At 33.2% G+C, this 111,599-nt stretch overlaps 7 protein-coding genes across 7 annotated transcripts; 3 read left to right on the plus strand and 4 right to left on the minus strand.

Annotated features, from left to right (window-relative positions):
• The first annotated feature begins 274 nt into the window (after positions 1–274).
• On the plus strand, positions 275–9,978 carry LOC100255079 (iron-sulfur cluster assembly protein 1). The gene is made up of 3 exons (XM_002265873.4): positions 275–818; positions 1,222–1,276; positions 9,602–9,978. The coding sequence occupies exons 1-3, from the start codon at positions 524–526 to the stop codon at positions 9,717–9,719; spliced, it is 468 nt and encodes a 155-aa protein (XP_002265909.1). The 5' UTR covers positions 275–523; the 3' UTR covers positions 9,720–9,978.
• Positions 9,979–21,952: 11,974 nt separating this feature from the next.
• On the plus strand, positions 21,953–23,941 carry LOC100260266 (galactinol synthase 1). The gene is made up of 4 exons (XM_002265911.4): positions 21,953–22,443; positions 22,588–22,908; positions 23,247–23,381; positions 23,491–23,941. The coding sequence occupies exons 1-4, from the start codon at positions 22,108–22,110 to the stop codon at positions 23,707–23,709; spliced, it is 1,011 nt and encodes a 336-aa protein (XP_002265947.1). The 5' UTR covers positions 21,953–22,107; the 3' UTR covers positions 23,710–23,941.
• Positions 23,942–25,194: 1,253 nt separating this feature from the next.
• On the minus strand, positions 25,195–41,115 carry LOC100267199 (type 2 DNA topoisomerase 6 subunit B-like). Its single transcript, XM_010653137.3, has 12 exons — positions 40,710–41,115; positions 40,468–40,576; positions 40,021–40,104; positions 38,942–38,968; positions 38,446–38,554; positions 38,292–38,367; positions 34,102–34,122; positions 32,448–32,644; positions 31,356–31,419; positions 28,568–28,761; positions 28,280–28,409; positions 25,195–25,760 (listed from the first exon to the last, which is right to left on the minus strand). Exons 1-12 carry the CDS (start codon positions 40,746–40,748, stop codon positions 25,458–25,460), a joined length of 1,353 nt encoding a protein of 450 aa, XP_010651439.2. The 5' UTR covers positions 40,749–41,115; the 3' UTR covers positions 25,195–25,457.
• A 5,929-nt stretch (positions 41,116–47,044) lies between these two features.
• LOC100258468 (pantothenate kinase 1) lies at positions 47,045–57,536 on the plus strand. Its single transcript, XM_010653124.3, has 10 exons — positions 47,045–47,519; positions 48,114–48,329; positions 49,438–49,484; positions 49,987–50,103; positions 51,827–51,946; positions 52,037–52,131; positions 52,223–52,316; positions 54,432–54,563; positions 56,383–56,495; positions 57,054–57,536. The coding sequence occupies exons 1-10, from the start codon at positions 47,420–47,422 to the stop codon at positions 57,277–57,279; spliced, it is 1,260 nt and encodes a 419-aa protein (XP_010651426.1). The 5' UTR covers positions 47,045–47,419; the 3' UTR covers positions 57,280–57,536.
• A 187-nt stretch (positions 57,537–57,723) lies between these two features.
• Positions 57,724–62,481, minus strand: LOC100244891 (uncharacterized). The gene is made up of 6 exons (XM_002265041.5): positions 62,217–62,481; positions 60,279–60,410; positions 60,034–60,189; positions 59,410–59,532; positions 58,966–59,109; positions 57,724–58,336 (listed from the first exon to the last, which is right to left on the minus strand). The coding sequence occupies exons 2-6, from the start codon at positions 60,387–60,389 to the stop codon at positions 57,899–57,901; spliced, it is 972 nt and encodes a 323-aa protein (XP_002265077.1). The 5' UTR covers positions 60,390–60,410; positions 62,217–62,481; the 3' UTR covers positions 57,724–57,898.
• Positions 62,482–80,362: 17,881 nt separating this feature from the next.
• LOC100244715 (probable nucleoredoxin 1) lies at positions 80,363–82,899 on the minus strand. Its single transcript, XM_010653106.3, has 4 exons — positions 82,657–82,899; positions 81,922–82,401; positions 81,321–81,800; positions 80,363–81,161 (listed from the first exon to the last, which is right to left on the minus strand). Exons 1-4 carry the CDS (start codon positions 82,750–82,752, stop codon positions 80,505–80,507), a joined length of 1,713 nt encoding a protein of 570 aa, XP_010651408.1. The 5' UTR covers positions 82,753–82,899; the 3' UTR covers positions 80,363–80,504.
• An 11,494-nt stretch (positions 82,900–94,393) lies between these two features.
• Positions 94,394–96,772, minus strand: LOC104879711 (probable nucleoredoxin 1). Its single transcript, XM_059739852.1, has 4 exons — positions 96,628–96,772; positions 95,947–96,426; positions 95,364–95,843; positions 94,394–95,204 (listed from the first exon to the last, which is right to left on the minus strand). The coding sequence occupies exons 1-4, from the start codon at positions 96,721–96,723 to the stop codon at positions 94,542–94,544; spliced, it is 1,719 nt and encodes a 572-aa protein (XP_059595835.1). The 5' UTR covers positions 96,724–96,772; the 3' UTR covers positions 94,394–94,541.
• Between the last annotated feature and the right edge of the window lie 14,827 nt (positions 96,773–111,599).

Below are 111,599 nucleotides of genomic sequence, written 5' to 3' on the forward strand. Positions count from 1 at the left end.
TTTCACTTAAAGTGCTTTTATAAGATGTGTTTTTTAAAATATTATAAAACGAGCTCAAAATTGATAAAAGAAAATACAACCTTTTTTTTAAATTGCTTTATAAAACTGTGTAATACTAATTCATCTAAACAATTTTTTTTGTTTATAAAAATAAAAAAATTGTTTTTTATAATTCAGTTTTTAAATGTAATTTAACTTCCGAAAAATATATAAAAAAATGTTATTAAAAAAGTATCAGTTCCCAAAAGCACTTCCCAAACATAAATTGTAATTAAGCCCTTGGCGTGGTTGCGCAAAGTATCTTCCTAACATGGGCAAAATCACATTTGTAAGGCTCCGATAGGCGATAGCATTGGACATTTGTCATCCACACACAAAGCATAAGCCCCAAACCGCCTCTCTCAAGTCTCAAGTCGGCAGAAGGGTGTTTTACTGTTTTTCTATTTATCTATTTAAAGAGAAAAAAGAGATAACAGAGGGTATCAATCCATTAATCAAATCAAAAGGATTGAGAGCTGCAAAAATGCTTAGGAGCGGCTGCAGCAGGATTCTAGGGTTAGGGCAACAGGGCAAGCAGGCTCAATCGCAGGCCCTTCTTCGTTTCTATCATGAGAGGGTGGTGGACCATTACAATAACCCCCGCAACGTGGGATCCTTCGACAAGAACGATCCAGACGTCGGCACTGGCCTCGTTGGCGCTCCAGCTTGCGGTGATGTCATGAAGCTTCAAATCAAGGTCGATGATCAAACCGGAAAGATCGTCGATGCTTGCTTCAAGACCTTTGGTTGTGGATCCGCCATCGCCTCTTCCTCTGTTGGTCCGTATTTATTTATTTATTTTTCTTTTTTCTTACGTGAAATCAAAATGAAATAAAGGAAATTGGGATTTTCTGAATTATACAACCGGTTCCCTTAATTTGAGTGCCGGAAATGTTTTTTTTTGTTTTTCTCCGTTTCTGTGTCCATCCAAGTGGGGTTGTTTTGTTATTTATTTTGTTGTATGTTCCTCATTTCATTTTTTTTAATACGTTAAATTTTCCCCCTTATCTTTGCTTGAATTGATTGATTAGGTTTTTGTTTGATCGGGCTATATATATAATTAGCACATCTGTAATGTTGATTTGTAATTTGCTCTTATTATTACATGGATATCCATTTTAAAAGCCAGGAGATTCTTCTTTGGGAAATGTACTGATTTTTGTTTTTGGGTCTCACTTCCAGCCACGGAATGGGTGAAAGGCAAGCAAACGGAGGAAGTTCTATCCATAAAAAATACGTGAGTTTTTATCTCTATCCTTCATCCTTTATTTTGTGTTATGCCGAAATCGTTGCTTTGTTTATGTGCATTTGAGTAGCCATGATCTGTAGGTTTATGTGGATGTTCTGCCAGTAGACTTTCTTTCTAAATTCATGGAAGCAGAGATTCACAAGCTATACTCAACATGGAAAAAGGCCTAGACCTAGATTCAACTATATGTTGCTCACCTAGCCGTTGACATAATCCTTGGCAATCATTTTTTTCTTCACCATCTTGATGAACCTTCTGTTACAACCTCTCTTTATCTTGTCCTCAATTGAATCCACACCAAACTTCCTATGATTGCATTTTCTATCCCTTCTTACATTGTTGCTCACCATCTTAACATCTACATCTACAAATTTAGGGAACAGGGAGGTGAGCATTTCCACATTGCTCAATAGGGTTCCTTGCATTTCAGGGGTATAAAAAATAAATAATCATACCTAAAGAAATAAAATGAAATAACCTAAGCATGCATAAATAAATATTTCAGTTTCAATTTAACATATAACATATATATTATTGCTAAAAATGCAAATGAAAATGAACACATGCACTCACACAATGCACCATAATTCTCAAGCTTTCACCAAATTGTATGTCTATATCCAAATACACTCCTCACTCAGTCTTCTTGAGGTAAATTTTTGTGTCTTTCACACCAAAGATCCCCCTCTTCTTAATTCACCCTCTATAGGATCTTTTCATTTTCTCAATTTCTTTTCTTTTCATTTCCGATTCACACAATATAATATTTTACGTTCAACATTGAAATCTCAACAATCAATTCTACAATGCCAATTTATTTTATTCACAACAATTCTAACTCAACAAGTTATTCCATAAAATAGAATGTTTATGAACAAAATCCCAAGACGCTTATTCTGAAAATTAGTCTTTGCAACAACTATAAAATCACATTGATAAAATCTAAAACAAAACCAACTTATATCTTAAATGGAAGAATAAGGAGTACAAGATAAAGGCAAAAAATAGAAGTTCCCATAAAACCACCAACACTTCAAGCACAAGCCACTTTACCAAACCCGAATATTGGATAATTAGTTTCAAAAACAAAGTTCACCGCTATGTTCCTTGTGTTGAGATAAGTATTCTCTCAAAATTTCACAAGAACCCAAGCAGGATACACTTTCAAAGTTGTTAGTCTTTCACTTTGAGAAACCCACATGATCTTAGCAGCTTATGCTTTTATTTATTTTTTCAAAACCACTTTGCAAAGGAGGAGATTATCTCTCTTTGTTGTCTTTCAAAGTTGTTGTCTTTCACTTTGAGAAACCCATGTGAGCTTAGCAACTTATGCTCTTATTTTATTTTTTCAAAACCACTTTGCAAAGGAGGAGGAGACTATCTCTCTTTGCCCTCCTCTCTCTCTCTCTCTTCCAATTAGGTGCATGTGCCACTCTTATGCCCATTACTTCTCTTACTCCAACGAAAAAAAGAACTAATATCATTCATGAATGAATTCATTAATCCCACATGCAAAGTCTCAATGCCTTATATATTTAATCTAAAATTGTGATGGGGGACTACATACATTCCCAAAAGCTTAAGCTAATGAGGGGTAGAGGTAGCCCCAAATATTAGGCCCAACTAACATTGGTAATCAGTCAATGTGGGACAATGGACTTTTGTTCGTCCTATGCCAAGTTCCCACCATTCCCTCCAACCACTTTAATCTATACCCTCCATTTATATGCTTCAACATTACGTACAAAATCAAATCCCCATAATTTAATCTCTACTCATGTATCATATAACTAATCAGCTTTTATAATTTTTCTCAAACTTAAGCTCCACTATATCATTCTCCAATAACTTCCTTCCACGATATCATCCCACCATGTGTCCGATCAAGATTTTTAGTATCAATTCCACAATTATAATCACCTAAGCAATATGAAAATTAGCTATGAATTAAGCATGAAGCACCCAAGTTCAATTCTTCACAATTCAAATCTTAATTGTTTAATATGATCCCAATTTAACTTCAGTTAAATCTCAATCTTACTTTAGATGAACGATATTGAGTTGATTAAATCTCAACTTCAGTATCCTTGATTCATGTGATGTAACTAAATTCTCAAGCAATCGATTGTATCATAATGACATGTTGCAAATTCAACCCAAATTAGTTGACGAAAAATCTAGCAAATCACCCAATCTGAAGTGGACACATGTACTCTCACTATAGTTTTCTCACTCATTCAATTGACAGTAAAATTTTTCAGATAATGCATTATTCAGATATTACAACTAAACCTTCCAATCAAAGAATCCTCACCTAGGGTTATGTATATGCATATTATTGAATTATTTGTTATAAGAGGTTACTAGGAGTCGGGGATGGTTACTAGGAGTCTCTTGCAGGAGTCAAGTCTAATGATTTAACCCCCACTTGGAAAGGGTAAGAAATAGGTATTCATTGATGTACTGTTCCTGTCTTTAGTTTAGGTTTATTATGGTAGTTATAAGTTCTGTATCTTTATCAGTTAATTTGGTATCATTTATTAATTGCAGATTTTAAATTCTTTACTTACTAAATAGTTTGATTCATTTCAGTTGTAAAATTTTTTATGATACCTGACAACTGTTTACTTCAAGAAATTTGATATTTAAATTTTTCACCCACTAAAATTCATTGCTTCTCTTTTGTACTTGATCTTCAATTTTTAAACACCTACTAGATAATGCTTGGGAACTTCAGTTTCTTGTCATTTAAATAGTCCATGGAAACAAGGTTATGGGTTTTAGGGTTGTTGTTTTTTAAACCATAGCAACATAATTTTTTTTGCTTTCTCATAATCATGCACACAAGAATTTCTTTAGTATGAACAGAGATGATCATCTGGTCTATGGTGAAAGAACACCATCACAAGTTTTAGAAGGTGGTGTAAAATAGTTGTTGAGAGGAATTTATATTGATGGTTGTTAATTAGGAAACATATGTGTGCTAGTTAACTTTGAAGAGGAGGTACTTCTGTTAGTTGATCATCATTAGTGTTTAGTTAAAGGTGGAAGAGAAAAAAAGGAACAGAAAGCTAATCTCCTTTTTTTGATAGGTAAGGGAATGTATATTAAAATTAGAGAAAGTAGCCAAGTACACCAGCGTACACAGGATGTATACAATGAGCACCTTAGGCAAGCCCTCCAAAAAGAGCATTAAAAAAAAAAACCACTCTATTCCTCAACAAGACCCCACCCACTCTACAAATCAAACTAGGTCATTGAGTCTTCCCTTAAATACATGCTAACCCAAGAAGAGGGATTACAAAAAAATGAAAGTTTTAATCATTGGTCATTGTGTTCCTTATCTTCAAAAGCTCTTTGATTTTGTTCCCTCAAGATTGTTTGAAAAATGCAAAGTGGAGTAGCGTTCCACACCTTTTTCCTTTTGTTCCCAAGAAAGGAGCCTTGCCAACTTAAGAACAGAACCCTCACTAAAGAAAGGATCATCCACGCCACCCTAAATAAGGAAAACAAACTTTAAAGGAATGAAGAAGCAATTGATTAATAGACTCCCCCTCATGCTTACACAGATAACATATATTTACCAAGGGTTGCCCTCTCTTTTGGAGATTATCTAAAGTTAGCATTCTTCCTTAACTAGCTTCCCATGCAAAAAAGCTGACTTCGGGTGGTACCAACAGATTCCAAATAATGTTCTTTGGAAAGATGATCACCCTCCCCACATCCAAAACCTCATAGAAAGATTTGATAGAAAACAATCCCCTCTTATCGTCTTTCCATACCACCTTGTCATTATCGCCCTTCCTGACCAAATTCCCTGTCAACCTGGAGAAAAAAGTCTCAATGATGTCCAGCTCCCAATTATTAAAGTGCCTAGTAAAGCGTAGGGTCCAATGCCCCATTCCTCCTGTGTCATCCCAATAATATGCCACCCAAGCCTCCTTGGAGGCCACCAAAGTATACAAAAAAGGGAAAGACAAGCACAAGGGCTCCTCCCCACTCCATTTATATCTGTCAAGAACTTTACCCTTCTTCCATTACCCACTTCAAAGGAGGTTTTACTGAAGAAAAGATCCCACCCCTTCCTAATAGCTCTCTAAACACCAACCCCATACCCACCTCTAACTTCACAAGAATGCCAACCCACTCCTTCTTTCCCATATTTCCTCTCAATAATTTGCTTCCACAAAACATTCCCATTAGAGACATATCTCCAACACCACTTACCAAGAAGGGCCCAATTCAAGAGAGAGACTTATAATTTCCAGCCCCTTCCCCCCCACCCCACCCACCCACACACACACACACACATTTTTCTCTTCTTTGTGCAAATAATCAACCAACTAACAAAATGAGGCTTTCTCCAAAGCCCCACCTCCCCAGAGAAAGTCCCTTTAAATCTTCCTTAATTTCAATCTAACCCTTCTAGGGATGACAAACAAAGACATAATATTGGCAAATTCGATAAAGTACTTCTAATCAAAGTAAATCTCCCCCCTTTAGAAATGTATTGTCTTTTCCATAACGACAATTTTCTGCGAAACTTTTCTTCCACAACATCCCATACTGTTTCAGATCTACAAGAGGCTCCTAAAGGTAATCATAAGTGGAAGGGAGTTTCCTACTTATATATAAAAAAAAAAAAAAGTGAAGGGAGTTTCCCCACCTTGTAGCCCAATTCTGTAGCTAGACTTTCTACATTTGTAACCCTTCCAATTGGAATCAATTCGCTTTTATCCAGATTGATTTGGAGTTTGATAATGCCTCAAACCACATGAGCAACCAATTCAAATACCTACTGCTAGGAATCCTCACAGAAGACCAAAGTATTGTTTGCAAATAAGAAATGGGGCACCACCACCCCTTCTCTCCCTTCACAACTCTCTCACCTTGAAACTAGACAAGTAGCCCCCCTCTTGGGCTCTCTCCAACAAGCAGCTCAAAACCTCTATAGCAGAAACAAATAGACAAAAGGGATAGAGGATCCCCTTGTCTCAACCCCTTCGAACTCTGAAAGAAACAAGGAGTTCCATTAACCAACACTGAAAACCTTCTTGTGGAAATGCACCATTGAATCCATCTAATCCATTTATGGTTAAAATCCATTTTTTCCACAACTACAAACATAAAAGCCCAATTGACATCATGACCGTATGCTTTTTCTATGTCCAACTTGCAAATGACACCACTGGAGCCAACCTTCAAGCTTGAATTAGTTGCTTCCTTCGCTACAAGGGATGCATCTAAAATCTGTCTCCCCTTTACAAAGGTGTTTTGAAACTTAGAAACCACTTTTTCCATCACTTTCTTTAATCTACTTGTTAACACTTTCACCAAAAGTTTATAAAGACTTCCCCTCAAATTTATAGATCTAAAATCTTTCAAATACTCTACACCCTACTTCTTTGGGATTAAAGCTAAAAATGTAGCATTTAAACTTCTTTCAAACTTGTCATTGGCAAAAAAATCCGAAAAGAACCCCATTGGCTCATCCTTAACGAAATCCTAACTAAATTGCCAAAAGGTCATAGTGTAGCCATTAGGGCTAGGAGCTTTATCCCCACTTAAATCAGATAAGGCAACACTTCCTCCTTTGAAAAAGCCCCCTCCAAGCCCAAAGCCTCCTGCTAATCCAAAGTATTGAAATATATGCCACTAATGCTTGGCCTCCAATCACCAGAATCAGACAAAAGATGGTGAAAAGCCCGTGTCATTCCTTGCTTAACTTCAGATTCCTCTGTAAGCCACTCCCTGTCCACCTCGATCTTGGTCAAAAAATTCCTCTACCTATGAGCATTAGCCATTTCGTGGAAAAACTTGGTGTTCTTATCCCCCTCCTTCAACCAAGTCTCCCTAGACTTTTGCCTCCATGAAACCTCCTCAAAAAGGGCCCATTTGTGAAACTCTTCTTTTGCTGCCTGTCTAGATACCTCCTCCTCCAGCAGTAGAGGAGATTCCATCTCTTTAGAGTCCCAGAATCCCACCTGCTTCAAAGCCAACTCCTTTTGGATATCTACATGACCAAAAACTAACCTCCTTAATATTTCTATTCCTAAGCCATCGACAAAATTGATAACAGAAAGATTAGCATTCATCATCATCCCATTTGAGCACAAGGACAAGGCTTTTCTAAAAACAAATTTTTCACAAATATAACACCTATTCCTCAAAGGTTCTTCTATTGCATTATTTTCAAATAGACCAAAAGATTCAATATTTAAGGTTTAAACTACCATGCAATTATCACTCATAAGAACACCATGCAATTAAGCAACACCTCTCTAGGCTATTGGAGGAGAACCCATGACACAAAAAAATGGAGAAAAACAAGTATCACAAACCGGAAACCCGCGATGAATATGAGCATGCTCCGCACGCTTATGATTTTGTTACAAACCTGGAGTCTTGGCAAAGCCAACCCAATAATCTTTGCCTCTTGGTGTACTACTAAATTAGCCAACACTAGTTAATGATCTTTAAATTGCTCTCTCCATGAAAACTTGCTCCAATGGAGCTGACAACTGAAAACTCATGTTCAGGAAGAAACCATTCCATTGCTTCCTAATGGCTTTTCCACGACCTCAAAACAATTGGCTACTTTAGTCACCTTTTTTTTTCTTTTTTTTTTTAACCGTGAATGTCCGGGCCGGCTTACGCACACCTCGACTAATCCCACGAGGCCCTGAAGTTAACAACCGGGTAAACCTCCAGTGGTCTTAAGGGGACTCGAATTAGTGACCATTGCGGAGCAAACCCAAAGCCGGACCAACTGAGCTACCCCTCAGGGTTGGCTTCTTTAGTCACTCTAAAGCTTCGTCTTCTTTGCATCTCCATGGATTTCCTCACAGTTGCCTATCTCCATAAACTATGGTGATTTACTTCACTGTGAAAATTTAAAGCCTCTTTCCCAGCAAGGCCTTACTTTTTTTTGATAGTTATATATATATATTAATAGGTTTCCCAGCAAGGCCTTGTTGAGAGCCTCAAGACATCTAATGCCCAAGTACCCTATAGCCTTCTCTGAACAGACTGTTTACTGCCTCACCAAATGATCTTTTTGTTAAAATGCAGTCCCTTTGAATCTTTTTTAATCTGTCCTTTACCTTCTGAGGAATTGCTGGAGGCAGCAAAAAGCATGATCATAAACTGGAGAAGATGCTCTTTCAAAAGGATAAGTGTACAACCGTTAGTGCAAATATTTTTTTCTTCCATGTAATTGAACCTCCCCTTAACTGAGGACCAAACAGAGGACTTGAAAGACACACCCAAGGGTAATCCCAAATACTTGGCAGGGAGTGTTCAATCCACGTGGAAGCCCAATTGCTTAGCCCCTTAACTCTCCCTGCCGGAATGAAACAGTGGAACCTTTTATAGTGATCACATTTGGCTTCTATCTAGATTCTCTGCTTAGTTTTTCTGATTCATATCCTTAGAGCACTTTGGAATTCTGGAGTTGCTTTGAATTTTTTGGGGAATAGTTCGAGGAAGATTTTAAGTTGTCAGTGAAAGAAAATGTGTTCTAGAAAAATAAGCATATGTTGTCATTTTAGGATTATTATAATCTTGAGGATTCTGCTTTCTACTGATGTTTAAGATTTTTCCAACATAAGTCCTTGAGGCCTGATGAGGAAGGCATTGGGGTAGGGGATGTTGGAAGGTCTAGGGTTGAGTTCCAGCAAGAACCAGAGAAAAAAAAAGGTTACTTTCCCAATGTAATTCAAGATTTTGCATATAGTTGAGGAGATATTTGTGGTATTGGTTATTCACAATAGATTCACTATTGAAGTAATATGGTGGAAATCCTAGCTATGTCAGGTTCAAGATAAGCTATGCCCTGTGCAAACTAGGAAAATGATATGAAAAATTCAGAGGAGTTTCTTGCTTTCTTGCTTTTGTGTGGGCTCCCAGCTAATAGTTTGGGATTGAAGAAAGTTTTTACCAGCTGATACAAGCAGTACTAATTTTCAAAATGCTTGGTTTATTGTTATAAAGTGTATAATTAACTAGCATGATTTAACAGGAAAGGGAAGCTAATTTTCTTCCTTTTATGCATTAAAACGACTTGGAATTATTTGAGTTCTCTTGATATGTCAAAGCTGTTTTGGCTGGTTTTGAATAAAATTTTTACAGAAAGAGGGATAATAATGGTTTGCATTTCATTTATTTTCCTTCTTTTATCTTTAATAAGACTTTTGTGGTTACCTATGCCTGAGAACTTGCATTATATTTTTTATTGTTGCTACTGATTTCTCGAAGTTTTTATTTTTAATTTTTGTCTTTTTGTTCTGATGTGTATATTTGATGACAATGAAGGGAGATTGCCAAACATCTCTCTCTTCCTCCAGTGAAGCTGCACTGCAGCATGCTTGCTGAGGATGCAATTAAGGCAGCTGTCAAAGATTATGAAGCCAAGCGAGCAAAGACTGAGTAGGCTGTTGAAGGCTGATTATAGTGCCAAGTGCCACTAAGTAGTAAGATACTTGAAGGATTATGACCTGTCTGTGAACAGGGGATGGTACTTTGTGTAAATTGCCTTAAAACTTGTTTCTGAAGTTTCATGTATGGATAACTAGACAGTAAGGGGTTTCTTCCTTTAGCAGGTATGGGTCATGTGTACATGTTTGTGCATGGATGTTTTCTACTCTCCCAATCTTAATAATAATAATTGGTAACTGAGAATTCTCATCTTATGATAGATGTATTTAAAGACTAATTGTTGCACCTATGAGACCCGTAGTTGCTATCCGGGTACTCACATTTAGGATTGGGATGACCAAGGGTGGGTTCTCATTTAGGATGGCTCATGAAAATGCAAGAATGTCTCACTGAGGTGAGTTGCTAGTTTGGGTATGCACATGAAACTTTTACCCAAAACCTCCTCTGTCTCTACCAAACAAAACAAAGTGGTAAATCATGCCACAGAAATCTCTATTTGATTAGACAGCGCATGCTCAGTCGCTGATAGGTCAACTGGGATTCTTATGCTGGCTAACAACACTATTGACACCATCAGCAAAATATCACAAGGAGAAAATGACGTTAAGATGGCAATTTCATTAGTTCTGTTTATATTGGAGCGGTATGTTCTCTTAACGAAGGGGAAGAAGAGTGTGACTCTCCTGGATTGAAAGGTTTCAGCCTTACTTTTTGGTCTGGTAAACAAATCTTGGTTCTCATCCCATTTTGTTCTCATCGCAATTCTACCAAACAACAAATCGCTGCACTAGCATTTTCGTTGTGAAGGGACGCGCTTACGTTCCCACCACCTCCTGTGTGATGGGGCCTCGAGAGCGAGACCTAGCAATGCCAATCGTATTTGGTCCACTTGAAGATAAGAGTTGGGGATATACCAAAATATCCTCAAAGTACGGACAAAGGTATCTCTATCTTTCTTTTTTTATTATTATCATAGTTATTATTATTATGATCATTATCATTATTATTATTATTATCACTGTTATTATATATATATATATATATATATATATATATATGTCTTTTGTAATTCATGGTTGACTTTGTATGTGGTAATTCTACAAATTCCACAGGGTTTGGAATATACTGAGATGTTTGGAAGAATTTGTTTTACATGAGGGCTTTTGTATGTGTATCGAGTGTCGATGTTTCCTATCCTCGTCCACACCCTCATCCTATGTATTCATGCAGTTAAAATCCTTTTCCACCTCTGCACCACCGGCTTTGGCTGCTTTCCTTAATGTGTTGCCAGTCGCCATCACCCTACAGGGACCACTACCACTTGTCATACTGCCAGCCTACCTCTTGTTCTGCCATAGATCAAGATGGCAAGTCAAAATTATCTAGAGCAAATACAGATTCTCTTGATGAGGGACTTACCACCTGTCTTTCTATAAGCCTCATCTCATCTCATGAGCTGGAGAATTTTTTCATGGCCAACTTCTACTTCTACTTTTTATTTGTTTGGAAGGTTGTTGATCCTTTGAAAGTTGATCCTTTGTAGGGTAGTCGCACAAAATATTGATAATGGAAATAAGGATAAAACACTGATTTGGTATCTTCATTGGTGAGAGAGGAAGGTGCGCTAATAACATTGTATGTGACATCCCACATTGGATAAGGGGGAAAGTTTCTGACACTATATAAGTATAGACTCCTCTTAACCAAGTAGACACATTTTAAAGTTGTGAGAACCCCTTTAGGTCTAAAGTGGGCAATATCTATATGGTTGGGTGCGGATCATTACAAATGGTATCAGAGCCTATCTCTGACCTTGATGTAAGAGTTTGTTTGGCCCCGTAGGGGTGTTTGTTTGTTTGGTTCCGCAATCCCATGAGACACAACAAAGACGTTGTGTCTGCATGAAAGGGTGTTTGTGACATCCCACTACAAAAATGTTGTGTCTACACCACGTGTTTGTAAACGTGTTTTAAAGCCGTGAGAGCTCCTTTAGGTTCAAAGCGGACAATATCTACATGGTTAGGTGCGGGTCGTTACATTGTAAGACTTACAAATGAGGTATAATTTTGATTGTTTTTTAGTTTAATTCCTGGGCGTTCTAGTTGTTATGGACTTTTTTTTGTATACTCTTTCGTATTTTACATTTGAGCTCTTCTTTTGGGATGTTTTTAAGGGTAAAAACAAGTTGAACTTCTCAAGGTTAAATGGCTGAAGTTGACCTGAAATCAATCCTGAAGACAAATTACATTCCGGGTTATTAGGAAAGAAAATGGACCCAAAGAGGAAAGTGTAGCATGAGAATAATGCGCACTACAATAATTTCAAGAAGAATTCATCAAAGAGGACAAACAATTAATCAAAAGTAGTAGTAGTAGTAGTTGTTGTTGTTCGTTTCTCTCCTGACTTGTACATGTGCCAAAGTTGAATAGCGACATATTTTGATACCTTTCATCGGGAGAGGTGGAATTGATGAGGAAATGAACAATGAATGAAAATCAAGCACGAGCGCAAGAGGCCAAACTTCCAACTGGGAAATATGTGGTCTTGGGACTGGCTCTTTACATCCTCACAATTATTAATCCTCCCTCTACCCTCCTCACCAATGATTTCCTTACATATAGGATTAAGGCGTTTAAACTATATATATATACATATATATATTTTTTTTTTGCAATTTATATTTGATCTTTAAATACGTTTTTAATTAAGTTCCACACAAGCGAGTGTTTCCTTCACCATGTCGTGTGTGGGAGTATGTATGGAGGGATAGAAGGGGTAGAAGGGTAACTGAAGAGGCAATGACAAGTGTTATAGAGCGCTTACACGTGACGGCAGAGGAGCCTTTGAATCCGACTCCACTCAATACTGCCAAATGCATTTTTTGGGGTCTTAGGAACTCCCAAGATGGAGGTCACCCTCTTGCCTCGATTTCATTTCTTGGCAGTTTGCATACACTCTGCAATAGAAAAATATTAGCCTTTTAAACATGATGAAAATATCTATACTTTTTATGATTTCACAGAGTAAAAATAATTTTCTTTTTTCTGGTGGGATATGACCAACAACAAAGGTGTCCAGCCTAGCTTCTGGAATACTCTCATTATTTGCTACAACCATATGTTATGGACGCATATCACGCACCCTTGTTTTGCTCTGTTTAGATCCGTAATATTATATTCTGCAATCTGATATAAATATATACCATTATGGGCTTATGAATTGAATAGTTTTTCAATCCATTTTTTGTGATCTCCAGAACTTTCATGGTATCAGAGTACTAGGATTTTCTGGAGTATTTTCTCTGCTTTCAAACACGAAGATGACTTCTCATTCCTCTTCATCCCCTGCATTTGAAGTATCATCAACTGTAGCTGCTTCAATATCGACTCAGACACCTATTCATAGTCCTTTTCAACCTTCCCAAGAACCGAATCATGCTTTGTTTATAAGATTAAACAAGACAAATTATATTCTTTGACATTCACAAATGGAAAATGCGATTCACGGCAATGGATTTAAAGAATTTGTTGAAGGGGTAGAAGCCATGCCCTTCTAAAATAGATGAATTGGATGTGCATAATCCATAATTCATAATCTGGAGGAGATTTGATCATATGATTCTTAGTTGACCTATTCACCACTCACCCTTGGGATTACCATGCAGATTGTGCGAGACACAACCTCTCACTCTACTAGGAGTGCATTGAAGAAAAATTTTTCTACCTCCTTAAGAGCTCGTATCATGCAACTATGGTTGCAATTTCAAACATTGAAAAAAGCATCCTTTGCTTCTGATGGAGTACACTTTCAAAATGAAGAGTATTGCTAATAGTCTTGCAGCTATTTTCGAACTTGAGTACATGACCATGTGTTGTAGCTCCTTAGAGGAGTAGGTCTTTAATATAAATCTCCGGTGGCTTTCATCACTATCTTAGATAATGAAGGTTGTCTTGATTCTTTTCATGACATGCTTTTAGCACATGAACAATGTCTAGAGTAACAAAATTCAATAGAAGCAAATGTTGCTATCTCAGCCAGTGTTGTAGCTACTTAAGGTAAAAACTTAAACTAGAAGAGATGATGTATCTTTAATAATCCTTGAGGTCCAGGTCACATCTAGAATTCGAATTTTCTAGTGGAATTCATCATGATAGAACTAATTTCAATACTAGTCGCAGTTAAGGAGAATGAGGCAACAAGTTTAGCATGCCACAGTGCTAATTCTATGGTAAGTTTGATCACATTCGATATTTGTTACCATCGTTTTGGTATTAATTACTAAGGACATTAAAAATGAAAAATCTAAGGTGTCGTTTGTTGACTTTGGAACAACACATCACAAGTCTTAGAATATTGGGAACCTCTGTAATGTATTCCTTCTATGGATCTAATAAAGTGTCTATGGGTAGTGGTAAGAAAATTTCTATTACTATATCTATTGCTTATGTTGGAACTGAATTATTTAATTCTCCCTCGCATTTTTTTTTTACAATTAAACATGTGTTTCATGTGCCAAATCTCTCACTCCCAATCTCATTAGTATAGCCAAATTCTATACTAATAATCATGCTTTTATTAAGTTCTATTCTAAGACTTTTGTTGTCAAGGATCAAATTTCAAGGCAAGCTTGAAAATGTTTTGTGCAAGATTCAAGTCTCTGAATCTACCAAATTTAGTTTAGCTTGTCATTCTAATAAGCCTTTTAATCATTTTGTTGTAATCGTTAATAATGCTATTATTTGTTTGATTTCTACCTCTTAAGACTTTTGATATTTGACATTCCCATTTAGACCACCCTTTTGTTGAAATTGTAAAGAAGGTGATCACACTCTATAATAGTCATGTTTGTTCTAATAATAGCATTGTTTGTTTTGCTTGCCAATATGCATAAAATCATAGGTTACCATTTCCTCTTTCTCAATCCTGTGCTCTTACCCCTTTGGCTTTGATTCACACTTTACATTTGAGGAGTTGCACTTGTTGCCACTATTGGTGCATTATACTTCATTTTAATTGTGGATGATTTTTCTCAATTTTCTTGGTTGTATCCTCTACATACAAAGGATCAATCTTTGTTTGTATTTCTTCAATTCAACAAATTTTGTAGAAAACCAATTTAACACTATATCAAATGTCTCAATTTGATTGTGGGAGTGAGTTTAAAGCCTTTTTCCTCATTCTTAGCCAATCATGCATTGAACATTGATTGTCATACCCTAAAACTTCACAACAAAATGGTGTGGTAAAATATAAGAATCGTCATGTTGTAGAAGCCAAGCTAGCCTTTTTAGCTCAAGCATCTATATACTTCAAGTATTGGTTATATGCATTTCTTGCTATTATTTTTCTCAAAAACAAAATGTTTTCTTCTATGTTGAACTTTGAACCTTCTTATTAGGTTCTTTTTGGATCAATATCTGATTATCCTTTCTTTAAATCCTTTGGTTGTCTTTGTTATCCCCTTATTTGTCCTTTAAATAAACACAAACCGTAATATCACTCTACCCAATGTCTTTTTATCTGTTATAAAACTTTTCACAAAAGATATCTTTGCCTTGATTGGTCATCTAGTAGAGTTTACATAATTCATCATTTTGTCATTGATGAATCTTGTTTCCTATGGCTATAGGAAGTCTTACTAATGTTTCTCTTGACTCATCTCTTTTCCTTCTTCTACTTGTTTTTCTTCCTATGCCATTGCATTCTCCTTCTCGTGCTCTCTTTAATCCTTTAAATCTACTCCTCATTCTTCTTGAATTTTACCTACTCCAACCTATAGTTTTAGACTCTAGCATATATGCATTCCTTACCTCCAGTAGTTAATACTCAACTTATGATGACTCGTGGAAAAGTTGGTATTTTTAATTGCAAGACTTATTTAACTGATGCTTCCATTGAGCCCTCTACTTTTTAGCAAGTTATCAAAGATCTTAATTGGTAAAAAGTTATAGAAAATGAATATACAATGCCCTGATGAAGAATTACTTAAACACTTGTTCTTCTACCTCTAAGAATCAATATCATTGGTCAAGTGGGTTTATAAGCTCAAGTATAATCTTGATGGCAATATTGAATGTTATAAACCACACCTAGTTGTAGAAGTGTTTCATCTAACTCATGGAATTGACTACTTTGAAACGTTTAGTCCTGTTCTTAGGGCAACTACTATTTGAATTGTTCTCATGGTTGCTCTGTCATTTGGATGGACAATTCACCAACGTGATGCACATAATGCCTTTCTAAAAGGTTATTTAGATAAGCAAGTGTTTAAATCCCAACCATAAGGGTTTGATAATCCCCAATATTCTAATTATGTTTGCAAGCTCGACAAAGCTCTTTGTTGTCTTAAGTTGCTTAGGGCCTGGTTTACCAAATTAAACTTAGCCTTATGTAGCTAGGGTTTTAAATACTTAAGGGATAATAATTTAATGTTTTTTTATTGTTTAACCACAACACACATCATCATTTTGGTCCATGTTGATGATCTTAATAACTGGTAGTAGCACTAATCAAGCCTTTCAATTGGTGGCTTCCCTTAAATGTTTCCTTTACTATGCATGATCTTGGTGTTATCAATTATTTCATAGGTGTTGATGTCACTCATACATATGGGGCTTTTCATCTTATTTAGCACAAATATATTACTTACTCAAATAGAGATTCTCACTATCAAACTAGTTGTTTCTCCCGTCTTAGTCCAACTTTATCTCAATTTGATGGGGAATCATTCCCTAATGTTTATTTATATCATGCTATTGTTGGTGTTTTGTAGTTTGTCATCATTACTTTGTTAAACCTATCCTTTTTTGTTAATAAAGTATATTAGTTCATGTATTAGCCTACTATTTCCTATTGCTTAGTTGTGAAACATATTTTATGCTATTTGAGAGGAATATCTATGCATCATGGTCTTCTTTGCAAGTCGTTGATTCTCTTCATCTTCAAACTTGTTAGATGTAGGTTAGGCCTCATGTCCTGATGATAGAAAAAGCACAAGTTGTTATTGTGTCTTTCTTGGTTTGAATTTAGTTTCTTAATCCTCTATTAAGCATTAAATTGTTTCATATAGTCGTGTTGAATCAAAATATTGTGGTTCGACTACTCTTGTTATTCAAATCACTTGGATCTAATCTATGCTCCAAGAAATACTTATATGTAACACCCCCAAGCCCTTAAGGCTAGAGGCAACCTTGTCAATTTTGAATTTAATAGAAAGGTAAAATATGCAAAAAATCAAAAGCGACATTTTTTAAATATTCAGAGCTTTTCCCCAATTAATGGTAAGAGCCTAAGTGATGAAACTTCCAACTCATGTCATCAAATTTTAAATGATTGGATCAATTAAATACTGCAATCAAAGAGTGGGATCAAGCAAGAAAAGAGCGGATTAAGCAAGGAGGATTGCAATGAAGTTTGCCAATATCATAATGAATTTAAATTTGAATTTTTAAGATTGTAAATAAACTATGACCATATGGTTAAATTAAACAAAGGCAAGTGATATTCCTTTTAGAATGAATTCATAAAGCTAATTGCCATGGGCTTGATTAATATATATTCTTTAAAAAAATCTAAAGAAACAAGAAAGAAGAAATTTTGTATCTTCCTTTCTTTTTTCTTTTTTTAAATAATATATCATTATCCATTATTATTATTGTTATTTTGAAACAAAGCTAATTAATTAATAAAAAAACATCTAAGATTAATGAGGGTGAATTGGATGATTAAAAACTTTTCAAAAATAAAAGATTAAAACAATAAAACAAGCAATCAATAGAGCAAATAATTAAAAAGTAGATAAAAGAGAAATGCAAACATTTTTATAGTGGTTCAACAATCCTACCTATGTCCACTCTCCTCAATCTCCTTTTGAGTGAGGGTTCCATTAAGTAAGGCTTCAACCTAATCATTCAATATTTTATAATGGATTCATAACTCCAATAGACACTACACTCCTTTCATGTTCTTAACCAATTTGAAGTCTCAAAACACTCAACTAACAATATGAGGATCTTATGCTCTCAATCCTAGTATAATTATGATTCAACACAAAGAAAACCTAGAATGATTTCAAAGGGTGCAATAGATGATTTGCAAGTGAAGGATTCAATGCATTTAAATGAAGAGCTTTGAATGAGAAAATGTAGTTGAAAAAAATTCAATGCAAGTGTTCTCTTGTCAATTACTATAAGGGAGTTCTTTAATTTATAGAAAAACAACTTGAGCACCCAAAATAACACAAAAAGGCCTTGACTAATCAAGCTCCAGTTTTACCGGTTGGATAGTCATTGGTGCAATTAATACTCAATCAAACTTCAATTGACTAGATACCAACTATTGGAAGAGAGAAAATTTTGTGCAAGATTGACACATCCTCAAGCGGCAAAGCCTAACTAGTTTAACGTACCCTTGACTAGTTGCACAAAAACCAGTTTGACTAGCTTTCATTTTAATTTTTATTCTTTCATTAACTTGAGCATTTTATTTAAAAACCTTTATAAGGTATTTTTGAAAGAATTAAGCCTAAGGTTTTGAAGTAAAATGCATATTCATTCATTTTAAGAACAAGAGGTCAATTTTAAACTTAGGTAAGGGTGAATGAAAAGCATTGAAAGTGCACAAAAGATACTTCATCCTAGGTGCACCCATAAGATTTATCTCACATAGGTTCCTAGACATCTTGAGTCTTCAAGTGATTTATTTCTTCATGATATTTGAATTTCTTATAAGCATATTTGAGCTTTATTTTGAATTTAATGATAAAACCCGAAAAAATCACTTGATTGAAATACATTAGTATACTTAATCTTATTTTGTTATCATTAAAATATAATTAAGAGAACCCTTGGTCTAATGGTTATTGTTATTTTTATTATTAATTATTATGAACACTAATACCCTTAGCTCATGTTGGGGCCATTACAATATACCAAAAATCACTCCTTTTTTCTTCTTCTTTTTTCGTGTGATAATCACAGTGTAGCTTATATTGTTGCAAACCCAATTTATCATGTATGCTCAAATGCTAAGGGTATTACAACCATATGTCACTCCTCTTATGTGGTGTGATAATCAGAATGCTAAGTTTCTTTAACTAACATGTCGTTGAAAGTATAATATTAACAAAAGTGACAATTTACAATAATAATTGGTGCTAGTCTACTTAAAAAAAGCTTCTTTTTCTTACTTTTTTATTTAAAATTATAATTCTCTTTTCCTCAAACCCTTAATTCTCTCATATTGTCACTCTCATTTTCTTAAAACCTTATTTTCATAGTTACATGAACAGAGTAAGAAATGAAGAGGAATAATAACCATGGTTGTGTGATTAACCATAACTACTTCCACAAATATGATTTTGTTCAAGAAATGATTACAAAAGAATAAAATAATAAATAAAGACAAGTAACCTATGTTGTAGTCTAAGATCTAAAATGTAAATCTAACTAATAAATTAGAGATGAACAAAATGATTACAAAAGAATAAAATAATAAATAAAGACAAGTAACCTATGTTGTAGTCTAAGATCTAAAATGTAAATCTAACTAATAAATTAGAGATGTGACAATTTGGGCGTTTAGGGTTCTTGGTGGATGGTTTGATAAAAAAAAAAAAAAAAAAAAAGAAGTAACCTATGTTGTAGTCTAAGATCTAAAATGTAAATCTAACTAATAAATTAGAGATGTGACAATTTAGGCGTTAAGGGTTCTTGGTGGAGGGTTTGATAAAAATAAAAAAATAAAAAATAATAAAAAAAAGATGATGATTTTGAAGAAAATGATTTGCATAATCTAATTTAATTTATGGCATCACAAACTTTATTTGAGGTGGAATTTAGGCTTAATTTGAGTGATTTTTATTTTAAGGGTTTGAGTTTTGATTACATAAAAGTTCACCATTTTCACAAAATTATGAGTAATACATGTCATATATGTTGAACTACCACATGCATATCATCATGCTCCCTAACACCCTTCCCCCTCCTTAAAGTGCGTCTCATGCTCACTTGTGGCAAATAGAATTTGGATTTATATTCAATGCGGAGAAGTGGCTCGAATATAAAACCTCCTCCTAAACTAAGCTTTGATATCATGTTAAACTATCAATTTTCTTAAAAAATCTTAACCTTGAAGGATTTGGACTCAATATAAATATCATGTTCCTTATAAATAACATCTTGATACCATTTATTATTTAAGGATTACCACAAACTTGGTGGTAGGTGTGATCTGATAGTGAGAAAGTTGTTTTCACCGGATATGTATCGGATAAACTTATTAATTAGTACTAATTAATTAATATATCTAACATGCAAAAGAATGATTTTTTAATTATTTTGAGTGATAAGAGTAGAACCCGTCTTTCTTTTTGTTTTTAATCTGAAATGTTATAGTGGGAATTGGCCCACATAGACATTATCTTAGAATAATTTAGATTGTGATATGAACATGTGATACACTTGTTACTTTTTCTTGGCACCTATTCATTATATATTGGAAGATTTGCAGTGCCAATAATCCCTACATATCTTCCCACTTCTTTACATAATCTCAGTTCCCACTTATTTTATACATTTGATCGTACAAACAAAGAGACATACAGATAGTGTTACCTCCCTAAAATAATAGTAAGTGAAATACTTTTGATTTTTATTTTCGTTAAATAATTAATTTTATTACAAAAGCTACCATCAATCAAAGTATGTTGTTGCTTTTGAACCATAAACTGTGATTGTAAAATGAAACTGTTTTGAAGATGGAACCGAGAAAGGAGTGCCGTGGAGTCCGGGGAGGAAAAAAAAAAGTGAGAAAAGAGAAGGTGGTAACTGATAAAGCAAGAATAGGAAAAGAAAGGAGGTGAAGGTGATAAAGATGAGAAAACAGTATCGGTAGCCCAGGGAGATGGAGAAGCTTGTTTCTTTTCAATTATTTATACTTTTATGGTTCAGATTGTGGGTGTGGTTGCTTCTTTGTCCTACTGTTTTCCACTTTGCTGTGTACTTGAGTGAGAAGATATCTCCAAGCTCCGACCAAAAAAGGGATGTTAGATAATTAATGTCCCTATAACAACATGTTGGTGCAGTAGTGACAGCATCTACACACAGGAAAAATCTGATGGGGGAGGGGTAGATTTTTAGAATATTGTAATGGTCACGGCTCAAGGGTTATGCAAGTTGTGAAGGAGTCATCGTCCGTCACTTCACCTAGCGATGCATGTGTTTTTGTTTTTATGGTTTTTCTATTTTTTTTTGCCCTTCTCTTTTCCACATATTTGCCCTCCTTTTGTTATGGGTGGCAAAGGATGATGCCTTGGTCCGTATCAACTGTCACGTATTAATTTCTGATTCAACATTTGAAAATCAGAAGCAGAAGCGTGACATGCATACATTATTTAATTAATTCAATGACATTAACCATATCTCTCATGCACTGTTATAGTCTTATCGATTGAAATCGCTGGTCCCCATATTGGAATTCTAAGCAAATTTATTTGGGAAGGGAGAAGAGTGATCGGATTATCCACAGATATGAATTTCAGATAGGCATATGATTTCATCATGATGAGAATCAGTGCGGGGACTCGCAATCTTTTTGAGAGAAACCGTCGAAGCGCTCATACGAATGTAGCCTTGGATTTGAGAAATTCTGGTTAAGAACTGAAATGGTGTACAATCCTTTCATTACATTCCTCACGTGTAATCATGCATTAAGGGTAATGATCAGCTATTTTTAGCCTTTTGATTTGGTGGTGATTTGGATGTGATTTTTTTAGATTTCAAAGAAGAAAAAGATGAATGGTTAAGATTTTGTGTATGGGAAGTCCAAATTTGGTGGAACCCACCTCAATAGTTGGCAGATGATTCCGGTAATTTGATTTCAAAATGCTCACGTCAAAAAATGGTACCTTCCTTGCTTATATTTTCCTTAAAGAAAATGACTCTCAACTTGTTCTCTTCCATTTTTAATTTAAAAAAGAAATAAAAAAAGATTCAGTCCCACCCTCAACCCTCCATTTTGATGATAAGGCGCTACATGTGTGGTAACTTTGGACTACATGGGATCTTCATTCTTTCCATCCACTTACAATGCAAAAATAAATAAATAAATAAATGGTTAAACAAATAAAAAAAAGACCTAGAAAATGACAATCACTTGTTTGCACGTTTGGGTTTCATTTGGAGTTCATCTGGCTTGCATGTAAGTTTCATTTGAGGTCTATTTAAGGAGGCTTAAGGCTGGTGTTTCTAACTCAGGAACAAAGGCAAAGTAGGGTGGCATCCACAGTGTTGCTGGTTTACTTTCCCAACCCTCCTCACCACCAACTCTCTCCTTAACATTTTTCTTGCACCAACTTGAAATCTCACCCCAAATAAACCACAACAATGGCCCCAGGAGTGCCCGCAGATGTGTTTACAGCCGGCGGAAAGGTTTCCACCCTCAACGCAGGCTACTCAAAGGGGGCCTACGTCACATTTTTAGCTGGAAACGGGGACTATGTGAAAGGGGTTGTTGGGTTGGCTAAGGGTTTGCGCAAGGTGAAGAGCGCGTACCCTCTTGTGGTTGCAATGTTGCCGGATGTGCCTGAGGAGCACCGTGAGATCTTAAAGTCTCAGGGCTGCATAATTCGTGAAATTGAGCCCATCTACCCTCCTGAGAACCAAATCCAGTTTGCAATGGCATACTACGTCATCAACTATTCCAAACTCCGTATTTGGAATGTAAGTAAAGTCATACTTTAATTTTATTTTGCATACTTATTATATACTTTCCTATAATTAAATCAGATGTATTAGTACGTACTACTTGTTTGACAAAGTTTGCTGTACTAAACATATATGCTGTAAATTAAACAATGCATGCAGTTCGAGGAATACAGCAAGATGGTGTATTTGGATGCTGATATCCAAGTTTACGACAACATAGACCACCTTATGGACGCCCCGGACGGCTACTTTTACGCGGTAATGGACTGCTTCTGTGAGAAGACATGGAGTCACACTCCCCAGTACTCCGTCGGCTACTGCCAGCAGTGCCCGGACAAGGTGACTTGGCCCGCTGAGATGGGTTCACCTCCACCTTTGTACTTCAACGCTGGGATGTTCGTCTTTGAGCCTAGCCGTTTGACTTATGAAAGCCTTCTCCATACTCTACGGATCACTCCTCCGACCGCCTTTGCCGAGCAAGTGAGTCTCATAATTTTTACTTAACCATAACTTTCATGATTAAAGCAAACATACATGCAAATATAGCGATCTATATGTATATATATGCCACCATCACCATGGATAATTTTAATAAGCTGATGATGATGATGATGATGATGAGCAGTTAAGTGGTTTTGATTAAATTTAGAATTTAATAGGGATTACTGTAAAATCATTAGCATGAGCATCATTCTACAAGGAGAAGAATAAAGAGCAAAAGTGGAAAGCAAACATAGTAAACTGCTTTTATATGAAGTAAGCCACAAATCTTATGTGCCTCTGACATTCAAAAGTACTTGCGTATTCGTGGAATATAGGATTTCTTGAACATGTTCTTCCAACATATGTACAAGCCCATCCCTCTCGTATACAACTTGGTTCTAGCAATGCTGTGGCGACACCCGGAGAACGTTGAGCTCGACCAGGTCAAGGTGGTGCACTACTGTGCTGCTGTAAGTCTACTCATCCATTTAAGCTAAATTAAATTAAAACATGGGGTTATCTTTTCAATTTCTTAGTTCTCTAAATTCTAATCTTCTATTTTCTTTGCATAAAAAATAGGGATCAAAGCCATGGAGATACACTGGGAAAGAAGCAAACATGGAGAGAGAGGACATCAAGATGTTGGTAGCCAAATGGTGGGACATTTACAATGATAAGTCTCTGGATTTCAAGGCTGAGGACAGTGTTCCAGAGGGAGAAGGATTCTCTAGGCCATCGATCATGGCTTCCATGCCTGAGCCTGCAATCTCCTATATTCCCGCACCCTCTGCTGCTTGAAGATTACAAATCTTTAGGAGAGAGTGTATTGAAGCTCAGGGTGTGATCTATCTCTTTTTCTATTTAATACCTTTTCCAAAGGCTACTTGGTCTTTTTTTTTTTTTTTCTCGGACTTAACAAATATACTGAGAAACTATATATATATGTATCTGAAGTCATGCTTATGCCTATGCCAAAGCAAAAGAACGTACAACCTTTGTCTTGGAAGTATATATAGCTAATAGTTTGTGACTTGGCCTATGGCTTTGCTTCTCCCCTTCAAATTCCATGGCACCTCTGTCTTACAATATCTCCAAAAATAAAAATTACAAAATAAAAAAACTCAGTCCATGGAATACTTTCAAGTGAAAAGATATTTGTAAACATTCAATAATAGAATTATAAGAATGTTTTTGTACTAATCAAATTGAATGGTCAAGACTACTCTTGAAATTAATTGGCAATTTCCATTTCATGTGCTTTAATGTCTTCGCTTTCTTTCCAGACTATTAAACAAGGCAAATAAAAAACATAATTAAAATGTACTAGATGGTGGGAGTCCAATTACGCACCATCCACATTGCCAGGGGCATGGATCCAAAAATCATTGTGAAATTAGGGAGGTGGAAGAGGCCTCCATCAAGATGTGTGGTGTGGATGCGACAATCGTCATACCACACACCTGGCAACCTTCTGATAGGTCAGGATTACTCTGCCTTAGCCATCAAAATAAAATAGATAATCCACCACCTCTATTGGATCCTTGCTGATGAGTGATAAGATTCCCGGATGAATAGTGAACGGTGGGAACGAGAGGAAAGCTATCGCTAACCACCCCCTACTGTGTGGATGGTGGTGGAAACATCTATGACTATATTTACAATTCCACACAATTCGGCAACAAGGGAGAAAAAGCAGGTGAAGTAGTTGGAAATTTTACCTCCATTTATCTCCACAGCCAAACATAGCAACAGTGAATGTGTTCTGCTGCAATCTTCCAACAATTCATTGAATAAAAAAAATAAGAGTAGTCTTTATGATGTAAGCCAAATAGAAAAGGCAGTGGATGATGAAAATGGTGGATGACCAACACCACTTAAATTTCGCATCCAACTGGTAAAATCAAACCTAAATATATGCAAGGAAAGTTGGGCCACATCAATTTATTTTTGGCCTTTTGAATTTGATAGCAGAAGGCAAGATGGGAAGTCACATTACACACCCTCCATTCAAGTGCACAGATAAAGGGAACCACACCTGAAAACCTGTAATACCCCCGGATTATGCCAATTGAAAGGTACCAAGGAAGATACCAGGAATCGTAGTCTACAATGGAAAGCTATTGTTTGTTAGGGTTTGGGCCCTTTTCATTATATTCTTTCCTTTGATTTTCTTAATGTGCCTTAGTGCATGTCATAAAGTTTATGACATTCACAGTTGATTTACAATCAAGTCCTCCTTCATTACCAATTCTGTAATTCAAACAGTCCTAAACCGCAAAATCATATAATTAAGGCCCAGTTGACATAATTCAGGAAAATGATGTAACAGAGAGGAGCTTCAAGAGGCTCAAATCCATCTACTGTTACGAGCTCTAGTTTGCAAGCCCAACAGTAAGAAACCGTGCTGGGGCAAACTAGAGACCAGGGTTATATGTAAGAACAATTTTCCATGCAGATAACAGAGGCATATTCAATTTATCATGAGGTAGAATTCATCAAAATATTCATAGGAGCTGACAGAATGCATGACTAAGAGATTCCTTTGCTCATGGATAGAACAAATTAAAGGCTTCCTCACCTTCGTATTCTTTGGCTTGGAGGTCTTGTTCCTGGATGCAGTCATTTTCAAAAAGAAAAGATGGAGCTTCTCTGCTCCTTTGTGGCTTTCTATCATTAATCTCTACAACTGAAATAATCTTTTCCTTAATACGATCTTCAACAATTCCTCCTTCAACTTCTTGAGACTGCAATCCAAGAAGAGAAAGGCATTCTTTCTGGAAGTCTGAGTCACTTGAAGACAAGATCAGGCCCGTGATTGATCTTGCAAGATCAGGGGCATAACTGCAAATCTGAGGATAAAGACACTGATAAAAAGTCAGCTACCAATATTGAGAACTAAAATTGATAGATCAAAATCCTTGTAAAACAAGTAGCAAATAGAAAGCATCAAGCACCACATTTTGTGTTTCTTGCAACAAATAAAAAAAATTGATGCAGGAAGCAGGATTCACAATTCATTTTTAAGTTCTCTCCTAATCTTGTTCATTGATTTATTGAGCCTATGGATGCATCCCTAGAGAGATTTTCATAGCTTTTGAATTGAGTCATGCCATAGTGCCATCTATCATCTAAATGTAAAATGTACTTTCCATGTGGAATCTGACAAGGGTAAGAACAACCAGCTGCACAAATGTAAGATATACTAACATAATTTAAAATAATACTATTATGAACTAAAGAGAAAATAGTTTGACTAGATAATAGCTCTGATACAACTTGCTCACACCATGGAAACAAAAAACAGAAAATGTTAGGGCCTGTTTGGTTGCTGTTTTTGAAAACTGTTCTGGAAAACAGTTTTTGAGAACAATTTTTAAGAACAGTTTTTGGTGTTTTTTTTAAAAAAATTGTGTTTGGGAACTGAATTTTGAAAAACAGTTTTTGTTCTCAAAAACAAAAAAACATGTTTGGTTGAGTTAATAAAAAAAAAATTTAGAACAAATATAACAAAAAATACGTTTGAAAGATGTTTTTTTTTTCTTTTCTAATTAATAAAATATTTTCTTCAAGTAATTTTATATTATAAATTTATAAATAATTTTTAGATATATAGTTCATTTAAATTTAAAAAATTATTTATTTTATTAATTTAAAAATAAAAATATTTTTTTATTTAATTTTTAACTTTATTAAAAATTATAGCATATTTTATTAAGTTGAGATAAAATTGTTCTCATGATTTGTTAATTTTTTTTTTATCTCTTCTAATTCTAAAATTCAAAATGCCAACCCTTTGTCCACCCACTTCTCTCATCGGGCATCAAGAAGCCCTTTTCTGAAGTTGCCCTCCAGCCGAGAGAATCCCTAAAAGGCCCTATTTTCCTCTGCCACTCTCAATCCTCGCAGGTACTAATCTAATCATGTTATTATTATTATTTTTTTTTTTGCAACCCCCGTTTGATTCCCAAGAAAATCCATCCCCCATTCGATTTCCGGGAAAATTCATCCTCGTTTGATTTCCGAGAAAATCCAAGCAAAAACCCTGCAACCCGTTTGATTCCCAAGAAAATCCATCCCTCATTTGATTTCCGGGAAAATTCATCCTCGTTTGATTCCCGAGAAAATCCAAGCAAAAACCCTGCAACCCGTTTGATTCCCAAGAAAATCCATCCCCCATTTGATTTCCGGGAAAATTCATCCTCGTTTGATTTCCGAGAAAATCCAAGCAAAAACCCCAAGGAAAACCAAAAAAATGGATTTTCTTTTGCTCAAGAAGAGGCGAGCGACTGTGCTGGAGATGAAAACGGGAAGAAAAAAAAAAAACACGGGAAACAGATTGTTTTTTTTTGTTTAATTTTGTTCTTTGAACAGTAAAAAAACGGGGAAAACAACATTTTGTTGTTCTCTAAACAGTGTCATTTTGAGAACACGGGGAACAACAAAAACAAAAATGACTCTCTCAACCAAACGAGTTTTTGGTGTTTTTTGTTTTCAAGAACAGAAAACAGTTCTTGAAAACATTAAACAAACAGGCCCTTAATCTCTCAGGAAGGAATAAACATATAGAAAAATTTAATATGTTTTGCCAAGGATACATCCATGATCAAAGCCAAGCAAAAACCTCCATTATTGATAATGGAGATGATAGGAATATGAATTTTTACCCAAAGTTTCTCAATAGACCATCCCTCAAAGATAAAGCCAAAAAAGAAGGCCCTATTTGGAAATTATTCTTGAAAACAGTTTTTTGTTCTTTAGAATAGAAAAGAGTTTTCCAATTTAGAAAACACATTTGACAAACTTTTGCTAACAAAAAAAAAAGCAATTTTTAAGAATTTGTTATGAAAATATGGTGTTTTTTAGAACAAATTTGAAATGTTTTCAATTTTTTTTATAAAGTGCTATGAGTGACAATTGATAATATGAAGAATATTTTCGAGGACTTCTGCATAAATGTGTACTACCTTCACAAAGAATAATCTGAGAAAAATATTTTTCGAGAACAATTCTTAAAAACAGACCCGAAATATTTTGATTAGTTCGAAAATAAGGATCTATACTAACACCCAGAAAAATAAACACAAACTATACACACAAGAGATCCTCCAAAAATTATACAAATACCAAATTAATTCCAAGGTTACTAAAAGTAAATAAATAATAATGTCCCACCCAATAATTTTTTTCAAAAATTGTATTAAGAAAATTAAAATACATGTTAGATGAACAAATTTGTTTTATTAATTTCGTATTGAAGGACCCACTATTATAATCTATGATGGCCATTTCCTAAAAGACTTTTTTCTGAGGAATTGGTGCACCTAAAAATTAAAATGTGTGTACGTGTGTGTGAGAGAGAGAAAGTCACCTTAAGTGCATGTGCACTGAGAAGAAGTCCAGTATATTTTGCCTTCAAATCATCCAATGCTAGCTTTACAGCCTTTTTTATAAGATTCCGGTCAAGTTCAGTCTTTCGCTTTGCTGGTGGTATCATGATCTTAGCAACAAGTCAAGGACTAGATACATAGAAGCATATAACATATACACTAAAGCATAGGAGCTATAACAAAAAGGCATGTTTTATTTTGTTAAACATGTTAAGGTCATTTCTTGGGCAATATCAATAACAAGATGCATAAAATACAATAATGGATATTGTTTATGGTAACAATGGAGGACAATATCAATATGGGCATAAGTTGGCAAATCCTCCCATTCTAGTAATGCAGAGCCATTTTGATCCACAAAGCTTCTCAAAGTCAAACCATAATTTTTCCAGTCAATGCTGATAAGTGCATTCATAGATGACTGGGAGATTGCACAAGGTGAGAAGTCATAGAAACACAAAACCTGGAAATAAATTTCATCAGTTCATCCCAGTGAAACTATAAACAAGCATGGGCTATGATTGAATACAATAAATGAGTACATTCACTGAAGTCAGCAAACACCAAATTTTCTATAGCAAGAATGAGGAAAAAGAAAATGATCATCATTTTCTCGTACTGAACTTATAGATGAGGATTTCTAGAAACTACACTGCTCATGAATGACAGTATTAGTCCTTTCTAAGGTTCTTAATTTCTTTGTTCTCATTGTCAATTCCACTTCCCGTCACACTAACCAGGTTCCTCTATGCCAGAAGCCAGCTGCATGTGTTGGAAAATGGTGACCAATCACCGTTATGATGTGGCTATCCATGAAATAAGCCTTTTTAGTGGCATATATTATGACCTGCTATGGTTACCATACACAGTCCAACAAAATTTCCAACCGCAGATTGACTTTATGCTAATTTTAGCACTCTGCCTCTATTAAGGAGCTGAAACTAACATCATTGGATTGAGCATGAAGATCAATCCACAAATTGGCCACCTAGGTTGCTGCAAAGTGAATAGAGAATGAAAATAATTAAATGAGTCATGGATTTTATCACTTAGCAGCCAAGTCCAACTGCAATAAGTTGCTGTTGTTCTCAATGCCTGAATTGGAAGATTAGGAGTTCTTCGATTCTTGTTATGTAATGTATGGAGGCTTAGAAGGACCTATGACCACACTCCCACCATTTAATTTAAAACATTTTTCCTCAAAATATTTTGAGCCGTCAGCACTGGGAGCTGAACTTAGGAATAACAAGACAATATAGGACTCTCAACTTAAATGGATAAAATATATTTAAATTTGACCAAACAGTACAAGTAAAAGGCAAGTTTGTTAACAGAAGATAAATTGAAATGGAAATTGACATGCTAACCATTCCAACCCCCATGAATGGGTGATTTAGAACTGTTAGCGATAGTATCAAAGGGTGAAAATGGAGAAAGATTAGAAAGAAGTAAGAAATTACCTATCATATGATGAGATGTTCCAAGACCAAAAATCCAAGAGTGATGGTCGAGGAACAAAGATGAGTACTACTTGAATTACCCAAAGTGGCAGTGGAAGTAGATGAAAGAATAGAATTTTTGACAAGAAAATCATATTCTGATTTAAAAAGTGTAACTTACTCCTAAACAATAGTAGCAAGCATCTCCCCTATTATAATAATAGCCTAATTAGCTAGGGTGCAAGTACCAAGAAGCTCCAAATAGAAGTCAACAGTATGATTACTTCAACCAAAATGAGTACATTGCTTGATGCCACTACCTCCTCAACCAACTGTGGGTGTTACAATCTCCACATTCACCATAAGCTCAAGTGGAGAAGTTGAGCAACCAATAGGAGCAGCAAAGGTTAATGTATCAAATTAAGTTTAGAGGGGTTTAAGATGGCACGCTAGCATGGACAAATGCTTATCCAACAGTGGGTTCTTTTTCACTTGAAAGTATCTGTGAGTTCAAGCTCTGGCCAAATACCAGAGATGACTTTGGCCAAGAAAAATTCTTCTTAGTGGTGCTTCTGAATCTCTAGATCTAAAGTCAAAGGCTGATAGACTTTCAACTCTTCCTACATGTCCTTGAATTCCAAGTGATAATGTAATATTGTTAGACTGATGCCTTTTTGGGTAAGCAAGATATTTGTGGAAAAATAACACATCTCAGCCAATTCCAAATATCCTTACTAAAAATGAGATAGGAGACACAATACCTCTAGTTCTATGTTGTTCCAAAGACAAATCATGACTAGTGCATCCCCTACTTCCCAAATTTCAATTAACTTTGCATATGTAGATTTAGGTTACCAGATACGAGAAATCCTACCACATGCCTTCAAGAAAACCATGGAAGATAATTAGATCCATTTTATTTGAATTAGTCATAAAGCCATAGAAGAGTATGTCTTTAGTTGGAACATTGTCACACATGATGTCTGAGAAAAAAATAAGTTTCAAGATCCAAGTAAGAGATCAAGAAGAGGGGTAGACATCCAAGAGATGAAAAAAAAAAGTTCGTAAAAAATAGCAGCAGCATAAGGAGACTTTGAGATGATAGTGAATAGCAAGGTATCAAGGAGGACTGATGGCTTAAATGTGAGGGTTGAGGGTTAAGGACTGACAGGGGGGAATAAGATGCTGGCATAATTAGAATGGAAGGATGGCAGCTCTAGGGCAATCATGCTTTGATTCCATGTTGAAGGCAAGAGAATCTCATGTTCATGACGTTCTGAATGAGGTTACAAGGATATTTATAAGCCTATAACAATATGAAGAAAAAAAGGAAATAAATCAAAATATTCCTATAATCTCTTTTATAAATTTTCCTACAATCTCAATTGCATCCTACATGATCCACTCAAGTTGAAGCCCTAATAATAGGCAATTCAGGTCCTATTCCAAAATTAAAACTTAGAGCTCTTCCCTTAAAGAATTCTATAACTTAAAAATGAAAAATGAAAGCTAAAGATAGGAGTAGCATGATACTAGCCTCTGTTTTTGGACCAGATGCACTGAAGCAAGGACTGGGTGGTTCTGATGATTCACTTATTATAATCACAGCTTCCATTACCTGCCCAGTGCTTCTTTGGCTTTCTGCACGGCATGCTAATCCACTTCCAACCTTTAGATGTTCCCTAAGAAGAGAAGAAGAAAATAGTTTAAGGTTGAATCATCAAGAAAAAGTTTAAGGCCTCATCTGACATGATTTACAACCTTTAGAAATCAGCCACTGTATAGTTGAGCACACTATAATGGAACAAACAGCTGTCTCATAAATAATTTCAGTACGAATAGAAAGGAAGCATGAAAGCTGAGCAGGTGGAAATTTAAAAATGCAAAGCAACATTACAGGTAGGATAAATAATGCAGTAAAACACTAAACACCAATCACTCAAAAAGTCTCCTCTATATTTGCTGGTGATCATGCTGAAAAATATTACTTACTATATTTGACAAAATTTCATAGAAGGGAGAATCAGAAGCTCCACCATAATAGTGTAAGAAGAATGGTTTCAGAGATTAAGTGGCAATCCATCTTGAAGAATTAAATCATTTGATACTAGGAGGGGTATGGAAGCATAAATGCTAAAAGATACTGGTAAAATGACAACTGATAACATATAAAAATATTCACATGATTATTCCTTATAATCTACTCTTGATCATTGTGGATGAAGTTGACCAAATTCCTAGTGGTCGTGAATTGCTCGATATAGGGAAGCATACCTCAAATTTCTTGGTCAATGAGATGGTATTTGATAACGATACTTACAAAAACAATACAAGTGCACACATGGCCCAAAAATGAGAAGGTGAAGAAACACCAAACAATGTCTGCTTATAACAAGGAAGCGTTCAAGTTAAAATGATCATAAAGACTACCTGAACTATAGATTTCCACTTTGCAACAGGAATTAAAAATGATCATTGAAACAGCAAGGTAGTGAAAAGGAAATTGTCTAGCTGACCCAAATCTATAGAATTAGAAAAAGGATTTGTAAGTTGCAAATTTTGAAATGGAACAAAACTACCATAAACTCTTGCTGAAAATTTTCAGCCAGTGGTGCAGAGCATCCTGGACAATCCTAACAACTCAAAAATAAGTGCAAATTCAGTCCGAGAAATAAACTTGAAGCTGGGTGAGAATTCATGATAAATTTACCTGTTAGGGAAGCAAGAAAAACACTTCTCATTTAGACTGTTTCCATGCTTACAAACAAAATCTTCAAGGCCTGATTTCAGACATTCTATATTTGACATAGGAGAAGGTAAATGGTTGCACTCATTTGCTTGAATAAAATTTCCATATCGTGATCCACGAATATCACCATGTTCAATCACCAGTTCAATTGCAATATTCTGAACAAGAATCAAAACTGATCAGTCTGTCAATGCTAGTTTCCAAGTAAACAAAATACCAAAGAGATACAGAGTAGGTAGAAGATAACTCATCCAGGCTGTAAATAATATTCTGATCAGTAAAGGAAAAACATAGCTAATGCAAGGATCAAAAATCATCAAGAAAGGCCCAACTTCAGCACTTCAGATTCAAGGGTCTATTCACTAGGATGGGCTGGTTGCCTGTGGTTACTATTTCTGAGCCAGTTTTCCTGACTTTGGTGTGAGCTTTTTACTCGAGGGCGACTTATGGCATGAGTGGCCCGATCATTTCTACTGTTAGAGGTGTTGAGATTCATCTAGACCCGGAGAACATCTGTCGTATCTTCGATATTCCTCTGGTTGGACTCAAAGTATACGAGTCCAAGATGTGGTCCACTGTGCCAGGATTTGAACCTAGAGAGGCCATTCAGAGGATTTGTGGACTTCTAGATGACCAGGGGATGGACAAACCCTCAACACACAACTTGATGGTCATCAGTAGAGTACTACACCATATGCTTCAAATCAAATACAAATGAAAGCTTGCCAGCTATAAAGTCAATGTTTTCCATTTTCTTGCCTTCAACAGGAATGGCAGCCAGAAATGAGGTGGTGCTCTATACTGCAGGCTTGCTGTTTTATGCAAGATTCATTACCATTGCTTATTTTATATTCAAATTCCACTCACTAATCGAGAATGAAAGTTTGCATGCTATGTAGCATCATATCTGATTCTCTATTTCTATCAAAATGATGTTTAAGAGTTTTCTAGAAAGGCAGTATCTAGATGCTTAAACACTTAAAAAGGGAGTTCTTCAGCCAAAAACAGAGTGATTAGTTTGAACCTCTTATATTTATCTTCCAACACTTCTACTGAAAAGGCTTCCACATTCTGAAGAAAAAAAAAGAGTAACATAGACAGTCAATACATAGCTTGCCATCTAACCCATCTAGCATAGTTTTCTTCATGAAGGTTTATCACAATGGAAAATTAGTGCCCACAAGCAAAGTGATAACGCACCCAGAGCTTTGAGTTTTTTAGGTAATAACATCCTTTGATGAACCTCCAAACAAATGACAGCTTAAGAAGGAAATGCCACCCATTTAATTTGATGGAACTCCACCAGTTCGGTGTTGGGAGTCTAGTGCTGACTCCCTTTGATGAGCGCAATAGGTGAGCCAAAAAGAATTGAGTCCACCACAAGGTGTCAGTGTGAATGGTTAATATTCCCTTGTGGCTAATCTTTACTAAAGGTCACCACTATTTCAAAATGCAAGAGGTCTGTGCTATAACCAAAACCTAAAAGATTCTGTATCTGTCCAAGGAAATAAAAAATCAACTTCTTTTCAGCTTCTTTAGCAAAGTTTCCTCAAAATACTAGATATTTATTTAAACCTTAAATATATGGAGAATCAAAGTAGTAAGTTGAACTTACAGGAATCTTTAAAATGAGCATCTGCAAAAACAATGGAGAAACAGAAAATGTAGTGAATAAAAAGAAATATAAGAGAAAAAAGTTTCAAGAACCATTGACTTTGGAGAGAAATATGGAAAGCAAGATTAGTTTTAACCATTAATTAACATGGCCGCTTATCAACATTATACAAGTAATTGAAATCTTTAAGGACGAATAAAATCTCCTCTGTAGTGCAAGATACTAACAGTTTTCCTGTGTAAAGTCCAGCAACTCATATTAGCAATTAAACTTGGTCCACGGATAATATGTGCATTTGCTATGTGAAAGTCATTCCACCCTAGATTCTTTGAACACATGACAGGATGAAAGAGATAAGAATTAAAAGGTTGTTAATATATCTACTCTTGGGGACAACAATTAAATAAATAAATAAATCACTATGTTTCTGCTAGATAAAATTCATTAATTCAACATCCTGGTATATGATCATAGACAAGTAACAATAACCCTTGCTTCCTCCTTTTGTTTAATGTGAGATCCTACAAGCCCTGTCAAAATGATTTCTCATAAATGTCTGATCTAGGGGCTCAGCAGAACAGTTCACCCAGAGGCTTGACAATCTCCCCCTTTGTTAGTCTATTTGAGGAGCTTCCTGTCTTTCTTCCCATGGTCCCTACCTTGATTACCTCTGAGCTCTAGGAGATTCCTGTGAGTTTGTTCAAAGCCCCATGAGATCAGCTCGTATGTATCTCCCTTGCTACCTTTACTAAGTCAGCTTGGGTTCTTGCCATATTTGCAGCTACACTTTCTACCTATCTCCCATTGGACCCAGATCCGGAGAGTGACTGTGTGTATTACTCATTATATACTGACTGGACATCTGATTGATCTCACCTAGTTCATCATAGACATCATGAGCTCCTATGGAGACTCTTCTGGCCAAGGGAGTGTTTCATTCCCCATTCTGTTCTCCAGCTTGACTTAATTGTGTTTTATCAAACAACTCCCATTGATGAGAGCTCTTGGTCTAAGCATGTGAGCCACACTTGCAGACGACTAGCTACTCATGATGTTGCTGATGAGGAGGTCTAGATGTTGAGGATGGACCAGGGAAGGAGACAGCATTGAAGTCTACAATCCAGAGCTCACAGTAGCCATGAACAAGTTGGCAATTCCCAATCAGCTGCTACTGCATTTGCCAAGCCTATTGGAGGATGCTCAATTCAGCCATTGGAGAGGTTTGTGGCCTTGATCGACCAACTACAAGTTCATGTGGATACCCATGTAGATGATCTTCGAGCACACATTGATACTTGTGTCAATGAGTTTTATGATCGATGTCAGCACATGGACGAATGACTAACTGTTGTTGAGTCCTCGGTATCTACTCAACGCAGTCCAAGCTCCAAGCCTTTTCCCTAAGTAGACAAATCAAGCAAGATTAGGATTCCATGCTTTACATTTTGGTACATTTGTTATGGCTTGTCTGTATATTGACATTATATATTTTGATGTATTTTGGATGTTGTTGTATGTTTTGGATGTCATTTTCACTACCTTTATGATATTACATTTTCAGCATATCTTGGCTTCCATTACCGTATATGGTGCTCTCTGTCATTTTTGTGACAAAAAGGTAAGATGATCATTTTTGTTTTGAGTGGAGGTGATGTTTGGAGAGTTTTGATGACTGGTTACTAAATTGATTATTTATAACAAGATAGTGGGCTTGTGACATTCATTATTTATTGTATGATTATTCTTTTTACTACACACTGCTTTTCATGGGTAGTATTGTTTGAGTGCAGTTCAAGGATTTCAAAGATCTTTCAGGATTTGTAGCTTGTTAATAAAAGATCATAGAGTTAGGATATTTGGTTTAGACATAAGAGATTATGTAATATGTAAACTCCTGTTGAGAGTAATAGAAGGTTTATGTAATCATTATTTTGTCACAAAATTACCAAAAGGAGAGATTGTTAGCTAGTTAGATTAGTTAGTTTATGTTCTAAATATTACTAGATCCAACTCTACGTATTTCCTAGGATTTACAATGGACTTGAAGACTCGAGATTATCACTAATTCATTCAAAGGGTCATTCAGGTAAATAAGATTAAGTTTGTTTCTGTGAGTATGTGAATGAAATTGTGGTTACTGGAGATGATTTAGTTGAGATTGGAAAACTCAAAGTCTTATTTGGCAGCTGAAATTGAAATTAAAGATCTAGGAAGTCTTAAACACTACCTAGGAATTGAGGTGGCAAAATCGAAACAGGGCATTTTATATCCTAACAAAAATATATGTTGGATTTACTCAAGGAAACATGATTATTAGGGTGCAAGCCAGTAGAAACGCTAATTGAGGCCAACCATGAGCTTGGGGACATAAAGGAGGAGGGTCCTGTTGACCGAGGAAGCTATCAAAAGATAGTAGGAAGCTCATTTATTTCTCACAAACCAAACCTCATATTGCTTTTATTGTGAGTATTGTAAGTCAATTCATGCATTCTTCACTAAATCTCACTTGGAAGCTATGTATAGAATTCTCAAGTTTCTCAACTCTTCTCCGAGCAAGGGAATTTTATACCAACATGATGGTAATATCCTATTAGAGGCTTACATCAATGTAGACTGACCAGGATCACTAACTAATAGGAGGCTTACATCGATGCAAACTAGCCAAGATCACTAACTAATAGGAGATCTACTATAGGGTATTACACTCTACTTAGAGGTAATCTTGTTACTTGGAAGAGTCAGAAGCAGTCAATGGTGGCTATGCAGAGGCTGAATTTAGGGCAATGGTCCAAGGAATTTGCGAGCTACTTTGGATTAAAATAATGCTTGTAAATGTCAAAGTCAAGACTCAAGTGCCTATGATGGTATGTTGTGATAACAAAACTACCACAAACATAGCACATAATTCAATCCATCATGATAGAACAAAACACGTAGAAATTGAAAAATACTTCATCAAAGAAAGTGAGCAAATCTATACTCCTTATGTTGCTTCAACTAAGTGATTAGCCGACTTTCTCACTAAAGGTCTATCAAGCTCAATATTTCATCAATTTTTAGACAAGCTTGACATGAAAATTATTTTTTGCATCCTCTTGAGGAGAAGTGTTGAGATACACAAGAGAATCAAGGATTTGTTTGTTTCCTCTTATGTTTTGTATAGCTACAACAATTCTATCCCTAGGAATCCGAATATGAATTAGAATAGATTAACTGTATTTCCTAATTTAACTTTGTATTATTAAAAGTTCTATATCGATAAAGAACAAACTAAGTCATTCTACCAATTTTGTCTTTGTTTATATCTTGTTTAATTTTTAAAAAAATTATAATAGATAAATATAATACTTAATACCATATAAAATATAAAGATAGATATAATAATTAATATATAAAATTCAAAATTTTCAAATGATAAGAGTTTAAACATGAATTATATTTTATCAACACCTATTGTGTTAGAAGAGTTCTATTACAAAATCAATACAAATTTTTAAAGTATCAAACTAAATAAAGTTTACTAACAATGTGGTACAATATTTTCTTAAATATTTTGCTCAACATCCTATTCAAATAAAAAACCTATAATATATAGGTTCTTCATGTACAATTAGCAGTAACATCAAAGTAAAATAACATTTAGCATCTTAATAAAATAGAAAATATATAATAATATATTTTCTAACTACAATTAACCATGTAGCATTATAGATAATTTATCTTACCATGCTTATGTTTGGTGTCAATTTATTTTTCCCATAGTTGAAATTCTTTTCATTCAAAACCCCATGTCCTAAGATTTTGGAATGCAAAGGATTTGATACCTAGACACACTCACATCTAGCGCATACCTAAACCCATGTAACATAGAGTGCCACACTTTTATAGCAAGATCATTTTTTTTTTTCTTGAGAAGAGTGAAAGCACCAACAATTCAACAACTTGTAATAATTTTCATCTGCATTATATGCCACTTAAGGGTGTGTCCCCAATGAACTAAATTATAACTATTTTACTTCTTTTCATTCTAGTATTTGCAACACTATATTTAAATCAAATTGTTGTGTGTTCATGACAAGGGTGCATTTTTAAGCTCACAAGCAAGCTGATACAGTCCTCAAAATCTACCCTGCTTTAGATAATTCACCTGCATTATTTGACAATAAAGTGAGAATAATAGAGCAACCAACCTTTCTAAAGAAGTGAGTGATCTCTGCCAGTAAGTCATCCATGCGTTCAAAAGTGGACAGAGATATTTCAGTCCCACTGCAGAACGAACCAACAAGCGGTTGGAGATGAAATCATACGAGTGAACAACACAATAGTTATGCCAAACTGCATTACCTGAATTTTGCCCCATTCTTTGGTTTTGAAGGTAGCTCTGTCAGCATATTGGTGGGAACACTTTCTTTTAAATTTAAATGATAATGATGAATCTCTCTGTCACAAATGCCTGTAATTTCCAAAATAAATAGCAACACTGGTGGTAACTGCCACAACTGTGAATTGAACTAATTATCATGGTTCTAAATTGATATTTAGTAAAATTATTCTAACAACATTCAATAACTTCCAGGAACTAAGGAAATCTTGTTTTACTTGTTGACAGCTCTAATGTGCTTAAATCCAAGCATTATAAGAATTTTAACCTTGCAGTTGATGATAATTGATAGATCACCAACTACATACTAAAATAGCAAGACCACTAATCTTGCATGGTTGCCTACTTCTGCACTATATTCAGCACAATGAAAGATGTTATTGTCTGTGGTTTTTCATGAAGGTAAATGCCAAAATATTCTATTAAATCAATGGAAATTTAACTTCGAATAAGACTTACTTGTAGTTGTGACAGAAAGCTCTCCATCTGCACCACAATAATATAAATAAGAATCCACAGAATAATAGCACAAAATGCTTTACTATAACTTAAATAACCAGGTGTCAAGTGCACATATGCTACCAGTCCAACATGAGAATGAAAAAATAATCCAAAACTCTTTTATCTTCTATCCAAACACATCATTTAGCCTCTTGACTTTGATGAGAAAGTTTCAGTAGGAAAAAGTAAAAGAGAAAAAAAAAAAAGGATAAAACCAAGCACCCTATCAATTACCTATTGTTGAATGGTTAAGAAAAACACACTCAAAGTTTCAAATATGTGGTGTATAAGTTACACCAATGGAATAATTTGGATAGAAATATTTGTCAAGTTAGTGTCGATAAATGTTCAACACAACAGAAAATTGCCACCTGATAACCAGCTTAATATACACAGTCTGCCCCTTCCCTTATGGTTAAAACTTTTGGAGCGATTTGTGGTTTAACATGTTACCAGAGTATTGGTCCCTTGAGATCGGGCTTTAGAACATATGTGTATTTAATACTTGATGAATCCATTTGTGAGAGGAGGTTGCATGTGAGGCCAGGTGCAAATGCTCCCCTGTTTGATATATATTCCTTTTCTTAATAGCTTAAAGACATGAAACCAGCCCTATTTAGGATCAAGAAAAGACAAACATCAAATGGGCAGAAGTAAAATTAAAACTAGAACCATTTATAAAAATCCTGATAGTCTTTACTACATTTCATGTGGTTCCAAGCACCAGCTAAGCATTCCATTACCATATATAGTCTCATGCGCGTTAGAATAACAGAACTGAATGCTTAAACCAGATGGGTTATAATAATTTCGAGTTCCCACCAACATCACAACAAGAAGTTCATAACTTAATTATTTTAGTCATTTCAATACTCAATTAGAGGCATAAGCTCTCTCCTAATAAGTAATACCCATCAGTTTGACTTTGAGATCATGAAACAGCACACCTCTTGAAGCTGAAAAACTCCAGCTAAACTAATGAATAATTAGTATAACCCCAATGTGATTGAATGCAAGGAATTGTTAGTCTACTTTACCCCATTTTTCAAATGAAGCCCAATCCCTGGAGTACCTCAGGTCCTTAAACTCTTCCAAGCAGCTTCCAACACCTGTATCTGAAACTGTTCATTGAGAACAAAAAACAATAGAACTCATCATTTCCACAAAATTTACATATTCTTATGGGCATAGAACCTTCTTGTTTAAAAATTTAAAACATCATTCTGATTTGTAAAAACTAATCTTAGAATTAAATATTTCCAAGACTGTCTTCATTGAATACAAGGCAACAACAAATTGAAAAAAACACTCAAAACCCATGTTTTGCCTACTACATGTCTAATTTTGGGATCCGTAAGCGGGAACGTGTGTATATCGATCGGCACAAGTAACAGGAATATGATCGAATCACATTAATTTTAAAAATACGTAAATAAACAAATAAACAGTCAAATGAATAGTTGGGAAGAGAGCGAGGATGTTACTAGAAATTCCAAGGATGGGAGGATCTGAAACTGGAGAGCGTTTGAGAACAACAGATAATCTGCAAAGATCTTCGGACATTCGACATCTTTGAATTGCAGAAGAAATTAACTGTAGACTCAAATTTGAAATTTTAGGGGGAAAAAAAAAAAAGGGCAAACGAGATTGAAAAGACGCTGAAGCAAGAAATGATTTGTTATCAGAAAGAAATTTGGACGAGTTCCGAATATTTCAAATGACTCACATGGAGACAGAGCTTTGGAACCGAGGCAACACCATCCATTTGATTTGGTACGAGTTGGGAGAGAGACAGAGAATTCCCGCGCTCTCACAATGACTGGACTGAAGTTGCTGATTGCGTTTCACCGTTTCGGTTAGGAGTCCTCAAAAGTATTCAGAAAGCTACAAAACGACGACGTGTACTGTAGAATCTCCCTTTATATAAATATTACTATTATTTAAAAAACAAAAAGTAAAAAGTGTACGGTGAATTAGTGAATAGGTAAGATGGCTTTGCAGCAATAGGTAGAAGAATTTGGTTTAGTAAAGTGAAATCAGAGGCAATGGGTTTGATCGTCAGGGCTCCCCCAGTGCTCTTTCACTGTGGAAAACCAGAATCGACTTATGTAACAAGCCGATTATAAATCAATACATTAAACCAAACATCTGAATCACCATCTTAAGAATGTGATTTAATTGATGAATGAACTGAAATGGCGAAAAAATTTGTAGACGAATTTAAATATCAGTTCAATGTCACCATGATGCGTTCACGCTGAGGATTGGCTGGGATTTGTCACGATTGTACGGTATATCAAAAAAATATTTTAAAAATACAATTAGTAAAAAAAAAGGTATGCAAAAATAAAATGGGTTTGACTCCATCGGAAGTTTCATTTTCTAAATACAAGATTTTTGGTCTGTTTGGAACTATTTTTTACAATAATTTTTTTTGTTCTTCAAAATAAAAAATAAAGATAAACTCGTTTATTAACTAAAAATTATTTTTTATTTTTTATTTTTATATGGTATTTTTAAAAAATATTTTTAATTATTTTATGTTATTTTCACTTATTTTTTGACAATTGTTTTAAGAAATAATTATAGAAACATGTAATATAATTAAAAATAAAATACAAAATATAAAAATTAATTTTAAAACATATTTTTTTTAAAAGTAAAAAAAATATTTTAAGTTTCCAAATAGACTTTAGTTCTATAAAATTCCAATGGTTTTCAAAAATTGTTCTCAAAAACTATTTTTCAGAATTGTTTTCGAAAATTATTACCAAACAAACACTTTTTTTTTTTTTTTAATGTCTTTCCTTCAAAATTTTGTTGACTAAAAGTCTCTTGAAGAGGCATTTTGTGTTTAACAAATTTCCCACAATTATTCATATGCTTATAACTAAAATGATTAGTATAATTTTATCAAATAAATATGAAAAATAAGTATTTGTTAGGATGATATATTAATGAATGTAAGGTAATTATCCAAAGGGGAGTGAATTGATTGAATGTCACTTTTTACACATTTAAATAATTTTAACTTAGATAAATGTAAGTGACAAATTAGGTAAGAATAAATGGATAAGTAGTTAATAAATGGAGAGAAAAGAAGATGAGTTGCAAACTCCAATTTATAGTAGTTTAATCCAATCTTGACCTCTACTACTTTTATTTAGGTTCAATCTTGAGGTTGAGGTTTTACTTATACAAAGGCTTTTAAACAAAACCTTCAAACTTTATATTTAGATTAATCATTTTTAATGGACACTTATAATTTTCTTTCAAGAAATGTTGTACTCTTGAATTCATTAAGGTGGTGTGCACCCTCATTTTGGTCCAGGTTTTAGGCATTTTTAACGACTTTTTTTTTTTACCACTTTGGAGAGTTGGCAACATCTGGGAGGAGTAGGGGGCCGACTTATTCAAGCGAGCTGCATGCATAGACGCATGGCCAAGGACACCACCACCTGGCCATGGTGGTAGTGCAAGATTTTTTTGAGGGAAGAATCTAGACAGTTCGAGTTGAGAGTAGAAAAAAAAAACGGAGAGATAAAGATATTTTCTAAGGGAGACAGAGAAGTGAGCTCGGGAAGGGGGCAGGCTGTCTCTATTTCAGAGGAGCTCTCAGGTAAGTTGTCTGTGTATTTCTTGTTCTTCTTCGTTACCATCGTTATCCCATCTTCTCCTCTTGCTATTAGGAGTTTCGTTTGCTTGTTTGGTCATGGATAATAGAAGCTACATAGGAGTTTTGTTGATTTTTGGCTCGTTCATATGCTCATTTTTATCGTTTCATTCACTGTTCTTTTAGTATGGTATAAACTCAGTGAAACTTTGTTTCGTCTTGCTTTATTTGAAGATATTAGTTGGTTTTTTTTTTTTCTCATTTGAAGATGCTAGTACTCTTCCCACTAGTACTCCACACCCATTTCCTCCACCCTTCATACTCACCTTACCATCCTTCGTGCTCACCGTACCCACCGCCAGCCGCTTATTCCACCATCATACCCATGCTTCCACCTCTCAACATCTACTACACCCGTTTTTCACAACATTTCCAGCACCCATTCCATCAATCGTCCCTTCTTACCCATTTCTCTTACTACCTTACAATAACCCAACCCACCAAGGATGACCCATGCAAACGCCTCACCCATCCCCACCCTCCACACTTATCTAACCGAACCTTTTGAGAATGAGTCGGAATCAGATTTCCAATACCCGGATATTAGAAATGAGGGTTTTCTAATTGAGCAAAAGAAAGATAACATGGTTACAATGCATGATGTTATGTAGGCTCAATGGGTTTACAATCATTACAGAGGTGAGAGCTATTTGAGATGGGATATTATGCCTTTTGAAATGGTCTTAACTAGTTATAAGACATCGTTTGTGAATGAATCTACTGCAAATGCATGAAGGTTAACGGTTCATAGTTCTTGTGCATGAGATCAGAGCAATAATAGGCAACCAGAGACCACGTTTAATTATCCTGACTTTGGTAGGGATGCTGAGTGCTTTAAGGCTGCAAGGGTACTTGCCCAATAGGTTGAAAAGGCTACATGAGCCCTAGGTGATTATCTTAATGTGAGGGTTCATGCTTGTGGTGTAAGTATGACATCATGGCAATGTGTAAAATGGGTATGTAGTGCAGGTGCTTGTACACGGTATGATGTTAAGGCTATTTTTTTTAATTATTTATTTATTATTTTCTTAGTTTTCTTCAACTATTAAAGTCAAAAATTTCATTTTCAAAATTTTAATCTTAATACAATTTTCTAAAACTTCAATTTTAATTTAATTTTTCAAAGCTCTAATTTTAATTTAATTTTTTTTCAAAACTCCCATATTTTAAAAAATTTAATTTTCAAAACTTTGACTTCCCAAACTTCAATTATTTTCAAATTTATTTTATTTATTATTTTATTTTATTTTTATATATATTTTTTAATTCCATCTTTAATTAACTCTTCCAAATTCCGATTTCCAAATTTAATTCATAATTTTTGAAATTCCAATTTTCACATTTATTTATTTAATCATTTTTATTTTCGTTTTTATTATTATTCTATTTATTTATTAATTTTTAAAATTTCATCCTTAAACAATTTCTTTAAGATTCCGATTTCCAAATTTAATTTCCAGTTTTCAAAATTTCAATTTTCACATTTATTTATTTAATATCGTTATTATTATTATTATTATTATTATTATTATCATTTTACTTATTTATTTTTAAAAATTACACCTTCGAATAATTTCCAAGATTCTAATTTATATAATTTAATTTTCATAGTTTCTACTTCTCAAATAATTTTCAATTATAATTTCTTTCAAAATTTAATTTCCAAAGTCTCCATTTTCATAATTTAATTTTTAAAATTCCAAACTCTCAAATAACTTTCAAAGTTCCAATTTCTCCTAAATTTAATTTCCGAAATTCCAATTCTTAAATTTAATTTGAAAATCTCTAATTATCAAATAAACCTCGAAATCCCAATTCCTTTCAAATTTAATAACTAAAATTCTCATTCTCAAATTTAATTTCCGAAAACTCCAATTTCAAATAATCTTTGAGACTCTAATTTTCAAATAAATTTCAAAAATCCAATTTTCTCTCAAACCATTTTAATTTCACTCTAGTTTTCAAATAATCTTATGTTTATCTCGATTTTACATAAGTATGAATGAATTTTTCATAATTTCGAAATAATGAAATTTGTCAAACCATTTCATACAAGATAAATTGGGTTTTGGTGAGATACCCGACATCAAAGAAGTTTCATTTAAAATAAAAATGAACTTAGGTGAAATGTCATGTGTGTCATAGGTGATTTCATATTCTGTTTGGTGAGGCATGTGATATATTTTACGTTCATTCTTGTGCACTAACCTCATTTTTAGCGCATTATTCACTTACTGCCAAGGTACGCACCTGCTCTCACTCTGACCATTCTCTACGCTTTGTTTTGGCTCTCAGTGTATGATCATCTTTTGGTATCCACGTTTAATCAATCAATAGTCACACGTGCTTCATTTCATTAGTAGAGACCCGTTTTTAGGGATTTAAAGGGGTGCTACGGTCTTTACCATACCTTCCCAATAAGTAACCTGATCCCCGATCCAGTTTTTCACAAACCTACTTTCCCAAATAAGGAGTCATACATAGAGTTTTTCTTTCTTATTTTGTTTTTCTTTTAAAAATAAAACAAAAATAAGTGGCGACTTAAAGTCATTTTCTTAATAAATAAATTCATTTTCAATTAAAAATTGAGCTTGCCATTGAATGGAAATGCATGAGTCCGGGGGTCCACAGGTGGTGTTTGTTTTTTTGGCTTTTTGTTGAAAGCAATTTGTTTTCAGAATTTAGGTTGTTTATTTTTATTTTTATTACTTATTATAAATTTTTTATTAATTAGAAAAAATCAAAATATGTAACTTTTTCTAAATAGAAAAAATAACATATTGGTTTTTTTTACTTTTTAATACTTAATAAAAATAAAATACTACAAAAGCAAACAACCTAATGTTTAACACTATTAAGCATTAAGGTTCTATTTAGAATTAAGTAAAAAAACAAAACCACCTAAGTGAAACACTATACTTGTTGAACATTAAGGGATATACTATACTTGACAAACTCTAAGTGACATCTTACATTTAGATTTTTTCCTAGTAAATATTTCATTAATAGATTTAAAATTTGTAATTGAAAACAATTTATAATTATGCACAAGAATGTTTATCTTTGATTATTTTACTTGATTGTTGCCTTCATGAGGAATTTTTAAGAGTCTTCATATATTTTTTTTACCGATTCACATTGAAAATAGCAAATAGTTTTAGCATTTAGTTATGCATTTCTTTTCTCTAGTTCATTGCATCAATGACTTTAATTTGAAATAGACACTTCGTTTTCAATTTTGGTCGGAATATTAGAACCATTTTCAAAATCTTTATCATGATCAATAGATTTTAGAACTGAGTCATTTTTGCTTTTCAACATGCATAATCATTTTTGGGTTAAAGTGGCTAAACCTTATTTTAAGGTCAAACTCTAACACCGGTTGTTATATTATGACCTAATCAATAGGGAATCATCAAAGAAGAAGGAGGATCGGGTGAATGTCACTTTTTTGTAAATTTAAATAATTTAATTTAAATAAATGCAAGTGAAAATTTAAGCAAGAATAAATTTTTATATTGACAATAATAGAGAAAAAAGAACAAAAGAGAAAAATAATTTAAGGACCATAACAACATGTTATTTTTAACGCATTTTAGTATTATCTTTTTAATAAAAGAGTGGTATGGTGATTATGTTTATTAAAACGTAATTTCAGCATACAAAAATTTTAATTTTTAATAAAATTAAGAAAAAATTAGCATATTTTTCCTGTTCATGGGAACCCAGTCCACTCGACATAGTTTTGATTGCGCCAGTGGAGGGAGGAGGATGCTATTTTAGTATTTTCTCGCGGAGAAACAAAATGAAATATGCCAGTCAAATTGAGCGTGCCATCATTTTGTCAAAGGGTCAACGAAATCTTCAAGGTTGGTGAGCCATAAAAAATGCTTCCCTCGCAAAGTAATTAAGATGAAGCTGACGTGTTATTATCGTAGTATTTAATCTATTTTCGTTATTTTTCAATTAAATTTTAAGAATGATTCTCCGGTAACCCAGTTTGTTGTATCACGTGGGAAGTGACGATGCAGCCCTCGTGATCTTCATTCGAATAAGGGATTTTTCTTTTCCCTTTTAACGAGGAATAGTTTGATCTTGTGGCAAAAACATGTCCCTTTTTACTATGAAGTACCTAATTGCACGAATGAGTTTGATCATTATCCTTCTTCTGAATCTGAAAGAAGTCAAATAAGAGAACCTGGAAGGGTGGCGGCCATTTAATAATAATTGAGGGTTTTATCAATTTAATGCGTTACGTCATTTGGCTCGTTCGAACCGGGGGAAAGCGATGGATTTGTCTCCCACCTCATCTCTGGTCACATCAATCCCTCCCTCCTGAAGTGGGTGGGTGCGAAGAGAGAAAGGCGGGTGTATATGGTAGTATACAATTTTGCTGTTTGCCAAACGACCCTTTAGAGCCACGCGCTTTAACTCCGCTCAAGATAACGAACCGCTACGATCCATTTTCACAGATCAGTAACCGAGAGTGGTTGTCGAGCGCGTAAGATTCGCGTACGTATGTTTTTGCTACTAGCAATTCTGAGAAGCCTCCATTTCCAAGTTGGTCCATATGGATTCGTGTGCAGGAGTGGTGGGGTTAGGTGAAGAGGGAGAGTGGCGCTAAACTTCGGAGTCAGCGCAGCAGTTGTTGAGGACAAGAACCGGTTTTATCCAATAGCAGGCAGTCAATGTACTGGGGATGATATAAAGGGGATGCAGGGAGTGCGCAGAAACCATTGAAGAGGCAGTTGGGTGAGACGGAAATGGAAGCGCGGTGTTCTGGAATTGAAAGGAATTCGGAGGACGGAGGTTCCAAAGCTCTCGCTCCTGATGAAATTTCGCATTTGGCTCTGGACATTGGAGGTGAATCCCGGATTCTTTTAAGCATTGACGTCTATGCGATGGCTTTGGATTGTTCTGATTTATTTGATTTTAGTTTTGAACTCTTTCTCTAGGATTCAATTTCGCTGCGAGGTTGAGTCTGGAGGTTTCTAACCATGTGGTCTTGGCTACAATTTTCTAATTTTCTAATTTTTTTAAAAAATTTAAAACTATTTTGTCGATTCCTTTTTGGGCCTTTGATTACTTCCCTTATTTCTTCTCCAATTGTTTGGCTCATTTTTGTACTTTGATGATGTGTGGAGTAGAAATTTACTTGGAGGGATCTTTTGTTTATGGCATGATGATTCTACTCCTTCGCTTCTTGAAGTACATGCAGTGGAATAATCTGTAGTTTTAAATGAAGAGGAATACCCTGAAGGAGCATAATTCCACTCCTTTTGCTCTAAATTCTCACTGCTACCATTCCACGATCAGTTTGAAAGCCAAACGGCCTCTTTTTGAAGCCAATTTTAGGTGCTTGGGGTTTGCTCACAAAGTTTGAACATAACTAGATTGGAAGATTTCAATGTGATTTATATTGAAACATGCAATAAACATATATTTGTTGGCATGCAGGCACTCTGATTAAGTTGGTGTATTTCTCAAGGAATGATAGCTGGTCGGTTGATGATAAAGGGGCAAAGTCTCCAAAGGGGGATTCTCCTTTGCGAGTTTCTTGTAGTAATCTAGACTATCCTATTCTTTACGGAAGGATCCATTTTGCAAAGTTTGAGACAATCAAAGTCAATGAATGCCTAGAGTTTATTCGTTCGAAGAAGCTTCTCCATGGTGGTATGTATTTAAATTTGCAGCTTCCAGTAATTTTTCCATAAAACTCTCAACCGACTCATAGTCCTTTTAGAACAAGAATAAATATATACAACGAGTGGTTTCTAATGGGTTCCATTGTCGTATACAGTTTTGTTTATTGGGTGTAAACTATTCCTGAATTGGATTTTAGGCTTTTCAACGTCAGTTAGTTCAAATTTGGACTGAGCTTGAATGATCTTGGCCCTGCCTCAACAAGCCTGTTCAAGCCAGGCTACTATATGCTTGATTGAGTGCAAGTTTCTTAATGTTTTTGCTGGAGCTGCTTAATTAGCCTAACCAGGTTCAATTTTGTGTCCAAGTATGATACTCTTGAATTTACTAATGCAAATTAGTAATTATAATATACTCAATTTTCACCTTTGATCACTGATTTTATGTTATTTGTAAATTTCTAAGAAGTTTTTTATTTGAGCCAGTTTCTTAGGTGCTAAATGACAATTGCATGACTCCAAACTGTTCAGGAGCCTACTGGAATTGAGTTTTATGATGCTCAATCTTGACTTGTAAGGCAATAAATTTTGGAACTTAAGTTTACCTTGTTTACTTTGTTAATCACCCTGGATGGGCTCCTTAACAAGAAAAAGAGCTGTTCATAATTAGTTTAGTTTGTTTAACAGCTCCAGACTGTGTCACTGTTGAAGCCTTTCATAGAGGACACAATATCACCTGTTTCATGGGAGAAGTTTGAAAGGTCTATCTCTGACATTGCTAGAGAAATGTTTCTGAAAAAATTACTAATTCATAAATTACATTTCCCCCCCACATATAATGATGTTGTTAAAGAGAAATAATGGAACACAAAGCACTAATGCATGCAAATATCTTTTTCCCAGTTTTTGTGTATGTGAATAGGAACTTAAACCAGACAAATTATTTTCCATTGGAAAAACAAAGTTGTCTGTGTCTTCTTTGATTAGTAGTTGTGACCAAAAAAACGAGATAATGACATGTCTCTTAAATTAAGCTATCAGGGATTATTATAGAGATCATTGATATTCTTCCTTCAAGTTGTTTCAGAGTGCAGTTTAGTTCTCATAAATTTTCTGCTACTTCTATTATTGATATTCAGGTTGTTGGCATCATGAAGCTCCTGTCTCTGACAAGAATGTTATTAAGGTAAACACTATTGTTGAGCATTGCTAGATTATGATTTCTTGGAGGTTGGGCTGCTGATTACCTTGTTTTATCATCTAGGTCTGGGATTCTGGGCTTGGTCTTCTTGATGTCATATGTAATTAAATTAACTAATGAGGGAATGTCTGACAGAAGGCAGTTAATTGAAGTATGCTATCTATTTTAACATTGGGATATGGGTTTTCCTCTAGATATATCCAACTTGTACTGTAGATAACTTCAGTGGGTGTACAGACAGATATATCCTGGGAATGCTCTTCACTTTTAATGATAGAAGTGTTAGGTTCTGGTATGAACTGATTGTCAATTCAACACTCTCATTATTTCAAACCAAAATCCCTTTTCTCTGCTCATGATGAGGCCTTCAACCTCTTTGTTTCAATACATAAAAATGATTAATTTTCTGCCATAAGCACTTGAGTTTTACAATATACACTTCAAAATTTTGCAAATTTATCATTAACTTGTTACCATCTGTGAGAAGGCCACAGGCGGTGGGGCATATAAGTTTGCTGATCTCTTCAAAGAGAATCTTGGGCTCAATCTTGACAAGGAAGATGAAATGGATTGTCTTGTTAGTGGAGCAAATTTTCTGCTTAAGGTGAGATCCTAATACCACATACGATTGTTTGTATGTACATATTTTGCAATTTTTATTTTTAATGTATTAGAATAAGTCCTGTCTTAAAGTACATAGAATTTTGAATGCTTGATCTATTGCCCTCCATCTGTATTGAACTCCATAATTCTGATTATAGTCCTGGACACTGCAGTCCTCTCTCATTTACTTTGCTCTGACTTGTTCTTTGATGCTGCTATAAAACACAATCATTTTGTTGTTTTGAACTTCTGTTCTTTATACAAGATTGGCTGGCGTCTATTTTATTTTTTCATGCATCGTTCATTCTTCTTTCTTTCTATATTTGTGTTATATATATTCCTCAAATCTGGTTACATCGATTTCCTTTAAATCCTGTTAACTTTGTTGATGCTGCTGTTTGCTATATTGTGCAATTGTTAAGGCCTGACTTCAAGATTCAACATATAAGAATATTAACAGGAGTCCTGAACCTAGTATGCAGTATGGAAATTTTGAAGAGGTATTCATGGAAAGAATCATGGATCACAGGCACATAAAAAAAAAAAGAAAAATCCTGATTGGGGATATCAATTATAAAAACAACGAACTTATTTTGAAGGACCAAAAATGCTAAAGAGTCATTGTAGGAATGAACTTACTTTTGCTTCAGTTATTTCATAACTGTTCAGGATGCAGTTGCCTTTTGGCAATCATAGTTGTATCAAGCCTTGGACCAATTACATAATGGCAATGTGTACAAGCCTATTAAATACAGAACCCATAATCAAAGATTAAAATCTTTCTTTAAAATGCCCCTAAGGACAGAGAAAGGCATGTCAATGTCTTTAACCAGACAGACATTTATACCTGCGGCTGTCAGTGAGTCATGTTGGGTCAGCATTTTAAGTAAGCTCTGTATGCTAGAAGATTCACTTGATTTTTTGCCCGCCTCTCCATTTCAGCATATTTTAAGCTTTTCTAAGAGAAAAGGAGACACAAGGAATACCCGACAATGAGATGTACTGATGGGTTTCAATAGGAAATAAATAATTATGCTGAAACAGTTGCACAGTTGATTTTCATTATGTTTGGATGCATATTTTAGAGAAACATTTAAATCATGTAAGTTTGGAATATGAGATTTCTCTCAATAATTAGATATACAATCTTGTTAGTTGAAGAAGTGCAGTCTGTTAATCTTGTGCAGTATATTGTTTGGCTTCTGATCATTAAAGATTTTTTTTTTTTTTTTTTTTAACCAAAAAAAATCTCCTTGTTATGAGTCCAAAGTGCATGATAGAAACTCATTGCTTTGATTTGTGTGAATGTATTTTGAACTTGACAACATTATGATCTCAGGCAATCTCATCATTGTGTTATTATTTGACATTCTTTTTTAATAAGTGAATATATAGAGGTTACTTATCAAAAAAAAAAAAAAAAGGTGAATATATATAGGAATCATTTGTTTGAGAAGACTGCTATCCCAAGACACCCTAAAAATGAAATGGGGCTCAGGCCTGATGGGCAGCCCTTGTCAAACGTGCTTTCAGAAATTTTGCGCTATCCCCTACTAGAGAAATTCCCATGTTAGGGTTCTTTTCCACTCTTATTTAGGGTGCTTGAAACTAAAGCATCTACATAGTTGCTGTCAAAATTTATTTGTTATTGTTTTATTCTTGTTTATTGTATGGCTTTTATTTGTTCTGGACAGCAGGCTCACCCTATAAATGTTCTTAAGTAGGCAGTTCACCATGAAGCCTTTACATATATGGATGGCCAGAAGGAATTTGTGCAGATTGATCATAACGATTTGTATCCCTACCTGCTTGTTAATATTGGGTCTGGTGTTAGCATGCTCAAGGTAATTCTCCTCATATTTGACTTAGAATTACTGTTTCATCTAGTTTCACTTTTCAAATTTGAATTGATTCTTAGTCTTGTACTTAAATAGGTGGATGGAGATGGCAAGTTTGAACGAGTTAGTGGAACAAATGTAGGTGGTGGCACTTTTTGGGGCTTGGGAAGGCTTCTAACGAAGTGCAAGAGGTTATTCTCATCATTTTGCTTATTTTAGTAAAAACATCTATCATCCCATTTAAAATGTCTTTCATCTAAGGACTTGTATTTTCATTCTCAGTTTTGATGAGTTGCTTGAGTTGAGCCATCAGGGAAATAATAGAGTGATAGACATGCTTGTTGGAGATATCTACGGTGGAATGGACTATTCGAAGGTATATATTTTTGATATATTTTATCATATCTTGCTTGATGTGTAGCTAATTAAGGTAAAACGTGGGATTATGATTTATATTAGATAAAGATGCTGTATAAGGTCCTTGATGATCAGTGGATTTTTTCCGAATTTATAGTTTGTGATAACTTCTAAAATTTCATGGACTTTATAGGGAAAAAAAAAATTACTTAACAAAACACCTGTTTGACTCCTTCCAAGTTAATCCTCTAGGTTAGTAATTCTTGTGTTGATTGACAAAGTTGATTGTTTAAGAATTTGTTCTCTTTTTCTTTCTTTCTAGAGATGCAATTATTGCTATTCATTTCAGTAGGGCTTCCTGTTTGCTGTTTAACAACAATTCATTTCTGTATTATCACTTGTAGATGTGACATGTGAGCTTGAAGATTTTTTACCTTCTCTTAAAAGATCTTAGCTGTATTAAATTCAAAAGTGCAACATTTTTTTATGGTCATCAAGATCTATTCTTTGGATAAAAAGATGAGCACTTGTTTATTTCCAGACACTTTAGTGAGTAGGACCTGAAAACCAGTTCATTTGATGGCTCCTATGAGTGACAGCTTGTGAGAAGAGCAAAAGCTATTGATGTGGTTAATGCACAAAAGACAGAGGTGTAGTTCCATGAAGTGTCCCAAAACGTGAAATTTCCCTAATCTCCTTTGATGTACAGTGTGGGACCTTTTATATCCAGACAAGCTCACTGCTTGTGTTTCCTTCAAGGAATCGTAATCCTAATGGATATGACAATGAAAAACTACTACTGTATATTACACTCTCCTCTTTAGGGTGGTCCTAGGGCTATGATTGGCTTGAGACTGAATGAGTTGTATCCTATGAGAAAAGTGGTTCTCAATATTTTGGAATTATCTAGGTGGGGGTGAATTGGTAACATCTATTAAAAATTAGACTTATTGACTTGTTTAATAATTAATCAAATTAATTCAAAGTGATCCCAAAATACAGAACATGAATATTGGAACACCTTATTTATATGGAAATCCTCAGAGGGCAGAAAACCACGAACTTCTTCAATCTGTAGTTTTGCCAAGTAGCCCTCCTTTCAATCTGTAGTTTAGTGAGCACACCTTGAACTTCTTCAAGGCACACTCTTTAAACCACCTTGAGCTCTTTTAAGGGACACAACATTCCTCCAAAGATTGCTAATGCTAATATTGATTGATTGTTGAAGCTCAAGAGAATTGGGGTCTTCAGTTTTTAGGACATAATTAATGTGAATGTGATGTTAGCTTTGAAGACAATAAAAAAGGAGCAAAAATAATATCAATAATTCCAAAAGCTCTCTAAAGAAGAAATTTTAAGATATATATTTTTGAAAAACAGATCCTAACACTTCAACTTTGCCAAATATTTTTTCTACTTTAAATGAAGTTTCCCAAAATCATAAAATTGCTTCATGGAAATTTTTTTAAAAATAAGTTATTTAAAAACTTTCCTATTCCAAAAAGGCTTTTAAAAAAATAGGGAACTTGGCAAGTAAGAATTTTTAAATATATTAAAAAAAATTTGTACCTTCTTAAACAACAATTAGAAAATACAGGTAGAGGCTCTATGCCTTTTGTTGATTTTATAGAATGGTTGAGTCTTTGTTGAGGGACGGAGTATTTTTTTTGTTTCCCCTCTCTTTTTTTAGCTTTTTGGTGCTCATTGTATATGATCAATGCACTCCTGTGCGCTAGTTGCGCTATTTAATACATTTTCTTGTTTATAAAAAAAAAACAATTAGAAAATATTATTTTCTTTTCAAAAACAAAAGAGACTTTTCCAAAAAAAAGGGAAAAAAAGATCTAATATTCAAACTATTATTTTTTAAGAACTTTAAATGTAAAAAAACCAATTTTTATTCAATTTTAAATACTATAGAAAACTGCCCAATCTCAGCCCTACATATATTATGTTCATATGCAGACAACTTGAAGGAACATGTAAGTATTGGAGTCTGACACGTGTATATTATTTTTGTTCAAATGTCAATATGTATCATAGTGTTGATACTGGATGGTGAGACATACCATTTTGTATTTACAATTTTTCCATCCCTTAATGGCTTAGCACACTCTTTTTTAAATGATAACAGTTTGGTCTTGCATCAACAACCATTGCTTCTAGCTTTGGCAAGGCAATTTCTGAAAATAAAGAGCTTGAGGATTACAGACCTGAAGATGTTGCTCGCTCTCTCTTGCGAATGATTTCTAACAATATTGGGCAGGTCAGTTGTAGTAGAATGGTTTCTTGCATGCAATAGATTTAACTTAGAAATGAGACATCTGTTATTATGGTATAATGACATTTTATAGTATATATGCATACAGCAGTAGCTTTGAGAAATATGGACTCCACAAAAACATATTGAATCTGTTTGAGTATATATCCTTTTCAAGCCACCGTGCATGAAAGACAACCCAATTATTTAATGAAGTATACAGAATATATCCTCTGGCACATGAAGCAGCACAGTTGTGAGTTCTGAACTCCTTTTCCAGACTGCACATTTATTTCATGTGTGCATGGATCACACTGTACTTCATGGGATTCATTCCTTTCTTCTCTCTCTTTCCCTCTCTCTACATATATTTGTGTGTGTGTTTCTTTATGTATGCATATCTAGATATTTTTGTATTATTGTTACTATTTTACTTTGAATCTCTTTCTAAACTTAATTATGAATTGTAAACATATTATAGTTTTTAAGCCTGAAAACCAAATGAATAAATTTATCATTATCACCATCAAGTGCACCAGTATTGTCATCTAAAAAACTTATCCCAATCTTGGGGGTTGGCTGCCTGGTATTTTAGGCCAAGTTTTTTGTTTTCTTTTTAACGAACACTTTCTGTTTCAACTTGAGCTTATTGTTCTGCCATTGGCAAGGTTCAAAATTATGAGGTATCTTCATAATACTACATTAAAACCTATGATACCCAGGCCCTTCATTTTCACCTAGTGTACCCATGTCAACATCATGACATGACATGGGTGTAGGTATAGGATCCTTGTTGGACACTCCTATTTCACTTTGGGTGTGGCTGATTGATTTTTCCATTAATATCATTTTATTTTTTCAACTTTCTCAGTAATTTCTATTAGAGAAAAAGAAGAGTTAGTTAAAAAGTGAATTTTTGTAAGAATATTTAGAGATATAAGGAAAAAAAGGGATTAAAGGGAAAAGATGAGAGCTTTTAAAAAGGTTATCTTTGATTTCAATTTATTTTTAATTGATTTTTCTTTTATTATGCTGTATCCCAATACCTGTGCCTGTATTTTGCTTCCTTTTTTATCCCAGTCCTCGTATCCTTATAGTTGATTTTTGAAGGATCAGATACTGGCATCCAACACGCATAACCGAAGTGAACTTAGGAATTCTGAAAAAACCAAAATCTGAATTATTGCTTGTTATTTGGGCTTTTACATGTCTATGGGTCATGCTTCTTGGGTGAATGCTACTTTTGACCAACATCCTTGGTGGATGTGACTAGATCAGTGTAGGTTCTCTTATTTTTTTCAAATGATTATTTAGGCTGTACTGCAATTTTTTTAGGTCTCCACATTTCCAAAACTGTGCCCAGAATACAACTGGTGCCCAAGGTTTCAAAGATATGACTTTGTGCCTTGCACTATCTTTAAAGCAACCTTTTATTGGAAGGTTGGATAGAGTTTGGCTATAGGAAGCAACCCCAAAAATGTCAATCCACATTTGCTTCACTTATTCCTGAAATGCTGTGTAATATAATAGAGGTCTTTTTTCCATTCTTTGCTATTTGTTTAGTTCTGAAGGTTCTCACTGGGTGCTTTCTAGAAATTTTGTTTGGCCTAAGTTGATTTATATAGCTTAAAATATCGATACACTCACAACTTTAAGAATGAGCTCATTTTCTTGGCTTCCTTTTAAACATGACCCACAATCCATGATTTTTGTAATATTTATGTATTTATATCTCAGACATAGCAGGCAAAATCAATAAAATTGTCCTTCCTTTTCTTGTTCATGTCCTAGTGTTCTTAATATTATTTTATTCTCATCTCCCCAGATATCTTATTTGAATGCACTTCGATTTGGGCTCAAGAGGATATTTTTTGGAGGATTTTTCATCCGGGGTCATGCTTATACAATGGATACAATTTCTGTTGCAGTTAATTTTTGGTAATCATGAAGAATTTCTAGTACTAATTTATTTCCCTTGTTTTCAGTTTTAAGTGCATTATGAAACTAAAGTGAAATCTAAAGGCTGCCCTTCAACACTGGGAGCAAAAAAAAATTATTTTATTTTATTTTTTATTATTTTTGTTATTCTTCGGATAACATGTTGGGGATGAATTTATGTTGAGTGGAATGCTACCAAACAGAAAACAGGGGAATGCAAGTCATTGAAAAGAAAAGAGAAAAAAAAGGCATCACCAAGCAATGATAAAAAAATCATTTGAAGTTAAAATATTTCTCAAAATCCTAAACTTGACCTGATATGTGCAACAAAATGAACTCATTCCAATTGTGATGTCAATAAAATGGAGTGCATTCGATTTCCATATGGTGTCTAAGGTCTTTGTTTTCTCCCACTTTTCACTGTTTTTTCTCCTTTGGGTCGTGAACCTTTGTTTCACAATTGTTTGGGTATTCTTGTTCTGTTTTGTTACTTATATATTGCCTGTTGTTCATGCATATCATGGATATCAGTTAAAGTATGTCATACTTTCTTTTCAGGTCGAAAGGTGAAGCAAAAGCAATGTTTTTGCGGCATGAAGGATTTCTAGGGGCATTGGGTGCATTCATGAGCTATGAAAAGAATAATTATGATGGCTTGATGGTTCATCAGTTAGTGGAACAGGTCTCAACCAGTGCATCTTACTCTGGGGATAAGATTCACAGCTCACTAGCTGGGGATTTGAATGACAGTGAAAGTATAGGTTGCAGTGTCTATACAACTTAGCCGTGGAATTGTTTTCTCCTCAAATGTTCTAAACAAGGCAATTCTTCATGGGTGGCCTGCACCTAATGTGGTTAAAGAGTTGAAACTTGATTAACTTGCATAATATTCATTACAATGTTGTAAGACCAACGTGTTTAACCACAGAGAATTAATAAACAAGAGTGCAAATGGGGGAGGGGTTGTGTCCCTCCCCCCGCAATTATTTAAAGATCTATACGGATATTGTCCAGAGCATATGAAGCAGCACAGTTGTGACATCTTAAAAAGCTTTTTTTCTTTTTCCTTCTGTGTAAGGAATTTGAGCTTGAAAAATTCTCACTAAAGAAATTGATTTTTGGATAGCGTCAGGTGGGAAAAAATTGAGGATGATAGGAAAACCGAACCTACAGATGCAAACCTAGCACCCAATTTTTTGTCCGTGTTCTGCTGTTGATGAACCGGTGCTATGGAAACAATATAATCTATTACATTCTTTTAACAGAAGCCTCATAGCAAACAAACTGGAGAACAGTTTAAAATTTAAAAGATTACGTTGAATACAGACACAAGTTTCAAGAGAGTACAAACTAAAAACTCAAGTTTCAAGAGAATACAAACTAAAAACTCAATGATTTCAGTCTTAAGGGAACTTTTTATGATATTGCTTCCCATTTCTCCTTCGCAGGGCCCATCTTTCTTTAATGTCACATACTTCATCCACTTGGTGTTCATAAGATGTTTGTTCAGATGGTTCTCCAACGGATTTTTTAGGCTCAGAGATTCCTCTAATTCTGGCTGCTTCAGCAAGCAGATCGTTTATCAGCATTTCAGTGGTCCTTGAGGTGATTCCCCTTAGATACCAGGAAATGGGTGGGGGTGGAACAATAGCTGGCTGGATCAGTTGCTCCAAGCTGACTTTTGACCCAATCCTACCTTTGCCTCCAGTACATGAATAATATTCATCCCATGTCTTGGGTTTGAAGGGAAAGCAGGATTTTTCATCAACAAACACAGGTTTCACCCTCCAGCAACCTTCAAATCTTTTCATGAATCCTGTTTTCACTTGCGTGAATTTCATCTGAGAAAACATGGGAAGAGAGAGTAAAGAAAATGTTCATGACTCATCCACAAGTGCGTGATATAATTCAGGTCATATACAAGGCTTTTTTTCCTAATGCTTTCACGTGATAGCTTTGTATCATTGGAAGAAAATATCTGGTGGGGCGTATTAAGCATTAAATCAATATTGTTGGATCATGATGGGATGGATCAGGTCTCAGGTGAGTTACTCAAAAAAAGGGTAAATGTAGCCAAACACTTTCTTTCATTTTGGTAGAATTGTTGAATTTGTTTTCATTGAAACATTGATTTGCTTGTCCAACGAAAATGAGTTCTACCACCAACTTTGACGTGTTTCAAATATTACACAACTAACTCCCACTCATGCACACTCAAATTCTTACTTGTACACCAAAAAGAGTTCTAGTACCAACTTTGATGTGTTTCAACATCATGCAACTAACTTCTACTTCATGCACACCAAAAATCTTATCCTCTCTTCCTCTCTCCATGTTTATTTTCTTAAAACTAGGGCAGAAATAAACAAAGCGATGCAGACCTCCAGGTGATAGTTAATGATGAAAAAGGTTAACTGAAAACAAGATTCAGTTGAGAATTGACGGTTGTCAAAAGAAAAGGTGCTCTTACCGAGTGATCTTCTCTGTTTTGATCTACTATAACATGAACTGAAATGGTCCCTGACCACCAAAGAAACCTCCATAAGGCTGCCTGTTCCACTTCAACCACTTGCCTTAATCCTTCATCGAGCAAGACTCTTCTTGAGATTACTTCCTAAAAAGGAATCAATCTTCTCAAATCAGAACTCAGGAAACTTTTCAGAGATTCAGTAGATTAAATACTATAGATGATGGTTGCAACAGAAGTGAGTGCTGTAGGATAAAACATAAACATACACGTAATAAAGGGAAACAGATTTGCATGGGAAATTTGTTAGCAGAGAAAAGGAAACATACTCCATAGGCATATTACCATGTCTGAAACACAAAACCCCTGTTGGTTTTTCAAGAAATGGGTTGATCCTGTTATGAAATGAATAAAACAAGAAAGAGTGGATGAAAAGATGCTGCTCACCTTAATATTCTTGAAGACCCTCTTATTGTCAGGGTCTATGACAATATTGTAAACTGCATCTGGGGGCAATCCAACATCAACTTCCACACTAAGTTTGCAAAGAGAACCTTTTGGTACACTGACCTGGAAGAATTACATCAGATATTAATAGCCCTAGCAATTGTAAACTCAATAAGATGATGTTAGCAATAGATTGGACTTTTACAATCATAAAAGTACTAAATCTTTTGCTGAGAATTTAATTTTGGTCTGCCACAACAACTGTTTTATGGTTCCACGAACCACAGGTTGGTGGGTTATTGTCTTACTGATACAAATATAATCTAAACAACATGTACCTCAGATTCCACCCCTCATAAAGATCCTTCATGTGTTAAAAATAAAATGGTGCAAGGTTTATCTCTCAGTGGATGAAATTGGGAAAAGACTGAACAAGCTTGAGACACGTCAGAATTGATTGATTTTAAATCATAACAAGCCAAAGCAGTATCTCTTTCTTTTAACTTCTACATTTAATCAATTCACCTTTGAACATTGCAAATACAGCAGCCTTTAACCAGCCTTATGGTTATACTTATAAAGTTTGTACAGGAAAGCAAGTTTCCTGGCTTAGCTCTTCCTTACCTTTATTTCTGGGGGCTGCTCAGTCCAAACAGGATTTTCTTTCCAATGTTGCAATTGCTTCTCTAGATTGAGCCCCAATGCAGTACTTGGTCCTTTCTCCACTGAGGCTTTCAAGTTTGTTCCTTCATTGCCATTTTTAGATCTCTTGAGATGTGACTGCAGCAAACGTGAAAAAGAAAATTCTATGCTCAAAACTAAAATAAACATTTATTAATTGATTGTAGGGTACAGGAGAAACAACTGACCTTTAAACAAGTTTGAATTTTTTGAGGAAGCTGTACAAAAAATGATGCATCGATCAATTTTGGCCATTCACTTCTGTTTCTCTTCTGGATGTCTATGCTTGTTTTGCTCATTTTTATCTCACTCCTCAAAACCTGGATTTGGTTTTGAATGTTAGGTTAAACATTGTTTAAAAAAGACTTTTGTAACAACAACCAAATTCCCAATGGAACTTTCCATTTCTTTGGAGCAAGTATATTGTCGAGATTGGAGAAAGATGTCTCAAATGTTACTAGGAAGTTAAGATTTTATTTCAGAGAACCTCATGTTGGCCTTTTTTGTTTTTTTTTTTTAAAGTGAAAACAATATTCACTTGGAGTTGAACCCTGAACGCCCCCATCCCAACCCTTAGGACTCTGTATTAGTATTGTTGCAAATAAATTTCATGTCTCATTTTAAGGTTAATCAAAACATTGTAAATGCATGACAATGATAAATTCATAATTAGCCACCCAATTCTCCATTGACTGAATGAACTACCACAAGTCATACAAGCCATTAATGCTCTGATGCTATTAGCTCTATAAGGAAACTGTCCCTTGCAGACACTGGTAATGGCATTTGGAGGGAATCAAATGCTAATCCTCCCCCCATTCTGAATTACTGTTTCCGTATGTGAAGATATCAAGAAAAACTCCTTGGCAGCAGAGAAGTGAAGTATAATGATTCCAACAGGAGAATTTCCTAAGGATCCACTTGGATCTTGTAAAGAATGAGGGAAAAGAAAGAAAAATGCAGAATGGACTTATTTCTCAAACTATTTTCATCATTATCATTTCTTACCTTTGTTTCCATTCAATATCCAAATGAAGTCTAAATAAATGAATAATTGAGGTGGGATTTGACGAGAAAAATAGAATTCAAAAGCAAATTGATATACTGCTTTGAGGTGCCCGGATGGTAAATAGTGATGGATGTATCCAAATGAAGTCTAAATAAATGAATAATTGAGGTGGGATTCGAAGAGAAAAATAGAATTCAAAAGCAAATTGATATACTGCATTGAGGTGTCTGGATGGTAAATAGCGATGGATCCTACCCAAAGGAAAGGGGAGGTGTAAGTGTTCTCATTGTAGATCAGCAGTTTATTATGAACTCATCTCCCATTTCAGTGTTGCATCATATCTGAAAGCAACTGGTATTGGACAAAGATTTCCAGAGACTTGGAGCCACAAGAAGTAATCATAGCTTCAGACTCTTTTAATGCTAAAGCTACTCTTTCTTGTTCTTCCTATGCCATTAGGAAATCATAAATCTTGTGCCGTCCATTAGGGATAGCATTGGGACTTCTCAATATTGCAATCCCATGCACACATATGCCGAAACTAATATAGCAGTAATTTTTAATTTTTTTATATTTTTAAATACTAAAAGTTAGGCTGTATCATCCCTATAATTTCCTTGAGCAAACCTCTAGGTTAGTGTTCAAAGCTAAATTATATACTTCAGATTTTATTCTCTCTGGGTCATTTACAAATCTTCACTAAAAAGGCGAACCTCAATAATCAGTTATCCCTATCTTAAAATACCAAATGCCACCAAAAGCCCATCAAAATAACAAGATCAAGACAAACCCATCGGCAATTAACACCAAATTTAAACCAAATCACTTGGAAAAAGCATGACCCACAAATCCAAAATGCAAAACTACCCACTTTGAAAACGCATTAATTTGAACACAATTCACCATCAAAGCATTCCTTGCAAACAAAGACCATTAAATTTTTTCCAAAAAAGGAAAAAAAAAACTTGCACACGGAAGGATACCTTTCAAATACAAATTTACATACGAAAACAACGAAATAGAAGGGAACAATCAAAGAAAGATAGATCTGCAAACTAACATGCCTATAAATTCGGTAATCTAAATACCACAATGAATGAGAATTGGATTCACTTACAGAATAATCATTACACTGCAGAATCTAATGAATTTCGGAGCAACACTTGATAAAAGAAGGCAAAATTTTGGCCTCTATCTCCTGATTCATCTAAGCTCCTCCGTCTTAAGAGTTTCTGAGGGTTTAATTCACCGTCTTAAGAGTTTCTGAGGGTTTAATTCTAGCACGCAATCCATCATGTGATCCACGTGCCAGGAGTTTTTTTTTTCTCTATATTTTAATTGAACGACTACCAAGGCAAGCTCATTTTCCTTGCAAGGACTACCGCGCTTTATATATATAGTAGGCTTGGTCCGTGCAACGCACGTGAAGACTAGCAAATGGTGTATTTTCTTTTATATTTATATTGATTTTAATTATTTGATAAAAATTATAGGAAGATATTTTTTTTTATATATATTTTATGGTTGAGTTTGAATATATTTTATTTCATAAAAATTATATTTACCCATTTTCACATTACAGTTATAGTTCAAATTAAAATTAGGGTAAAATATTTTTTAAGTTTTGAATGATTTTTTTAAAAGGTTCAATTCTGTTTTGATTTCCAAAAATATTTTTCTATTCTCAAAAAAATGAAAATAATAAAAAAAAAGAAAATATTTTTTAAAAATAATTTGTTTGTTTTCAATTTACAAAAAATCAAGTCAAATAATAGATTTTTTTAAAATAAAAAATTAATTCTTTTATTATTTTTGAAACTTATTGTGTAAATTATCAAAAAATAGTAAATAAACCACTTTTCAACTGCAACTTTTAATATTTATCTTCTTACCTTTCATTTGTATTTTTTTTCATTTTATTTTTTCTTTGTTTGAACTTTTTTTTTTCTTTTTCAGGATAATTCCATGACATGAAATATAGACTAAAAAAAAAATTCAAAGTATTGGTAGTTCTTCCAATTGTTTTATTTTTTTAACGGAGAGCCAAAAATATTTGCTCTTGATATGATAGTATTTTGTGTACTAAGGAATCTATGAGAGAAGGTTTTATTTTGTGTATTGCAAATATTAATATTTACTAAATATATAGAATTTAGATATAAGCTTTTTTATACTCTAAACTTTATTTTTATTTTAAAAGAAAAATTACATGTGATACAATAAAATTTATATACACAAATTTTGATTTATGAAATTAAAGAATAACATTGAAGATGTCGTTTGCTTACTCGAGTTGGAGATCCAGTGCCTATTTATCAAATGAAAAATATTTTAATATTTGAAAATTTTTATTGAAGTGTTAGAAATATTATAAATTTTTTTTAGAATTATTATTAAACGCACTCTTAGAGTGCATTTGAAAGTTATTCTAAAAAGTGTTTTTAACATTTTTAACATTTAAATGATAAAAATTTTCAAGTATTAAAAATATTAAAAATACTTCTTAGAATTATTATCAAACAAGCTTTTAAAGTCTGTTTAGTAGTGATTTTAAGAAATATTTTTAAAGTAAGTTTTTTAATACTTGAAATTTTTTATCATTCAAATGTAAAAAATACTAGAAACGTTTCCTAGAATCATTACCAAACACACTCTTAGTTTATTTGAAAATGATTTAAAAAAAGCACTTTTAGCTTTAAAATGTTTTTGAAGAAAAATTGGGTTTTTGACAAAATTTAAAAAATACTTTTAAAAAAATTGAAAAATCATTTATTATGTTAAAAATCATTTATAATAGTTTTTAGAAAAACACTTTATATAAGTAATTATTGTAAAAACACTTCAACTCACAATACTTCACGTAGAAACACTACCAAATGCAACAAACATCTTTAAAAATTATATTCAATATATTTAAAAAATTATCCAAATATTTGAAAGTTGTTAAACAATTCAAACACCATTTTTATGTAAGGATTCATCTGAGAAGAATAATACACTTTATAAAAGGATAAAAATAATTTTAACTGGTCTAGAGTTAGCTAAAAATATTAAAAATCATTTATAATATTTTTTAGAAAAACACTTTATATAAGTAATTATTGTAAAAACACTTCAACTCACAATACTTCACGTAGAAACACTACCAAATGCAACAAACATCTTTAAAAATTATATTCAATATATTTAAAAAATTATCCAAATATTTGAAAGTTGTTAAACAATTCAAACACCATTTTTATGTAAGGATTCATCTGAGAAGAATAATACACTTTATAAAAGGATAAAAATAATTTTAACTGGTCTAGAGTTAGCTAAAAATATTAAAAATCATTTATAATATTTTTTAGAAAAACACTTTATATAAGTAATTATTGTAAAAACACTTCAACTCACAATACTTCACGTAGAAACACTACCAAATGCAACAAACATCTTTAAAAATTATATTCAATATATTTAAAAAATTATCCAAATATTTGAAAGTTGTTAAACAATTCAAACACCATTTTTATGTAAGGATTCATCTGAGAAGAATAATACACTTTATAAAAGGATAAAAATAATTTTAACTGGTCTAGAGTTAGCTAAAATTATAGTAGGTTGAAAGTAACGAAGCAAAAGAAAAAGAGAAGTACAATGAAATCGTGGAAGATGGGCTTTCTTGATGTAATCATGACATGTGACATAATGACAACAATCCACCTTGTTGCCTTGCTAAATCTGTCAACCGTTCAACCGTTCATTTTATTGATATTACCATTGTCCCATTCTCTGAAAGGAAAGTAATGACACTTTCCTAAATATTTTAAAAATCAGATATAGTATAATAAAGTTAGACTTAACCTTTTACTTGCTATACACTTTTGCATTGATATTGATTTAAACATTTAAACTCATATCACTTATATCATAAATATATATAACTTGAGTGCATTAAAAATTACATAGATAATATAAATCGTGAATTCTTTACAAGATGATAAGTTATTAATGTTAGGACATCGGGTTTGATTTATATGTTGACAATTTTATTTATTTTAAAGTTTGACCATAAAAGTTTTTTTAGATAATGATTTACTTTTCATTGAAGATCAAAAATTGTTATTCATTCAATCAAGAAGTTACAAATATGTTTAAAAAAGTTTGACTTATGACAATTTAGGTTCCATTGAGATATAAAAAGGATCGGTAATTGTTTTGAACTTAAAATCAAATTTTATAAAGTTTTTGAAAAATAGAGGACACTCAAGCGGGGGGAGCAATGCTCAAGCGCCCCACATTGCTTGAGTGCCCAAAGCATTCAAGCCACCAAAGTGGGTTTAAGCAGTCATGAATTTCCAATTGAGATTCTTTCATGTAAATATGATTTGGAAGTCTTTTAAATCTCTTTGAGATTTACTCCTATAAATACCTCATTATAACCCTTTGAGGGTAAGAGATTGGAGAAAGATCAAATATTAGAGATTGAGAAGAGATCTCATATTATGAAAATATGACTGCAATTAAAATTAGAAACCAAAATTTTAAAATACGATTTCAAAATATATACTAAAATTGCATGTAGTTTCAAGTTGCAGTTTCTAAACTTATATTAAAGTCTTAATTTCATAACATGTGGGCCAAAAAGTCAAGATGAAGCAAAACTCCTTTTCAGATGTTTGAGAAAAATCTTGGAAGATGCCCATGAAAGGTGGCTTGAACTTATTTAATTGCTCTCATTGGATGGGAATGAAAAGATTGCTAATATTTTATAGGTCTTTTTCCTTCGTTAGGTTTTTCCTATAGGGTTTTTTTACTAACAAGGTTTTAATGAGACATATTCTTTCAATGTGGTGGACATCCAAGGGGGAGTGTTATAATTGTAGTAATGAATGCCACCACATTAATGTTAATTAAGTATTATTTATGACTTCCATTAATACTCATTAATGGAAACCATTAATGTTATTTATGAGTTTCATTAATATTCATTAATGAGGATACTAATGGAAGCCATTTGGAAAGCTTATAAAAGGGCTTCCTGTCTCCTGTAATATACATCTCGAGAAAAAGAAAAAAAAGTTATTCCTCTCATTCTCTCTCTCTTTCTTTCATTCTCTCAACTCTCTTCTCTGATTTCTTCTTCCCTATTATATATCAAAGTAAGATATATTTCATTTCTACTATTTTGATTTGCATTGTATTTGTCCTTGTTTTACAACACGTTATCAGCACGAATTGCTCTAAAGGTAATTCTCGTATCTTAAACTTGAAGTTATTTATATAGAATAAAATTTTACATACTTATATTATTGTTGATTTATTTTGTTACATATTGTTAAAAGTTATAAACAAATTATTTGATTTTGTTTATAATCAAAGTTATACCAATGCTATCAATTTATTATAATTGATTCTAATAATATTGTTTTATCATATATATGAAGTTATTTGACAATGTCGAATCTCACAAAACTTGAATTTGTGGCACTTGACATTTCGGGAAAGAACTATCTATCTTGGATCCTTGATGCTAAAATACATCTTGATGTAATGAACCTTGGAGCTACAATCAAAGAAGGAAATCAAGCATCCCTGTAGGATCGCGCAAAAGCATTGATTTTCCTTCGTCATCACCTCCATGAAGGTTTAAAAAATGAGCATCTTATAGTAAAGGACCCTTTTACTCTATAGAGTAATTTGAAGGAAATATATGACCACCAAAAAACTGTGATTCTCCCAAAAGCTCGATATGATTGGATGCACCTAAGGTTGCAAGATTTTAAAACTGTTAGTGAATACAACTCTGCACTTTTCAAAATCAGTTCTCAATTAAAGCTGTGTGGAGAAAAAAATCACAGAAGAAGACATGTTAGAGAAAACTTTTACTACGTTTCATGCCTCGAATGTGCTCCTGTAGTAGTAGTATCGAGAGTGTAGATTTACAAAATATTTTGAATTAATATCATGTCTTCTTGTTGCTGAACAAAATAATGAGGTTTTGATGAGAAATCACTAGTCTCGTCCAACTGGATCTGAACCATTTCCTAAAGTGAATGCAATATCGTCCCAAACTCGTGGACGTGGATGAGGAGGTGATCGTGGTCGTGGAAGAAATCCCCGATACCATGGTTCTTATAGTAATAATTCTCAGAAAATGAAAGCCTTATTGCACCACCAGAAGTGGAACAATACTGAGACAAAATAAGAAAATGGGAAGCGTTTACAAGATAAACCTCCTAAGAACCATGAGAATAATTGTTATAGATGTGGTATGAAGGGGCATTGGTCATGTATTTTCCGTATGCCCAAACATTTGGTCGACCTTTACCAAGCATCAATAAAAGTAAAAGGAAAAGAGATAGAGATGAACTTTACCGATGATGATGGATTAGACCTAACCTACTATGACATTGATTTCTTTGGAGGTCCCAATGAAAAAACAGATCATTTGATAAATGATGAGAAAATTAACATTGATTGATGTTACTTTTATATGAAATAATATATTATTATGTCTTATATTTACATTTGATTTTCTTTGTTATTTACATTATGCCTTATTTTTTTTTGTTATATCTGAAATCCATGTGTTATTTGGTCTCAAGATGAATGAGGATGATGTATGTCTCGTAGACTGTGCGACCATGCACACAATTCTTCAAGATAAAAGATATTTCCTGGAATTGACATTAATAAAAGCTAATGTAAGTACCATATCTGGTACTACAAACTTAGTTGAAGGCTCTGAAAGAGCAAACATAACGTTGCCAAATGGAACTAGATTCCATATAAATGACGCGTTATATTCTAGCAAATCCAGAAGAAATTTGCTCAGTTTTAAAGATATCCGGAGAAATGGATATCATATTGAAACTATGAATGAAGATAATGTAGAATATCTTTACATTACTTCCATTATATTTGGCCAGAAGCTTATAATGGAAAAACTCTCGGCTTTGCCCTCTGGGTTGTATCATACAACCATAAAGCCTATTGAATCATATGTTGTCGTGAACCAGAAGTTCAACGACCCAAAAGTTTTTGTCATTTGGCATGACAAGCTAGGTTACCCAGGGTCTTTAATGATGTGTCGAATAATCGAACACTCACATGGGCATCCACTAAAGAACCACAAGATTCTTTTGCCCAATGAATACTCATGTGCTGCATGCTCACAAGGTAAATTGATAATCAGACCATCTTTTACTAAAGTCATATATGAGTCACCAATCTTTTTAGAAAGAATATGTGGGTCCATCCATCCACCATGTGGACCATTCCATTATTTTATGATCTTAATAGATGCTTCTACTAGGTGGTCACATGTTTGTCTTCTTTCTACAAGTAATGTTGCCTTTGCTAGACTCCTTGCACAAATAATCAAATTATGAGCACAATTTCCAGATTATCCAATTAAGACAATACGTCTTGATAATACTGGCGAATTTACTTCTCAAACATTTATTGACTATTACATATCAGTAGGGATAAATATTGAGCATCCTGTTGCTCATACTTATACCCAAAATGGTTTAGCAGAATCCTTCATCAAACGTCTCCAATTAATAGCTCGACCATTACTAATGAAAACCAAATTACCTACTTCCGCTTAGGGACATGCTATTATGCATGCTGCAGCTTTAGTCCGTATTTGGCCTACAACTTACCATGAATACTCCCCTTCACAACTTGTGTTTAGAAAACAACCAAATATCTCTCACTTACGAATCTTTGGTTGTGCAGTATATGTACCAATTGCACCTACACAACGCACTAAAATGGGTCCCCAACGAAGACTTGGGATTTATGTAGGTTTTGATTCTCCATCTATCATAAGATAGCTTAAACCTTTGACAGACGATGTTTTTACAGCCCGTTTTGCGAATTGTCATTTTAATGAGAGTGTTTTCCCATCATTAGGGGGAGAAAAGTTGATTCCTAAAGAATGACGAGAAATTAGTTGGAAGACATCTACTATGACCCATCTTGATCCTCGTACAAATCAATGTGAACTAGAAGTTCAAAGGATCATTCATTTGCAAAATCTTGCAAATCAATTACCAGATGCATTCATTGATACAAAGAAAGTGACAAAGTTATATATCCCAACTGCAAACACTCCAGCACGGATTGATGTCCCTGTAAGACAGTTAACAAATGAATCTAAGATACGCTTGAAGCGTGGTAGACCTGTCGGCTCAAAGGATGTAACTCCCCGGAAGAGGAGAACCCAAGAAAAACTTGACACTTTAGAAGAGACCATCAAAATAACTGATCAGTTTAAAATTGATAAATCTATAGCCCTAGAAGAGGCACAAGTAATGCAGAAAGCCCCTGAAGATGCACATATTGAACAAGAAGCCCCCGAAGAGGCACATATTGAACAAGAAGCCCCTAAAAAGGCACAAATACCTGAAAATTATGAGATCTCAATAAGTTATGTACACATGGGAGAAAAATGGGATTGAAATAATATTGTTATTAACAATATTTTTGCTTTCCAAGTGGCCTCTGAAGTCATAAAAAATGATGAAGATCCCGAACCACGAAATGTGGAAGAATGTCGACATAGAAATGATTGACCAAAATGGAAAGAAGCTATACAGGCAGAATTAAACTCATTAACAAAACGAGAAGTTTTTGGACCTATAGTCCAAACACCTGAAGATGTAAAGCCTGTTGGGTACAAATGGGTATTTGTACGAACGCACAATGAGAATAATGAGATCATAAAATATAAAGCGCGATTAGTAGCACAAGGTTTCTCGTAGAGAGTTGGTATTGACTACGAGGAAACATATTCTCCCATCATGGACGCAATCACATTTCGTTTCTTAATTAGTTTGGCAGTCTCAAAAGGACTGGATATGCATCTCATGGATGTTATTACAACATATTTATACGGATCCATGGATAATGATATATACATGAAAATCCCTGAAGGATTTAAATTGCTTGAAACAAATAATACAAAGCCTTGTAGCATGTACTCAATCAAGTTACAATGATCCTTGTATGGATTAAAGCAATCTGGACGCATATGGTACAATCGCCTTAGCGAATACTTGCTAAAAGAAGGGTATGTTAATAACCCTATATGCCCATACATCTTCATTAAGAAATCAGAAACCGGATTTGCAATTATTGCAGTGTATGTTGATAACTTAAATCTTGTTGGAACTCCTGAAGAACTCACAAAAACAACAAATTACTTGAAAAATGAATTTGAGATGAAAGATATTGGAAAAACAAAATTTTGTCTCGGCCTGCAAATCAAACATTTTCAAAATGGAGTTTTAGTACATCAATCAACATACATTAAGAAAGTTTTGATGTGTTTTTATATGGATAAAGTGCATCCTTTAAGTTCTCCAATGGTTGTCCGATCACTTGATGTGAAAAAGGACCCATTTTGTCATTGCGAAAAGGATGAAGAGTTACTTGGTCCTGAAGTACCATATCTTAGTGCTATTGGTGCACTTATGTATCTTGCCAATTGTACACGTCCAGACATTGCTTTTTCTGTCAATTTATTAGCAAGATACAGTTTCGCTCCAACTCGAAGACATTGGAATGGTATCAAACATATATTGCGTTATCTTCGCCGAACTACTGATATGAGTTTATTTTACTCAAGGGAATCAAAGCAACAATTGCTTGGATATGCGGATGCAGGATATCTTTTAGATTCACATAAAGGTAGGTCACAAACAGGGTATGTGTTTAATTGCAATGGTACTGCTATTTCATGAAGATCTATCAAACAAACAATGGTGGCTACATCATCAAATCATTTAGAAATATTGGCAATTCATGAAGCAAGTCGTGAATGTATATGGCTAAGATCTATGATCTAGCATATTCGGGAATCATGTGGACTCTCTTCTATCAAAGGTGACCCGACAATATTATTTGAAGATAATGCTGTATGCATTGCACAAATAACAAAGGGTTATATTAAAGGAGATAAAACTAAACACATTTCACCAAAATTCTTTTATACACATGAACTCCAGAAGAGTAATGAAATTGATGTGTAACAAATACGCTCAAGTGATAATCTAGCAGATTTATTCACAAAATTATTGCCAACCTCAACATTCAAGAAGTTAATACACAGGATTGGAATGCGTCAATTCAAGGATATCGATATGAAGGGGAATATGTTTGTAAAAGGGTGTTAGTGTACTGTACTCTTTTTTCCTTCATCTAGGTTTTGTCCTACTGGGTTTTACTGGCAAGGTTTTTAACGAGGCAGTCCTAATATACCAAGAAAAGAATATTGTACTCTTTTTCCTTCGCTAGGTTTTTCCTATAGGGTTTTTCACTAGTAAGGTTTTAATGAAGCATATTCTTTCAATGTGGTGGACATCCAAGGGAAAGTGTTATAATTGTAGTAATGAATGCCACCACATTAATGTTAATTAAGTATTATTTATAACTTCCATTAATACTCATTGATGGAAACCATTAATGTTATTTATGAGTTTCATTAATATTCATTAATGGGGTTATTAATGGAAGCCATTTGGAAAGCCTATAAAAGGGCTTCCCGTCTCTTGTAATATACATCCCGAGAAAAAGAAAGAAAAATTCTTCCTCTTATTATCTCTTTATTTCTTTTATTCTCTCCTCTTATTTCTTCTTCTCTATTATATATCAAAGTAAGATATATTTCATTTCTACTACTTTGATTTGCATTATATTTGTCCTTGTTTTACAACATAATCCACCATATTAGACATATTATATTTTTATCCTTTAATTCACATTTCAAATTTTAGAGTTATGGGTTAACCTTGTTGTATTATAATTAAACTATTGATTTAGAAATTGAGGTATAACAACACAATAGGTACAAAGTTGACATAACTTATAACCAAATGTTTGATATAAATTATAGAAACCTTGATTGAAAGGGTTTCCTTGAAAGATGGTGAATTCACTTCTCATCTTGATTGAATGTGAAATTGCTATCTTGAATAAATGAAATATGAAACAACTAAAATAATGATAAGTAGATAAAGGAAGTTGATTTAAAACAAATTAAGACTAAGGTGGTGTTTGTTTTTTTTACTTAATTCTAAATAGAACCTTAATGCTTAATAGTGTTAAATATTAGGTTGTTTGTTTTTGTAGTATTTTATTTCTATTAAGTATTAAAAAGTAAAAAAAAACTAATATGTTATTTTTTCTATTTAGAAAAAGCTATATATTTTGGCTTTTTATATTTAGTAAAAAGTTTATAATAAGTCATAAAAAAGTAGAAAAATAAACAACCTAAATTCTAAAACTAAATTGCTTTCAACAAAAAGCCAAAAAAACAAACACCACTTAAGATAAAAATTATTGGAAGTACTAGATATTATGGCTTTATTATAATCTAAAATGTATTAAAAGCCCTCAAAAGAATTACACACCCAAATACATATATGAAAGAAAGTTGCTCAGTGAGATGCCTTATGGCTTGCTCTCTATTACCGAATCTACCTCAAGAGTTGGGTATTCAAACGTCTTACCTCAACAAACACAAAGTCCAATGAGTAGTTATGATGCCAAAGTCTAAGGATAATATCTTTATAGTAAAAATAATTTTAAATAAAGTTTAGTAATAAACTTGACTTGAGAAAATCTTATATAAACCATGATAACATACTTGAAACATTTTAATAGAAACATGGAATTGATAGTTATGTATATATGTTTGCACTCATATGAATTATGGAAATGTATTATCCATCATGCTCCTCAATTTGATCATATACAACTAGTTAATTTGAAATAATCAACTACTATGACACATCCATTTCAACATGATTATTAGATAAATAGAAATAATTACTAAAATTCCTCTCTATCTCACAACATGAAGATCTATGGAGAAAAAAAAAAAAGGCAAGATAACATTTCATGTAAATTTGTTTACATGCATTTCATAATAACTATAATTTGTAATCATGGTAAAATAATGTCCTCAAAATAAACTGTTGTAAATATATAAATATTTTTTTCTCTTACTTTTTTTCTCATCTTTTGAGTATTCTGTGGATATCTCTCCCTTCATATCACATTTCTTAGTCTGAAAAATAGAGCCACTTCTCCATATGCTTTTCATAATCCCTCAAAATAGTCTATGTTTTTCTTTGTAAATATCAAGAACAGGTCATCATCGTCATCGTCAATTGCGACAAGCAAGTTTGCAATGATGTTGCATCAAAACAAATATAAGATCATGCTTATTCTCATCTATGATGTTCTTGAATGGATTCTAATCATTCTTCTAACTTCTTCTCAACTCTTTTTCCTCTTATCTAATCGTGAAATTTGCATACTACTTCTTCCTCAAGAGACCCTATCTCTAGTGTGTGGACCGGCATTCTTCACTTGCGCCCCCACTCGATCGGCGAGACTCGCTTTTTATTTATTTGTGAAAAATTAATTTTTGGAAAAAGTTGGAGTCGCCACTCATTTTATTTTTATTTTAAAGGGAAAATAAAACAAGAAAGAAAAACCCTAAAATGTGACTCCATAATTTTTGGAAAAGCATGTCTTTGAAAACCCAAGTCTCGGTCCGGGGATCAGGTTACTTATTGGGAAGGTACCTCTAGGAGGTAGCACCCCTCTAGGAGGTAGCACCCCTCTAAGCCCTATAAAGGTCTCTACTGACAAAGTTAAGGGAAGTGTGGCCATTAATCAGTTAATTATAGGTACCTAAGTAGGCTAGGTGATTTCAAATATTGCATGCCTAACAAGAAAACCAACCACAAGAGAGAGTCGAAGTGCGTACCTGAACGGCTTCTCAAGTGCTATCATAAAACATCGATGGTTAATTTAAACAATATATCATCCAACATGTATTTTATTAGAAATAATCAAACAATGAAACATGTATATCAGAACACTCAAGCATTATTGGACATAAGCATTATTTCACAATGACAAGCATATTCACAGAATTCAGAAAGTAGGTGATAGAGGACATACCTGGATAGCATAGATAATTTGCAATGTGCTTCCTCAAGTTGTAAGGGGTTAGATAACAAATAATAAAATATAGAAATCCTAGCATGCGCGTTATCTAATTAGCATAGCAAAAGTGATCAAAGTATACAGAATCACCAATTATCACATACATCTTGTATATAATTCCTAAAAAATAGATAGACATGATTTCAACAAGTGTCAAATGTGGCAACAAAAATAAATTTTGAAAAGATTTTCTTATGTAGGGGTTTCACCAATTCCCCGAATTAATATACACGAATTTAGCCTGAAATTATCCCATTTATTTGGGACCACAAGCTTTGATTCGTGTTTTTGTTCAAAACCAAAATTTTATTTGAAAGATGTGAACTGATCAAAACATGGTTGCACATTATTTAAAAAAAATGAGATTTTGATTCTAAGAACTCTAAATGAATTTTTGAAATGGATTTTTAAGGAAAATGAGATTTTGAGAATAGTGTTGTATTTTAAAAATAAAAAGAAATTAATTTGAAAGCAATAAAGTGTATGAATCAAAATACCAAGCAAAACAAAAGAGAACAAAATCACAAAGTAGAATTTTTGACAACCAAAAAAAATTGAAGGTGAGAATGGAGGCTAATCTTCACTATTTTCCGATAGCCTCTAAAAATCGAATTTGACAAAGGATGACCAAAATGATAAACCAAAACCATAGATCTTACAAGCACTAAAGCTTTAACAACATTTAATCTTAAGATAAACTTAATCAAGCACTAAATATTATGTGATCTTTAAAATAGTACAAACGATACGTATCAACTAATATTGACAATTTTGAGTTATAAATCTAATCGGCTAACTAAACAATTGAATAAAAGAAAACAAACACAAACTAAATAAAATTAGTCAAAAACTGAAATGAACTATTTTTAAACAAAAAATGATAACATGGGGATAGATTAAACTAATTGCCTACAATTCAAAAACATAGAATTAATAGAAAAATGAAATTAACAATCTTAAAACATAAACTAAATAGTATGAAACCAATCAAACTAATGAAAATTCTAATAATAATAAAAAAAACTAAAACAAGATCAATCAAAACTAAAATAAATTTTTATTTATTTTATTTTTTATTTTTATTTATTTATTTATTTTAAAACATGAATATATTAACGCAGAATGAAACAAATTAACCAACTTAAATTCTAAGACTAATAAACTAAAAGGATGAATCGTGAATTAAAATTAACAACCTTTAGATATCAAAAGAGTGACATGGAATCAATTGAACTAATAAACTGAAATGTTAATATCTAAACTAAAAGATAAATTAAAACTAAATTGAATAAAATTATGAATTTCCTAATTGAGAACAAAAATAATGCAAATCAAAATTCTAAATTTTTAACTATCATCATGAATTATCCAAACTCTAAAAAAAATCCTAACTTTTTCATTATCAACAAAAATTGCCCAAACTAATACTAAAAAAAAATCTAATTTGCCAAACTAAACAAATAAATTGTAACTACATTAAACAAAAACCATAATTTTCAAGCTAGAATAATAAATCAAAATTAATTTAGTTAGTTAAGAAAAATTAAAAATTAACATCTAAGCTAAATATGAATTTACAATAAAATAAAATTTTAAAATGCATAGGCCAAATGGGAATAATACAAAACTAACGTTAACAAATCAAAAACATGAATACATTGACATTGGAAATGATTACCTAAATATATAAAATTCTGAAATAATTATGAATGGCATTCAATAGTCATGAATCAAAATTCAAATAGGAAGAATTAATTTACCTTTCTCAAAGACGCGTGGGCTACTCTCCAACAAAAGTGACAGTATGATTTTTTTATTTTTATTTTTTAAAGTCAATTCTATTATGCATGTTGTGATAGTTATGGATCAATCAAGACTAAAAAAAAAAACTAATAATTTAAGGAACAAAATAAATTAATATGGATATTCAAAGTTAATAACAAATAATTTTATGAAGTGCACACACCGGGTAATCTAAATTAATAATAATAATAATAATAAAATAAAATAAAATAAACCTCAAAAATCTTAAATTAAACAAAAATTAATAGAAAAAAATTTAATGGCTTGCAAACATACATACATTCACATAAGATTAATTAAACTACAAAATAAAAAAAATAAGAAGAACTTAAAATACATAACGGGAATAATACAAAACCAAATTTAACAAATTAAAAATATGAATATATTGGTATTGGAAATAAATAACTAAATAAATAAAATTCTGAAATAAATTGAGTTGAGTAGTCATGAATCCAAATGAAAATAGGAAAAATCAATTTACCTTGGTCAAAGACGTGTGGGCTACTTTTGTTAGTGACAGTATGATTTTTAAAATCAATTCCACATGTTGTGGTGGATACCATGCACTGCAAGTACTTGCAGAGTCACCAAAGCAACGCGTATTAATGGAGAGAAATCTCTGATCAACACGCACACTTGTGCTCTTGGAGAGGAAACTGTGAAAATCCTCGGAATAGTGGACCCCCTTAAAATTCTGGTGTGTAATGATCTCTCCTCGCAGTGAGATAATGGCCTTAGAAAATCTGAATGCGCCTGCCTATGCGTGTGTTCTTGCTGGAGGAGCCTCAATGGTATTCTATGCTACCATTCGAAATTAATAGTGCAATGTCTGACAGAGGAGCTTCAATGATGCGTGTTGCCTTTGAGAGAATCTGGCAGTCCCCTTCATGTCCTCCAAGCAGCAACCCCTTAAATTGAATGACATTTTCTATCGCCACATCCCCTTTGGTGCAGCCCGCGCATGGAGTCCTTCTTGGTGGCCGGTTTCTGGGCAAAAATCTGGCAAGCTCCTTTTAAAGTCCACGACGCGTGGATGTTCTCGATGAGAAACCCACGTTTGGGTGAAGACGAAGGTAATCCGCGTCTTGATCGGAGCGAAGACTTCTTGGACGATATCTTTTTTTTTTAAAAAAAAAACAATAGCTCCTAACAGTTCATAAAAACACGATCTGATCCGGCTGCTGTTGTGTTTTTCCAGGTGCAGTCGTGCTTCCCCAAAGCTTTTTTTTTTTTTTTTTGGTGCGGCTGCCTCCTTTTCCTTCCTTCTCAATGGTGCTCTTCCTATCTCCTCAAGCCTCTACCCTATTCTCCTCTAAAAAAAATCCTTAGAATTTCTCCCAATCCTCCAATGCGTGCTTTCCTATCTTTTTCCTTTTCTCACCTATATATATTACTCTTTCCCTAAAACCTAAATCTCCCTAAAAAAGGCGAAATCTCCTATTTTCTCTCTTCTTTTCTCCTTATCCTTTTTTAAATCTTCCAATTCAAAAACAATCTTCCCAATTTCAAATTCCCCTCCCAAAACCTTCCAAGGAGAGTCCCACCTTCCTTAAACTCCAATGGTAAGTTTCCTTGCAAAAACATGAAATTTTTTAAGTTAAATTATTGAATGAACAGATAAGCAAGTAAATAAATTAGGAAACAGTAAAAATAACTAAATAAATAAATAAAAATAAATAATAAATAAGTTAAAGGAAAATAATATAAAGAGGAAGATAACCAATAAAAAGTGAATGAAAATCATAAAACTAAAACTAAAAAAATAGAATAAAATAAATAAATAAATAAAATAAAAATAAACCAATAAACAAAAGCCGAGCCCAAAAGCCATGTAACCATGCAAGTCATACAAGTCACGCTAAAAATGTCCAAATGGGCCAAGTGTGCCTAAACGGGCCTATGATGAGGCTAAGTGGGCCTAGGGTGGTGCCTAATGGGCCAAGTGTATCTAAAAGCTATCCTAAAAAAACAAGAAAAGCCTAAGTCTAAAATAGGGTTGCCAAGGGTCACAATAAGGGATCAAATAATCCCTCAACCAAAGTCTCCAAGGTGACTCAGAAAAAGGTAAGTGGGTGAGTAGTACTGGGCCACCAAGGAACTACTGTGGAGCACTGAAAACGAACTTAAAGACATGTGTTAAAGGGACAAAATTGAGGGTCTACATAGTGTTCTAGGCTCGATCACATTTTCGAGCTTGAGAAAGGCAAGACTTCTTATAGAGGTCTTCTATGTGAAGCCCACACTACGGAGATTTTGAAACTAAGGTACTATTGGAATCATAAAAAATTGGTTGAATTGCAAGATATGTGTGAGGATTGCTCGTCCTCATCATGACTTGATTATTGTGAATTATCAAAGAAGATCGCTTTCATTTCATGAGTGAAGCAAATTGGTATGTTTCAGGGTGATGATGAGAAGATTGTGGAAAATGGGGAGGTAAATTATACTATCCTTGTTTTCTGATTAAATATTTTTAGAGGGCTTTGGATTGTACCCAGTAAGCAAATTTGATAATTAGAAACTAGGATTGATGATGGCACTGACGGAGTCGATAATTCCGATAGAAGTAGATAAGATTTTATGGCTAATCGATATGAGGAAGATGAAGGGACTAATGGAAACAAGGAAATCATATACTTTCTGATATTGATGCAAGTTCTGGAACAAGAGAAGATAAGGCAAAGGAAGATTGTTTCATAGGTGACAAGAGGGAAAGTGAGAACATATTAGAGACAGAGAATAAGAATTCTCTTTTTGTTCTCTAAATAGTGAAAAAAATAAGGAAAACACAGATTTTTTGTTTTCTTAAAAAAAAAAACATTTTGAAAACAAGGAGAATAATAAGAACAAGGGTATGTCACTTTCCAAAAAACTTTTTTATTCTCGAAAATAAAAAATAGTTCTAAAAAACAACCAAATTGGCGTTAAGTCTCCCACTTGAAATGGGTAAAAATAATACTTTTTTGTTAAAATCTTTAGAGAGAAATGTTTGATAAAATTCCATTCTTTGTTAAGGCTGAACCCTCTTTTCATCAAGTGTTTTCAATATGGAAAATTTAAAAGTTGAAGATGTGTATTCTTTTGGTTATCAGGCCTTCGTGGGTGGCGATTCTAAGTGAAAGAATATGATGTTTAAGGGAAAGCATAGTTTCCACATTGCACACAAAGAAATATAAAGTAGTTTGGGAGGATATTTGGTCAAGGTGTTGTAGAACATTTTCAATTATTAGTAATGATATTTTAGCGAGGGACACCTTATTAATATAAGATAATAATTAGAATGAAGTTTCATTATTCACTTCCCTGAGCTGCAAAGCTTTTGCCTATCTGGAAGTGTAATCTATAACCACCAATAATATTTGAAATTATGAAATTCAAATTTCATTTTTAAATATATAGAAGATATGACTTTAACCCTTTTATTTGGTTGTTGACTTGGAAATGGCTCTAAAATGTGACGTTCTTCTGTTTTTTGGTGTTATTTTAAAGCTTTAATTTCATTATATTAATTATAGCCAATTGATTAATTAAGTAAATGAACATTATAAATTTATATATTGATATATTTGAAAAGGTTGTAAAATTCTAGTTAAATGGATGTTATTAATAGATTTTTATTTATTAGTATAGATTTATTTGTAAAATGTTTAGGGAATTGATGGATCTTAACAGTATATAATGCTTATTAACCCGATAAAGTTGAAAACATATTTACTAATTTAAACCTTACCCTAGTTTAGAAGAATGGGCTTAAATGGATTTGGATTGACCAACTTAGGTTGAACATCAAGTTGGGTTGTACTTCGATAAATGAATTTCATTTATGAGTTGAGTTTGGGCTTTAATCATCAACCCAATCCGATAGCCCAAATTATCTTTAGATAATAAAAAATTCATGATGTTTGTTATTTTTTATAATGTATAAGTACAAGCAATGTAGTATCTCAAATAAGTTAAATTTTCAAAATTTTCTTCAATTTTTATTTCAGAAAATAATTTTCATTTTCATCTCGAAACATTTCGAATATATATATATATATATTATTGTGAAATGTGCTTGCAAATAAAATTATAGGAAAACGTATTATGTGTGCATTGCATATATTATATGTAGTGTTGTTAATATTATCTATCCAAAAAAAATAAATTACAATTTATTTTTAATTAAATCAGGGCGAGCGATAATCTTGAATGTTTTAAGTTGCGCGAACCGACTACCAAGGCTACATTTCGGTCAGCAATATAAACAAGAGTTTTGCCCAGAGCTATGAATGGTGCAACACATCTATGTAAAAGGCTAGTTATGAGACAGATCGCAATATATGACATATCGATTCCGCTGTGCTCCACCTCATTACAAATGGCAGCACTCATCACAGATGAATAATTATTAATTATCATCAAAGACTGGGGACCTAGACTAACATAGTCTTATACGCCTACTAAACGAAAACTTCAGGCTTTATTAATGGAGTCCTCCCAAGCTTATAGTGCTGTTAAGCGAACACATGACTAGAAACCATACTCGTCCAAACAAGCATTTCAAATCAATTAGAGCTTTTATTAAAGACACACCTAACTTAACTCAAGCTCTGGAACACACTTCCCCATCACATTTCCATCCTTCTCCGGGCCTTGCTTTCTCCTCATCTTCTTTGCTTCCTTTGTCTTCTTCCAGTGCGCACTTGGGGTGGAGATTGAAATCACATTCTTCACAATAGAATGACCACAAGTGTCCCTGCTTCTCACACCCATTACATCTATAAATGCCACGCTTAGTGAGCACAAGCTCATGCTCTTCATGAAGGGCATGTTTCATCTTCTCAGGCCACCCCTTTGCCATCTCATACTGCGCCTCGATCTCCTTTATATGTTCTTCAGTGAAAGGATAAGCATCAGCCCCATGAATCATAACAAGAGTTCTGGCTTCTGTTGTCACTGTCCGGCCAGTTGGTTCAACGGCTATGAGCTTGGGGATGCTCCTGACCTTGAAGGTGCGACCCAAGGAAGCTTTCCTTTTGTCCCCAAAGGGAAGTGCCAGCCATGGCATACCTGAAAAGAATTCATCAAAGGAGGCCTGATCCCTGTCACTAGAGATGAAAATCACTTCGAATGCTTCATCCTTTGCCTTAATATTCTGGTATGCTTCTATAAGTTTTGGTAGGAAAGCGCGGCATGGGGGGCACCAATGTGCTGAGAAATATAGGAGGATGTTCTTCCCCACTAGATCAGACACGGGAATCTGAAACAAGAGCAATTTGTCACTGATAACAAGCATAATAAGGGAGAGTATTGCAAACTGAAAAAAGGGACACAGGGCACCATGTTGCATCGAACAACATCACCTTTTAACCAAGATCCAAAAGCAGATGTTCACGCATCTACTGAAAGAAGATCTTACCTTGACTCTATCTTTCCCGATCACAAAGTCTCTGTTCCCTGAAACCAAAATTGACTCCAGTGTCTGTGCTTCCCGTTTTGCCTTCTCAATCTCCTCAAGCTCTGCAAACTTCTCTGGGGTAAAAGGGTATGCCTGAATCCCATGTTCTTGGATTGCCTCGGCAACATTGGAGTGAAGAGTCTTTCCATCTGGCCCAATAACAACCAAAGTGGGCAGGGCTGAGAGCTCAAAGTAGCGAGCTAGTTTCTTACAGCTCCTGTCCTTGAAGGGCAATGCAAGCCAAGGCATGCTACCAAAATTTGTTTTGAATGATTCTATCTCATCATCAAGCGATATCATGACAATTTCAAAGCTCTCCCCCTTCGCCCTTAATTTCTTATAAACATCCACTAGCGTTCGAGTAAATTGAAGGCGTGGCTTGGAGGAAGACAATGAGAAATACAGTCCAACGAACTTCCCTTCTAGTTCAGACACAGGCACCTTGTATTGAAATAGTTTAAGAAGAAATTCAGACCAGGAAGAAACAATATGAATCATGTTCAAATTTATAGATGCGAGAATAACTATTTCTTGAACAAAAAGCACTGTCAATGAAATTCACCCTCTTTCCATCAGTTGAAATTACATAGTCGCGGGATTGTGAGACTAAGATGGATATCAAGGATTGTTCCTTCTTGGCCGTTTCTTCCTTTTCCTTCAGTTCTTTGATCTTTTCAGCTGTGAAAGGATACCCTTCCACTCCATAATCTTTTATGATCTCAACTCCCTCACTGCTCAAAACCTTGCCAGATTCATCAAGCATCGCAAGGCTTGGAATCCCCCTCACCTTGAACAATTTCTTCAAGTGATCACGCGTGTCCGAATCAGAAAATGGGATTGCAAGCCAGGGCATCTTGGAGAAATATTCATTGAACAACTGATCGCCTTTGTCACGTGAAACAAAGATGATTTCAAAATCGCCTTTGGAGGAGAATTCATCGTACACCTCTACTAATTCAGGGGTGAATTGCCGACGTGGTCCACACCATGATGCTGAAAAATATAGCCAAATTTTCTTCCCCTTTAAACTCTCAACTTTAACCTGCAAAACACAGAATTTAGCCGATGAACTCCCTTCTGGATCACTCTAAAAGCAATTAATGCTATTAGGCCAATTGAACTTTTTGCTGCTTAAGACTCTGTTAACAATAGTCACAACTCTTCTGTGATTTAAGCGTTGGTGGGTGTTGGACTCTTGGTTAATTGGGGGCGTCCAGCTCCTTTTTTCATTCGAAACTCTTAGTTCCACTCAAGCTTCTTTTTATGGTAGAATAAAAGCAGAGAAGATGGAAAATACCTGGTGGCCATTGCAGCGGACAAGAAAGTCCCGATCCTCTCTTGTGAGAAGCGGAACCAAATCGTGAGCAACGCCATCAACGTTTTCGCTAGCCATGTCTTCTGATTTTGATCACAATTTTTTTAGCCTGTGCCTTTGCACTTTGGTGCCCAGCTTCTATAGCATCTAAGTCGGTTAGACCTAAGCCATCCAGAAGCCTTAGGGGTGAAGAAAACCAAAGTCTACGTATGTGGTGTACGTAGATGCCCAACGTCAGCGCGGGCCGCGGTCCCCTCTAGGGAAAAAGACATAAGTTGCGTGGCTGCATATTGTAATGGTTGTCATTTAATATGAATGTACTACAATTTTGAAAGTTTAGGTAAGGAAATAAGTACTGAAGAAAGACTTGCGGGTTCTCTACTCTATCTCATGAGCTTGTATTCCTGAGGACAATGACCCACATCCTCCCTTTTCACCTCATTAGACCCCATTAAAACATAACTTATTGGTATCATCTGGAGCTTCGGAGCATTGTTCAAAGTAGCTCCATTTCTTTCTCCCCCCACTTTAAATGAGTTTGAAACAGTAATTTCAATTAAAATTAGAAACCATAATTTTAGAATACGACTAGAACTGCAGTTTTAAGGCGCAAAACTTTACAAGTCATAGCTTCTAGATGTAAATATAATATATTGGCCAAAAAGTCCACATGAAGCAAAACTACTTTTCATATATGTTTACATTTTAAATACTTTTAGAATCTAATTCCAAGTAAATTGATAGACTTTACTGAATTTCTTTGAAAGAAAAGTTTGTCCAAATAAATTTATCAAAGTTAAAAATCGAGAAAAATTATTTTGAGTATCATTAATATAAAAACAACAAATTTACCATGTTTTGTCTTATATTTTGAAACTTTTAAAAATGATATGTTTTTTATATTTAGTGAAATTTTTGCATAGCTAAGATAACATATAGGACATTTGAAAACTCTCAATTAGGCCATGTTATCTAAACCTTTAAAAGAAGTAAAATTTTAAATTCAAAAATTACAAAATAAAGTATTATGCTATTGTTATTATTTGGAAATATATATTTAAATAAAAAAATTTGTCGTTACTTGTACATTAAAATTAAAATTTTTGAATATGAAAATAAATGATTAACGTACCATATTACACATTATATTATTATCCTTTAATTTACATTTCAAATTCTAGATTTATGGGTTAATCCCATTGTATTATAACTAAACCATAGTTCAAGAAATTGGGGTGTGATAGCAACATAGGTACAAAGTTGACAAAGCCTATAACCAAACACTTGATATCTATTATAGTAACCTTGAATAAAAGGACTTGCTAGAAAGATGGTGAGTTGGCTACTCATCTTGATCGAATGTGAAATCGCTATCTCAAATAGGTAAAATATAAAGCCACTAAGACAATGATAGACAAAGGAAGTTGATTTAGAAAAATATAAAGACAAAGATAAAAGTATTGGAAGTACTAGGTGTGGGGACTCCTCTCCACGTGTCACATTTCCTCGGTATTGCTCGGATAACTGCCACAGTGTTCGGAACCTTCCATCCGAACCACACAGACATATGGCAAATGGCATCGGACTCTCTAAGTGGACGACACTTTCCAGCCAGCCTTTAAGTCCCCCTTGCTACATGTAATCATTTCCATCTAACATGGAAGTGGTTGATGGGATCTCCCCCAATCCTCACATCCATGTCAATTAATTATCACGCACTACCCCATACCTCCAGCAAGTTGAAGGGACGGACAAGTGCATGATTTAACATCATGACACAACTTCTAATGGCACTTGCAGGCTGCCCAAAATTGTAATGATTGCCTTACTACCTACAGGGCAACCATCATTATAGAGAAGGTCAAAGTGTTTAGTTAACACTACAGTAGCTTTCTTCTAAGCACTATAAAAAGTTCCCCCTGAAGCATAATTTAGGTACATGCACTAGAACTGACCCACTCATTCTCTCCCTGAAAGAGTTTGACTTGTCTTTGTCTAACTTAAGTTTCGGAGGGGCGTGCTCGGACCACTTGTCCGAACATCCTTTGTGTAGGGAATAAGCTATCACCTAGTTTCCCATCATTAGGCAAGAGCTCTGAGGGGCACAACTCAAGGAGGATCTAACCTCAGTTGACCCTGCATCAACACTACGATTTATGGCTTTATTAAAATTTAAAATGAATAAAAAAGGCTCAAAAGAATTACATTTCTAAAAACATATATAAAAGAAAGTTGCTCAGTTGGATGCCGTATAGTTTGCCCTCTATTATTGAGTCTACCTCAAGAGTTAGACAATCAGACTTCTCACCAAAAAAACATTAGAGAGTTATGATGCGAAAGTCTAAGGATAATATCTTTACAATAAAATATTTTTAAATAAAATTTAACAACAAACTTAACTTGAGAAAGCCTTATATGAACTATGATAACATACTTGAAATATTTTAATAGAAACATACAATCAACATCAATATAAATGTTTGCAATCACATGAATTATGGAAATGTATTATCAATTATGCTCCTTAATTTGATCATATCACAACTAGTTAAATTGAAATAATTGGTTGCCATGACACCCATCCATTTCAACATGATTATTAGATAAATAGACATAATTACCATACTGACCATCTCACGACATAAAGATCTACATAGAAAAAATAAAAGGGCAAGATAACATTTCATGTAAATTTGTTCATATTTCATAATAACCATAATTCATAATCATGGTAAAATAATATCTTCAAAATGGACTATTGTACTATTGGGATTGAACCTCTAAAAACAAAACATAATGTAATAAAGTTAGACTTCATTATCACTAGGTTATTCATTTTCTTTCATTGACATTGATTTGAGGATTCAACTTATATCTCTTACATTGTATATGACTTGGATGTATTAAAAGTTGTACGGATGATACAAATCATAGGTTCTTTGTTAGTAGATAAGTTGTTCATAGCCAGTTCATGGATTTAGGCAATCTAATAAAGACATAGTGTACTACCTTCTAATTGGAAGGATGACTTGTCTTGACCATCAAGATGTATTTCCTATAGTGAGTGCACTACTGTATGCGATGCACATTGGACAAAACCTATAGTGAATCATGATATAAGGCTATCGATTGTCATGATTCACCAAATTACTATACTACATGGACTCTCAACCTTAAGAGGATATTAAGTTTATGTTAAAGTCAACAGGAGACTTTGGCCTATGGATAAGTGTAGACTCTCTATTTTGTCATCTTAGCAATATTCCATCTAGGATTGCCTTCCTACATCCCTTGATGTCCTATTGTACACTTATGGAAATTTTCTGAGCTATTTTTTAGTCTTGATTGGTGGTCCAATGTGACTTTTTGGTCACTATCTTTGGAAATATATTAGGGAATTTTTTAGGGATCCTCAATGTGACTGCTTTGTGACCTTTGATATTTTAGGATTTTGTTTGATTGAGTTTCTTTTAGTATATTAAGATATGACATCTAGTTTTAGGATTAGATGAGTTTGAGTTTTTTTTTTGTTGTGTGAGGGCTATTTGATTGCATGAGATTTGGCTTTCGATCTTTGGTTACATATGAGTGGTACTCTAATTTGTGATTTTATGAGTTTTGATTTTGAAATGTGAAAATTAATTTTGGTCTATTTTATGATTTTGGTCCTTGAATTTCAAGTTGCATGAGTTTTGTTTTTTTGTTTTCCTTTTCTTCCTCTTAATTTTGTGTGGCATGAAGATTAACCATTGAACTTTATATAAGTAATTTTTTTAGATAATAGTGGATCATTGGCATATTTATTTACATTTTTTGTGAGGTCATAAGAAATGAAGGTTGGCGAGGACTATACAACAAACTTAAGTCTTCCTTGCTTGGAATTGCTGCTTCATGGGTGACTAACAAAAGGATCATTATGGTTTTTCAAGTTGGATGTGGAACATGGATCAAAAGGAGAGTCAAACTTGAAAATCATATCACCATACATTTGGAGAAGGGAAAGGACTTCAGCCAGGAGGATCATGTGGCATTAAAGGCTTCTCCATTATGCCATCACGTGTCAACCATGAAAGAGGATTCCATTAAAAGGAATCAACTAGGGTCACTTGCATGCATTAGGGGTGTACATCACAACCTCACAAGATCTTTATTCAGGGGTTCTAGAAATCTCCAGGAGCTTCAAGAGGATCAAGGAAGAGTCACACAATTGGAGTGGATGAGGTCGTGCATTAGGAGAGAGTTCTCGGGAGCATGCATTTGAACCATTTCTTCGATTTTTTGAGGGAAGCTACAACTGTCTTGAGAGGATTTTGGAGGTTTCATTTATTGTTAGAGAAGGATAATGAACTAAACATTTTTCTTCTAGGGTTCTAGGAGGATTAGGGGCTTCTGATAATTGTCCAACTTTGTAGCTTACCATCTTCACACCGACATTTTTGAGGAAGATCTCCATTGATGCATATTGGTTCTGGAGAGCTTCAACAGAGAATATGTCATTCTTTGTAATAGTGAGCACCATTTTTTTCATAGATGAACATCACATACATCTCCATAATGACATTGATAAGAGAATCATCAGAGATGTCATAGCTTGAGGTCATGAATTTCTACATCGAATCATCACCATTACGCGATGACAATTAGAGAAAGCAATCACCGATCTTGGGAGAAAATTATATTTGCTTCTTCTAACAACTTGTAACGCCTCAAATTCTTGGGAACCCAACATTTGAATCATGACCCTAGGTCAAATGTTTGACCCTAAGGATTACTCCCATCCATGCTGACAGTCAATTCTGATAACTTGATTTTTCTTGAATAAATAAACATCTAATCCCAAATAAATTTATTAAGTTAAGATATACTATATGATTTTTTTTTTTCCTAAACCAACCATCACCTTTTCAGAAGTACAATAAATCCACCTATTAATCTTACTGTCCAAGATGATAACCCAAATATTTACACTAGTCTCTAAGCAAAAAAATATTTCTAAAAATATTTTACGAACTAACAAAGTATAATTTAAGTTATAAAAGTTCATATAACTCAAATTAGTACATGCCAAAAGGTAATATAAATTAAAAACAACCGTTATTATTATTATTATTATTATTATTATTATTTACTTTCTGAGACTTTTTGGAACATTTTTTGATCTTCTTGTGGTTCCTAAAAAACTATATCTGCACCTAAAAATTTTAGAAAATAAAGAGGTGAACATTTTTACATTGCTCAGTAGGGTGTTTTATACCCAAATGAGCTAGAAATTCTAAGTCAATAAAATACAATTATATGTCAAACTATAATATTACATTTACATTATATACATTAAATGAAACATCAACCATACAAATTTAAACTGATCAAAATTATCACTTTTTTTATTCAATCATATGTCTAGCATATCAACAATTCTAAATTTACAAAATAAATTAGTCATTTTAGTCTCGAATAATATATTCAAACATACAATTGATAAATAATACAAATCCTTCTTTCAAATGTAATCATGATGCAAATGCTTACACGTAATCAAACAATGTGTTGTTGTTCTCGGGCCTTCACCAAAGAATACGCATTTCTACCCAAATACACTCCCTATTCGAAGCTTTTTTGGGGTAAACTTTTAGATATTTTACCTTAGGGATTTCATCTCCTTTTTAATTCGCTCTTTCTAGGGTCCTTCCATTTCTCATTTTTTATTTTCTTTTCATTTTTGCCATTTTCGGGGTCTTTTCATTCTTGTTTCCATTTCACACAACCATTTCTTCAATTTTTTTTTCTTTCGCACGCTCATGATGCATATGAAATACAATAAACTCACATGTTATCATCCACAATTTCCCAAGATATAATTTTATTTACTCCAAACATGCTCAATAATTTCCAATAATCAACACAACCATTTTTCTTTAGTTAAATCACCACAAACCTCTAAATAATAATAATAATAATAATAAATTAATCATAATAGTAACCATATTCCAAATAGCATAAAGAACAATCCAAAAAGCATGTTGTGGACCCCACATTTGCTTAATGTGTTCCCACTAGATGGCGAAAACTTGCTTTTTTATTTTGTTTCGTGAAAATTTGATTTTTAGAAAAAGACTTGGAGTCGCCACTTAATTTTGTTTTATTTTTAAAGAAAAAAACAAAATAAGAAAGAAAAACCCTAAGTGTAACTCCTGAAGGAAAAAACGGGTCTGTGAAAAACCAAGTCTAGGTACCCTGTCAGGTTACTTATTGGGAAGGTACGGTGGTGAGCCGTAGCACCCTTCTAAGCCCGCGTATGTACGACCTCTACTAAACGAATTGAGAAAATTGTGGCAATTAATTAATTAATTATGGATACCAAGAAAAATAATCAATATACAAGTCATGGTGAAAATTAATATGCACAAAAACAATGATGAAATCTAATTACAAAAATATACAAAATAAATAATAAGAGGATTATGCAAAATGATTTATTGAATTAAATAAATAAAAGATATTTAAAAAAAGTTTTAAAGAAATTTCAAAGGATTCTATTGAAAATGATTTTGAATTAGTGATTTCCATTTATTTACTTATAAAAAAATCAATTTATTCTCTCAATTTTAGTTGTATTCAATTAAAAAAAAAAACTATTTACACTTATTGTATCAAAAGAATTTATTACAAAATTTCAATTTGAGCACAAAAATTATTTTTACTTGCTTTTACTAGAAAATATTGAGTTTTTACAATTTTATTTACAAAAATATTTAGATTCATTTTCATTTAAAAGAGTGATTTTTTATAAATTATTTAAAATGACACAACTTTATTTGCAAAAGAAATTTTAATTAAAAGGAAAAACAAAGATTTAAATTCTCTATTTCTAAAAAACACTTTTAATCTCGTTTTAATTAAGGAAAAAAAAGAATTCGTTTAAAAAAAATATTTTTAGACAATTTTACTAAAAATTAATTTTTGGGACATCTTTATTTACAAAACAATTTTTGGACAATTTTTATTAAACAAAGAAGTTTTTTTTAACAGTGTCATTAAAAACAATTTTTTTGGATTTTTCTAAATGTTTTTTTTTTTCTGAATTTTCATAAAAAAAACTTTCTTTTATTAAAAATGATATTTTGAAATTAGTATTTTATTAGAACATATTTACTGAATTCTTCCTCCCATTTAAACAAAATTTCTAATTTGTTCGATATTCAATTCTGTACACACTCAATAAATATAAATGAACAAATATTTACAAGAGTTAATTAAAATAAAACCAAATAAAAGTGGTAAACAAAATATGTACCCAAACAAACTTACAACAAGCTCCACGTGTTATCAATTCGTACTCAGCCAACCAGATTCCAGAATGAGTCAATGCAAAAGCAAAAACAGCGCAAATGTAAATATCTAGATATGTATAAAATCCCAAACAAATATTCAAACCTAAATCCCAATTTCAAATTAGTCCCATAAATTTTGTCAATTTAAAATGAGCCCAAATTACTATAGGTCTTAACGCGGAACATCCAAATTAATAATAAAAAATACAAACATAATCAACCAAACTTAAAATTTGATAAATTAAAATAAATTCTACTAGACCTAAATTTAATATTTTATAATCTAAGTCTAATTTAATATACACCACAATTGTCCTATGTCCAAATTAAACAATTCAAATTGGCCAAGCCTATATCAAATATTCAAATAATCCAACAAATCCCACCCATATTATGGCCCCAAAATCCACATCAATTAATAAGTCCACATAAAAAAAAATACATGATCAAGAGCATGGATTGAAAAATCGGAAAATGTCGCCGATATTTCGTCGAAATATCGGTTATCGGGCGGCATGGAAACGATAAACGGCACCGATTATCGATCGACGGAAAAATCGGCCAAAAATCGACAAAATCTCCGATATATCGGCGAAATATCGGTGAAGCACCGAAAAATTGGAGAAAAATCGCGATATTTCCTACCAGTCCAGCCCGCGCAGTTGTGTTTTTCAGCCTGGCTCAAAAATCGTGGATTTAGGGTTCGTGAAATTTAAATCCAATGGCACAACAGCAAAGAGACCCCTAAAACAGATCCAGAAAACACAGGGAGCAAAAGAAAAGCAATTTTTTTGGTTTTCTTTGGGAGTTTTGAATGGATTTTCTCGGAAATCAAACGAGGATGAATTTTCCCGGAAATCGAATGGGGATGGATTTTCTTGGGAATCAAATGGGGGTTGCAAAAAAAAAAAAAAATAATAACATGATTAGATTAGTACCTGCGAGGATTGAGATTTGAGAGTAGCAGAGGAAAATAGGGCTTTTTAGGGATTCTCTCGCTGGAAGACACCTTCAGAAAAGGGTTCTTGATGCCCGAGAGAGAAGTGGGTGCCTTTTTTATTTTTTTTTATTTTTAGATTTAGGGGAGATAAAAAAATAAAAAATAAAAAATAAAAAAAACATGAGAACAATTTTCTATAAATAATTATTAATTTTCAACTTTTATTTGGATTATTAAATAAATTTATATTAATAAAAAAAGTTGTTATCACATTTTTTAATAAATTTTAAAAATTAAATCTCAAATAAGATATTTTATATAAATTAATTTAATTTATCATTTAAAATATAATAAAATATATAAAAAAATCATGAGAACAATTTTCCACTCTCTATATAAATAATTATTAATTATCAACCTTTATTTTTATTATTAAATAAATTAATATTAATAGAAAAAGTTATTATCACATATTTTTAATAAAATTTTAAAAATTAAATCTCAAATAAGATATTTTATATAAATTAATTTAATTTTTCATTTAAAATATAATAAAATATATTTTAATAAAAATATTTTAAAAATTTTAAAATAAATACTGTCTTCAACAAGATGAACTCCCTTCATCTAATAATATATTGAAACTACATCGATATCTTTCTTAGTATAAAGACTATTGCAATCTCATATTTCTTAACTCAATTTTAACTTTATACACTTTCAAAATTCATATATATTATTTTTAAAATTCAAATATCGAATCTACCAATATATCTCTATTTACGATATTTTTCCTCTTAATTATATATATATCAATTACACTTACAAGATAACTTTAAAATGTGTATTCTTACTTATGTTATCATTTTTTGAAGTTTTTTCAAACATTCATATTAATTTTAAATAATTTTCACTCCACCGATATTTATGAAAAAATATCCACCGATATTTCTCCGATATTTCCGATATATCCGTAAAATTGAAGTACCGATATATCTGTAAAAACCGATATTTCAATCCTTGATCAAGAGAAACAATATTTCAAACCCAATCTAATAAGTCCAAACAAATAACAATTTAACAATAGACCCAAATCCAAATAAACAATATGCAATTGATATAATCTAAATATTCTCAAATTAATCACCAAATACAATATGCCCATAAACCCAAATTAACAAATTTTAAATTAATTCACTAACAATAAATTAAATCAAATTATGTATTAATCTACCAACAACAAATTAACTCAAAATTTCATAATAATTGAATAATCCAAATTTCATAAACAACAATTACTACTAAAATAAAATAAAATAACAACAATAACAATAATAATAATAACAATAATAATAATAACAACGAGAACGGATGAGATGGGAAGGGGGTTGCCGGCCGCCAGTGGAGCGAGAGAAAAAATGGAGAAAAAAAAAGAGGGAAGGAGAAAAGGAAATGGGAGGCTCGGCCACCTAAAAAATGGAAAAGAAAAGAAAAAAAACAAAATCCAAAGGGAGAAATGAGAAGAGAGAGAAGATAGAAGATATGAAAGCGTGGGTGTGTGGCCGGCTTGGAAGGGAAGTGGAGTGTGGGGAGAGAGAAGGAAAAAAAAAAAATCCATGGGCCATGTGTGTCTTCGGGTGGAGAAAAGAGAGTAGAAGAATGAGGGGCCGAAGAATGGAGGTGGGGGCGGCAGAGAAAAGGGTGGAAAATAGGAAAAAAGAGAGAGAAAAGAGGAGAAAAAACGACAGAGGAAAAAGGAAAGAGAAGAGAGGAGGAAAATCTTGGGACAAAATGATGGGGGGAAAAGAAAGTGGGGGGAAGAATGGGAAGAGAGGAGGGCCGAAGAATGGAGGTGGGGACGGCAGAGAAAAGGGTGGAAAATAGGAAAAAGGAGAGAGAAAAGAGGAGAAAAAGCGGCAGAGGAAAAAGGAAAGAGAAGAGAGGAGGAAAGTCTTGGGACAAAATGATGGGGGGAAAGAATGGGAAGAGAGGAAAATCTTGGGACAAATGATGGGGGGAAAGGAAAGTTGGTGGGTGGGGAGGTGAAAGAATGGGAAGAGAGAGAAGAAGAAGGTGGGGTGGTTGGGAAAGAGAGAGGAGAGAGGAGAGAGAAAAGAAAAAAAATAAAAAATAAAAAAATAATAAAATAATAGTAATAATAATAATAAAATAAAAGTATTAATAATAAAATAAAATAAAATGATATACAAAATAATAAAATTTATTAAATGGTGAGTGAGCCAAGGGCTCAAAATTAACGTAAAGATAAAATTCGGATAAATTTTGGGGTTTATACATGTATTCATCTTCCAACAACCAAATCTTTCATTTTTTTTTTTCAAAAAAAAAAAAAAAATTAAAGTTTTAGGGTTAAATCACCTTACCTTAAATCCAAAAATCTAACCATTGAAACTAAAATATGATTTTGTAGGAATGTTCATCGTGTTGAATAGAATATTCTTATAAAATTTGAGGCAAAACGAAGATCGTTTGATAGGTTGACTAACGTACCTAAGTTGATAGCCCTTTTTCTTCCGCTCCTAGTTGACCTTTTCTTTCTTTCTTTTATTATTTCAACCGACTACTTCATTTTATATATATATATATATATATATATATATTAATACAACTTTAAAATACCATGCTTATCTCTTTTAATAAATTAAACCATTATCCTTTATTTCATATTCCACAATTATAAATTATACTTCATTTATGATTTTTTGTCTTATAAAAAATATTATTGTATTCTTAATTAAATTTGCTACAAACTTGATTTTCAAAATATATAATTTGACTTTAATTATCTAAAATATTTTGACTTTAAAATTCACTTAGGACATGATTCTATTGACTATTAAAAAAATCAATTTCATAAAATCTCTTAAACATAAAATAATTTTTCGACATACAATAAGTTGAAATTCATAATAATATTTAACCCCTTGATTTTATCAATATTTATTTATCAACAAAAATTTAAGCATTATTCTAAAACTTAGTTCTATCAATTATTTAGTCATTCAATTCATAATAATTAAATTAATTCTCATAATATGCTTAATATTCAAATTGTCAAAATCTAATCTCAATTATTTGATGATCAATTTTTTTTTCAAATTTAAATTTAATTTATAAAAGTCTTACTTTTTACATATGACGTGGTAGAATTTTCAAACTATTAATTTTTCTAAAATATCTCATAATTAATATTAACATCGTGGATCTTAACTATTTTTTTTAACCATTTGACTAACAATTTTATAAAAACTTTTCTAATCCTGAATCTTAGTGTCATTAAAAACCTGGGTATTACAAAACTAGAGATCACCTCTGCATCTGGCACTAGTGGTGCTCCACCCCATTACAAATGGCAACTCTCATCACATCACAAATGATTAATTATCATCAAAGATTAAGGACCTATAGTAACATAGTCTTATACACCTGCCAAAGAAAACTTCAGGCTTTATTAACGGAGTCCTCTCAAACTCATTGTGCTATTAAGCAAACACACATGGCTAGAAACCATAGTCATCCAACCACACACATTTAAAATCAACAAGAGTATTTATTAAAGAGAGACCTAACTTTACTCAAGCTTTGTAACACACCTCCCCATCACATTTCCATCCTTCTCCGGGACTTGCCTTCTCCATCTCATCGTCTTTGCTTCCTTTGTCTTCTTCCAGTGCGCACTTGGGGTGGAGATCGAAATCACATTCTTCACAATAGAATGACCACAAGTGTCCCTGCTTCTCACACCCATTACATACATAAACGCGACGCTTAGTGAGCACAAGCTCATGCTCTTCATGAAGAGCATGCTTCACCTTCTCAGGCCACCCCTTTGCCATCTCCTCATACTGCGCCTCGATCTCCCTTATATGTTCTTCAGTGAAAGGATAAGCATCAGCCCCATGAATCATAACAAGATTTCTGGCTTCTGTTGTGACAGTCCGGCCAGTTGGCCCAATGGCTATGAGCGAGGGGATGCCATGGACCTTGAACGTGCGACTCAGGGAGGCCTTCCTTTTATCCCCAAACGGAAGTGCCAGCCATGGCATACCTGAAAAGAATTCATCGAAGGAGGTCTGGTCCTTGTCACTAGAGATGAAAATCACTTCGAATGCTTCATCCTTTGTCTTAATCTTCTGGTATGCTTCAATAAGTTTTGGTAGAAAAGCACGGCATGGGGGGCACCAATGTGCTGAGAAATATAGGAGGATGTTCTTCCCCACTAGATCAGACACGGGAATCTGAAACAAGAGCAATTTGTCACTGATAACAAGCATAATGAGGGAGAGTATTGCAAACTGAAAAAAGGGACACAGGGCACCCTGTTGCATCGAACAACATCACCTTTTAACCAAGATCCAAAAACAGATGTTCACGCATCTACTGAAAGCAGATCTTACCTTGACTCCATCTTTCCCTATCACAAAGTCTCTGTCCCCTGAAACCAAAATTGACTCCAGTGTCTGTGCTTCCCGTTTTGCCTTCTCAATCTCCTCAAGCTCTGCAAACTTCTCTGGGGTAAAAGGGTATGCCTGAATCCCATGTTCTTGGATTGCCTCGGCAACATTGGAGTGAAGAGTCTTTCCATCTGGCCCAATAACAACCAAAGTGGGCAGGGCTGAGAGCTCAAAGTAGCGAGCTAGTTTCTCACAGCTCTTGTCCCTGAAGGGCAATGCAAGCCAAGGCATGCTTCCAAAATATTTTTTGAATGATTCTTCCTCATCATCAAGTGATATCATGACAATTTCAAAGCTCTCCCCCTTTGCCCTTAATTTCTCGTAAACATCCACTAGCGTTGGAGTAAATTCAAGGCATGCCTTGTAGGAAGACAATGAGAAAAACAGCCCAACGAACTTCCCTTCTAGTTCAGACACAGGCACCTTGTATTGAAATAGTTCAAGAAAAAATTCAGACCAGGAAGAAACAATATAAATCATGTTCAAATTCGTAGATATGAGAATATATATTTCTTAAATAACTCACCTTCTTTCCATCAGTTGAAATTACATAGTCACGGGACTGAGAGACTAAGATGGATCTCAAGGATTGTTCCTTCCTGGCTGTTTCTTCCTTCTCTTTCATTTCTTTGATCTTTTCAGGAGTGAAAGGATAAGCTTCCACTCCATACTCTTGTATGATATCAACCCCATCTTCGCTCAAAACCTTGCCAGATTCATCAAGCATCACAAGGTTTGGAATCCCCATCACCTTGAACAGTTCATTCAACTGATCTCGTGCATCTGAATCAGAAAATGGGATTGCGAGCCAAGGCATCTTGGAGAAATATCCATGGAACGACTCATCATCATTATCACCTGAAACAAAGATGATTTCAAAATCATCGTTGGAGGAGAGTTCATTGTAGGCCTCAACTAATTTAGGGGTGAACCGCCGACATGGCCCACACCATGATGCTGAAAAATATAGCCAAATTTTCTTCCCCTTCAAACTCTCAACTTTAACCTGCAAAACACAGAATTTAGGCCCATTAAACCCTTTGCTGCTCAAAACTGTTAACAATAGTTACGACTCTTGGTTAATTGGGTCCGGCTTCTTTTTCCCCCCTTAATCAGAACCTGTTTCAGCTCCTTTTTCATTAGAAACGCATAGTTCCTTTCAAGCTTTCTTTTACGGTAGAATAAAAACAGAGAAGATGGGAAATACCTGGTGGCCATTGTTGCGGACAAGAAAGTCCCGATCCTCTCTTGTGAGAAGCGAAACCAAATCGTGAGCAACGCCATCAACGTTTTCGCTATCCATGTCTTCTGATTTTGATCACAAATTTTTAGCCTGTGCCTTTGCACTTTGGTGCCCAGCTTTTATAGCATCTAAGTCGAATAGGATTAAGCCATCCAGCAGCCTTAAGAGTGAAGAAAACCAAAGTTGACGTTGGTGGTGTACGTCAGATGCCCAACGTCAGATGCCCAACGTCAGCGTGGGCCGCGGTCCCCTCTAGGGAAAAAGTTTAGATAAGGAGATAAGTATTGAAGAAAGACGTGTTTTTTCATCCGACCTCATGAGCTTGTGTTCCTGATGACAAAGACCCACAGTCCGTCTTTCACCTCATTAGACCCCATTAAAACATAAACGAAAAGAAAAAACTGAGAAGCATCTTGGAAGATGCCCATGAAAAGTGGCACGAACTTATTTAATTGCTCTCATGGGTAAGAATGAAAAGATTTTTAGTTATTATTTTATAGTTCTTTTACTCAAGTAATTGAGCTTAGATTGAGCATAATGCTCCGTACCTTGTTAGCATAAATTTTCATTTCTTAATAATTAAACAAAGATATTTTCTGTTTGAAAAAACTTAAGCTTGATCTATGCAAGAACACAAACATTTAAAGATATGACTCTGTTGGATCATATAGAATACACATATTTTACTGCCCTAGGTAAATCTTTATGATCTAAGGAGGACTTCCGAGCAAAGTACCTTTCACTCGGCTTTGGTTGGAGCAATGAGTGGTCAGGGAAAGTTGATGGAATCTCACATCTCTCCTTGACCTATAGTTGGTTTTGACAATGAACCTTGGATGGAAAGTTTTGGTATAAAAGTTAAAAACATCATCTTGCCAGCGCATCCTTTCCTGGTGGGGAATTGAACCTGGACTCATGGTTAACAAAATGAGTAGTACACCACTATGCCAAACAACATTTAATTAATAATTTGGTAAATATCTATAGATCTGTTTTTTTAAATTTTTATCACATAAAACATTTAAACAAATATAAATATTTATATCTACTATTATTTTTATAATAATGATTAATTATAAGCATGAAAATAATATAAATTAATCAATATAATAATTTATTAAAATATAAATTATATATTTATGATGTTACTTATTTGACCGTGATTTGACCATTACTTCAATCAGTGAACTGATAACTTTTTCGATTCAATGTTCAGTCTGATTTTGAAAACATTGAGAAAAAACTCACTCTTATGGATTTTTTATCACCTTACTTTATTTATTTTTTCTTATTTTTAGTTTTAGGAGTAGGAGTAGGATTAACTTAGTTTAGTTTAATTTTAGTTTCAGTTGTAATATTTAATTTTTATATAATCTTTCATTATTAATTTTCATAGTAATGAGCTTTTAATTTTTAGTTAATTTCAATTTCAAAGTTTAGTTTTAATTTCTAGCTTTCTTATGGTTTGAGTTTCTAGAAATTTTATTTCTTTGCACCTTTACTTTCTTCTAGACTTTACATTTCTTTCTTGTCTTCAATTTCATCACGTTTAGCACCAAGGGATAAGTGTGTAGACCCCTTAAAAGACTAAGGGTTTTTCCAGTTGGTTTTTGGGACCACTCGGGTGATTTTTTTTGAAGTGAGGAGGGGACCCCTTTTCTATAAATTCTTTTTGTGATAAGTAAACCCTTCCTTACTAAGTTGTGGCTCATCACTTTTATAAAAATGGTTTTCTACAAACCAAATTGGAAAAGAGCATGTTGAGGTTGTGCTCTAGTTTAGGATAAAAAAGACTGTATATTTTATATATAGAAGTTTGATGATGGAAGAGTTTTGTAATATGTAAAGATGTATCTAAACACTTGAATGGGCGTATAGTGTTTAATAGAATGAATAAAAATGCAAGTTTTAGTATTTTTGGTTTGGAAATGTTTTGATTATTTTTGGGTATTCAAATATATAGATTTAATTTACTTATGGTAGTACAAAAATCATTTAATGGTGTTAAGGGGTTTTTAATGGAGAAAAAACTAAGTTTTAGATAATTGAAAAGCACTAAGGTGGTGTTTGTTTTTTGGCTGAATAGAAAAGGCCAAATATTTTGGCTTTTTCTATTCAGCTAAAAGTAATTTGTTGACATCATCCAACATAACTAAAGTGAATTTATTATTAATAGGTTCAGTTTAGTTATATTGGATGGTATCAATAAATTACTTTTAACTGAATAGAAAAAGCCAAATATTTTAGCTTTTTCTATTCAGCCAAAAAACAAACACCACCTAAGTTAAAAACAAGGGAGAAAATAGTGCAAGTAAGCTTGGGTATGGGTGCATTAATTGAAGGTGCACAAAGTTATTTTATTTTTGAGGTTGAAAAATATGCATTGTTTAAATTGGAGTGTGCTAGAGAGATGCACAATATTATTTGGAGGTGTGTTGTGATTGAAGTACACAATTTGTGGTTTATTTAAAAGTGCACTATTGAAGTGCAAAGGAGAGGTACACAATTTGATTTTGAGGTGTGCTATTTTGAGAAGTGTGTTATTTGAGTTTAGTTGAAGATGCATTATTTAAGTTACAAGTGTGTATAATAGGTGTGCTATTTTAATTTGGGGAGGTGCACTAATGCAATTTGAGTGTGCTATTGGACATTGACACACAATTTAGAGACTCAATGCACCATTGGTGATCTAGGTGTGCAGGTTGGTTAAGTGTGCTATGTTATGCGCTGTGTTAGAGGCATGTTAAGTGCACTATGTGTGATCTAGGTGCACAGGTTGGTTAAATGCATTATGTGGTGTGCTATATTGGAAGTGCGCTATGTGGTGTACTCTGTTGGAGGTGCATTAAGTGCACTATTTGGGGTGTGTTGTGTGGTGTTTATTTATTCTGTCTATGGTGTTTATTTACTTTGTCTTTTGCTTATTTATATTTACATTGTAAATATTTAAATGATTGTTCATTTACTTTAAATTTATAATATAAATAACAAAATACCCATCATTTGAATCCTGTAAAAATACTTTCAAAATCTAGTTCTAAGTAAATTAAAATTTGATTTTCCATTTTTAGTTATAAATTGACAAACTTTATTGAATTTCTTTGAAAAAAAAAAGTTTGCTTAGGTAAATTACTAAAAATTAAAAACTTAGAAAAAATTATTTTGAGTATCACCAACATGAAAACAAAAAATTATGTCACTTTTTATCTTAAATGTTGAAACTTTTAAAAATGGCTTATTTTTCATACTCGGTGAAAGTTTTGCACAACTAAGACAACATACAAGACACATTTGAAAGCTCTCTACTAGACAATGTTATCTAAACTGTAAAAGTAAAATTTTTAAATCTAGAAATTGCAAAATAAAGTATTCTTTTATTGTTATCATTTAGACATATATATATATATATATATATATTTAAGTAGTTGTTATTTGTACATTAGAATTAAAATTTTTGAATATGAAAATAAATGATTAATCCACCATATTCGACATATTATATTATGATTCTTTAATTCACATTTCAAATTTTAGAGTTATGGGTTAACCCCGTTGTATTATAATTAAACTATTGTTTTAGAAATTGGGGTGTAACAACACAATAGGTACAAAGTTGATAGAACTTATAACCAAATGTTTTATATAAATTATAGAAACCTTGATTGAGAGGGCTTCCTTGAAAGATAGTAAATTCACTTCTCATCTTGATTGAATGTGAAATTGCTATCTTAAATAGATGAAATATGAAGCAACTAAAATAAGGATAAGTAAACAAAGGAAGTTGATTTAAAACAGATTAAGACGAAGATAAAAATTATTGGAAGTACTAGGTATTATGGCTTTATTAAAAGCTCTCAAAAGAATTACACATCCAAATACATATATAAAAGAAAGTTGCTCAGTGAGATGCCTTATGGCTTTCTCTCTATTACCAAATCTACCTCAAGAGTTGGGTATTCATACGTCTTACCTTAAAAAACAAAAAATCCAATAAGTAGTTATGATGCCAAAGTCTAAGGATAATATCTTTACAGTAAAAATAATTTTAAACAAAGTTTAATAATAAACTTGACTTGAGAAAACTTTATATAAACCATGATAACATACTTGAAATATTTTAATAGAAACATGGAATTAACAGTTATATATATGTTTGCACTCATATGAATTATGAAAATGTATTATCCCTCATGCTCCTCAATTTGTTCATATCATAACTAGTTAATTTGAAATAATCAACTACTATGACACACATCCATTTCAACATGATTATTAGATAAATAGAAATAATTACTACAATTCCTCTCTATCTCACAACTTGAAGATCTATGTAGAAAAAAAAAAAGCAAGATAACATTTCATGTAAATTTGTTTATATTTCATAATAACTATAATTTGTAATCATGGTAAAATAATATCCTCAAAATAGACTGTTGTACAACATAGGTTAATCCCATTATATAAAGAACTTTCCATTGGGTGTATAGATAGTGCTTATTAGTCTTTAAATAGCAAACACTGAGGGATTGTCTAGTTGGCATTTTTGAAAACAGTTTTGGAAAACAGTTTTTAAGAACGGTTTTTAAGAATAGATTTTTGTGTTTTCAGAAACAAAATTATGTTTGACAACTAAATTTTGAAAAATTTAAAAAAAAAATGTTTGATTGAGTTAATAAAAACAATTTTTCGAAATAAGTAAAAAAAAAAAAGTTGTATTTTTTTTAATTAAGTTTTTTTTCCAATAAACTTAACATTGTAAATATATAAATATTTTTTTCACTTACTTTTTTTCTCATCTTTTGAGTATTCATTGGATAACTCTCCCTTCATATCACCTTTCTTAGTCTGAAAAATAGAGCCACTTCTCTATATGTTTTTCATAATCCCTCAAAATAGTCATGTTTTTCTCTGTTAATATAAAGAACATGTCATCATTGTCATCATCAATTGCGACAAGCAAGTTTGCAATGATGTTGCATCAAAACAAATATAAGATCACACTTATTCTCATCTATGATGTTCTTGAATGGATTTTGATCATTCTTCTAACTTGCAAAATTTTAAAAGAAGTAAAGTTTTAAATTCAAAAATTGTAAAATAAAGTATTCTGCTATTGTTATTATTTGGAAATATATATTTAAATAAAAAAAATTGGTCGTTACTTGTACATTAAAATTAAAATTTTTGAATATGAAAATAAATGATTAACTTACCATATTACACACATTGTATTATTATCCTTTAATTTACATTTCAAATTCTAGACTTATGGGTTAATCTCATTGTATGATAACTAAATCATAGTTTATGAAATTGGGATGTGATAGCACCATAGGTACACAGTTGACAGAACCTATAACCAAACACTTGATATCAATTATAGTAACCTCGAATAAAAGGACTTCCTAGAAAGATGGTGAGTTGGCTTCTCATCTTAATAGATGATGAAATCGCTATCTCAAATAAGTAAAATATATAGCCACTAAGACAATGATAGACAAGGGAAGTTGATTTAGAAAAATATAACGATTAAGATAAAAGTATTGGAAGTACTAGGTCAAAAGAATTACATTTCTAAAAACATATATAGAAGAAAGTTGCTCAGCTGGATGCCCTATGACTTGCCCTCTATTATCGAGTCTACCTTAAGCGGTAGGCAATCAAACTTCTCACCTAAAAAACATTAGAGAGTTATGATGTGAAAGTTTAAGGATAATATCTTTACAATAAAAATATTTTTAAATAAAATTTAACAACAAACTTAACTATAGAAAGCCTTATATGAACTATGATAACATTCTTGAAATATTTTAATAGAAACATACAATCAACATCAATATAAATGTTTGCAATCACATGAATTATGGAAATGTATTATCAATTGTGCTCCTTAATCTGATCATATCACAACTAGTTAAATTGAAATAATAAGTTGCTATGACACCCATCCATTTCAACATGATTATCAAATAAATAAGACATAATAATTACCACAATGACTATCTCACAACATAAAGATCTATGTAGAAAAAATAAAAGGGCAAGATAACATTTCATGTAAATTTGTTCATATTTCATAATAACCATAATTCATAATCATGGTAAAATAATATCTTCAAAATGGACTATTGTACTATTGGGATTGAACCTCTAAAAACAAAACATGATGTAATAAAGTTAGACTTCACTATCACTAGGCTATTCATTTTCTTTCATTAACATTGACTTGCATGTATTAGAAGTTGTATGGATGATACAAATCATGGGTTCTTTGTAAGTAGATAAGTTGTTCATAGCTAGTTCATGGATTTAGAGTATAATAAAGGCATAGTGTACTAGCTCATAATTGGAAGAATGACTTGTCTTGGCCATTAGGATGTATTTCCCATGGTGAGTGTACTAGTGTATGTCATACATATTGAATAAGATTTATAGTGAATTATGATATAAGGCTATCGATTGTCATGATTCACCAAATTACTATACTACATGGACTCTCAACCTTAAGAGGATATTAAGCCTATGCTAAAGTCAATAGGAGGCTTTGGCCTATGGATGGGTGTAGACTCTCTATTTTGTCTTCTTAGCATATTCCATCTAGGATTGCCTTCTTACATCCTTTGATGTCCTATTGTACACTTATGGTAATTTTCTGAGCTATTTTTTCCTCTTAATTTTGTGTGGCATGAAGATTAACCATTAACCTTTATATATTTAATTTTTTTAGATAATAGTGGATCATTGAAATATTTATTTACATTTTTTGTGAGGTCATAAGAAATGAAGGTTGGCGAGGACTATACAACAAACTTAAGTCTTCCTTGCTTGGAATTGTTGCTTCATAGGTGAACAAAATGATCATTATGGTTTCTCATGTTGGCTATGGAACATGGATCAAAAGGAGAGTCAAATTTGGATATCATCATCACCATACATTTGGAGAAGGTAGATGACTTCAGCTAGGAGGATCATGTGGCATTAAAGGCTTCTCCATTATGCCATCACATGTCAACCATGAAAGAAGATTCCATTATGAGGCATCAGCTAGGGTCACCTGTATTCATTTCGGGTGTACATCACAGCCTCACAAGATCTTTATTAAGAGGTTTTAGAAATCTCCAAGAGCTTCAGAATGATCAAGGAAGAGTCACACAATTGGAGTGGATGAAGTCGTGCATTTGGAGAGAGTTCTTGGGAGCATGCACTTGGACCATTTCTTGGATTTTTGGAGGGAAACTACAACTGTCTTGAGAAGATTTTGGAGGTTTCATTTCTTGTTAGAGAAGGATAATGAATTGAACACTTTTTTTCTAGGGTTCCAGGAGGATTAAGGGCTTCTAATAATCGTCTAGCTCTATAGCTTACCATCTTCACACCAACATTTTTAAGGAAGATCTCCATTGATGCATATTGGTTCTGGAAAGCTTCAACAAAGAATGTGTCATTCTTTGTAATAGTGAGCACCATTTTTTTCATAGATGAACATCACATACATCTCAATATTGACATTGATAAGAGAATCATCAGAGATGTCATAGCTCAAGATCATGAATTTCTACATTGAATCATCACCGTTACGCGATGACAATTAGAGAAGGCAATTACCGAGCTTGGGAGAAAATTATATTTGCTTCTTCTAAAAACTTGTCACGCCTCGAATTCTTGGGAACCCAACATTTGACTCGTGACCCCAAGTCAAAGGTTTGGCCCTAAGGGTTACTCCTATCCATGTTGATAGTCAATTATGATAACTTGATTTTTCTTGAATAAATAAACATCTAATCCCAAATAAATTTATTAAGATTTACTATATGATTTTTTTTTTTCCAAAACCAACCATCACATTGCACACATTGCCTTCGTGGGTGGTGATTATAAGTGAAAGAATATGATGCTTAAGGGAAATAATAGTTTCCACATTGCACACAAAGGAATATAAAGTAGCTTGGGAGGATATTTGGTCAAGGTGTTGTAGAACATTTTCGGTTATTAGTAATGAAATTATGGCGAGGGACACCTTATTAATATATGATATTAATTAGAATGAAGTTGACAATTATTTCATTATTCACTTCCTTGAGTTGAAAAGCTTTTGCCTATCTAGAAGTGTGATCTATAACCACCAATAGTATGTGAAATTATGAAATTCAAATTTCATTTTTAAATATATAGAAGATATAACTTTTACCCTTTTATTTGGTTGTTGACTTGGAAATAGCTCTAAAATGCGATGTTCTTTTGTTTTTTGGTGTTATTTTAAAGCTTTAATTTCATTTTATTAATTATAGTCAATTGATTAATTAAGTAAATGAATGTTATAAATTTATATATTGATATATTTGAAAAAGTTACAAAATTCTAGTTAAATGGATGTTATTAATAGATTTTTATTTATTAGTATAGATTTATTTGTAAAATGTTTAGGGAATTGATGGATCTTAACTGTATATAATGCTTATTAACCCGATAAACTTGAAAACATATTTACTAATTTAAACCTTACCCTAGTTTAATAGAATGAGCTTAAATGGGTTTGGATTGACCAACTTGGGTTGAATATCAAGTTGGGTTGTACTTCGATAAATGAATTTCATTTATGGGTTGAGTTTGGGCTTTAATCATCAACCCAATCCGATAGCCCAAATTGTATCTTTAGATAATAAAAAATTCATGATGTTTGTTATTTTTTATAATGTATACTACATGCAATATAGTATCTCAAATAAGTTATATTTTCAAATTTTTCTTTAAATAAAAAAAATTGGTCATTACTTGTACATTAAAATTAAAATTTTTTAATATGAAAATAAATGATTAACTTACCATATTACATACATTATATTATTATCCTTTAATTTACATTTCAAATTCTAGACTTATGGGTTAATCCCATTGTATGATAACTAAATCATAGTTTAAGAAATTGGGGTGTGATAGCACCATAGGTACAAAGTTGACAAAACCTATAACCAAACACTTGATATCAATTATAGTAACCTCGAATAAAAGGACTTCCTAGAAAGATGGTGAGTTGGCTTCTCATCTTGATAGATGGTGAAATCGCTATCTCAAATAGGTAAAATATATAGCCACTAAGACAATGATAGACAAAGGAGGTTGATTCAGAAAAATATAAAGACTAAGATAAAAGTTTTTGAAGTACTAGATCAAAAGAATTACATTTCTAAAAACATATATAGAAGAAAGTTGCTCAGTTGGATGCCCTATGGCTTGCCCTCTATTATCGAGTCTACTTTAAGCGGTAGGCAATCGAACTTCTCACCTAAAAAACATGTGAGAGTTACGATGCAAAAGTCTAAGGATAATATCTTTACAATAAAAATATTTTTAAATAAAATTTAACAACAAAGTTAACTTGAGAAAGCCTTATATGAACTATGATAACATCCTTGAAATATTTTAATAGAAACATACAATCAACATCAATATAAATGTTTGCAATCACATGAATTATGGAAATGTATTATCAATTGTGCTCCTTAATCTGATCATATCACAACTAGTTAAATTGAAATAATCAGCTGCTATGACACCCATCCTTTCAACATGATTATCAAATAAATAGACATGATAATTACCACAATGACTATCTCACGACATAAAGATCTATGTAGAAAAAATAAAAGGGCAAGATAACATTTCATATAAATTTGTTCATATTTCATAATAACCATAATTCGTAATCATGGTAAAAATAATATCTTCAAAATGGACTATTGTACTATTGGGATTGAACCTCTAAAAACAAAACATGATGTAATAAAGTTAGACTTCACTATCACTAGGCTATTCATTTTCTTTCATTAACATTGACTTGGATGTATTAGAAGTTGTATGGATGATACAAATCATGGGTTTTTTGTAAGTAGATAAGTTGTTCATAACAAGTTCATGGATTTATGCTGTATAATAAAGGCATAGTGTACTAGCTCATAATTGGAAGAATGACTTGTTTTGGCCATTAGGATGTATTTCCTATGGTGAGTGTACTAGTGTATGTGATACATATTGAATAAGATCTATAGTGAATTATGATATAAGACAATTGATTGTCATGATTCACCAAATTACTATACTACATGAACTCTCAACCTTAAGAGGATATGCTAAAGTCAATAGGAGACTTTGGCCTATGGATGGGTGTAGACTCTCTATTTTGTCCTCTTAGCATATTCCATCTAGGATTGCCTTCTTACATCCTTTGATGTCCTATTGTACACTTATGGTAATTTTCTGAGCTATTTTTTCCTCTTAATTTTGTGTGGCATGAAGATTAACCATTGAACTTTATATATTTAATTTTTTTTAGATAATAGTGGATCATTGAAATATTTATTTACATTTTTTGTGAGGTCATAAGAAATGAAGGTTGGTGAGGACTATACAACAAACTTAAGTCTTTCTTGCTTGGAATTGCTGCTTCATGGGTGACTAACAAAAGGATCATTATGGTTTCTCATGCTGGCTGTGGAACATGGATCAAAAGGATAGTTAAATTTGGAAATCATCATCACCATACATTTGGAGAAGGGAGAGGACTTCAGCTAGGAGGATCATGTGGCATTAAAGGCTTCTCCATTATGCCATCACATGTCAACCATGAAAGAAGATTCCATTATGAGGCATCAACTAGGGTCACTTGCATTCATTTTGGGTGTACATCACAGCCTCACAAGATCTTTATTAAGAGGTTTTAGAAATCTCTAGGAGCTTCAGAATGATCAAGGAAGAGTCACACAATTGGAGTGGATGAGGTCGTGCATCTAGAGAGAGTTCTTGGGAACATGCATTTAGACCATTTCTTGGATTTTTGGAGGGAAACTACAACTGTCTTGAGAAGATTTTAGAGGTTTCATTTCTTGTTAGAGAAGGATAATGAATTGAACACTTTTTTTCTAGGGTTCTAGGAGGATTAAGGGCTTCTAATAATCGTCTAGCTCTATAGCTTACCATCTTCACACCAACATTTTTAAGGAAGATCTCCATTGATGCATATTGGTTCTAGAGAGCTTCAACAAAGAATGTGTCATTCTTTATAACAGTGAGCACCATTTTTTTCATAGATGAACATCACATACATCTCAATATTGACATTGATAAGAGAATCATCAGAGATGTCATAGCTCGAGATCATGAATTTCTACATTGAATCATCACCATTACGCGATGACAATTAGAGAAAGTGATTACCGATCTTGGGAGAAAATTATATCTGCTTTTTCTAAAAACTTGTTACGCCTCGAATTCTTGGGAACCCAACATTTGACTCGTGACCCCAAGGGTTACTCCTATTCATGTTGATAGTTAATTATGGTAACTTGATTTTTCTTGAATAAATAAACATCTAATCCTAAATAAATTTATTAAGATTTACTATATGATTTTTTTTTCCAAAACCAACCATCACATTACACACATTGCCTTTGTGGGTGGTGATTATAAGTGAAAGAATATGATGTTTAAGGGAAATAATAGTTTCCACATTGCACACAAAGGAATATAAAGTAGCTTGGGAGGATATTTGGTCAAGGTGTTGTAGAACATTTTCGGTTATTAGTAATGAAATTATGGCGAAGGACACCTTATTAATATATGATATTAATTAGAATGAAGTTGAAAATTATTTCATTATTCACTTCCTTGAGCTGCAAAGCTTTTGTCTATCTAGAAGTGTGATCTATAACCACCAATAGTATGTGAAATTATGAAATTCAAATTTCATTTTTAAATATATAGAAGATATAACTTTTACCCTTTTATTTGGTTGTTGACTTGGAAATAGCTCTAAAACGCGATGTTCTTTTCTTTTTTGGTGTTATTTTAAAGCTTTAATTTCATTTTATTAATTATAGCCAAATGATTAATTAAGTAAATGAACGTTATAAATTTATATATTGATATATTTGAAAAAGTTACAAAATTCTAGTTAAATGGATGCTATTAATAGATTTTTATTTATTAGTATAGATTTATTTGTAAAATGTTTAGGGAATTGATGGATCTTAACTGTATATAATGCTTATTAACCCAATAAACTTGAAAACATATTTACTAATTTAAACCTTACCCTAGTTTAATAGAATGAGCTTAAATGGGTTTGGATTGACCAATTTGAGTTGAATATCAAGTTGGGTTGTACTTCAATAAATGAATTTCATTTATGGGTTGAGTTTGGGCTTTAATAATCAACCCAATCCGATAGCCCAACTTGTATCTTTAGATAATAAAAAATTCATGATGTTTATTATTTTTTATAATGTATACTACATGCAATGTAGTATCTCAAATAAGTTATATATATATATATATATATTATTGTGAAATGTGCTTGCAAATAAAATTATAGGAAAACGTATTATGTGTGCATTGCATATATTATATGTAGTGTTGTTAATATTATCTATCCAAAAAAAATTACAATTTATTTTTAGGGTTATTTGTTTAAAAGTGCCAAAATAAGGTGGTATTTGGAAAAATGACCTCTATCTTTTTAAAACCTGAAAAATAACCCCTTTTGGACTAAATTACCCCTGAAAAAAAAAAAACCTTTGAAATTCAAAAGAGCAAAAAGGAAGAGAAATTCAAAAGAACATAAAGGAAGAGAAAGAGAACGAACCAAGGGTTCTCCCTTGAATGGTAGACTACTGCACACTCTATGGTCTTCTGATATTTTTTTTTTTGTTTTTTTTGTTTTTTTTTTGCAGATTTGCATATTGTTGTTTATTATCTGTGTAAAAAGATTCTAAAAGGATATTCATTTGATTGAAGTGTGAATTTTTTTTCTCCAGTTTATCGAAAAACGCGGGAAATGAAGAGAACGAAATGAAGTGGAAAAGAACAGAAAATGATCTTGAAAAAAAGAAAAACCTTTGAAATTCAAAAGAACGGAAAGGAAGAGAAAGAGAACGAACCAAGGGTTCTCTCTTGAATGGTAGACTGCAACACACTCTATGGTCTTTTGATTTTGATTTTAATTTTTTTGTGCAAATTTGCGTGTTGTTGTTGATTATCTATGTAAAAGGATTGTAAAAGGTTATTCATTTGATTGAAGTGTGAATTTTTTTTCTCCCGTTTTTGAAAAAACACGAGAAAGAAAAAGAACGAAGTGAAAGAGAACCGAAAAGGATATTGAAAAGTATGTTTATTACTTTGAAATAGTTTGTTTTTTTAGATTATTCTCTTTGTTCATTTCATACATTCGCTTAAGGTGTGTGTTTTCTTTCTGCATGGTTTTAGAAAAAATGTGGGAGAAAGTAATGGGTTTATACATTCACTTTTTGTTAAGCATAAATATAAGGGTTTTTCTTAAATTTGTTAGCTTATTCCTCTTTGATTTTGAACTTTGAAAATACATTAGTCTACCAAAGAAGATATCTAGTTGAATTGAAAAAAAAAAAAGTCTTTAATTAGATTTCTTTGCTATTTTATTTTGATGTTTTGCTCTAGTTGTTAAGATTTTGAAGCATGATGTTATGGCAAATGCTCTGTTTCTATAGTGTAGAAATCTAGTAGAAAAGTGACAAATGTGTTGACCAATTTGGTCTTCTAAAGAGTTGAATCATAATCAGAGAAATAAAATTTGCCCCCATTTTGATATCTCATCCCTGGTGATTGGAAGAAACATTTCATTTGTCCCATAGGAAAATGAATTTGTTTCCTTAAACCCCCTAGGTAGAGATATTGAAGATGTTGCTGAAGTATTTTTCCATGAGCAGTGTTGAAAGAATGGTTTTGATTTCTTTTCCAAAATTCAAAACCTTTTTTTAGAGTAGTTTTGGCTTCTATCATAAAGTGAAAACAATACTTCTTCTATGAGCATTCATGTTAGTTATTCTCCTTTTGTGTTGCTTAACTTTTAAGTAATGGAACCAATATGATATACATGAATAGTCATTCTTTTCTATTAATGACAAAATTGGAGATCATTGTAGTCTTTTCCAATTGGGTGTCTAGTTTTTTAGCAGTTTGGGAAAAAAAATATTTTCCTATTTGTAGTTATTTTCCCAATGGATAGGAAGTTGGTTTAACTGAAAATCTCAATTTTCATCAAACAATTTGCATATCTTGCCTATCTATAGTTTCCATTTTGCTTGAATAGATTGAGAATAAATCTTTGTTTTCCCTTGGATGTGAACCAACATTAACAAACACCCCATCAAGGTCTAAACCTATTTTGCTTTTACTAGATCATAAGTGACATTTGCTAAATTTGGGACCTAGTTGGTCCTGCAATGCAAACCACAACATTGAAATAGTAATCTCTAACAAAAGTCATGACAAAGAATGATCCTAACTAAGAACTGAAATATTATTCATAACTAAAATATTGAGTTAGATGATGCATATGCATAGCCAAAATACTTCTACCATATGCTTTCTATAAGTAAGGATGGTCCTTTAACATTGCTAACATCACATTTTTTGTGTTCATGCAGTGGTGATTGTGGTATTTTTTTTTTATCAAATTTGTAGAATACCTGATGCACAACCATCCAATGGATACACTAATAGGCAAGCGAATGGATTAGTTTCATGAGAAGATGACAATGGAGTTATTTTTGCATAAAGAACTTCCTATGTGATCCTACTATTGTAAATGGATTGTAATTGGATAGCGGAAGATGTTTTTATGTAATGACATTGAAGTTTTTTGTTTAGCAAATTCCTATATTATAGCATGTATTTAAATAGTTACATGTTTTTCATACATCCAAAGAAATGAATGGTTGCAATTTTTTTTTTTTTATAAATGTGACTGTGTTATGATTGTTAACAGGTTTGAATTTATTGTAGTAAGCATAATAATAGAAACTTATATTTCAATGTAGAGCTCATATTTTTTTTGCTCAAACTTAATGAGTGTTAAGTTACTTGTAAAATAAACTTAACCCTAGTGCAGTTCAGGTGAACATCCT

Source organism: Vitis vinifera, chromosome 1 (genome assembly GCF_030704535.1).
Source record: "Vitis vinifera cultivar Pinot Noir 40024 chromosome 1, ASM3070453v1".
NCBI lineage: Eukaryota > Viridiplantae > Streptophyta > Magnoliopsida > Vitales > Vitaceae > Vitis > Vitis vinifera.

Coding starts and splice junctions, on each gene's coding strand:
- LOC100255079 (XM_002265873.4), top strand. CDS start 524: ATGCTTAGGAGCGGCTGCAGCAGGATTCTAGGGTTAGGGCAACAGGGC. Junction 819..1,221: donor CATCGCCTCTTCCTCTGTTG/GTCCGTATTTAT, acceptor TCTCACTTCCAG/CCACGGAATGGGTGAAAGGC. Junction 1,277..9,601: donor GTTCTATCCATAAAAAATAC/GTGAGTTTTTAT, acceptor ATGACAATGAAG/GGAGATTGCCAAACATCTCT.
- LOC104879711 (XM_059739852.1), bottom strand. CDS start 96,723: ATGGATAGCGAAAACGTTGATGGCGTTGCTCACGATTTGGTTTCGCTT. Junction 96,427..96,627: donor TCCGCAACAATGGCCACCAG/GTATTTCCCATC, acceptor TGTGTTTTGCAG/GTTAAAGTTGAGAGTTTGAA. Junction 95,205..95,363: donor TAGGGAAAGATGGAGTCAAG/GTAAGATCTGCT, acceptor CTCTTGTTTCAG/ATTCCCGTGTCTGATCTAGT.
- LOC100244715 (XM_010653106.3), bottom strand. CDS start 82,752: ATGGCTAGCGAAAACGTTGATGGCGTTGCTCACGATTTGGTTCCGCTT. Junction 81,801..81,921: donor TTTCAACTGATGGAAAGAGG/GTGAATTTCATT, acceptor TTTCAATACAAG/GTGCCTGTGTCTGAACTAGA. Junction 81,162..81,320: donor TCGGGAAAGATAGAGTCAAG/GTAAGATCTTCT, acceptor CTCTTGTTTCAG/ATTCCCGTGTCTGATCTAGT.
- LOC100267199 (XM_010653137.3), bottom strand. CDS start 40,748: ATGGATGGTGTTGCCTCGGTTCCAAAGCTCTGTCTCCAT. Junction 38,969..40,020: donor GGCTTCATTTGAAAAATGGG/GTAAAGTAGACT, acceptor ATTGTGGTGCAG/ATGGAGAGCTTTCTGTCACA. Junction 28,762..31,355: donor GCCAAAGAAGCACTGGGCAG/GTAATGGAAGCT, acceptor ATTTATTTCCAG/GTTTTGTGTTTCTATGACTT.
- LOC100260266 (XM_002265911.4), top strand. CDS start 22,108: ATGGCCCCAGGAGTGCCCGCAGATGTGTTTACAGCCGGCGGAAAGGTT. Junction 22,444..22,587: donor CCAAACTCCGTATTTGGAAT/GTAAGTAAAGTC, acceptor CAATGCATGCAG/TTCGAGGAATACAGCAAGAT. Junction 23,382..23,490: donor TGGTGCACTACTGTGCTGCT/GTAAGTCTACTC, acceptor CATAAAAAATAG/GGATCAAAGCCATGGAGATA.
- LOC100258468 (XM_010653124.3), top strand. CDS start 47,420: ATGGAAGCGCGGTGTTCTGGAATTGAAAGGAATTCGGAGGACGGAGGT. Junction 48,330..49,437: donor GAAGAAGCTTCTCCATGGTG/GTATGTATTTAA, acceptor ATTGATATTCAG/GTTGTTGGCATCATGAAGCT. Junction 52,132..52,222: donor CTTCTAACGAAGTGCAAGAG/GTTATTCTCATC, acceptor TTTCATTCTCAG/TTTTGATGAGTTGCTTGAGT.
- LOC100244891 (XM_002265041.5), bottom strand. CDS start 60,389: ATGAGCAAAACAAGCATAGACATCCAGAAGAGAAACAGAAGTGAATGG. Junction 60,190..60,278: donor AAATTCAAACTTGTTTAAAG/GTCAGTTGTTTC, acceptor CGTTTGCTGCAG/TCACATCTCAAGAGATCTAA. Junction 59,110..59,409: donor GGGTCTTCAAGAATATTAAG/GTGAGCAGCATC, acceptor ATTCCTTTTTAG/GAAGTAATCTCAAGAAGAGT.